Here is a 129,602-nt window from a genome sequence, read left to right on the forward strand (position 1 = left end):
GTGGTCCTACTGTGTCTCAGAGGGCGGCTCTCACAGGAGTCAACAGGGGAGCAGGAGGCTCCTGGGAGTCTTAAGAGGAGCAGATATCCACGGCTTTGCTCCCGTGATGACAAGAGCCTTATCTGCTGCTCCACCAGGTCTCCTATGGAATCCCCTCCCACAGAGAGTTTGAATCTGTGCGTCTGTGGTGGTGGGCATGCGGAACCAGCCACTTGAGTGGACGCCACAGCAGTTGGCAGGCTGGGTTGGCGACTGTACAGGGAAATGAAGGTCCTCTCAGAGTGGAGCCCACCTCTGGGGACTTTGGGGCAGACAGAGCATCAGCATCTCCCACCTGTGTGCATACCTGTGCCTGTGTTTGTGAGTGTGCCTGTGGACACATCTGTGTGTGAGCACACCTGTCTGTGTGAGCCTATGTGCAAGTCTGCATGTGCGCACCTCTGTGTGTGTCTGTGTGTGCACCTGTCCGCGTGTGCCTGTGTTTGTCTGGGTGTACCTGTGTGCACAGCTCTGCTCACACATCTGTGCCTGCCTGTATACATGCCTGGGTGGCTGTGTGCATGCCTGTGTGTGCTCTCACATCTGTGCCTGCCTGTGCACACACCTGCTTGTGTGTGCCTGGGTGCATGCTCTGTGTGTGTGCGCACCTGTCTATGTGCGGCTGCATTTGGAACCAGCGCCCAGCCTCACAGGTAGCTGCCCCAGGTGAGGCAGAGGCCCAGCCAGGAGGCAGGCTGAACTGCTTTCCCTTGCAAACTCGGGCTCACAGTCCTCCCAGACGAGGGACGCCCTGCAGACCAGAGACACCAGGCATCCCTCCACCAGGGAGCCGGTCCCACGTGCGCCTCAGGCAGTCTGTGCCCCAGCCCACTGCTCCCCAAGGGCCAGACTCCACCATCGGAACCAGGAAGCAGAACTGCCCTTGTGGTATGTATCATGTCACCCCCTCCCCCGCAGCGGTTCTCCTGCCACTGGCCTATTTTTAGAAACCAAAGATCTAAAGAAAAAGAAGCACCACCCGGTGCTTGCGCGCCGACGGAAAGGACACTCGGGAGAGACACTGGCTGAGCAGGGCAGGACAAGTGCATGGGGCCCAGCACCGCCACCACCCAGAGGAGACCTGGTGGCAGGCCGGTCCGGGCGGGTCTGCTGGGGTACTGTGATTCACACAACACCCCCCAGAGCAAGCCCACCCCCTCACAAACCCACACGCCCCAGTCATCTGCCTGTGCTTACGTAACAGCACATGGCAGGCTTGATCTGGCTTTCTGGAAGGGGTGGCGAAACTCGGCAGCCACAGAGACCCAGAAGTCGGCTACTGATCCTCCCTCCCCAAGAATGGGCCTCCAAGGGTCTTTTCTCCTGTGTCTGTCTGTCCCTGTCTCCTCCAGGCCTCCGGGTTCGGGCCGATTCTCCATCCTCGACTGGACGGGAGGTGATGAGTCCTCACACCCTCACCTCTATTTCTCTGAATCCTGACGCAATTCTGTCTTTTATCATGATGTGGTAGCAATAAACCCCCTTACTGTCCTCCTCCCTCCAGTACAGACATCCTGAGGTGAATTATAGCCCTGTCCTGCCCCGGGCCCTAGCTAGCCATGGGCACCCCCATAGCATTCCTTCTGTGCACACCCCAGGTGGGTACACCCCAGGGAGAGGGGCAGGTGGGCAAGTGTCTACAGACTCTGGCCCTGTCCTGACTGGGTCCCCAGAGGCACAACCCCACCCCCTCAGGTCTTCCTTCCAGTTGCCTTGTCCTGTGCCTGCCCCAGGGAGTGGCCAGGGGCCCCAGTCGTGCCTGGCCACCTATGACGTCCGGAAGGCGGTGGAGTGCTTGAAGCTTAGTATCAACTTTGAGGACTCCTCTCCAGAAGACGACGTCTCCATCACTGCCGGCACACAGTCACCCACACTGACGGCCCGCGGTCGCTGTCCCCACCTCGGCAGACCCCGCATCTGACCACATTGCAGGGGACCCCGGACCCCACGGGGCGCGCGGGGCTTTCCAGAATGGTGAAAAGGCAGAAAGAACCAAACCCACGAGGAGGCGGGGAGAAGAGGCGGGAGGAGGCGAGCGCCTCCGACACGCACGGGGACAGACAGGGACCCAGGGCTGGCGGCGCAGGTGCCCAACTCTGAGGGCGGGAGTCGCGCGCTCCCAGGCACCTGCCCTGCAGCCGCCCGCCCCGCCCCACCCCCACCTACCTGTAAGAGACTTGCTTCCGGAAAGTTAAGTTCCGCAGCTTCTCCTCCAGCGCCTCGTCCTTGTCCCCGGCGCCCGCCGACCCCTCGGCCCCCGCCGCCGCCCCTGCGCCCCGCGGCTCCGTGCCGCCCTCGGCGCCCAGGCAGCCGCCCCCCGAGGCGCCCCTGTCGTCGGCCGCCGCGGGCCCGGGGTTCATGGCCGCGCCGCTGCCGAGGCCGGGCTTGGCGGCGGGCGGGCGGGCGGCGGGCAGGTCCGCGCCGCGCGCCGGGCAGCAAATGGCAGCCCCCGCCCGCAGCATCCATCCGCGGCGGCCCACACCAGGGCATTGTGGGAAACTCCGTGCCTCCACTCCCCCGCCGGCCAATCAGAGGCCGCCGCGCTCGCCGGCCCCGCCCGCGCCGCCCGCCCCGTTCCCCACCGGGCGAAAGACCAGGCGAGCCTGGCCTGGGGGCGCGGGCTGTGGGAGGGGGCCGCGGACTGCTGAGGTCGAGGCGCGCGGGATCGCGGGACGCTGAAAAGAAAGCCAAATGGAAAGTCGGGGCACAGCTGGCCATGTCCCCGTGGGGGGCGGGGAGCAGGGGCACACAGGGACGCTGAGACCGGCACCTGGTGCCCAGCCGCGGGGCAGCTGGCCCATGGGTGGCAGCGTTCCCCTGGGTCCCAGGGGCCCCAAGGCAGGCAGCAACTGCCCCATCAAGCCACCAGTCGGAATATAAACCCCAGGCAGAAGCCGGACTGCGTAGGGGCGCCAGGACAGGGGGAGGGTATTATAAGCAATGTAAATTCTGGGCAAGTTGAGGCCCAGGCTGGGGGGATTCTGCCTCCCCTCCTGTGAGGAGTGGGCCACACAACCCCCAATCCCCACTCCCAGCACAAAGGATGTTGACTTAGCTCCTGGACCCTCAGGGCACTGCAATAGCTTGGCGCCCAGGTTAAGGAGGACATGACTCCAGGGCTGCAGGAAACTGAGGTGTGTGCTCCTTTGGACCATGGCATGTGGACCAGTCACTTTGTGGCCCACCATGTCCATTCTGGGATGACGGGCAACTCCAAAGGGTTAGAACAATGTGCCAAGAATGCAAAAGCCTTGATTGGCCCTCTTCCAAATTACGATGGCCACCAAAAATAATTCACCACCGTAAACAAAAATGAGGCGCTAACACTTTCAGTACATGTCAGTAACCAAGATACCCAGGGAGGAGTTGGTGGCTATCAGAGAGCCAGCTTCTCCACCCCACCCCCACATTCTGTGACCCCAGACAAGTTGTTTAATTTTTTCCATTTCCTCATGGCTAAAATTAGGAGATGAAACCATATACCTCAAACCCTCCCAAGGCCCACACGGTGTTCTCTTCCTACGTGAGTTATAAGCCAAAGGTGACAGGGGACCTTTCCAAATGGAGGTAAGAAAGGTCACCTTTGTAAAAAGCATTTAAAAAAAAACAAACAAAAACCAAACTCACCCTGGTCTTTATGCGTTGTGCTAAGAACAGTCACATACCTGTCTTTGTACATCTTCACACCCCTTACCCTCCCAACACACAACATCAAGCCAGTTGTCGTCTAGAGTTGTCCGGTTCATGAGGCCCACGAGTGTTAGAGAGCTGTGCTCCATGAGGTGTTCAGTGGCTGAAATTTCGGGAATAGGTTGCCAGGCATTTCTTCCACGGTGCCTCTGGGCAGATCTTTTGCACAGCCCTCTTCCATGCGAGCGTCTGTGTCCACTGGCCCAGCAAGTCCCACCGGAAAGTAGCGGAGACATGCATCGCCACCTGGGCTTGGATGTGACCCATCACCCACCAGCAGCTGCCCATCTTCACATGGTAGGGGAGGGAAGTTCTTATGGGATGCTCTGGGGTAGCAGTGCTCTGTGGGACTCCCCAAGCCCTGGAAAGTTCCTCCCACCTGCCTAACAGCCTTTGCCCCATGCAAGACCTTCTCCAATCCATTCTTGTGCCTCCTCCACTTAAAATCTTTCCAGGGTAGCATATCACCCTCTGGCTGAAGTTCAAACTCCTGGCCTGGCTTCCAAAGCCATGTGGTGGTGGGAAGTGCACCCCCACCTCCCTCCCCACAGCCCTCCCCACACTCCCTGAGAGCCTGTCCCCACCCCCACCCCCTCAGCAAATACAGACAGGTGCTTTCTAATAATCAAAGAGGTGGGGATTTAAATTGGGATGTCATTTCGCCCCTAGCTGAGATGAAGCAGTCCTCCCACCTGGAAGGTAACTTGGAGCAATCGTGTCTGTATCGGAAGGTCAGGAATGCTTACCTTCTGACCCAGCAAATTCACTAGGAATTCATCCGGAGGAAACAGTGTGTCCCTCCATTGAAGTGTACATCGAAGTCCACTGGTGTATCATTGGGTAGTAATGGAAACTGCCTAAACAGCTCCCCGTTGGGGATTCGTCTAACAAATTATGGCGTATTCTAATAAGCAGCCTTCAAACATAAGGCAAATACGTAGACGTGTGTTAGAGGTATTTGTGGAAAGAGCCCTCATTGCACAGTGGTTCAGCATTCAGCTGCTTACCTAAAGATTGACGGTTCAAACCCACTAGCCGCTCATTGGGAGAAAGAATTGGCATCTGCTTCCAAGAAGATGGACAGTCTACATTCTCCTCTGCCCTATGAGGGTCGCTGTAGGCTGGAAATGACTCGACAACAATGGGTATCTGTATTTAAAGATTTCTGCGATATAAAGGTATGTAACCCAAAGAATAATAGAGAGAGGGGAAGATTCCATGACATCACTGGATATGTTATCCTATTTTTGTTATATTTATGTATCTATGTAAACATAGATACGTATAAGTGAAATACTCACTTAGGACTTCAAAAGTTCACGGGAAACATCCATTCTTTAACTTCCGTGTGTCCATGATCTTTTTGAAACCCTCCTAAATGGTGAAAGAATTCTCAGAAAGGAGGGGGGCAGTTGACACTGTGACCCACCACCATTAGCTGCCCAGCTTGAAGCTGAAAGGTGAATCCCTCGGACATTTCTCAAGGTCAGGGTGGTTCCATCTCCTAAAGCGGTGGTTCCCAACCTTCCTCATGCCTTGACCTTCTAATACAGTTCCTCGTGTTTTGGTGACTCCAACCATTAAATTATTTTTGTTGCTACTTCATAACCATAGCAAAATTATAGTTATGAAGTAGCAACAAAATATAATTTAATGTAAATCTCTGATATGCAGGATGTATTAGGAGCCTCCTGTGAAAGGGTCATTCAACCCCCAAAGGGGTCGTGACCCACAGGTTGAGAATCGTTGTCCTAAAGCCACCTCCGCTCCCTGGATGGTCCACATCCAGACTACTGCTTATATCGGGAGAAAGGCCTGCTTCCCCTATCGCCATCTGCCAGCTCTGGAGGGCCAATCAGCCCTGCAGTTCCCGGGGCGCTGGGCTCAGCTGCCTCCTGCACTGCCACCACGCTGCTTCCATGAGCCCCTGCCCATGCCCCTCCTGCTGGCGACCTCCTGCTCTGAGAGCTGCCTTGCGCTGGGGAGGCTGACCGGTGAGGGGGGACGTGGAGGAAACAATGATAGACAATGTTAGCCTGGGGAGGAGCTGTGCACGTGAAGTTTGGCCTGTTTGTATTTTTCTCTTCCTTTCCCTGATCGGCATTATCTGACTCTTCTGAACGAGCCATGCGTTCCTTCCGGACCAGGGAGACATGTGTCCATTTTTAAAAGCCCCTGCTCTCTTGATGCTAAACACCTTAATGCTCCATTAACCGACAGCTCCTGTGGAAAGTGATTCAAAGCCACATCCTTCCATTTGGATAGAGGTAGGTTCAGGGATGATGGCAATACTCTCTTTCTTTTGCGTTTCCCCACACTCTCAGGCAAGCAACCCCATCAAAGGAAATGAGGCCAGCCGAGCGTGGCTTTTTAATTAATCCACCCTCATTTCCAGGGCTCCTATATTTACTGTTCCAGCATATTGTAATAAGCATTTCTTGAGCCTCTTTTCCATGAACACGAGGTGAATACTCAACAGTCATTAACAACAGGGATTCAAAGACAGAGGCAATTCAATGACTTCCCTGAAAGAATTTCCCACTAAATTGTAATGAATGAAAACCATGCCTTTCCAATGCATGCCTGATGGCCTCTGTGATCTCACTGCTGGTTTTTGTCCTGAGACCTGAGGAACTAGATGATGTCCAGCTACCCTCACTGAGCATTCTGATCAAAGGGTCTCTCTCCAGAAGAATACTGGCCAAAGCGGGGTCCATGCAGGACAGAATTTTAAATTCTCACGGAGCCACGGAAGCTCCCCAAATCTTCTTTAACGCAAACAATAGTTTAGCTTCATCAGAGAAGAATGTCTGCCTTGGGCCTTGGGCTCTTTTAAGAACTATGGGATGAAATTGGCAACAACTTGAAAGATTAGATAGGAAGCCTGGGAGCACTGGTCTTGTGTGAACGGGGAGGACCAATTTGGGAATAGAGAGGCGGATGGCTGCATAGTTCGAAGGATGTGATTCATGTCCGCCAGTTGCACCTGTCAGAATGGTTGTATTGGTGTATGAGCTGCTGTGTATGTTTTCAGCAACAGCAACAAAGGTAGATATATTTTAAGCCACTCCCTTTCTCCTTTACTTGAAGGAAAGTCATGTGACTGAGACCCTCGTGTCCTCCTCCCTTCCCCCCACCCCCGACTTTCCATTTTCCTCGGCTGTGGAGACCTAAAAGCTAAACTGCTGTGCAGTGTGACCAGACGGACTTGTCCTGACAATGAGATCTTGGGCCTCTAGTGCTGCCCTAATGGAAATACCACAAGGAGGAGGCTTTAACGCACAGAACTTTATTTTCTGAAAATGCAGGATACCAGGAGGTGGAATTCAGGAAAACTCGAGGGGAAGGCGCTGTAGACACTGGTTGGTTCCTCGGTGGTCTCCATGTAGCATTGACCTTCCCCCACCTGGGTCTAAGCTACTCTTTATATCACTGAGAAGTGATTAGGTTAAGGACCCACTCTACACCTGCTTCGTTATCATAACAAAGAGGACCCTAGTGACAAAACGGATTGCAGCCAAAGAGTTAGGAGCCAAGAGCCCAACACATAATGGGAGGTGAGGGTAGGCTGGGGGTGAAGGGGTGGGCAGGACTCATTCCATGACAGGATCTAACTCACAGCAAGCAGAAGAGCCTTCTAGACAAATCGTTTCCACCAGAGAAAGACTGCCTGCCCCTTTAGTCATTTTATTTTCTCCCTTCTTCAAGCTTACAACACCAATTCAATGCCAAGAGGCATGGCGGCCATCCAGCTGCCACCGGGGTGGGGGTGGAGGGGGTGTGAGCAGGGAGAACCATTAGCAAGGAAGGTAGACTCAGGAGCTGTAGGGGGCATTGCTGACCTCCCGGAACAGCTGCCAGCCCAGGACAGTCTGCCTAGCACTCGGCGCCTTATTATGGGAGAACAGTAACCCCATCTGTCAAAGTCACTGTTGTGTGGATTTATTATTATTATTATTATTATTATTATTACTGCTTGTGAAGATGCACACCTAGCTGTTAGCATGGCATAATGCATTCTGGGAAAATTAATCAATTGAATGGAATATTCAGAATAAGCTAGAGCAAATGGAGTGCTTGGGTTATGTCCAAAAACAATATACATTTGTGAATCATTTCAAAAGCTAAATTTTAAAAAATAATTGAATGTCGAAAGAATGCAGAACAGGACTTGTCAGTGATTTCAGACTTTCCTGGCTCCCCCTCAAGACGTGAGGGATCCCCGCCCCCCAAGACTATTGCGCTGGGTTCCCCTTCAAACCTTGAACAGAAACTGTCCCTGAAGTCACCTTTCCCCTTCATAGCAAGTGACTCCAAAAGTCAAGAATGTTGTCCTTGAGAAAGGTACTCTCCAAACAGGTACACCCAGGAGACCAACTGGACAAGCGCTGAGGGGCAGTGAGGCTAAGCCAGTGGGAATGGACGGGGAGAATGCTGACACACCGTGAACCTTACAGCCACTGCCACCGAGGAATGTGTGTAGAAAATATGGAATGGGAGGTGGGTTTGCTGTGGGTATCTTCTCCAAATGACAAGAAACTGTTAACTCAAAAAAATGAATTTAGCAATTTCACTATTTAGCCAAAGCGCCCCACTTCTGGAAACACATCTATGATAATAAAAAGTAAATAAAATAAAGAAGATTCAAACTAGAGGTGCGCCATTGTTGTGGAAATGCTTAGAATGATGAATGGAAGGATCCAGTCTGGCAGCTCCACAGAGGGAGGATAACGTACACATTTCAATGTGCATTGAAGAAATCTCAGGCAGACCTGAAAAATGATAGCTCTGGGGCGGTAGCTAAATAGCACAAGTTGCTCAGTGACGCTAAGACATAAAACCGAGTGACATCATCCTTAAACCGCGTAAAATATAAGCATGTAGAGACAGAGCAACAACACACACATGAAGAAACAGTTGGCTCTAGAGGTGAGCTGGGTGCTTTTCATTATTTATTGTCTTCACAATTTCGGAGATATTTTAATTGATAAAATTGATCAATGTTAATCTATTGAACACCGTGCTCTTTCATAAACTATCCTTTTTGTGTTTCTCCCAGGGATGGATGCATGCTAAATCTATAGTTTGAAATCAATGCACATACGAGCAGAGCTTCTGTTTAATGGAAATGAAGTAGCGGCATCAATCGTTTGTTCAGTAGACGGACGATGGTCCTATGGGGAATCTTAGAGAGACAGACCCAGCTGTTGCCAAGAACGGACATGAAATGTGGAGGCAAGGCGTCTCAGGAGATGGTTTTGGTTGTCCTGTCATGCCGCGGGCGACGAAAGCATGTGGATGCTGAAGACGGGGTTTTGGACAGATAGATGAATGTGGGTGGAGAAGCACTTGGAGAAATCTTGAGAGAGGATGTGCCCGGTTGGGTTCTCTAGAGATGCAAAAACAGTGATGCTTGCATGTGTTTGTGGAGAGAAAGAGACTGATACAGAAACACGGTCTGTTTCCACAGTTGTAGAAGTAGGTTAAGTGGTGTCGGAGAGCCAGAGTCTCCGGGGTCCCGCCGGTTTCCATGAGAACCAGTAAGCCTGGTCTTTTTTCTAAATAAGCATTTTTCACTAGCTTCTCTGTGTGGCTAGATGTCTGACACTGGTTAAGTCCGGCTCAACTTTGGTGCTGTGGAAGTTAATGAACAGTAAGCAGGCCGACAGGGCAAGGAGGGGTGCCCAGGCTGGTGGATGCAGAGAGAAGTGAATCCAAGGTCAGCTACATCAATCTGCCATGGGACACAATAAGAGATTGACTCCGCCAGAAGGTGAAGGGCCAGAGAAGCCAGTCTCTTTCTTCTACAGAAGGCCACACCGCTGGGAGGTGGCATGTCATGCTGTCCATTGGCCCCAGCCCTACCCTTGCCAGGAGTGTCGGTTGACGTAATCCCTGACCCTCACACCCCTCCTTTCCTTTCGCCCACGAGGAAACAGAGACCTAGAGAAAAATGGACGCCCCAAGGTCACAGAGCTCATCCGTGGAGAACAGAAGCAGAGCGCAGGGCTTCTTGCACGTTGCCACCCCTCAGAATAAACATCCGCCCATTGAGTAAGTCTTACTTCCACTGTGACTCGGGTGAGCGTTTGTACAGCAAGTCCAAGTGAAGTTCATTCACAGTTTGTTTTTGAGACACTGAGTGCCTTCCCCACCCCCTCACGACACTGCTCCCACTTCCTCCCTGGGCTGGCCGGGGACAGTCAGTCCTCCTTGCCTGTTCCTTCCTGCATTCTGAGTGCTGTCCCTGGGCAAACGCTGCCCTCTGATCTCATCTAGTTGATGGCTCGAGGGGAGGCATACCTCCTAGGTGCCAGGGTTGACCTGCTAGGCCTGTCTTCCTTTAGGCTGTGGGTTAGCTGAGCCCCAGGGGTGAGTTCGGTTCCTGGCTCAGATGGTGTCAGAAGGCCATCTTCTCGAGGTTTCCGCCGGTCTCCGTGAGAACCAGTATGCCTGGTCCCTTTCCATTTTCGTTAATAAGCATTCATTACTGCTTATTAACTCTGGCTCTGGGTTAGGCGCCATACAGCAATCAACTGGAAGCACTTGTGTCCTCTTCAAAGATCACAGTTTCTTGGGAGCACAGGCATGTAGGGATGATAAGAAACACTGATGGAAGGGTTGAGCTCTGGTCCCAGGTACCCTGGGCCACGGCCAGAGGCTGCGTAGACCCAGGGAAGAAGTGATCTTCTTGCTTACTTCTGAAAGTCTGGGTGGGATGTCACCACCCATCAACAGCACATTGCAAAAGCACAGGGGAAAGAAGGATCCGAGTGTCCTGGAGAGGGCCAACAACCATTGGATGGGGGCTTTGATTGATTAAACTGTGTCCCTCAAAAAGAGAGGTCGAAGTTCCAACTGCTGCTACCTGGAGCGTGACCCTGTTTGGAAATGGGACCTTGGAAGATGTGATCAGTTAATAGGAGGTCACACTGGAGCGGTGGGAGTGGGGGTGGGGGTTCCTAATACAAGATGACCGATGTCCATGTCGAAGGGGAGAAAAGGCACACAGACAAGGAGACAGAGGGAAGACAGAGGCAGAGCCTGGAGTGATGCTGCCACGGCCCAGGAATGCCGGGAACCACCAGAAGCTGGAAGTGTTAAGGAAGGTTCTTCCTCCAGAGCCTCCAGAGAGAGCTTGGCCCTAAATGCACCCGTCCAGCCTCCAGCACGAGCAGAGGAGAAGCTTCTGTTGTTGCAGGCCACCCTGTTTGGGGTCCTGTGGGACAGCACCTCTGGGAGACACAGGCAGGAGCCACCGGAGAAGTAGGGGCAGCTGTGCCACTGAGCACTCCTTCTAGCCTAGCCTAGTCCAAGGACGCTGAACTTTGAGAACGAGGCGAATAAAAGCATGATGGCATCATCAGACGTGTGGCCGAGTGCGGGAGAGGAGTGGAGGACCCATCCCAGCTAGAAGAGGCAGGAAGTCAAGCTAAGAGGAGATTATAGTCTGCACCAAGAGACATCAAGGGTCTGGACCCAGGCAGGGGCTTCCACGTGGGACATGAGTCATCAACTGAGAGGGGTTGTTAAGAAGCACCCCAAAAGGCATGGACAGATGAGTGAGCACCATGAGGAAAAGAGCCAGTGGGATCCAACCAGTCCATCACAGCCGCTCTTCCAACATGGAATGGCACAGAGCCAACCAATGAACTCACTGCCATCGAGTCAGTGCCAACACATAGTGACCCTATAGGACAGGGTAGAAGCTGTGAACTATAATGCTTTACAGAAGGAGAAAGCCCCATCTTTCTTCTTTGGGGAGGCTGGTGGTTTTGAACTACTGACCAAGTGGTAGCAGCCCAATGTGTCGCCACAGAGAGGTCAATTCAAGGATCTTGTCCCCAGAACCTCTGAGAACAGCAGCAGACTATGTCGTGGGGGACGATGGCGAAGGATTGCCGCTGAGACCAGCCCCCAGCCCAAACCACAGAAACCCACTCCAACCCTGAGCACGAAAAACAAAGCCCCACCGAGAAGACGGCTCCAAGGGACTAGGCCCAGACGACTGCAAGCCAGAGAAGTAATTTTGTGATGGAGCTTCAGAAGGAGGCTGCCAAGGCCTGCCCCAGATTCTAGGGCGCCAGGCCTGGCAGGCCCCTCCGCATTAATCAGAGAGAATGCAGAACCACAGAGCAGAGCCGTTTGCCAAAGAGTTTTCCACCCTCTGCCTCTCCAACATGCGGCTGAGGGGCGGCTGAGGGCAATGCCCACAGCACCCGAGTTTGCTTGCTGCAACAACCAAGTGCTAAGAGGGATGTTTTTTGTGATTGCTCTTCTCGGTCCTGAGAAGAGCCAGGTGCAGTCAGCAGTTCTCATCCGCTGACCTGCATCAGGGAGCCCCGCAGGGGAACATGGTGTCTCCCCTTTCCTGGCCAGTGAGCAGGCTCTTTAATGGAAATGCAGTGCACTTAACCTCAGGTCCAAGGGCTTTAAAAGCAGCTCCCAGCACAGGACCCTATCGCTTAACGCCTGGCCTGGTTTCCCAAGGTTGCCCTGTTCATCTTGTGTTGTGTTTATTTTTCCAGGGAAATCAGTGCTCCTTGGATCACTTCCACCTCGTGGCTTTGAAGATGGCCAGCCCCCGGGGGTGGGCTACAGGCAGGTGAGTCAGAGGATAGGAGTCGAGCTTTGTCTGGCAGGCAGGCAGTGGAGGAGGCTGCAGGAGCCCTGGGGCTGCTCCTGATGCTCAGGTGGGCAGAACAGCAGGTGAAGCTGGGCAATCCCACCCCCAAGCACGCCTCTGGCCTCTGGCAGCCGCTGCAGCTCCAGCAGTATCAGCACCCACAGGGACCAAAGGGTTAAAGACAATGTTCACATAATGCTCAGGTCACATAGCATCCTATTTCATAGAAGGCATCACGGTCACCAGGCAACCCATATCCAGATACACATCTGGACTTCAGAAGAACTCCTAGATTGACCCTACTGCCTCTCCATCTTCAGTCCAGCATGAAGCAGCCTCCCTTACAGGAAAAGAAAGGTCCTGCAGACTTAATTAGATGTGTTTTACAAAAGCAAGGTCTAACGTCCTGACTTTCACAAACCTCACCACTATTGCGTCAATTCTGACTCGTGTCGATCCTCTAAGGCAGAATAGAATGGCCCCTGTGGGTTTCTGAGACGGTAAATCTTTACTGGAGTAGAAAGCTTCATCTTTCTCCCGTGCAGAGCAATTTGTGGTTTTGAACTGCAGACCTTGCATTCTGGCTATATTCTCCCAAGATCCAGAAAACCAAACTCACCACCACTGAGTGGATGGGGACTCCTAGCAGCCCTACGGGACAGGGTAGAACTGCCCCTGTGGGTTTCCAAGACTGTAACTCTTTCCTGGAGTAGAAAGCCACGTTTCTCCCACAGAGAAACTGGTGGTTTTGAACTACCAACCTGGTAGTTATCAGCCCAACAAGTAACCCCTATGACACCAGGGTTCCTTCTTTGCATTAGTCGCTCTGATCCATGGCAACTCTATGAGCCGTCCCCTGGTCCCACACCATCTCCTTGGCCGCCCGGTTTGTTTGAGTCCTGAGATGAAGCTCTTATGTCGTCCATCCATCCCTCTGCAGGTGTCCCTCCTTCTCACCCACCCTCTGCTGTTCCACCCACCGTGCTGCCTGGCCTTTCTCTAACGATGGGTCACTCCCGATGGCAGGTTCGAACGATGCCAACTGAAGTCGTGCCATCCTTGCTTCTTGGGGAAATTCTGGTTGCCTCTCTTCTAAGCCTGGCTTTCTGTTCTTCTGGCTGCAGCATCCTCTTCAACACTCATTGCCAACACGACTCAAGTGCGTCGGTCGGCGCTCCTCTGTCACCTCTCATGGGCATGCAAAGCGACTGAGAGATGGAGGGCTGAAGCGGGGGCACCTCAGTCGTCTCAGTGACATCTTGGCTTTTAAAAAAAGACTTCGGAGAGCTCTCTTGAGGCAGATGTGCCAAATGCACTGTGGCATCTTGGTTCTTGACCTCCGCGACTTCACAGTCCCAGAGCCCCCGTCGTTGCTGAATACTAGACAAAGAGGGCACAAAAGAAGCCATCAAAATCGCAGTGATGATGCAGCATGCCCGATGACACCGATCACCACCTTCAACAAGTACAGGGTCCCGTTTGCTCTGGTGGGGTCCTTGGAGAGGCTGTCATTTGTGTAATCGGACGCTGTGACAGAAATCCGTTGCTGGCCATCTTTCTGCACAGTGATTGGTGTGAGGGCTTTGCCCAGGCAGCTGCCATCTGGCTTTACTTAGCACAAGGGCGTTGTTTGCATAATAATTCCTTCTCCATTCTTCCTCTTCAGCTCGGAGTCACAACAGACTGCTAACTTGGTGATCGACTGGTCCGGAGGGGAAACATGCCCCGCCCCTCCCGCCCCAGTCTAGTGTCCTGTTGACACAACGCATGTGCTCTGTGTTCACTCGTAGGGGACCATGCGCATGAAAATAGCAAGTGTATTTTCTGGAGAGAAAGGGCCAGTGCACCAGGCTTGGGGGCTGGGGCTGAGACACTGCCCTGTACCACGTGCCCTGGGGGGGCGGTAGTGTTGGTTGTGACTTATTGAGAACTACGAGGAAACAGAATGGAAACACTGCCTGGTCCTGCGCCGTCCTCACCATGGTCGGTCGGTTTGGCCCATTGTTTCAGCCATTGTGTCCACCCATCCCACAGAGGACTGCCTGGCATCGCCTCTCTTAGCACTTACCCAAACAAAGCACGGCTTCCTGTGGGAGAGAGACTACTCCCTACTCGCGGGAAACGTTACAGGCTCAGACACCCACAGGGGCCGTTCTACGCTGTCCTGCAGGGTCGCTGTGACTTGGAACCGACTTGATGGCAGCGAGTTAGAGTTTTAATTTGTAAAGTGGAGGGCCCTCAAGGAGCTGGCTCGGCACAGTGGCTGCAGTCATGGGCTGAAACACAATTGTGTGCATGGCTTGGGACCAGGCGGCGTTTCCTTCTGTTTGTGCCTGCCTGGGGTTGCCGACTCCGTGACATCCAGTAATAACAAATTGGTTCACATGACCGCTGCAGATTGGCAGGCAGGCAGACTCTACCCAGAGGTACTTAGGAAGAAAGGCCTGGTGACCTGACTCATAAAAAATCAACCAATGAAAACCCTGTGGAGCACAGTTCCTACTCTGATACACATGGGGCGGGGGTGTCACCATGAGGCAGCTTTGTGACAAATAGACTGGTCTGGGATTATTTCTCCCCCAGGGATAGAGCTAGCTCTTTCTCAGGTGGGCAAATGGATCGAATGGGGTTTGTTTTTTTTCCCAGTACTTATTGTTTTGAGGTCTGTCAACTCGCTGGGTTCCAGGAGATGTTATGATTGGAATTAGCGCATAGATTTCATGGCTACCCTACCCAGGTAGCATGACGAGGGTGGCTTAAAGCAACCGCGATCGATCATCTCACAGGCCTGGAAGTCATTGCTGTCAGATGCCATCGAGTCCATGCTGTGCACAACAGAACAAAGCCCTGTCCAGTCCGGCACCAGGCGCACCATCACGCCCGCCGCTGCTGGGTCCCTCCATCTCCTTAAGGGCCCTCCTCTTTCCCACTGCTCCTCTACTGGACCACGTCTGATGTCCTTCTCGCAGGATGGCTCCCTCCTGATGACATGTCCATGCTCACTTCTAAAGAACATCCTGGCTACATGTCTTTCAAGATGGGTTGGTTTTGTTCCGTTGGCCATTCATGCTACTCCTCTGGTCAATAGTTTGGGCCAGCGCCACAATTCAAAGTCATCCATTCATCTCTGGTCTTCCTCACTCGTTGCTCAATGTTCACATGCACAGGAGGTGCTGGGAAACTCCGTAGCGTGGGGCAGAGTTACCGGAGTCCTTAAAGGGACATTTGGCTTTGAACGCTTGGACCAAAAGGTCTTCTGCAGCAGATCTGGGCTTTCTGGACTGCTATTTCCCTGAGCACTGTGACGCCCAGTGCAATACACTCCTTGATGATGTCACTGCTTTCTCTGTTCACGCGGAGGCGGAGTATCTTTCCTTTATGTGGAGGCAGGATTCCTGCCGAAGACTGTACCTCAGAAGTTGGAATCCAATGTGTCTACCAAGCCACGTTCTCTGTGAAGACGCTAGGAGATCCTTCTGCACCTCTTTCAGCTGCTGGTGACTCCTGGAAACCGTTGGCGTTCCTTCCGTGGCTTGTGGCTCCATAACCCCAATGTTCACCTCCACCTGGGCTACAACTGCAGAGCCGCTGAAGGCTACCCATCTGCCCTCTTTCCCTCGGGAATAAGTTTAAGAAGATCCTTCGGATATTGCTCGTCGATCTCCGAAAACAACGCTGAGAACACATCCGCCAAGCCGAGCTGCTCGCAGGCACTGGTCTCATCAAAGCTAACGGACCGCTGTAGCCTGTGCATCAGACGCCCCTGATGCGCTCCTGGCTCCATGACTCAATAAACATTAAATCCCGACGGCAGAGGAGAGGCTACTAGAACCACTCTGATGGAAATCTCTGAAGGTGGAAGGAAGCAGTAAGAAGGTATCGTGCAGAAAGTTGTAACCCGTGGGCAGAGGTGTGCTGGCCACCCATGGCCAAAGTGACCACGGAGGTTTCATGGAGGCTGTTTTTAAGGTGTCGCTCCAAACACCGAAGAGGTGGAATCCTTTGCCTTCCAGTAAGGACTTGGGACTGCAACACAGTAGCCCCACAGGACCGGTTCCATGAACAACAGTCCTGAGTTATGAACAGGCACGCTCCTCCAGGTGTCTTTTAAGTCAAGCTCGCAGGAAAGCCGTTACAGGTACCTAAGGTTCCCCCCTCGTTTTTTTTAAAACCACGAAGGCCCAAATGGAAGCCTTGGTGGTCTCGTGGTTCTGCGGTGGGCTTCTAACTGCAAGGTGAGCAGGAGAAAGTTGCAGCTTTCTACTCCCATAGCCACCTTCCCGACAAAACTCGCAGGGGCAGCTCTCCCCTGTCCTGTAGAGTGGCTATGAGTCGGCATCGACTCAGTGGCAGGGAGTTTGTTTGTGGTAAGAGGTCCACACGGACACCGACGCGGCTGTTTTCAGGCACCCTCTAAACCCGTGGCACTGCAACCATCTGCATAATGGGTTCCTCGGTGGACTGCTAACCACAAGGTCAGCAGTTCAAATCCACCAGTGGCTCCCAGAGGAGAAGGATGAGGCATCAGCTCCGTAAAGATGTGCAATCTTGGCAAGACCATGGGGCAGTTCTACTCTGTTGTACAGGGTCACTATGAATCGGAACCGACTCACGGAAGCAAGTTTGGACCTCGGTTCAGACGCGAGCCTTCACCAGACCTCACAGACGTGAGAGCAGGTGGTCAGTTCTGTTTTCTAAATGTGGACGCTGCTAGGGGCCTGGCAGAGGACCCTAGAGAAGAAGAGAAGACCCAGCTTTTCATCGCTTGTGATTTGGGTGAGAGTTTTCAGAGCAATTTGGTTTCCAATCAACACTCCATCTGCATTTTGATTTGTGGCATTGGCTGCGGCGCCTACAGGGTCACAGCCCTCTCCTTGGCGCTTGATCCCTGGGCAAACGCTGCCTCCAGATCTCCTATGGTTGCCTGTTCTAAGGCGTGTGTGCCTGCCTGCAGTTATAAGCCTACCTTATAAGCCTCTCTATTGTCTGGTTGGGGAGCCCTGGTGGCAGAGTGGTGATGCTTCGAGCTACTGACAAGGTCCGCAGTTCAAAACCACCAGCAGCTCCATGGGTGAAAGATGAGGCTCCCTACTCTGTAAAGAGTTACGACCTTGAAACTCACAGGAGGAAGTTCTACCCTGTCCTATAGGGTCGCTGTGCATTGGCATGGACCCCGCAGCAGCGATTTACGTATGTATTTATTTACGTGGAGGATTGGCTTCATCCTTGCAACGTGAGGGCCTGTTCGCATCACTCTGAAGGCAGGCAGGAGTCGAGTTGTCCTTGGGTCAGGTGTTGGTGGCTTCAGGTACTGCGTGCGCTATAAAGGGAGGTGTGGAGAGACTTCAGAAAACACAGGCACCAGGGGAATCAACGTGAGGGGCATGGAAGAAGGGGAATGTGCTTGTTTAGTCCGATGAGGAGATAGTGATTGGCTGATTTGATTATTATTTTATGGGAATAACAGGAAATTAACCCCCTTCCCCAAAACAAAACAGCCCGAAATAACTGTCCATAATGCTCTAATGAATGTTTAAAGTCAGACTGGCTCCTCAACTCTAATTCTCTGAGAATCTGATCTCCGTGGGGACACGCGTGTCTCTATTAGCCCCAGCTCCAGTTCTCCCATTAGCGCTGCCTTGGGAGAGGCCCTTCATCTGAGTCTTCAGCTTGTGCACGTATTTCAGGGTCTCTGCCTCCTTCCAATGGCTAACGGTGCTTTTTTAAGTCGGCTTGAGCCAGCCGGTGGGGGCAGGCCTACGGGCTGCTCACATGCAAGTGGGCATCCTTCTCCCTACAGTGAGCCTTCAGCTTAAGGGCTGGTCGCCAAGCCTCCCTTGGGGCCTGGGTTCATGACCGTGTCCACCGAGCAGGCCGCCCCTCTCAGGCTCGCTGCCAGCCTGCACACTTTCTCAGACCCCACTGCCAAAAAGGCCCATTGGCCCAGCCATCTGGTTGCCCAAGACACCCAGGCAGCTGGTAACTGAAAAGAACTCAGTGCCCACTCCCACGGTGCCTAAAGACAGAGCACCTGTGAAGGGGCAGAGAGCCTCACTAGTCTCCCAAGGAGCAGCTAGGGGGTTTGAAATGCTGACCTTGTGGTTGTATCCAAACCCACAAAGGCTAAGCGGGCAGCTTTGCCCATGCCTGCCTGGGAATGTCCCTGCTGAGGTGGCTGTCCAGACTCTCCACCAAAGCACCTGGTGTGGGGTTCATCCTCTCCGAACTGTCCATCAAATCCCAACATTTGCCGGAAGTTACTTTAGAGGCCGGGGAGTGAGGGCGGAAGGTAAGGCCCGCGGTTATCTGTTGCCGCGACATCTGGGCAAAATCCGGAGCTTCAATTGGCCCGGGTGCAAATTCCCTCCCCACTCTGCTCCTGCAGATGCGACTCCCGCTGACCCGACAGCTCAGTGGCAGTTCCTGCTGACCCCTGGCCAGCAGGCTCCGGTCCCCTGCTCAGTTCCATCCTCCCCCAGGATCCAGAGGCCTCCATCCACTTGTGATCACGAAGCCTGACCCCCACAACCCTGGTAACCCACTCTGTTCCTTCCTGTGGCCCATCAGCAGCTGCCCACCTTGTCTGTACGATGCCGCGGGCCCTGTGTGCCACTACCCAGAATCCCCGGGCAGGAGCCCCACCCTCACCAACAGGGCTGTGTGTGATGGAGTGGCTTTCGGCTCACAGCCAGCCTGGGCGACAGAGCAGAGCTCTTGCCGAGGTCTCCTGGGCTCCAGCCTTTACGAAAGCAGAACTGCTGGGATCCCCTAGGTGGGTGCAGACCACCAGCCTTTGCCGCTCACCATGGTCCCGCCAGAGCTCCTTCTGGGGTGCACAGGCCACTAACTGAGCTGCCCATACAAAAAGGTAGACAAAGCAGGAAGAATGGCATCCGTGCCCAAATGATCCCGTCCTCAAAATCCCCAGCACGTGACCTGAACCTAAGGCTGAGACTGACCCAACGGTGGGGCTGCTCACACGGGTTTTGAGGAATTCTAGGAAACACTTAAACGGGAGAGGAAGACCCTTGACAAGAAGGACTGACGCAGCGGCTACTCCCACAGGCTCAGACGTGCCGTTTGTGAGGCTGGGGCAGGACCGGGCGGTGTTTCATTCCGCTGTGCACACGTAGAGTCGCTCTGAGTCGGCACCTGACAGCAGCTAGGGAATGGATCCGGCTGCTCTCTGCTTCTCTGTTCCGCGTACAATTCCACTCTTTATGATTTCCCACGGCCTGGCTTGTGCCATTTAACCGCCTAGTCAACTAATCATTTCCCGTGGGAAACAAAGACACACCGCTCCTGCCCTCTCCCTGCCCGTGGCTCAGGTCGCTGTGGAGCAGGACAGGGCTTTCTGCGGATTGCTGGGTGTGCAGGAAGGGCTCGGTGGACACTGTCACTGATGCTCACGCCCGATGTCGCCGGCAGCAGGTCCTTCACACACGTTGGAAAATCTTACCAAGCAACTCAGAACATGGTGCAGTTCGTGGACCTCCAACCCAGAAGCTTGTCACTTCTCCAGGGCACCGCCACGTGGGCATCTGCCCCGAAGTGCGTGCTGGCCCTTTACATGCAGCAGGGTGGCCCTTCGCTTTGCAGACAAGGGATGTTAAAGGGGAGAGTGGGGGGAGTGTCTGTGGGCTAGAGTGTGATGGGGTGGTCACGAAGAAAAGCTTTTAAGCATTCAATGGGGATTCATAAACTTCCAACTCACAGGGACGCTACTGGACAGAGTGGCACTGCCCGGCGGGGTCCCCATGCTATACATCTTTCTCCTTCGGAGCAACTTATGGTTGGTGGCCCAGCAAGTCACCTACGACACCTCCTGGTGACCTTACAAAGTTAAAAGGATGGGTGTCACTGCACGTCCCACTCGGGGACAGACAGGAGAAAGCCAAGAAACTCAGGGGGGAAGGGAGCAAGGGGTCAGTGCTCCTCAGGCACGCTGCTAAAAATACCCCCCCACACACACAGATACCCGCTGAGCAAGCTGTGATACATACACACCCCTCTGAAGCTGCCTGGCTCCACTGCCCGAAAGAGAAAGGGGCCTTTGGATCCAGAGGTGCTGGTGTATTTGCATTTCATCCGGGTTTCTGGAGCTCCATCTGCCCCAGGCACCTTAGCTATGGCCTGGGAAGGGGAGCTTTCTTTCTGGCTCACATCCCAAGCAAGTCCCTCAGCCTCGGACAGCCGGGGCACATGGGGCCCAGGAAGAGTGGGAGAGACAAAGAGGCAACTCGTCTCCCCTCCCCCTTCTTCTCCCGCCTCAGACTGGCTTCTGTCCCACCAGGACAGAGGCTGCTGTAATCCCACACCGACTGGGTGACAGGGTACTCTGCAGAGGGGCAGGCACACCCGAGGCCGGAGGCAAAACGCTTCCCTCCCCAGATGAGCGCGACTGGAAAGACAGACGACGTTCTACCATTTCAGGGGGGAAAAAGTTTTATTTGCGAGAACTGGAAATACAAAAGCAGAGTAATTTCTATTTATTATTATATATTTCTTTCCAAAACTGACTACAAGTATCCTACAAAGCTTTTTTTTTTTTTTTTGGTATTCACCGAGCTGTGATGCAGAAGAGAGAGGCCAGACCAGAGAGTCCAAGGGCACAGAAAGCAGGTGGCAGGTGCACCCGGCTGGCCCCACCACGGGGCAGTTACAGCCTGGGGCAGAGCCACTGGAGGTCCCCCCCAGGGTCATCCAGAGGCAGGAGTCCTCACCTGCCCTGGGCCCCTTGCCCTTTGTCAGGGTGCTGGAGGTTTTGTGGGCAACTAGGGCATTTTATCCCCAAGGGAACATCCCCAGGCCCCTGTGCCCAGAGTCCTGCTGTCCCTGGGGCAGCAGAATCAAGGGTGGGACAGAGCTGCCAGCCCTGCTGGACGGATGGGACTGGATGGGCAGCTTCCTGCCCAGGGGTGGAAAGGTTTCCCTGTGCACAGCGAGGTCCCAATGCCCAATCTGGCCACAGGGCCGCCCTGTGTTCGGGAAGAAAGTTCACTGAGTCGGCCGGCCGGCACTAAGGAACTGCTCCATCGTCACTCTGGAAATGCCAACCCAGTCCAGCACTCTGATGCCATGTTGTCCCAGAAGGCACTGCACCCGCTCTCTCTGGGCACCTGGACCCCAGGGGGCAGAGGCACGGAAAAGGCCAGGCTGCACTGCCTTTTGCCGCATTACAACTGTCGCTACCACATGATGCCTTGCTGACGCAGAGCCCTGCCTCCTGACGCGCAGCAAGAACGGCTGCTTCGGGAAACCGTGTGGCGCGTGAGGAAACGGCTGACTTCCGTCAACGCTGCGAACGAGGGCTTCCCGGTATAGACAGACTTACGTAGATAAGGCACTTTGAAGGCACAAACAGGTATCTTTAAGGGAGGAATGTATGTGCATGAAAGTGTGTGGCGAAGAGCCAGAGACAGCGAGAGCCCGGCCTGGTATGGACTGACCAGCTGCCCCCTTAAAAAAAAAGTAAAACGTGTGTGTGTGGTCCCTCCCTCCTCCTACCCCTGCCAGGGGCTGGAATCCTGATGGAAATGAGGCAGGATTCCTCCCTTCAGGCAAGGACATCCCACCAGCACCTGAGAGAGGCAGAGAGAGGGGAGAGAGGCCAAGCCACAGGGCCAGCGCCCGAGCCAGAGGCCAAGGGCAGACAGGTCCCCACAGGCTTTCCAAGGCGGTCACATTTTTATGACGCGGACACAGACTGCCATGTCTTTCTACCGGCCAGCGCCTCAGCTGCTGGGCCACCAGGCCACTTTTTGCTGACGGGAGAGAAACCTACTCGAAGGGGGCTTCAAAAGGTTGTTGGGGGGGTTCCCTGACCTCTGCAGCACATCTTCCCACGGAATGTCTGAAACGCCCCTCACAGAAGTGCACAGCAAACCCGCCAGTGGGTGTGAATAAAAATATCCAATCTGAAAAGATCCGGGAGGCCGGGAGATTCCTGTCGGGCTGGCAGCACCCAGAGAGGCTGATGAGCTCACATTCCAGATGTAGTGTTTCCCAAAGTGGGCAATACCGCCCCCTGGGGGCAACGGGCGGATGCAGTGAGGCTGCAAGTGCAGCCCTGCCCCTGACCTTGCAGTACAGGCAACAGTATAAAGGCTGTCCATTGCCACAGGGTGCCGGTCCCTCAGAAGGTCAAATGCGTTTGGAAGCTTCAGCTGTAGAGGCTTGTTCCACCAGTATCTCCCACCGCCAGGCACCCAGGTGGTGCTGGCCAGCCGGGCTGCACTGTCTCCTCTCGGGGGTCTGCGGGTGGGGTCTCTATAGCACACACGCATCCCTGGGGCCGTCCAGATGAGGCAGTCGCTCCAGGCCCCGATTCTGCCTTTATGGTTTTGTTCCCTACACAGGGCACGGCGCAGGGAAGCTAACGTGCCAGCCGGGCACAGAGTTCGGGTTTCCTGAGCACTCAGGTGAGCAGACAAACCTGTCTGCAGCATGCTGGACCTGGACCTGCTTTCCGATGGCAGGTGTCCACACCAGAAGGTTCCTGAGTCTCAGCTCTGGCACAAAGGAGCCCCAGGTTCAGCTTGGCAAATGCTGGGTCAACACGGGGGAGAGGGCGGTTGCAGGGAGATGAGAGAGGCTTCGGAGGCCAAACAGGTCAACCCCGCCCTGAGTGGACCAGGCCTTTCATCGCCCTTCCTGTGGACAGCTGAGGCTCAGCTGGTCCTCAATGCCCGGGCGTTCCTAGAGAGTCCAGCACACTCCCATCGGAGAGGAGCCATCCCTCTCTGGCGCCCCTGGAGACACAAATGGCTCAAGCACTTGGCTACTCGCCCAAAGGTGGGGTCTCAGTGCAGCCAGATATGTGTGCCTTGACGTGGGGATTCACTTCCAAGACCCCAACCTGTGGAAACCCTAAGGGGGGGCAGGTCTAAGCACCCACGTGTGGCAGGATCAACTCAACGGTGACTGGTTTTTTCTGGATCTTTCCTGGGTACCCACTCATTGACCTATGCATGGACAATGATGGACACAGAGGCGAGTCAGCAGTGGCCAATGGTCAGCACACACCATCTGGGCCCAGGAGGCGCTCAAGCAGGGAGGGGGGGAAGAGCTCGATGGTCAGCCACAGGGCCACCCCCTGTGCCTGAGGAGATGGCCTGGCCACTGCCCCATCTGAGCCCCCATCATGGCAGGGGCCAGCCCTAAGTGCACCTGGACAGACAAAGCTGGAATCTGCTTACGAGGTGCGCAGACAACAAATCCAGTTACTGCAGCAGAACCCAAGGCCAAGTGGGGAGCTAATCCCACCTCAGACAGGGAGGGGTGGCAGGGGAGGGGTCACTAAAGGCCGCACCTGCTGCTGCTGCCAGGGACTGACTCAACAGAAGGAAACACTGCCCAGTCCTGCGCCAGCACCCCAGTCCCTGCCATCTGCGGCCCTGGTTGCAGCCACTGTGTCCATCCATCTGGCCGCGGGTCTTCGTCCTTTCTGCTCCCCCCTCGCTTTATCAACCACGGTGCCCTTCTCCAGGGACCGGCCCCTCCTGACAACACGTCCAAAGCGTGTGACAAGATGTCTAGCCATCCCTGCCTCTAAGGTGCGTCTGGCTGCACTTCAACTGCTACCTGTTATACAATACACAATTTTTAAGTACATTTCCTACATTAAATCTTTTACAAACTCGGGGGGGGGTTATTCGTAGGGGGTAGTCTTCTGCATGATACAATAAAAAAGGCAATTTCCATTTCTTCTTTGCATCAACAAGGAACGCTGTGGTTGTTTACTACAAAAGTGACTTCCCAGTCATTGGAAAGGAGATGGAAGCAGGGAGGTGGATTGGGGTCTCTTTGGGTGAGCTGCGAAATGGCAGACCTGATTCTAATGGGGAGACCTTCGCCAGCCCAGGAGGGGTCTCAGCCCTGCCCCTGGGATAAGGCAGGTGAGGAGGAAGGCCTCATCGGGGGACATGGAGGCCAGCAGCAGCCCTTCACAGTCCCTGCTGCCCACCCCACCCACTCCTGCACCAGGGGAGCCGGGCAGGAGCAGCCTCTGGGTGTAGAGCACACACGGGTCACGCCACCCCAACCCCTCCTGTGGGGACCCCTGTGAGGGGCGGCTGGCATGATTTCACAGACCTCTGATCAGGAGAAAAGGCCCAGGCAGGGCCAGCAGATGGGGGCCCTGGGCTGACGCTCTGGAGGGCAGCAGGGGCCCTCTGTGTGGGGCTGGTGGCCACCTCAGGGAGCTAATAAATACTATTTACAAGCGGGAGGGGAAGGGAGCTGGGGTGGGGGAGGGGGCACTGGGGGAACCACCTCAGGGGTGGGGACAGCTTGCTAGAGGGAGGGAAAGCCTGGCTCCCACAAGCATTGCACGTGCGGCCTGAGGCCACCCCGCCGGTCAGCGAGGGCAGTGGGTGGCAGTGGCAGGGTGGGAGGGTGTCGGACCTCCTGATGTGTTTGTGGCTGGAGTCTGGGGTCCCAAGTGAGGGAGACATGTCCTTCTCAAGGAGGTGAGGGTCAGAGGGTGTCCTCCGGGAGGTGAAAGTTAGTCAGATGTCCTTCTCTATGAAGTGAGGTCAGGGGGCATCCTTCCCTGGGAGGAGGCAGGCTGCTCTTTGGCACCTTTGCGGGAGCAGCCCTCTTGCCCCTTGTCCAGTGACACTGTCATTTCCTATGGCAGTAAGAGATGGCTGGGGGTGGGGGCGCATGGAGCTGGGGCCGAATTTGCTGTTGACGGGGTCTCCTTGTCCACAGCCTCCGATGGTTACCCACATTCAGACAAGGCAGCGAGAGGGAAGAAGCAGATGTCCGTGGACGGGGTTGGACGTGTAGATATGGGGGTGGGGGTGAGGGTGGGGGCCACCTCTTAAATGGTGGCATTCACCCTTCTGTCAAGCTGGATGACTTTCAGCGTCTCGTTCCCCTCCAGTTTGGAGCTGAGTCTGTGAAGGGAGAGAGAAGAGGGGGAGGGTAGCCCTCATGCTCTGCACTCTCCCACTGCCACCACTGGGGCTGGCCAGGCCCCCTTGTCCTGCTTCTTCCTAATGGCCATTCTCTGTCCCCAAGTCTCCCCCCACCCTCGGGCTCTGCTCATGCACTTCTGAGATGACCCATGGTGCCTGGATGCAAACTGGTCACAAAAAGGCTTTACAACTGCATAGCTGACAGACTGACTGATGGACTGGCTGACTGCATGGCTGACTGCGACAGGCTGGCTGGACTCCATGGCTGACCAGCTGGCTGTGTCATTGACTCGCTACATGACGGACTCTGGCTGCATTACTGACTACCTGCATGGCTGCATTACTACCCGCATGGCTACATTACTGACTACCCGCATGGCTGCATTACTACCTGCATGGCTGCATTACTGACTACCCGCATGGCTGACTCTATGGCGGATGGCTGACTCTGACTGCCGGCCGGCCTGGCTGAGTGATTGTATGAGTGCCGTGAGGCAGGCCTGACGGGCTGTGCTGTGTCAACTGGGAACATTCCCACCTTTGTCAGACACCAGGAAGCCATCCCAGAACAGTGAAGTCACCCACAGGGGGCAAAACATGAACCAAGCAGAAACAGTAATCAATATACTGGTAGAAAGCCACCAACCAGGCCACACCCCAGGAGCGTGTGTGCGACCCCTCCTCCCCGTGGTGAGTTGGCCTCCCGTTCCACTGTCACCATACTGGACAGTCGCATGGGCTGTACGTTCACAAAGGGAATACCCACCATAACTGTTGGATACAGCCGCTTGCAGCAGGAGCCAGCCATCTGTGAGCGGCCATTTGGGGGCCCTTGTGTGCATAATGCCTGATGGTGACCCCATCCCAACTGTGCAGCTGTCCCACACCCATGGTCGTGGGGGCGTGTGAATCACGGAGTCCCCGTGTGCAGAGGAGGGCTAACTACCTTGGCTTGGCAAGGCTGCCTTCCTCTCAGTAGGAGATCTGAGTCCAGTCCCAGCTTCCAGCTGCAATCTTGGGGCGAGCTGGGAGCGCTTAATGGTCTGTGCCACCAGGGGCTCCACGAGCGCTCATCTCAGGCCTCGTGTATGCAGCTCCCTGGGACACCCAATGTAGCAGACATGTGGGAGCACATGGGGTCATCTCCCTATCTAAGCTCCGGGACTCCCACAGCCCCTGCTCCTGGAAAGACCTACCACAGCGGGGGGGCGGGCCAGGCTGCGGCACAGAGGGGAGATGGGGCAGATGGGGGTGGGGTAGGGTGGGGGGTGCCACTCACAGGTGCTGCTGGAGCTGCAGGAACACAGCCTTCTCCAGGCTCATCTCCTCCGACAGGACGAACGGGGACAGGTCCACATCGGGCCCAGACTCCAGCCCCGCCGGCCGGAGCAGGGAGGAGCCCCTGTCCCAGCTGCCCAGCTCCCCCGGCGAGGCCCCATCAGACGGCTCCTCCAGCGGGGAGGGCTCCTCGTAGATCAGCAGGTTCCTGGACCGCACTGGGGAGAAGGCAGGCAGGGCCCCATGAGCAGAGACCCTGGGGCATCCATACCCGTGGGCGATCCCAGGGCCCGGACAAGGGTGCTAAGGACCGTGGGCTTCCCCAGAGACACGGAACAACTCATGTAGCACAGGAGCTCAACCCAGGAGCTGCAGTGCCAACTCCTTCCTAGGAAGGAAGGCTGTCTGGGGGAGGGGGAAGGCGACAGAGCCATTACGGATTGCGTAACGTGGGCTGCAGCTTCAGAGACAAAGCTGTCAGTCAAAGAGCAGAGGCCGGCTCCATCGTCTCCATGCCTTGGTTGAACCTGCCAGCCGGGCTGCCAGCTGGCTCGATGCCAAACCTCCCCCCCACCCCCCCGCAACTCCTGCGAGAGCAAGGCTGCCACCGGCTCCTGCTCACTTTCACAGATGCATCCCCCCTGGGGAAAGGATTTCCTAACTGGCCCCTGAAATTATGTTGTCAAAAGGCTCGCACCTGTCACATACCTGGCAGGGATCCACCTGCCAGAGAAAACCAGACCTCACGCACAGCCTTAGAAGGGGCAAGGGTTGGGTGAGTGTCTCCCAGCTCCCCGCTGGTACCTGGCCCTCCCCTTTCGGTGTGTTATTCTGTAGGACGATGGAGGCTTGACTTTCAGTCTGGAAACCCCCACTATGGTAACAGCCCCATCGACAGGAGGCAGCGACGTGAGCGGTCTCTTAAAATATCGGGGCCCCTTTAAAGCCCCCGTGCCCCACCCCTGAGAAGTCACATCCCACCCCCGCATCAGAGCTCATAAAGGCAAGACCTGGGTTTATCATGAGAGCCCGGCGTCTCTGTCCGTGCGGGGGGGAGAGGGGCGTGCGGCGGTCCAGCAGCCTGTGCCACAGCTCCACTGCCCTGCTGGAGACCGGCTGCCGGGCTTCTCCGAGATCCCGATCACAAGTCGGAAAAACGCACGCAAATCGCGTCCCCGTGCGGCGCTTACCCACGGAGGCAGTGTAGGGCTCCGGAGCGGACTGCTGGCTGGGCAGTGCCATCTTCGTGGCCGAGGGGTAGGGCCCTGAGCCCTGGATGATGCTTCCAAAGGCCACTGCAAAGCAGAGCGCGACCACCTGCAGGGAGGCACAGAGCAGGCATTCAGGTCCCCGGGCTGCAACAGGCCCCGCCCCCATCAGCTTCTGCCCACTGCACTAAGACCCTGCCCCCAGGCCCTGCCCCCTCAATATCACACCCCCCAACAGTGCCATCAGGCCCCACCTCCAGTTGTCCCTGAAACTGTACCAACAGGCCTGCCCTCATTGCTGCCCCTCGCTGTGCTAAGTCCTATCCCCAGGCCCTACCTCTATGCTCCAATAGGTCCCACCTGTCCCCACTCCACCCTGTGCCAACAGGCTCCACCCTCCCAGCACCTCCAGGCCGTGCCAGGAACTGCGACCATGCCACTGCCCAGTCAGGTGGCAGCAGAGCTGCCCACAACATCCCTCCAGCCCGGGACAAGGGGTCCCCCTGGAGCCTCACCATGAGGCAGGTGCCCGTCTGCGTGCCCGCGAGCTTACAGGTCCGGGAGACCTTGCCCATGACCAAGGTCTGGAGCTTCTGCAGCTGCTGAAGGAGGGTCCTGCAGGTGCGACAGAGGGCAGCCATGAAGAAGGCCATAGGGACATTGGGGGTGGGGTAGGGGGTGGAGGGGGCCTCAGCTGGCAGCCAGTTGGCAATTCACACCGCACCCCCTGCCCCCAATGCCACTGCAGAGGAAACAGGCAGAGCCACCGGTTCTGGACAGGGCAAAGCCAGCAAACTCTTGGGGGCAGTTCCCCACGTCACCCACAGGCCTCTTCAAGTCACGCACCAAAACCAACCACAGCCAGCGAACCACCAGGGGGTTCAGGGGAGAAGGCTGCTTTCTGCAGTCAGGGGCTGCAGCTGCCACCAGGGGCTTTGTGTCCTGCTTTGGAAACGGGGGTCCTGAGCAGTGGCCCCCGGAGGGCGGAAGGCTCCCGTCTACACTCCGTGTGATGGGGAGAGACGATAAAGATGCTGTCTACTAGACACTCCTGGGTAAGGGGAGGGGCGACGCTCAGCCCATCAATTGTGGCACAGCCTGGTGAGCCCTCCTTGGTGTCATAAGCCTTTTAGCAAGAGAGAGAAAGAGCAGTGCTGAGTCCTCTTGGACCCTTTTTGCCTTCTGCCAGAGCTGCGTCCTGGGTCTGGCACTTTGATCTCCTGTTTTCTCGCCTGCTGGTCCCAGGAGTCTCAGTGGACGACCAACGGTGGATTCATTAGCATCCACCAGTCTGTGCCCCCTGCTGCCTCTGCTTCATGCTGCTTCCTGTTCATTAGCTTCCGAGTCAGGAGAAGGCTGACTGGAACGACCTTGGACTTAGCTATTTCTACCACTGTGTAAGCCAGACATCTCTATGTAGTATGGTGCCCTGGGGTGAGAGGTTACAGTCTGGGCTGCAATCCACTAGGTTGGCAGTTTGAAACCACCAGCTGCTCAAGAAAAAGAGGAGGCTTCCTGCTCCTCAAAGCAGGTGTCATTCTGGCGAGTCTACCTTCTGTACAGTTGCCATGAGTCAGCCTTGCCTCGGCGACGGTGAGTTCCTGTTTGCATTTTGTTTGGGATATACAACACCACACGGCTTACTTCTCTAGAGTCTAGCCTGACACACTCGGTGAACACGTTTCCAGAGCCCTGGGTGAGGACGTTCTGAGGCCTCTGCAAGAGGACAGGGTGCTGCAGGGGTCCAGCTTCATGGAGATTGTTGATGTTTCTTCTTTTTAGAATTGCATTCCCTGATTTTTGCTCAGATTAAGCACGCATTACTTGTTGGTTTTGTTTTGGTGTTTGAACAGGGTGCTGCGGCCTGAGGTAAAGGAGCGACTCGGAAACCCGCATGGGCAGTTCTAGCCTGTCCTACAGTGTCGCTGTGGGCGAGTATCAACTCCGTGGCAGTGAGCCTGAGGTCACATTCACAGGAGCAGGCAGTGCAGGACCAGGGTCCACAGCCTGGCTGTGCCTCTGCTGCCCCCAAGTGGCAAAGAGGAGGCCTGACAGCCTGGAAACAAAGGGCATCTTGTCAGGCTCCTGGTGCTATTTGCCTGCTCAGACACTGGCACAAGTAGGAGAGCCAGGGGGGGACACTGTTGCCCCCTGTATGTGTGTATGCTTGTGTGCGTGCATGTATGTGTATGTGTACACACATGTTCTAGGTGTGTGAGCATGCATATGCGCCCTGTACATGCAAGTGCACACATCTATGTATACCCTAGTGAGTGTGCATGTGCTTGTACATGTGCATGTGTGATCATGTCTACGTGTGGGCATGCATTGTGTGTGTATGCATGTGTGCACTAGTGTATATGGACCTGAGCCCGTGCATATGTCCACGTGGGCATGTGTGGGTGCATGTGTACAGATACACATGTGCGGCAGGCAAGCTGGGTGAAGCAGGGCCACTCTGCGTGTGGGCACAACTGCACTGCCCAGGTGGTCTGCCTGCTCTCCCATCTGGCCTCAGCCCCGCCTCTCACTGTAGCGCACGCACCTGTTGGTGTTCTCCAGCACCTCCACCTTCTTCCGCAGCTCCAGGTTCTCAGTTGAGCAAGACTCCACTCTGCACAGGGGAGAGAGAAGAGAAAATCAGCTAGCATCTGCAGAGCCCAGGCCACGCAGGAGCCAGCCTCAGCTAGGAAGGATGGTGAGGAGCCAGAGAGCGACAGAGCGACAGAGAGAATAGGCCAGTATAGAATAAACCCCTCATCTAGGGCTGCAAGCTTGCTTCCTTCCACCTCATGCCTGTCCGTGCCCTCAGTACCACCGGGGCCCTACAGTGCTACGGTCCTTCCCTGGAAGAAGGACTGAGGAGCTGTGGGGTCTGGGGTGGGAGAGCAGTGCGGGCAAGAACTCAGATCCTAAGACAAGGAATCCTGATTCCAGACTTGTGTGCCCTTCAGGGTCACTGCAGCCATGTCCGCTGTCCCAACCCCATCCCAAGTCACTGCAGCCATGTCTGCTGCCCCCTCACCCCCAGACTATCATGGAGGTGCAGCTCTGGCCTGGCTCCCATGGACCACGCATGGATGTGTCACCTGGGAAACAATGCTCTAGCATTGCACGTCATCTGGTTTGTCACCACCCCACCTGACCCTACATCTCGCAGACAATGGAAAGATGTCGTTTGTCCAGGCTGTGGCTGAGCCCAGGCAGACTGGTGGTGCCCAGGTGTGCAGCACAAACTGGGCTACCTGGACTTTCAGACTGCCAGGTCTTGCTCCTGAGTGGCTTCTGGGTGGGCTCAAACCCCAACCCTATTAGCCAGCAGCCAGGCGCACTGACCAGCTGCCCCACTGGGCGGGCTGCAGCACACTCTGTAAGCTCAAAGCCTCACCACAGCCATCACTTCGTCACTGACTCAGTGACTCCATAGGCAGGGTGGCACTGCCCTCTGGGGTTCCGAGACGGGTGCTCTTCTGGATTAGAAAGCCTTGTCTTTCTGCAGCAGAGCAGCTGGTGGGTTCAAACTGCTGACCTTGCAGTTAGCAGGGTGAGGTATAACCCACGACTCCACCAGGGCTGGCTGGATGTACAGTGGACGGAAGATAAAGGACACCCACCCGGCTCCTCCCAGACTCTGTGTCTGAGAGAATCTCGATGACAGGTACACAACAGCACCCTGCCCCAGGGAGCCCAGACTGTGCTCGAATGTCCCCATATGTCCTGCCATGAGAGGAAGGCAGGACTCACTCAGTGCTGGTGGACCAGGGCCACGGGCATCGAGCGCACACTCACTTTCCCTGCAAACTGCCACTAGGTGGCAGGCAAGCACCGCAGACAACCTCCAACTGGCCCAAACCCAAGTCCACTGCCTTTGTCTCAATTGTGACTCAGGGTAACCCTCCAGGGCAGGGTAGACCTGGCCTTGAGGGTTTCCGAAGCTGTAAGATCCTGGCAGGAGGAGAAAGCCTGGTCTTTGTCCTGAGCGGCTGGTGGCTTCAAACTGCTGCCCCATGGTTAGCAGCCCAATGCATAACCACTACCCCACCGGGGCCCACGCAGCCCTAGAGGACAGAGCAGAGCTGCCCCACAGGACTTCAGAGGCTGTATGTCTTTATGGAAGCAGGCTGCCTCATCTTCTGCCCTCGGAGGGGCTGGTGGATTTAAACTGCCGCACTGGTGCGTAACCCTCTGCACTGCCGGGTCTCCGGAGGTGGCAGAAAGCTGCTGAACTCAGGGGAGAGCCCACGTCTCCTATCTGTCTCCTCTCACTACTCGTTGCCCCCAAACCCAGCCCGCCTAGCAGGGGGCTTACTTACTTCTTCTCCAGGCTGTCCATGTACTCCTTCTTCTTCCTCCTGCTCTCCTGGGCAGAGATCTGGGGGGGAGGGGCAGTGGGGGGGGCGTTAATTTCAGCTGCACCAGGCAGCTTGCCCACAATCCCAGGAGCCCTTGCGTTCGGGCTACCTTATTTCTTTCACCTATGGCAGGTTTCCCATCATCCACCCTGTGCCTGATGGCTGGGGCTACCTGCTGGGCTGCCCACCCCCAACTTTCCAGCCTGAACCGGTCCCGAGCCTCGATGGGCCTGAGACCCAAGGGTGCACGCTGTGAGCCTATTCCTCTGACTGTACTCCTGCCGGGTGTCACTGGGTGGTGTCATCACACAGACACCCAAGGATCACATTTATAAAGGTAACCCCCAAACCCACGGCCGTCAAACTGAGTCCACCTCACAGAGACCCCATGCAGGGGTTCCGAGGCTCTCAATCTTTATGGGAGCAGAAAGCCTCGTTTTTCTCCCTCAGAGCAGCTGGTGGGTTTGAACTGCCGACCTTGCAGTTAGCAGCCCAGCATCTAAGCCACAGTGCCACGAGGGCCGCTGACTGCTGAAAAGCCAGTAACAATGCTGAAGGGAGAGTTCTCATCCGTTGGGGTCCTGCAGCTGAGGTCCCTGTGGACCCAAGACCCCTGATTTCACCTCTGACATCAGCAGTGCCAGCACCATCCAATGCCCCTCACTGCCCTCTCACTAAAACCGCCTTGGTCTCCGGCCAGGGCATGACCACACATGAGTTGGCTAGAATTGGTTGGCCAAGGTTGGCCAAAGCACTTAACCACTGTGTCACCAGGGCTCTGTCCACAGCATGCAAATTCAATTCTGGGCTCCACTGGCCTAGAGTGGCAAACCAGAGGGACGGGATCATGGAGGGCTCACACCCTGCTCCCAAGAGGCCCACTCTCTGTGTTCCCCACTGAGGCTCAATTTGAACCCACTGCCATGGTGTTACCTCTGACTCACTGCCACACTGCCATAGGGCCGAGCAGAGCTGCCCCGCTAGGTTTTCAATGCAGCTCCTCTAGCCCAAATCCCACCAAACGACCGTCCCTGCACGGGTCTGGGTGAGGTGGGGGGAGATACTAAGAGGAGTCACCTATGAATGATGGTGAACCCAGGATTCCCTGGCATCCCATCCTGCTGTGTATAAAATGTGCCTTCTGAGGAGCAAGGGGATGGATCTCATTCCCAGCAAGAGCCAGGGGTGGAGTGCATCCTCTGGACCTGAGACCCCTGCACAGTGACCCTTCTGGATCCAGAAGACAGCAGGGACATCAGAGAAACAGCAGCAAAACCAGCATTTGGATCATGGAACAGTGATCGACACCGACCCTGTAGCATGTTGAGCTGTGTGCTTTTGTGGAGGAGGCTCGCTGGCCGAGTGGGAGGCCTCTAGGCACTTAATTGGGGGAGCTGGGCTGGTTGCTCCACAGAAGTGGAGCTGATGCCTTTGAGCTGAGGCTTACTGGGATGAGGAGCCTCTGGACACTTAATTCAGGGACCTGAGTTTGCTGCTCCACAAAGCTTGAGCTGAATGCCTTCAGAAAGAGGCTTAGAACAGAGGGGTAGGCCCTGGAGGCATCCTTCAGCGGCCTTGAAGGAACTTTGTACCTTATCCCGATAAACTACTCTACTCTGAGTAATTTCTCCCTTGCAGTTCAACCTTTAGCTTCCTTAATAAACCCTTTCATCAAGAATTTTGTCTGTGAGTTGTATAGCCACTGCAATAACTATTAGGAGCTTAGAGAGAAAGTAGAGAGGGCTACTTGAGACAACCTTAAGTTAAGGTTAAGGTTAGGGTTAGGGCTACTTGGTCCCAGCTGATTGGTCCTGTAGGACAGGGCAGAACTGCCCTAAGTCTCTGCAGAGGCAGACTACACCTTCTCTGAGCTTGAGCCATGGCTGCCCTTACAGTGAGCGACACCCACCCACCACCACCACCCACCCCGCCTGCAGCACGCACCTTATTCTTGATTTTCCTGCGGATTTTCTTCAGGGCCTTCTCCTCAGACTTGGTGAGCGGCAGCTTGGTGGGGACAGGGTAGCCCTCGGCCACCAGGGTCCGCCTCTCCTCCTCCGTCAGGACCAGTGGGCCAGAACCCTGCAGCTTCTGCAGACCAGGAGGAGAGGGTCAGTTCTCAGGAAGCCCACCCCCTGGAAGGCTCAGAGAGAAATCCACCCTGTCTGCTCCCGGGAGTAGCCGTAGCTCTGAGGTAGAGGCAAAGATAGGGAACACTCAGGGGCCTCGGGGGGGGGGGGGGGGGCTGTCACTGGAGGAAGAGCCAAACAAAGGCTCAGGCCAGCCCCTCCCAGAAAGCCCCCACCCGATCAACTCAGATGTGATCGTTCAGACTGGGTTTCCGGCCTCCCAGGAGCGTCCAGACTGAGTGGAGTGGTGTGCCCCCTGCCCTGTCCCACCTTGGAAGGGGGCTCAGCTTTATTGGCATTTGGTCACCCCTTCCCCACAATAAAAATGTGCAGTCTTTCTACACTGAAGCATCACCCTCAGAGGGCCAGGGGACAGTCTCACCCAAGGGCACTCCCATGGCCGACTCTGCCTCCCGGCCACCCCACTGTCCACTGTCCACCAGCAAGGAACAGAGAATGGTAGCTCCTCTCCCCCAACCCCACAGACTAGGAGTCAAACAGCCTGAGCCCTCAGATTCTGAGCCCGAACACCAGCCCGCTCAGTGACCCTGCAGGGCAGAGCAGAACTGGCCGTTGGATGTACAGATGCAGACTATCTGTCTGCAGGGGTTCCAACTGGTAAGTCTTTCTCCCAGCAGCCACGTGCTTACCCACTGTGCCACGAGGGCTCCTGCTACTGCTGCCCTACACCCAGACCGGACGCTCTGCCCTCAAGCAGGTCCCGACTCACAGGGGCCCTCTAGGTCAGGGTGGAACTGCCCCTGGGGGTTCTGAGAGTGTCAATCCTTAAGGGAGTAGTAGTCTCTTCTTTCTTCTGCAGAGTGGCTGGTGGTTTTGAACAGTGGACCGGCTGTTAGCCGGCTATGTAACCACTAGGCCACCAGGGCTTAACAGCAAATACAGAATGAAAAGTGCAGGGATTGCTCCTTGTCCTGGTAGCTACGTGAAAGAAACACGCAACAAAAGCTTGGATGAAGGGGTGTAGAGGGGTCAGCAGCGGATACTCACGTGGGGGGCGGTGAGGAGGGGCGAGCTGGAGAGTGAGGAGGGGCCCCGAGGCCCAGCCCGGGCAGAGCTGGCAGTCTGTGGCAGGCTGAAAGGGTGCAGGCGCGGGTTGGGGCTCAGGCTGCCCTCTGAGTCGCTGCTGTGGCTGCTGGGTGGGGTTGGTGGTAGATGCAGGTGGTCCACGGAGGCTGGAGGAAAGAAGTGGACTCATCCATGAAGCCAGAAAGAGAAGCTCTCGATGTGTGGGTTGTCCACAGGCCTGGCCCCCAGCCAAACAAAAACACTGCCCCACAGGTCAAGTGACTCACTAAGTATGCACTGCCTATGAAGCAGATCACCCAACCTTTCTTCTTAGTCTCTCTTAGTCTGGCAGTGCCACTGACGCCTGCTCAGGCTCACAGTAACATGTACACCTGCACAGACAGGTGGGTGATAGCTGTTCAGGAGGTGCAGTGGCCAAGAATCAAACCAGGGTCTCAGTAACCCAAAGGTCACATCCACCCAGAGGCATCTTAGAAGTAAAGGCCTGGTGATCTGCTTTTTTGGGGGTATCCTAATTTATTTTCTATGATTATATTCAAAGAGAACATTTATTAATTCTTACACGGGACAAGGAAAAGATAACTACAGAGACATATCATCCAGTGGAAGGAGACCACTGGCCTGTGGTCAGGAAGGTATCCAAGGGTTTGCTGAGACTTGGAGCTGTATAAGGAACATGGGAGGTCAAAGAAAAATGCCACAAAAGCATGGTAGGTGGCAGATCAATACATTCTAGACACCAGTGACACCCCCAAAGTGGGATTAGGGCCATGTGGGAAATGTACATTAGACAGACCAAACCAAATCAAACTCACTGCCAATGCATTGATGAACACTCACAGCGACCCTATGGGATAGCACAGAACTGTCCCAACGAGTTTCTGAGACTGTAATTCTTTATAAGAGAGAAGAAAGTCCAGCCTCTCTACCCTGGAGTGGCTGGTGGTTTCAAACTGCTGGCTTGGTGGTTAGCAGCCCAACACAAAACTGCTAGGTCACTACAACAGCTTACAGGAGTGGCCCAGGGGCTGCTCTTTCATCCACAGCCTTCTTCAATCCAGGTGCTCAGAATTGAAGCTTTAGTACAACTCTCTTCTCTGATCATGGATTTTATTATTATCATCATCAGTCTTTGGATCACACAGGCTGGTGTACTCCTTCCATGCAGGCTTAGCTGACACCTCACTTGGATGGCTGCTTGCTTGAAGACAAGCCTTTAAGACCCCTATACACACGATTCTTTCTGTGTGTGCAGGTTGCTTCTACCCCATTTTCTTATAGCACCCAGAGGGCCGCAGTTGATGAGCTACTTCTGAGAAGTCAGCCATTAAAAACCACGTGGAGTGTGGTCGTTCTTCTGTGATACACGTTGGGTTGCCAGGAGTCGGAGTCAGTTCAACAGCGTCTGGAGCTTGGTTTTAGTGACAAGGAAAAGGGAGTCCATCACCCTCACTCCTAGAGGTGGCCAGGGAGCAATCTCTGAAACACCCCCTGAAATGTCCATGCATTTGAGCAGCACAGGCAACGGTCCTCTACCCCTACACAAAACACGTTCTTTCTTCTCTAGTCTCGCCTGCACACTCCCCCTCTCATTGTAATCCTCTCGTTCTCTTTGCCTCTCCCCAGCCTTTTTGCCATCAAGGTCTTGCCCAAGAGCTCCCTGGCTTAGTATGACTATGTGGCTGGGTGCCATCAAGTCAGCGCTGGCTCCCAGGAGCCCTATGTGATGGAGCAGACTGCCCATTAGGGCAGTGGTTCTCAACCTTCCCAATGCCGCCACCCTCTAATACAGTTCCTCATGCGGCGGTGACCCCCAACCATAACATTATCTTCACTGCCACCTCATCATGCTTCTGCTGTGAATCGTCATGTAAATATCTGATGTGCAGGATGTATTTTCATGGTTACAAATTGAACATACGGTAATTAAAGCATAGTGACTCATCACGAAAGCAATGTGAAATTATATGCTGTGAAGTATTTATTTCTAATGACAAATAAATGAAATTTTGACTTGAAGCATGGTGGAGCATGGGTAACGGTCTTCATGCCAGGTACTCGTAGGTGGGCGTATCTGCATGTGGGCGGACCTGCTTGTAGATGGATAGAGAAGCTGTGTCTCAGTTCCTAAGACCATTGGGAATATGTGTGTTCTGAATATGTGTTCTGATGGTCTTAGATGATCCCTGTGAAAGGGTTGTTTGACCCCCAAAGGGGTCGAGACCCACAGGTTGGGAATCTCTGCCTTAGGGTTTCTTAGACCGCCATCTGTAAAGGAGCAGGTCACCAGGTCCTGCTCTTTCAGCCGTTGGCTAGATTTGAACTCGCAACATTTGGGTTAGCAGTAGAGCCTTAAACCACTGTCCAACCAGGCTTCCTTCTAGACACTCAGAGCCAGGGGTACACCAAAATGACCCCTGTACCTCTATTCCCAACACCCTGCCCAAGGTTCCAAGCAGCCACAGAGGGCAAGTGTGTGCCTTCAACACATTTGCTTGTGTGGCTGCCAGTACCCTGGGACCAGAAGCAGTAGATGGTGCCCCACTACCACTGCCAACCACACTGATTGCCACGGCAACAGAAGGATGAGGACACAGTGCAAGAAAAATGCAGAGCGAATGTCCAAATCCTAGCGGAGCCCAGAATGACTGGTCTGAGAGAGTGGTGGACCCCCAAGACTGTGGTCCACAGATGCACTTCAGACCTAGACCCGAGCCCACCCTAAGGGCTCAACTTTCAGCCCAACAACTGCAAGGCTGATAAAGTGACCACCACCACCCGCAAGGAACGTGCTCCCCAGAGCAGCCAACCAAGCGATACCACAAGGGCACCATCTACCCAACAATAATGTTCAGGGGCAGCAAAGGATGGGGGTGGTGGTGAATGGAAGCAGGGAACCCAGGAAAGAGTTGGGAAGGGGCTGCTCCATTGCGGGGATTAAAACCCACGTCATGAAATGACGTCATGAACTGAAATGCAAATCAACTGGGGCGGGAAACTCGTGTGTTCTGTAAACTTGCCCCCACACCAACCACCATGAAGTGATCCTAGTAGAGGATGGAAATGAGTTCGTCACCATGTGGCTAGAATAGAGGTGTTCCTGGAGCCTGTGGGGCTCTGAGAAGAGATGGGGCGCAGAGGCTCCCAGGCTGGGAGAGGTCACCCTGGTCCTCAGCGCTCAGCAGACCATCCCCCATTCAGACCCCTTCCCCCTTCCCAAGCTGCGTGTGCCCCACAACAAAAGGACGGGGCGCCACGGGAGCGCCAAGAAAATATGAAACTCCTCTTTCCAGCAGGCTCAGGCTGTTGACCTGCCCCGAGCTTCGGGCTTGGATTTCTAATCACCATCTCAACCAGCCCGCTCTGGTTACGGGGGGTTGAGGGCAACGAGCATTCAAGGAGATCAGGTTTCCTGGACTGTTGCCATTGCCGCGGGGAAGGGCGCCATCTGCCCACCTCCTAAGATGAGTCTCGGCCGGTGACCCTGGGAGCTGAGGTCACCTCGGGATACGGCTACCTTCTGATGCCACCATGGACGTGGCATCAACCGCAGGTGCCGTGAGGAGGGCAGGAGCAGGTGAAAGGGCACAGCATCCGACACTGTCTTAGCTGGGCCTCTCGTCACTGCCAGTGGTGCCACGGTGAGGGGCGGCTCTTTAAGCAGCCACAGTCATTTTATTGTCAATGCAGTGATATTTAAGGCACCTGGTGGTGTTGTGGGGGACACACTGAGCTGCCAGCAGCAAGGGCACCAGCTGCTCCGCCGGAGGAAGATAAAGCTGTTGCTCCCGTAACGCGTTAGAGCCTCGGACGAGTCAGACTGACTCAATGGTGGCGGGCTTGGCTTAATATTAGTGATATTTTAAGTGTCTCCTTTCTCTCTAATGAATCCCTGAGTGCATCCGGGGAACCCACTCAGCTGCTAACCAGAACCTTGTCAGTTCGAGCTCCTCCTGGGAGCACGGTGGAAAAACGGCCTAGGATTTATTTCTGGATAACCCTGTCAGGCCCCCAGCACCAGGCAGCGCTTCACAGAGCAAAGCGAAAGCCATGCACTCGGCTGGAAAGTGTACGAGAGGAGGGACAGCAGCTTGGCTTCGCAGATGTTTTGTTTCACGGGGAGCTTGGCAGAAAAACACAAACACCAGAGTTGCTTCCTGAAGCAGCAAGGCCCGCGGGGCAAAGCAGCCCCCTTCTCTTCAGACTGAGAGGGTGACCACTGACCTTCTTTGGGAGAGAAGTTGAGGAACTGGTCCACTTCGTGAGGCTCCAGTTTAATCTTGGGAATGACTGTCTGGCATGAGGAGTCCACCTGGAGAGAGACATTTCCAACACAGCTCTGAACACACAGCTCGGCGCTCAGGAAACACCCGGCAGAACACTTAGGTCTCCCTCTCAGAACATCCCACTTTACAATGAGGCCGCCTGGGGCACAGCTGGGGTGAGGTTGGGGCACAGGCACCTCCTGGGGTGAACATCACCTCCCTCACCCCGACGGGCACTGCCACCGAGGGGACCCTAACCTGTTGCCTCATATCTCCTATGCGGATGGAAGGCAGAGCGCCCCAAGACCCATTGGGTCTGTGTATCGCCTACCAGGGCAGGGAGACTACCATTCCTGATCCAGGATACAGCTTCAAGAAGGCTCATGGGATCACCGTGTGCAACCCGGAACACAGGAGGACAGAGGCAGACTGGTTTCCAACACGTGAGAAGGTGACAAGTGTGATTCAGTAGCTCGGTGGAAACGGCGCTGTGGCGAAGGCTGGCGCTGTGTCCCCCCCCCCCCCCCGCGCCCCCAAACCTCTGACACGCATCTTCTCTATGCTCTGCCGTCCAACCAGCTCAAACGCACCAGCCAAGCACGTTCCTCTTCCACGGCCCGTGTGATGGCATGACAGGGAACTTGTCCCTGCACCTTCCTACTTGACTGATGGAGACTGGTCCACGTGGGCTCTGTGTCACTGTCTGCAGTGTCTTTTCTCTCTCTCTACGCTCAGCAGAGCCAAATCACTCAGGCAGCCTGGCCCCAAGGACGCTCTCAAAATGCGAAGGTATTGGTTGTGTGTTCTCCAGTAACCTGCTAAAGCCTTTGTTTAATGAGCGATTCCTCGAACCATCCAGAACGTTCCTGTGAGTACGAAAACCTGTTCTTCTTCATCCAGAGGTGGGCTGTGGGATGGGTCACTGGATCTGCTCAGTGATGCCCCCTACCTGCCATACCTGAGAGCGCCTCCCCCACCTGCAGACACTGGAGGCAGCGCTGGGGAAAGAAGGCAGAGGAACTTCCTGGTTTCTGTAGGTTGGCTTGGAGAGGTAAACAAATACCCACACCCACCAACCCCAAAGGGACTGTTGGTGACGCTATGCGGAAGAACTTCCTGATTGATTATAGGGAGGTGACCTTGAACAGTAGAACCCAGTACTTGACCGCATCATTATTCCACATAATTGGATTTCGACACAAAATGTCAAGACAGTTTTGCATCGAAGTTCAAACAAAACATGGAAATCTGACTGGATCCACATGATTTTGTAAACAAAAGCAGTTCTTGTTTCAGTCACTCAGTGTTAGTTGATGTCCTTAGTGCACGTTGTTTAAACCTTTTGTGGCTGTGTTCCAAGCATTTTGCTATAATTTTCTTAGTTTTTATGGTTTGGGGTACTGTTTTTAGATTAAAAACGTGGGTCCTAAGAGTTTTTTGAAACGCATCATCTTGATAAGGAACCGGTTAACCATGCTACCAATATTGTTGATGATAATCTAGTAAACCCTTTGAGAAACAGTTCAGGAAAGGCCAACAGCAGATTACATTAGATGGGTTTTTTTTTTTTTTTTAAGAGAAAGCCAGTCAGGTCCTAGTGAAAAATGGCAAAGCAGGGAATAAACTCCTGAAAAGCAGCTACCAGTTGATTTTATGGAAGGGGATTCCCCTTCCAAACAATGACTCTCCATCCCTCCTCTCCACATCCGTGTCCACAGATCCAGATCCTGATCCATCTCGGGGTATGTAGTTGCTAAAAACTTTCTTAATGTATTTCTTATTTAAATTGTATTATTTAACTCTGAACTTATTTACTTTGACATTTCTGTGTAATGTTTTGTCTAAAAAGGCAAGGTTAGGGTAAAACCTCGGTGGTCGAGAACAGATTAATCCATTTTCAGTTATTTCTTAGGGGGGAAGAATTGATTGGGAACTCCACGGCATCGCATCTGGACGCTCCTTCTAGAACGGATAGCGTCGGGGTCCCGGGTTCTAAGATACAAATTGTCCCAGGCCAGACCCTGCCACCGAGGTGAATCCCACTCATCGCCGCCCACGGGAAGAACTCCTGTTTTCTCCCGGTCAGCTAGCCCAGGGGGAACGCACGCAGGTACAGGAAAATAAGGTGCCCTCGCATCAGGCAGCCAAGCTGAAGGGGCGCCACTTCCAGGAAGGGCTCCCGGGTTTCCTCCGGGAAGCGCTTCCGAGCATGCCCTTCCTGGCGGGAGAACAGAAGGGTGCCTACCGCGGGGTTCATCTCCAGAGCAGGCTCCTCCTTCTCCAGGGGCGCGGTGATGGCGGTGATGGTCAGCGTGACCGAGGGCACCAGCCCCGGGGGTGGCTCGTCCGTCATGGGCTCCGTCTTGATGGTGGCCGGGGAAAAGTCCGTGGACAGGAACCACTTCTCGCTGTCCACGTCATCTGCGGGGCAGAGGGGACACACGTGAGCCCGTTGCCTGCGAGAGGGGGCCATGCGGGGGACACACGCCAGGGAGGGGCGATGGCGGGAGGGACGCGGGGACACGAGTCGCAGCACGGGGAAGGGGTGGACACTTCCCGCGCATCACCGTGGGGACGGGCAGGAGAATTATACCATTTAGCTTTTAACTCAAGTGATGCATCTAGTCAAACACAAATTAATAACTTGTTTGAAATCCACGGAGAAAGGGGTGGATGGCTGGCAACCGGGGGCGAGAAAGAGCGCCCAGGGCAGCGGCTGGCCAGGAGGGCTCCCAGCTTTCCGCCCTGAGCCTTCCTACCCCGCCTTGTTTGCCCGACATTCCGGACCATGTAGCGCATGCCCGAGAACCACCGACTGACTGTCTTTGGGGGTGCGCGTGCCGAGAACCACCAAGTGACTGCATGGGGGCGCGCCGAGAACCACCGACTGATCGTCCGTGGGACGTGCGTGCCGCTGGGACGCTGAACAGACTTCAGCAAGGCTTCTGGAAGAAGCCGGCACAGGAAGAAAGACCTGGATCGCGCTGATAAAATGAGCCCAGAAAACCCCGTGGTCACAACAGTCGGATCAGGGCCACGCAAGGTTTCCGTGCCACGCAAGGGGGTCAGCACCCACACCCGCTGTGGGTCTCCTCATCGTGGTCAGGGTGGTCCCCTGGGATTTCCAAGGCTATAACCGATGATGGGAGTAGAAAGCCCAGTCCTCCTGGGGAGCTGCTGGTGGTTTCCAACTGCCGACCATGCAGATTGCAGTCCGACATGTAACCACGACGCCACCAGACAGGAGCCTAGACAACTCTCTGGGCAGCTCAGCACAGCCCTGAGGGGAGGACAAGGCACCAGGGACTTCCCGGGAGCCTCAAGGGACTGCCGGGCCCCTAAAGTGGGGCTGGCAGACACCCTCCCTGCTGTGTGCACCCCCCCACGCAGCCCCCCATACACACATAAAGTCAAACTTGGGAACACTGCTGCCCTGGGAGCCCAAAGGCGTTAGGGGTGAGATGGTTTTACTTGCTGGAATTTTGCCCCACCCACCCTTTCCTCGAAACAGGTACTTAAAGATCGCTCATGGGCCCTGGTGGCGCAATGGTTAAGCGCCGTGTTGCCAACCAAAAGGTTGATGCTTCAATTCTGCGTGGGGGGGTGGGGGGAGGGGGCACACATGCTTTGGTAAAGATTCACAGTCTCAGCAGCTCCACCAGGGGTCAGGGGTCCTGGGGCACCCGGTTAAAGATCACTCAGAGGGCTGGGGCTGGGGCTGGGGCTGGGGGAGGTGTCCAATTCAGACAGTAAAGTTGAAGTCCACGATAATTAACCTTTCGTTCCATGAGCACAGAAAAAATGAGATATTCACATATACCAAAAAACCTTATCCCTCACCCCCATCCCGCTCCCCCCAAGTCCAATTCTGAGATGACTGAGTGGATTATCCAGGGTAGTGGAGACAGACAGGCTGGGCTGTGTTGAGGGAGGGTGTCGGGTGGCTGAGTCAGCGGTTCCCTGCTGGGGGTGGAGGGGCTGAGGCAGGGAACAAAGAGCTTTCTGACAGAGATGGGGGAGCAAGGAGCCTGCTGTGCTGGGTGGGGCGTCCTGCTGGCTGGCAGAGGGGCGCCAGGCCTAGAGAAGTCAGGGCAGGAAGATTCTAGCTGAGGAACTCTGTCGAGTACTTCAGGCACGTTTGGGGGCAGACTGGGGACAGAACTCAGACCTCACAGTCTGCTGAGGCCTGGGCGGGCTTACTCCTGGGAGTAAGCCATGGTCCACTCTGTCACCCTGTGCAGCCTGAGCCCGGCTTGCCCTGGCCGAGGGGACTCCGTGAGAAGGGACCGCACCTTGGATGGAATGCAGGGGAGGTGTGGCACCAGCAGGCTGTGGGAACGTGTGCAGGGGGTAAGAAGTCTGACAACGAACTGAGGACGATTAGAGAGGAGGAGAGGACACAGACTGAAAGGAAATGTGCTGGAATATCGATCGGGAGCAGTAGGCTCAACACCATCAATTCCTAAACTTTTTGAGCCTACCACCCTCTCCAGGGGCAAAAAAGAAGCAAGCCACCTCACTCAGCGCCTGCCCTGCTCATTACAAACGTTTGTACTCTAGCCTGTAATCCAGAATAAGTGTAGGCAAGTGCTTTGGCAGCCCCCTGCCCCCACTGGGTCATTCCAGCACCCCCACCCCCAGGGGGTAGTACCGCCCACTTGGGAAAAACACTGGTTTAGACAATGATTCAGAACATGAGGGTTTTGAATTCTTTATTTTAAAAAAATGCTATAATACAGCCAGCCCCTGGGTTACAGAGGTCCTACTTAGATATGATACAACTTGTAGTTAAGAACCAGCCCCTGTGAGGCTTCAACCCCAAACCAAACTCACTGCCATCGAGGCTATTCCAGTTCATGACGACCCAACAGGGCAGGGTGGAAGCGCGCCCGTGGGTTTCCGAGACTGTGCCTCTTCACAGGAGTAGAGAGCCTCATCATTCTCCTTCGGAGCGGCTGGTGGTTTCAAACTGCTGACCTTGCAGGCCATAGCCCCACGCGTAGTAACCACTACGCCCCAGGAGCTCCCCCATGAACCTCTCATATTCACAATGCGAGGTGCACAGGTGTGTACTACCAAGCTGGCCCTACTGATGCAGCAGCGCTGTACTGTTTTTATTACTGTATGATTACATAGCTGGAGGTATTACTCATACCTAGAAAGGTGCACCATAGACTCACAGCCAAGGCGCTGAGTCCACTCATAGCGGCCCTGTACAGAGTTTCCAAGGCTGCAAATCTTTCCAGCGATAGAGAGCCTCATCTTTCTCCCAAGGAAAGGCTGGTGAGTTTGAACCACCAACCTCACACATTACCAAACACAGCCACCAGGGTGCACTATACTAAACACACACACACAGATTATAAAAAACACACAAAACACTGCCATCGTCAACGCCGACTCATGGTGACCCTTGCGGGTTTCTGAGACGGTAAATGCTTATAGGAGAGGAAAATCCAGTCTTTCTCTCACGGAGCTGTTGGTGGTTTCACACTGCTGGCCCCAATGTGTAACCACTATACCACCAGAGCTCCTATATAGTACAGATGCGATACCCTAAGTGAGACAGACATCTGACTGGCTGACTCACTCAGACTCGAACCCTACTCGATAGTTCCAACTTGCTACACTTCGACGACAGACAGACTCGGGGATGGCGCTTGCTGGTACCCCGCGGTTGTTCCAGTGCTGCCTGCCCAGGGGCCAGTCTTCTCCGCCTGTTGTCCTTCGTGTCTCGGGATGGAGCGCATCGGACAGCACTCTGAGCTCCCACGCCCACTGGGGCTAAGTGATATTGCCCCCGTATTCGTGGTGAACTGGCTGCTCTCAATGGGCTCACACCTAACACCAATTGTGAGGATGGGGCGGCGTTCTCCTCTGTTGTACCAACGAGCTGGGGTCACCGTGACAGCCCCAACAACTGCTCCAGGGGCATGTGACAGTGAGGTGCACACGAGACTGTGGTGGAGAAACGTGACGTACTGTGAGAGTGTCCAGAGACACAAAGGGAGCACCAGCGGTTGGAAAAACGCCGCCGAGAGTTGCCTAGCACAGGATGGCACAAACAGGCAGCGAGCGCAATACAGCACTGTCTCCAGGCATCAGTCAGCACTGAGGGTGACGCCCACACAGCTGTGTTTAACGTGGGAGACTTACAGTGGCCTCAAAATCCACCTTGCTCTTCTACCAGGCAGGCCGGGGCTTTGACGGGCACTGGGCTTAGGGCTCAGATCTCTCCCCTGGCGCTGCCACCCCCCAGGGAGGGCACACACACCGGTGTCCAATAAATTCACTGTCCCAACAAAACCATCCCCATCCGCAAAACTCAGAAGAAAACACCACCAAGCTACGACCTAGACAACCCTCTGCTCAGCACACTCCCCATCCATCCATCCATCCATCCATCCATCCATCCATCCATCCATCCATCCATCCATCCATCCGCAGACGGCACAGTGGACTCCACCTGCCACACGGCCAGTCTCATGAGTAAGAACCACGGCTTATGCTATTGTTCCTGTTGGCCCGGAAGGCACTGGAGTGCGAACGAGATGAACTATGAATCCAGAACCTTCAGCACACAGACCCGCTGCCCCAGGACTTCCCAGGAAGTCACCAGCAGGCCTGTTTTAGGCCGGGTCTGTAAACAGAACCAGGTGACCATCGGGGAAGTGGAACACTGTGTGCTTTGGCCCCAGGATGAAACAGCTTCCCGAAAAAGATTGCCGGGTGAATGCTGCCCACACCATTCCCGGCACAGGTGGTGCCCAGGTGTCATTAGTTGAGCAGACTTAAAAAACCAACTAAGATCATGGTGGAAGAAGAAGGGAATCGGCGGACATGCCATCACGTCAGGAAGGGCCTGGTTCTTTCGGGCTGCGTGGCCTGGCCCTCGGGTCTCCACCTGCTTCCCTCCAACCTCTTCCCTGTTTAACTCCACTCGATGCTTCAACCCCCAACTGAACCTCGGCCTCTGAGAGCACCCACGGGGTGCTGGCTCTTGGACATCGCCGGCCAGCTGGCTTTCCCTTGGGGTGTGGCTCGCACCCTGGGGAAGCAGGGGTTGGGACCACTGGACCACGCTGAGCTGACAGGCGGGATCTGGGTTGTACTGTTACATCCCACACGTGTGTACAGCTATGCACCAAAAGGCAAAAGACCCAAAGCCATCGCCATCAGGGCTGACCCTCGCATGGCAAAGCCCTGTGGTTTCCGAGGCTGGGACTGTTTACAGGGGTAGAGAGCCGGCCTTTCTCCCAAGGTAACCGCACGCCACAGGGAGGCCCAAGGACAGATGTGGTGTTGAAGCAAAAGGCCAGTCAGCCTCGGCTGTCTCATCCACCTCCAGCCTGAGTGTCCGGGACAAGCTGGAGGCTCTAGAAAGGTCCTCTGCATGCAGTCTATTGGTACCTGACTTCGAGTTGAGTCCAACTGGAACCAAACCCTGGCCACTAGAACCAAAGGTTGCCCAGTGCTGCATTGTATTCCCGATCACTGCACTGTGGCGTGTACCCTGTAGGGCCTTTCACCCAGAGGGCCCATCTCGCAGCCCTGGACCAGGCACTGTTCTGTTGTGAGTCATAGGATTTTCAGTGGCAGTGTCCAAAAGCAGATTGCCCAGTCTCAATGTTGAAGCACCACTAAACCTGTCCGCAGGGGCAGAGGTGGGCAGGGGGACAGGGGGAGAGGAAGGGGCAGATACTACAGCGAGGATCCTATACACGCCGAGGACCCCAGAGATGCTGGGGATGACCTACACAGAGACCCTGCTCCGTCCATCCGTCCTCATAGCCTCCAACCTGTGAGAAAATAAATACCTGTTCTTTAAACCCACCTACTGTGCCCTTCTTTACAACAGCATGGGGTGACCAAACCAGAGAAGGTGTTACAACTCTGCCTTGGTCTGTGAGATCCTTCACCCCCGGGGGGGGGGGGGGGAAGGCCAGTAACCCCGCACGGTGACCCTCACACAGCCCTGGGGAGAGATGCCCATGAGCTGGCACTGACTCCCTGGATATTCAAATAAGCCTCTTGGAAGCAGACTCACTTCTCTGGAAAAGATCCCAGAAGGGTACTGGTCCAGCGACATCCGATTTCAACCTCTCGTGAGATCCTGGCCCCAAACCACCCAGCAGAGCAATTCCTACATTCCTTAACCCGAGGATTCAGGGCAGGGAGAGAACGATGTCTGCTGCCGTGAGCCTCATGCTGGGGGAGACGTGTTGCTCAGAAGATGTCACCAAGGAGTCTACCCGACTTCTAGGGACCCCGAGTCTGGGTCGAACTACCCTGTAGGGTGTCGGAGGCTAAAAATCTTTACAGATGAATCTGCCAGAGAGGGTGGCAGTTCACGCAGCCACGTGCTTGATCATGACACCACCGGGGCTTGTCCACGGAGCAGGGCTCAGAGGCAGGGAGGCACGGTAGGAGGAGTTTCGGAATAGCAGTACAGGGAGCGTGGGGAAAACCGTGAGCGCAGGCAGGTACAAAAGGCGCTGCCACTGAAGCCCCTAAAGAACTTCAGTTCAAGCCTTCGGTTTCAACAATACAACTCAGCCAGGGAGGGCAGCGCATGTGCCCAAGCTGGAGCCCGGATGGAGGGGCTCCGAGGAAACCAAACAACCTGACCCACCGCCATGGGTGGCTCCATGTCCCGGGGACCCCCCCGCCCCATATGGCTGAGGAGCAGCCCTTCATCGCAGGAAGAGATAACACAGAAGAGGAGGGAGAGGGAAAGGGAGGGGCTGATGGAAGGAACTGCTGTAGGTCAGGCACTGCCCTCGGCTCTCACGTACCCGTCACATTGAACCTTGGAAACAACGCCGCAGTCTCAGACTGTCTTCCTTCTCTAGACACATTCCGCCCTGTGTCACTACACTCTTCCGACCGCAGGGAGCACGGTCGAACCCCAAACATTACATTAGCAGGAGGACCCTGAGTGGGTGCTCAAGACCGCCCCAGCGTCCAGCCAAGAGCCCCCTCTCTGATCTGGGACAGCACCTCCCAGAGGACATTGGTGTGGTTGTGGGGTGCCCTGGAGTCGGGGCTGACTCCTAGGACTCCACGGATGACAGAAGGGCACAGTGCCAGGTCCTGCCCCATCCTCCCAAGTGCTGCTCTGTGTGAACCCAACACGGCAGCCACTGCTCAACGCGGCTCCTCCGGGGGCTCCCTCTTGGCCAAGTACGATGTCCTCGTCCAGACACGTCCAGAGAAGGGCGTGAAACCGCGAATCCCCCCAGCCTCGTTTCTGGCGGCCTGCCTCCTTCATATAAGGACCACAGTCAGGAAAGTGTCTGGTACCTGTAGTGCTGGGCATCCCCCACACTGGAAACTACTCGGCGGTCAGGACTGGATGGAGTTCGGTAAGTGCAACAAACGAAGGGTCTGCTAGCATTTTGCGTTTTCTTTGAAAATGACCTTTGAAAGTTTTTCCCAATACAGGAGCAATTGCTCTCTGAGCATGCCCAGTTCCTCTAGTCCCGTCTGGAAGCCTATTTCCCTGGGAGACTTTTTTCCCAGCGCTCAGGAGGGGCTTCTCTTAGGAAGGGTCTACCTTGGATGAAAAACTGAGTTGGGTTTATTTTGTAAATTACTGAAAAGAATTTTTTTGTGTGTAAATTCTTTTTCATGGTTATAAGTTTAATCACCTTAATCCCTAATTTGTTTCTTTTATCTAAAAAGAATTTTAAGTTTCATCGACATACAATTCGCCCACCATGCTATTCAATGGCTTAACTACATTAAAGAGTTTGCGATCATCACCCCAATCAATTTTTGAACATTTTATTCATTTTTTTTCCTGAGTGCATTTTATTCATCCTTGTACACAATATTAGCTCATCATTTCTCCCCAGCTTCCCCTGCCATAACCCTTCAGAACTACTAACTCAGTTACGGTCACTGTAGATGAACCTATCCTGGATTTCCGAGTTTTTCTGATAATGTGGTGGTCTCTGCTGAGCAGATCGGCTCACAACAAGACAGCCAAAATGAATGCACCATGACAGAAAAACAAAAAAGAGTGAGCTAACAATTCCCATTGTTTTTCAAACAAATAAACTGTTGATGTTCTTTCATGATTTCAGTACGCTTTATCCTAACTTCCTTTAACAATAAAAAGTGAAATAAGCCATTAGCCCATGGCTCCAGGCCAGAGACGGAAAATGCTTGTTAAAAAGTAACTAGACAGAAACTTTTACTCTGAGGGGCCCTGGAAAGTAAAATAAATCATCCATTGTCCATCACTGCTGGCCACACCATCGGGGTACGACCGGCAGAGAAGGCAGCATGAGAAGATGACCTGTTGTTTACTGACCAGCACCCCCGCCCAGCTCAAGTCTCCTGACTCTTTCCTACCCAGCCCCCTCCTCTCTCCCCAGAGGCAAAAGCCGCCCCCCGCCCCTCCCCCCCCCTGCCAGAGGAGGCAGTGTGAGGAAGCCCTCCCTCCGTCTCTTGGGGTTCTAGCCCACAATGGGACTTCAGCCTGTGGCGGAGTGTTCCGGCCCAGCTTTGGTGGGAGGTAAAATTGACAGTCCCGGTTCTTGGAAGTTACTTTTGGACCCAGGCGGCCCCCTGCAACACTAATGTCCTCCCTGAAGGAGCACATACGGGCCTCTGCATGACCCCGAGGAAGCTGCATGCTCAGAGCTCTGAGGACGCCCGGGCCTCCGGCAGAGGCGGCGAGTGCACAGACACCCCCGCCCCGAGCAGGGGAAGGCAGGCGTGTGGCCCAGCTGGGAAACAAACGGCACACCTTCTTGATTGGCCCCAGTGCGACAAGGCGGCCAGGAAAACCAAATATGGTCAACCATTTTAGAATGGTGACCGCTGTGGACAAGACCGCGTGCGCCAACGGAAGGTCTTCCACAGCCGGCCTTTCGGTGAGCCCGTGGCCAGGTCAGGGCTTGTGCCACCCAAGGACCACAGAGTAGCAGGGAGGACAATTGAATGTCCCCAAGCCCGGACACTGGGTGGGGCCTTTGACCAGCACCACACCGCAGATGCCCTGGACCATGGGCACACGAGAGGGTGACCAAACAAGGCAGTCTGGGAAGGCTCCCCAAGATCCCATCTATGCGGGGTCCAGGGGACCTGCTGGAAAGGGGTTGGAACCCCCCAAGACGCTTTTGTGGAGTGGATGGTCACCAAAACTCTTCCATGAGGGGGGTAAATGACAGCACCCCTTCTTAAGTATCGGATTGTGACACCAAGAGGTGTTGGGATCTTAGAGCCTGCACCCAGAAGTGAGATCCTGCTGGGGAATGACGGGCTTCTGGGTGATAGTAATGAGGTCACATGAGTGTGATTTGGGGCGGTGGGGGGTTGGGATGGGAGGGAGAGATGCCTCACAGAGCTCTCCTACGAGTGCTGAGAACAGAGAGGGTCTTTCCCCAGAGCCCACCTCCTGATTCAGACCTCCAGCCCCTAACGTGTGAGAAAATAAATGTCTGTTCCACAAAGTCTCCCACTTGTGGAATTTCCGTCAACATCTAAGAATCAAGATGGGTGGGAATGACCATCCAGAGGGGTCAGCTGGTTTGTTCTGCTGTCCCCCCCAAGGGGCCACGCCATCCCAGCAGACCCACACAGGAGTCCACCTCGGGTGCCGGACCCTGCATGCCCCTGGAGGTACCCGCCTGAAGCGGGTGCGGACATTCCATCAGCTCGCTCCCAGCACGAGGGGCGGAGTTCAGTTACCATCGTGGAAGCTCTCCCCCGGGGTTGCGTGGCCGAAGGGTGACTGGGCTCCCGGCTCCTCACTCAGCGAGTAGCTGTGCTCGGCCTGGATGAGGGGTGCGGGCGACGTCGGGGACGGCCCCACCTCCATGGACTCGCTCTTCTCCGAGAGGAAGGGGTCGTTCAGGAGCTGGCCCAGGACATTCTGGGAGAACTCGTCCAGAAGTTCGGAGAAGTGCTGCGGAGACATGGGAGGGAGGAGTCAGTCGGGTTCATGCCTGTGGCAAGTGCACCGCTGGCTTCGCGAGGAGCCCCCTCAGGGGCAAACCCCACTCAGCACCCCTATGCTGGAGTCTGATGGGAAAACACGCAGAGTTTCGCTTGGCCGGGACCCGGTCAGTGCAGGCCTGGAGTGCATGCTCGATCGAGACCTAGAAATCCAAGTCAAACTGACAACAGCCACAGGAAGATGGGGCAGACAGCCCTGGGGTCAGTGAGTGGACTTCACAGGAGAGTGAAAGGACAGTGAAACACGGATGCCGGACATCACGGACAGAATCGTTCACGTAGAAACTGCTGACTGGAGTGTGGTCTGCCATGTGTACTCTACATGACAGCAGACGTAAAGTTAGTATCAACACATAGCCATCGAGTCGATTTCGACACACCAACCCCACAGGAACAGGGTAACTGCCTCTGTGGGTTTCTGATAGTGTAATTCTCAATGGGAGTAGAAAGATTTGTCTCTCTCCTATGGATTGGCTGGTGGTTTCGAACAGCTGACCTTGAGGTTAGCAGCCCAACGTGTAACCACTCTGCCATCAGGAGTAATCATAATGCGTAGCTTCCAGTGCGAATTCTATCTGGAGATATTACATTTGGAATTACAGAACACAGAGTGATACTGTGGTAGAAACAGTTAATACACCGGCTGCTAACTGAAGACATGGTGGGCACAGGGCATCCTCTGTCTGGTGCCTCAGAAGAGAGGTCTCTCCCCAGCTGCAACACTGCCTCCCTGCCACCGAGTCAATGCTGACTCACAGGACCACCCCCCACCCCCCCCCCCCCCGTGGGTTTCTGAGACTGCAACTGTTTACGGGTGTCGAAAGCCCAGTCTTCCTGGGGCCATGAGGAGTGAAGACATTAAAAGATGCATGGAAACAATTAGTCCAGTTGACTCCTGGACCACACACATCTGAGCCTTATGACTCTCAGAGCAGAATGACTAGATGGTGCCCAGCTAGCCACCACGACTGGAGGCTCTGAAAGTCCTGCTTGGAGGGAGACAGACATGCGGAGCAAAACTCAAAATCATTAAACGTGACCAGGCTTACGTGCTGGATAGAGGGAGACCCGCAGGACCCCTGGGACTACGGTCCTTGGTCAACCTTCAGGCCGGGAACTGAACTCACCCCATGGCTCCGTTTCCAGCCAACGACAGGCAGGTCGATAAGGGAACAGTCACAGCAGGGAGGTCCGTACCGTACACCTGAGTCATCAAGCTTTGGCGATCCAAAGGGCAACATGCGTCCAAGGACACACAGCTCAGAAGGGGACAGAAAGGGGGAGGAGCAGCACGGGAAACACGGGGGGAGGTGGGATAAGCGAGGACACAGGAGGAGGTTGAAATCAACGGCGTGAAGCAGCATGGGTATGAACTGCTGCATGAGAAACGATTCGCTCATTCAGAACAAAAGGTTTTCCCTTGTTTGTTTTCCAGCAGACATGCCTCGAGACAAATGGTTTTCAGATGACTAAAACCACATCTTGCCTCCTGAGGAGCACACAGACCGTTTCCCTAGTAAACGCCGTAATTATGAGGAGCAAACCCAGCAAACGAGCAGAGTGCCATCTGAGGGGCGGTTGGCATCAGAAACGGATAAAAGATCATAAGGGGAGGCCTACCTGACCTCCGCTTCCAGGAAGGAGCCTTCTCCCCACTGGGGAAGTGAGAGGGGTCAGTTGGGTGAAATTGCCATTTAGATAAGAGGACTGTCAATACACCGTTCAGAGTCTGCACTGTCCTGCGGAGCTGGCCCTGGCCTCCTGTGCACAGGCTATGGCTGGACCTAAGGAGTCTGTGGTGAATCATCTCAAGCGGGTAAGCCCGCTGCACAAGACCTCTTCAGAGTATTGAAAAGCAAGGGCGTTCCTGAGGACTAAGGTGTGCCTGACCTAAGCCACGGTCTTCTCCGCTGCCTCATATGTACGTGAGAGATGGGCACTGAGTCAGGAAGACCGAAGAAGAGTGGATGCATTTGAACTGGGGTGCTGGAGAGTATTGAAATAATACTGAACAAGAATATTGAAAGTACCGCGGGCCGCCAAAAGAACAAGCAAATCTGCCATGGAAGAAGTACGGCCAGAACGCTCCTTAGAAGTAAGAATGACGACACTTCATCTGACACACTTTGGGCATGTCAAGAGACTGGTCCTGGAGAAGGACAGCGTGCTTGGACAGAAGGAAAGAGAAGTAGAGGGAGGCCCTCAGCGAGGTGGGCTGACACAGGGACTGCACAGTGGGCTCAGGCACGGCAACAATCGTGAGGATGGCGCAGGACCGGGCAGTGTTTCATTCTGTTGTGCACGTGGTTGCTATGGGTCGGATCCGATGTGATGGCACCCAACACTAACAGCACCACCACCACCTCAGCAAAGCCGCTGACACTAAGAAGGCAGCAGTGCCACAGACGACTCTATGCCTGAACTCCAAAGTGCAGAACACAAAACGGCTGTGACTAGGACGCTCACGCGGGCAAGCAGCCTGCCTTGAAGAAAGCAGAGGACGGAAACAGCCGCTGTGGTAGACAGTGGCAAACCAGCTGCCCTTAGCCCGATGCTGACTCACAGCACCCCCTGTGGGCCAGGTGAGAGCTCGGCTCCCTGGGGCTTTCAGGGGCTGATTTTTCCATTTCGGAACAGGATCGCCAGGCCTTTCTTCTGAGGCACCTGTGGGTACACTTGAACCTCCAACATGTCCGTTAGCAGTCCAGTGGACCACCTGGGACGGCTGGCTGGTAGCACCGTGGGCGACTTTTTCTTCTGCAGTTTCTGTAGTGAGCTCTACCTGTCGGTTACACTGTCACGCGTCTCTCCCTCCCTCCGGGGCTCAGTTTCCTTATTTGTATAACCACGTGGGCTGGGAGTGACTGACCTGGGGAACCCTGGACTTGATCAGTGGTTTATTCATCTGGTTGTTTTATGGGTCCTGTGAGAAGGCTCCCTGGGGTGCACTGGGTGAAGTGTTGGGGTTCTAATCACCAGGGACAGCCATTCAAACAACCCACCAGCAGCTCTGAGGGAGGGGCGTTGGTAACCCTACAGGGCATTCTCCCTCCTACAGGGTCGCTGAGGTAAGGGTGGGAGGGGTCTGCTTTGAGAATCGAGGAAAGCTCTAGAATTGCTGCAGAAAGACGCCCAACGGCACCCACACCCAGAGTGAGGTTTCGGGTTCACCAGCCTCTGGTCTGTCAGCTGTGGACCCAGGGGTCCCCACCAGAGCACACAGCTGTTTGCCATCATTGCTGCAATGTGGTACCATTTTCCAGACCGTTCGCTAAAGGCACTTTAAGGTGGAGCTGCAGAAGCTTGGAGAGGGCAGCAGGGAACCATCCTCTCCAGGCTGCGGAGCGGGAGGGGCCGGGCCCAGGTCCCAGAGTGTTGAAAGCAGAAGCTGGCCCTCTTCCACAAAGGCCCTCTCCCACAAAGGCCAGCCAGTGTCTGGTGTCGGCAGGATGGGTCACTCAGTGACAGGGGCAGGGCAGGGAAGCCTTTGTACGGAGTCACAGGAGCCTTGCCCAGAGAGCTGGGGGGAGGGGGGCCCAGGGGCTGTAGGCATGGACACAGGTAAATGGGTCCCTTCGTCCCAGCCCCCCAGAAATGGTGGCACACACCTGAACCACTGCCCCCGAGTCTGTTTCGACCCACAGCCGCCCTTCCTTTCACTGCGTCAGGAGAGGAGCCCCGTTCCTGACATCTGCCGAAGCAGGCGCTGCCCATTGCTAATGCACAAAACCTCAAGCGGACACTTTCTCCAAACCCAGCCCAGGGCACCAGGGTATGCAGCAGTTCCTCCTGGCTGATCGTGGCCGTGACTGTTGCCTTGTTCAGCTTTAGCAAAGTCTACCCACGAGATAAACACGTCAGCTCCCCAGATGAGGGAGGGCCACCGGGGGCAGGGGGGATTGGGGGGGACACAGCTCCTGCAGGCCAGAGAGGCAGGGTTGCAAACACCCCCAAATGTGAGCTTCCTCTTTCTCTCTGAGCCTCAACAGAAAAAACAAGACCATCATAATGACAGCAAACCCCTCCACGGTCAAGCAGAGTGCCCCGTATAGCGAACCGTGCCCACATCATACCCTGACCTGGAATCTAGAATCGTCTAGAGGGACCAGCTTGGGGGGCGGAAGGGGGGAACAGCACTAACTACACAGAGGCAAGGCTTCCTCTCCTTCCAGCTCCATTTCCCACACAGCCTCCCCATGACCGACACGGGAACCTGGAGATCAGGTTCCTGCCTGTGGGGTGCTTTATTCAGCCAGCTGGGGCAGTAAGAAGCCAGGGGGCACTGGACAGCTAGGCCCATGCTCTACAGTTCACACCCAGCAGGGAGGCCTGTGAAGCAGTCTGCTCCCATCAAGGTGAAGCGGCTTGGGCCTCCATGTAGGGTCAAGGGCACTGTGTGTGCGTCAGAATCACTGGGTAGCAATGGGCTTTGTGGGCCTGAGGGCGGTGCAGTCTCCAGGTGCAGGGGAGGGACCCTCAGGCCCCTTCGGAGGGGGACACACAGCAGGGGGGAAAGTCCTCCTGAGATAGCAGAGTCTCACCCACCCAGGAAAGCCCTTGAAACTGGCCATTGAGTCAACAAGGAGGCCAAGGATGGACTCTGCCCTTTCTCTCGATCCTGGTTGGGGGGGGGGGGGCATCCTGAACACTGTTCCTCCTTCACCCTTTCTCCGCAGACCACCAGACTCTCCCACCCGTCCTCCATAGATAACCAGTCTCCCTCACCCTTTATCTCCATAGATAACCAGACGTCCCTCACTTGTCTCTCCGTCAACCAGTGTCCCTCCTTGTCTTCACAGACTGATCTTTCCTCACCCTTTGTTTCTGGCTGTACACCCTTAATGATTACCTCCTGTCTAAGAGCCCTACATACCGACGTCAAAAGGAGGGTTGTTTTAACACACACACACACACACACACGATCTAATAAAACTCAATCTAAGTCCAAATTTCCCACATCCCTAGTGTGTCTCTTCCTGACGGTTTCCCTCTTGTTGACACCCCACCTCCCATCCCTGACCCCACTTCATCCCTGTCCACCCTGTGCTGCTATCAGCCACCATGGAGTCAATTCCAAGGGGCTTTCTTCGCTGAAACCTGTCTGGGTGCCGGTGACCAGGCCTCTCTCAGGCAGGGCTGCTGCATGGGTCGGCTCAAACGCCAGCCTTTCCGTTAGCATAGCATCCCAGCACTTCCTCCACAGGCCCCCAGAGCCTCCTCAGCCCTCTCCTGTGCTCGTTATTAGGAAACTTGAAAGCTTGTTTTGTCAGACACAGATCTCCTCTGACTCCTTCCGCTCTCTTAAACACCCTGCCCTCCCCCTCACACCCCTCTGTCATATACACGCCCATCTCCACCCTGCTTCTCCCAGCCCTCAGAAGGTATGTCCCACGAAGGCATGTCCGATGTACTCGCTGGTCAGGTCCTCTTGGGCCCGACCCTAACATAACTAGAATCTGGGGCTTTGGGGATTCCAGAAACATGCTCCATTTGATAGTGACATGTGAAGAAAACAGCAGCCATCTGGCCACCCACTCATTCTACTTTGAGAAAACTGGGGTCAAGGTGAAGAAGCTGGGGCCAGAGAGAGGCTCACTTGTAGTCACAGCAGAGAAGAACCTGTCCTGACTGAACCATTGTACCAGGCATCTCCCACCTGAATGGTAACCCCATAACCTTGAGCATCGCCTGTGAGTTCTGTGTGGCCATCCACTGCAATGAATTATGGGAGCCAGCCACAGAGGCAGGGCGCCGTGGGAGGGATAGCTGGGGTCAGAATAGAGTCAAAAGGGATGGAAGCTGGAGCCATGTCTGACCTCAGCCTCGTTGGTTGATGGCAATAATGGTGACTTCGCTTGCCCCCTGTGAAGTCACACATCACACCCCACGCCTTTTCCTTATCGGCTGACCTGTTCCCACTGCCGATTCTGAAGCTCCAGAGCCGACAGGCATCGGCATGGGAGAGGGTCTCACAGACGTCAGCCATGGGATTCTCCGAGTAGGACATTTGCTTTGAAGCGGAACAACTCCGTCCCCAAGTAAGGGTCAAATGCCAGTGAGGTCAAGTATGGAAATTAAAGGAGCCCAGGAGTTTGCAGGAAAAAAGAAAAAGGCATATTCCCTAGGAAGCCTACCCTTTGTGTATAAGCTAAGTATGAGGTGAAAAACAATGGGATACCGCTGCCGCCGCCACCACCCCACCCCATCCCACCCCAGGGCCTCCAGCCCCCAGTGCAGGAGAGGGAAGGTGCGCACAAATCTACGGTACTTAGATGCCCAGCAGTGACCCACCGCCTGGAGGGGCCCTGCACCTCCGGATAACCTACCAGGAACCCCACAGGTTGCTGAACTGGGACACCCGGAAAAGACCTGGCCCAAAGCACTTGGGTGCTCACCTTGACCAATCGCACCTGCTCCACCACCCCACAGTGCCCTGCTGGAACACATCAGAGCACCAGGAACCACTCCAAAGAGAGGTTAACGGACTGGAGAGCGAGGCAGAAGTCTATCAGTTCTCATTAGAAGTAACTTAGCTAGACCATTTGTGCTTCCGAAACAGGAACGGTGAAGGTAAAGGGCATCTAGAGATACTCGATCACTCTCTCGGCCTTGTATTGACAGTCGGTGCAACTGAATTGCAGTGCTGGAGAGGAATATCGAAAGGTGCTGCAATAGAACAAACACATCTGTTTGGGACCAAGGACAGCCAGAATCCTCCTTAGAGGCATGGGTAGTGAGATTCGTCAGGAGAGAACTGTCCCTGGAGAAGGACAGCATGCTAGGTAAAGTGGGAGGTGGGGGGCGGTGAAAGAGGAGAGTCCTCAAGGGGATGGCCGGACCCCGTGGCTGCAACGAGGGGCTCCGCCGTATAATTGTGAAGAGGGTGCCGGCCCAGGCAGTGTTGGGTTCTGCTGTGCACAGGGTGGGGATGAGTCAGTCAGGAACATGCAACAGAATCGAACAGCAACACAGATAATCTTACATCCAGACTGAGTCGGGCCGGTGGTGCAAATGGGCAAAAGGCTCAGCTGCTAACAGAAAGGTTAGACGTTCGAATCACGAATCCATCCAGAGGCAAGCAGGAAGAAAGGCCTGGTTATCTGCTGGCTCCACTCCGGTACCCCAGCGGGTACCATGAATCATACTAAACCAGACTGCACCTGGCTACATGCTGGGGGATGTCTCGGAGCGCTGGACGCCAGTGGAGACCGTAAAAGCCTTTTTCTCAAGTCAACACGACATGAAATCTGTAAATGAGAACAAGGCTCCCTTCCCCAGAAGCAATATGGTCCCCATGGGGTTTTAACGCCCAACAGCTTAATTGATTACTCATCTCCCAACAGACGGCGTCGATCAATGCTTCTAAATATTTTCACAACTGAACAAGGAGAAGCTGCCTGCTGGGCGTGTAAGAGTCATTTCCCAGAGGCTCGGAGCTGCCATAAAGTCTGGCGTAGCCATGGTGCAAGGCTGCAGTGGGGCGAGAGGGCGTTTTAGAAGGAAAGCCAGCAAACTTTCATGGTAACTGGAGAAGTCAAAGGGGAAGGGGAGGAGGCTTGGGGTGGGGGGGCTGCTGGCGGGAAAGAAGGCCTGTTCCACTTGGAAGCAAGCAAAAGGCTTGGCTGTGTGACCTGGGGCAAGTCGCTGGCCTCTCTGGGCCCCTGCATCCGGTCATGAGGTTGCTTCTCACACTCACCCCCCAGGGGAAGAGTGAGCCTGAAAACAAGCCTCACATCTGGGCCAGCGTCCCGCCAATGCCCCTCCCTGGCCTGCTCGGAGGAGCCTCTCCTGATGCAGACCCGGTTCCCTGAGGGGGCCTGGACAGGATGGTCTCTGCCGAGGGACAGTCCATGAAGGAGACAAACAACCGTGACTCAATCATGCAGACTCGAGGGGCGACACATGGGCCCCCGCCCACGCTCCCTGGCCCTGACCAGCATCCTGCTGGCCTGTGGCCTCGCGGGCTGGTCACCCTCCAGCTGGCCACAGCAGCCAGACACACCACAGAATGGACCTCGCCCCGTCCTGAGCCGTCCTCACCATCTGGGTCCATTGTTGCAGGCACAGTGCTGTGTCCCGTCCGTTTCAAGAGGGGTTTCCCTGACCCTCCACTTGGCCACCAGCATCACGTCCATGGCTAGCGGCTGGTCTCTGCCCAGTGGGCAAGGTAAACCAGCCAACCTCTCGCCACCCGTGCACCTGGGGGCTGCCTGGCTGTGTGGAATCCCTGGGAGAAATGGGGGTAGCAGGCCGAGACAATGGACAGGAAGAACCCAAACCCCCACCGTACCATCACATCCTGTTTTCTGCCCGGGGGGAGCCTTGGGGCTCTGTCAAGGCAAGGCTGGTCATTTCCATGAACAGGGCAGGCCTGCACTGTACCGGGCATGTCGCCCCTCCCCCTAAGCACTCAATGTCGCCCTTCCCATCACGGTGACACTGGCAAATACCCGCAGGGGCCCGTCAGCGTTGGGACACAGCTGCACGAGAGAGCTGGGGGTGGGGGTAGATTATTTCAGGTTCGCTCTGTGGCTATGTTTCCATCACAGGTGGCATGCGCTATGGTACCCCAACGTTCAGTGGGGAGGGGTCTGTTTCCATCACTGATGGTACCCCTCTTCTGCCTGCAGACCCCTACCCCACCCCAAAATCCCTCAGTGCCCTATCCCCAGGAAGCCTCATGAACTCACTGCACTTGCAGAGCTGGGGTCTCTAAAGGGTTAACCTTCCCACTTTTTAAGTCTGTGCTCGGAAAACAGGGCGGGGGGGGGGGGGCGTCTGTCCAAACAGGGCCAGGAAAGGCAAACAGGCTACACACAAGAGCAGCCCACAGTGCTGCACACAGAGCCTGTGTACAGGCGGCTGCAGCTGGGCCTCTGCGCGGCCCGTGAGGTCGGCCGCGCCTCGCGCATGGGGACCGGCCAGGGCAAACACCCCCCAGTCTCAACAAAGCCGTGTGTGACGGCTTAGAGCTCTGAAAGGGCGCATTCACAGACTCTCCAAGGAGACTTGGGGACAGGCGGAAAGTCAACAGAAGCACACGTTTTCTTTCCGCAGGCAGCGCGCACCGGGAGGAACTCAGATGGACAGAGTAAAACTCCCAGGGGAAAGGCAGGGCTGCAGCCCAGATGCATCCCAAACTGATCTGGCCAATCACCGACCCACTGCTCTCTGTTGACCCTGACTCATAGGGACCCACAGCAGCTCCAAGGCTGTCCAACTCTGCAGAAGCAGATGCCACCTCTGGGTTCGAACTGCCCACCTGCAGGTTAGCAACCAAGTGTTTCACCACTGCACCGTCAGGGCTGAGCACGGACTGCTGTCCATAAGTGCATATGTGTATATCTGTCTGTGTGCAAACTTTACATACAGAAGATTGTCTGCCTCAGTGGTTCTCAACCTTCCTCATGCCCCCACCCTTTCCTACAGTTCCTCATGTTGTGGTGACCCCCCCCACCCCAAACACAACATTATTTTCCTTGCTACTTCATCACTAATTTTGCGACTGTACGAATCGGGCGACCCCGTGAAAGGGTCATTCGCCCCACTACAGGTGAGAACCTCTGGTCTCCAGAAAGGAATGAAGTGGCTCTAAAAAGCTCTCAGGAAAACCCCATCATCTTTTCAACCTGTTTTTCCACGCAGTTCTTGAAGCCCCTCTCGTATACCGAAGTTAGGTGTAAACACTGTTGTGAAAAGCTACTTAAGAGCCCCTAAAATGTTCCCGTTGGACTTCTGAGTTTCCCATCCTAGGATTTACCTCTTTGGAAAACCCTTTCTTACTGAAAACGCTTTGCAGAGCTCCGACACGCAGCTTTGTGGAACCCCGAGACCATCGGAAAAGACTGGCCCTCAGCCAGGCCAGGGGGCTCATCAACCTCCTCAAGTCAGGCCTTTATTGTTGGGAATTGTTCTCCCTGCCTTCAGCCATGTCCGACTCCCCAGCCTGGAATTTCTCTTTCTTCCCCACCCCTGGCCCCACTCCCAGCGACCACCAAGGTCTGGTTCCTCTCAGGTGTGGAAACCTTTCCGTGGATTGGCTTTCTTCTTTTCTTTTTTAAACTGTAGCAGGGCATCATGCAATACCTGTCCCGCTGTAATTGATAATGTCCTCCAGGTGATGAGGTACTTCAGCTTCACTGTTCGTGAAAGGGCATAGTGCCCCACCACGCTTGTGTGTGTGTGTGTGTGTGTGTGTCCAGCTCCTGGCTTTTTGCTCTTGTGCACACAAGGTATGCGTGTTTCTGGCTCAGGTGGCGGCTCTCATTTCTTTAGGACACAGGCCACGTACAGGGACTGCTAGGCCACAGGCAATTTCTACTTCCAGTTATTTGAGGAAAGGCCATCGGATTTCCAGGGGGGGCTTTGTACCATTTTGACAGCCGACTGCAGTGTGCAGAGGGTGGGGGTGGTGGAGGGGCTCCAGTCTCTCCACACCTTCTCCGGCATTTTTCTGGGTTTGGTTTGCTGGTTTTTTTTGTTTTCAACTTTTCTATTGATGCTGGGGTGAGATGGTATCTCATCATTGTTTGGATTCAACCTCTTAACTCTAAAAGGTGCAGCTTATGAAAAGGAGCCCTAGTGGCACTGTGGGTCAGGCACTGGGCTACTACTAACCAAAAGGTCAGTGGTTCAAACCCGCCTGTTGCTCCGAGAGGGAGAGAGGAGGCTGCCTGCCCCGGTACAGACTTACAGCCTCGGAAACCATGCACAGCAGAACCTACTCGATGGCAGTGGGTTTCGTTTTTTGGGTTTTAATGGTGATAAAAAGGGGATGCTTTCACACCCCCGCCCCATCCTGGTTTGAACAGATGTCTGCCACCATGAGCCCATCTGGAAGGGGCAGGAAGAGAAAGCAGCAAGAACAAAGAAGCACCCCCAACTGCTCCACCATAAAGCAGACAAGAGGCCACATGTGTGAAGGGTACGTGTCTGGAGCCATGTGTGTTAAGGGGACTTTCCGCAGTGCTCCGCGGGGTGAGGGGGGCGAGCAGCTGTGGGTTCTACTCTGACATCCTGAGAGGAAAATCCACACACTCATCAGTGGGGGGCATGCTGCTGATTTGGAAAACAGGCCCCGCTTAATGGAATTAGGCAGGTTCTGCTTTGAGAAGCCTCCAAGAAATGAGGAACAAGGGCGACTGACGACAGGCAGCACGGTCTGTCCAGAAGACAGCCTACAGCCCCTCTGATGAAAAAGCGCAGTCTCCTCCCGGCAGGAACTGGACCCTCGGCGGGCAGCAGTAGGCCAGCGGACGCTGTGTCCTTGGACACTTGCGGCATCCACTGATAGAAAGCCCCTCTCTGAGCCCCTCCTCCACACTGGGGGCAGACAAGGACCTTCAGCAAAGGGGTGCTTCCGTACCTGTGCCCGGCTCTCTGTGCAGGTGGAAGCATAAGAAAGCCAGCTTCAGTGGGGAATGCCGAGTGCCTCTGGGGCCCCACACCCTAGAAATTCACCCTCTCCTCAGCAGGGCAGGCCCTAACTCGGGCTCAGCTGCATCCTGGTCCACAAGCCAGAAGCCCCTCCCTGAACCACTACAAGTACCTTTTGATCCCTTATGGGGTGAAACTTCCTCCTCTCGGGGCTGGGAACAGCAGAGCACCAAACGCTGAACTAACTCTCTGCCTCTGAGCGATGCTGACCAACCCCGTGGACTGCCCGGAGACTATACTCATAAAGAGGGTAAAACGCCCCCTCTTTCTCCCTTGGAGCGGCTGGTGGTTCCAAACTGCTGACCTTGCAGTTAGCAGCCCAACATATAACCACTACGCCACCAGGGCTCCTGAAACAACAGACAGCTAGTGAACAAATGGCCTTGGTCCCACCCTCCAGCCCCCAGCAGATCACCACTGCTGCAGTGGAGACTCAGCGGGTTGATGATGCCAAGGCATTGGGCTCCGAAGGGAAGCAGATGGCCATGGGGTGGGTTCAACCCACCACCTCCCAGTTAGCAGCAGATCGCTTAACGCTTGCTCCACTAGGGCTCCCTCCCAGCAGGCTGCCGTCTGATCAGCACACCCACGTTTCTGGAGAGACCAGACAAGCTCTGGAGGTTTTCTCTCCCGACCTTCAATTAGGAAGAACACTAGGGTATCCCCCCACCCCCAGTGCTGCCCATCTGAGAGGCCTGGGCAGCCTGTGACTGGGCCACGCCCTGGTGAGGGGGTTCTGGCAGCTGTAAGCAAGTTCCTGGGTCAGTCAGCCACAAGGCAGAGGGTCCTGGACAAGGCTGCCCGGAGGTGGGGGGAGAGGAGTCAGAGATGGCCCCCGCTGGCCTGGCTACAGCCAGTGATGTTGAAAACTTATGTCTGGGGGGAGAGCCTCATGCCTCAGACAACCTTGCAGCCTCTGCCAACCCCTCACAGCCTGGTGAGAGCAAGCAGAGGGTTCGCTTGGCCATGACCAGGGAGACGGGGAGAGGACAGGAGCACACTGTGGCTGCTACATCTGTGGTCCTCCAGGAGGTAGGTACGGGGTCAGAGAAAAACAATTCGGCCCCAAGAGGACATGCATGCCTGAGCCAGCACCTGCAGCTGCTCCCTCGAGAAGGGGAGTGGGGGCTGGGCTTTCTAGTCACCCCCCCGATTAGCAATCTAGCCCTCCCTTCCTCGAGTTTCTAGAACCTGCCTTTGTGCCCCCCCCCCTCCACTTGCTCCTTCTGGGAAGTCGGGGAGGGGCAGTCTCGGGGACTTCACACCTGGCTCCGCAGACCACAGGCCCTCTGTTCTGCCTGGCCTGCGCCAGCTGCTTTTTCCAGAGAGTTTGGCCAAGTCCAAGTGGTTTTTTTTTTAAAGTTTTGAAAGCAGCATTTGTAGGACCATCACAGGGAGGCAGGGTGGGGAGGGCATCCTGCAATGGAAGTAGACACGGGCCTGGGAGACATTTCTGGCTGTACCTGAAGCACAGGCTCATCACAGCCTGACTCGGCCGGGGCTGCTCCTGGAACATTCCTCCCCATATCTGCTTCCACCCCCCAGCCCGGTGTCTGCAGCAGGCTCTGCCCCGGGCCAGCATCCCCAGGTCCAGCTGGCCCTGGAGCCTCACAGTCCTTCTATCGACAGCTGTCCACAGGTCCTCCTGCCCCAGTTCTGACTCATGGACAAGCAAGTCCTGCCTGGGCCTGGATACCCCTCACCTGGGCCTCCCACTATAGCACAAAACCAAGCCATGTTCACGGCCATCACTGCCATTCTGACTCATAGTGATCCTGTAGGCCATGCAGGTTTCCGAGACTGTCACTCGTGGCAGGAGTAGAAAACCCTGTCTTTCTCCTGAGGAGTGGCTGGTGGTTTCGAACTACTGACCTTGCACGGTTAGCAGCCCAATGCTGTAACACAGGGCCTCCTCACACAAGGGTCCACTGTCCCTGCTCACTGTCTCTGCATCTCTGGGCCACGGGTCTCACCCTTGCCCTGACCTGCCTGCCCCCAGTTCAGCTAATGCATTTCAAGAATTCGTCTTGTGTCAGCAACTGTGCTAAATTCTGGAAATATATGCGCGGTGACGTCTTGGGCCAGTGCCCCAGCACGCCTCGCCTGCAGCCACAGGGCGCATTGAAACTGGCCTGTGGCTTCAACACCTCCTAGATGCACCCCGTGCAAAGCTGGGAGCAGGCATGTGGACTCCAATCCCAGGTCTCATGCCGTCTCTCTTCTAGCTCTGAGCTACCCACTGGATTGGGGAGGGGGAGCAGGGAGGGGGCTGCTCATCTGCAAGGAAATGGGCTGCGGGCTTACTTTGGCCAAGACTACCAAACAGAGGGACATCTCAGCATCTCACAAGGTCCTCTTGGCTCTTCAAACGTGTGCTGGGCAGATACAGAAATCCTTAGTCAGGCTTTTTCGGCTGGATCCACCCCCACCCCCCCACCTGCCGGGGTGGCCGGCCGTGGTGGCTGGCTTGTGCTGCTGGCAGCTGGGTCTCCAGCAGGCCGGCGAGATCACCCACTGTGGGTGGGTTTCAGCAGTACTTCCAGGCTAAGGCAGACTAGGAAGAAAGGTCTGCAGGACACCCTCAAACCTCACAGCCCACAAGGGAAAGAACACTGTCCCAGTGGACAGGTCCATCAGGAGGGAGGGGTCGAGTGCTGAATGGGCACATCGTGCTTGGTGATGAAGGTGGGACACCTGGGGCAGGCCCACGAAGAGCAGGTCACCACGGGGCAGTGTCCACTCAACAGTAGCTAGCTGGCTGAGTCTGCACATGTGAACATGAGAAAGTACCACACCAATACCCCAGCTAAATTCACCACCATCGAGTCGCTGCTGACTCACAGGGACCCGACAGGACAGGGCAGAACTGCCCCTGCTGAGTTTCTGAGACTGTGACTCTTTACGGGAGTAGACAGCCTCCACTTTCTCCTGCACAGCAGCTGGTGGTTTCGAACTGCTGACCTTGGGGTTCACAGCCCGATGTGTAACCCCCTGTGCCACCAGGGAAGAACAGCCTGTAGTAACAGACAGCATGTCAGCGTTGGCTTGGGGTGGAGGCTGGGGAGGACTGGATGGAATGGCGTACTAGGAAACGTCTGAAGGTAGGAATGGCTGTTTCCCTCCTCTGGGGGCAGGGGAGTGGGCACAGGAACATGCCTTACTGTCCCTAAGCCCACCCAATACACTGAGTTTTTTTAAATTTTATTTTGCTGTCACTGATCTCACACACACACACACACACACACACACACACACACACACACACACACACACACCAGCTCCACAGTGCGCACAGGGACCGTTCAATGATGGAGTGCCTTGCTGAGCTGAGCAATCTTTCCCACCCTCCTTGCCTGAGCTGAACTCCGGGGCCCTCCCTTAGGGTGCTCCTCCTCCTCTGAGTGGCGGCTGTCAGTGGGAGGAGTCCTGGTGGTGCACTGGTTACAAGTCAGGCTGCTAACGGAAAGGTCAGAAGTCCAAGACCACCAGGCACCTCATGGGAGAAAGATGAAGCTTTCTACTCCCGTGAAGACTTAGAGTCTCAGAAGCTCACAGGGCTGTTCTATCCTACCCCCTAAGGTCGCTCTGAGTCAAAGTCACTCGATGGCAGTGAGTTTGGTTTTGTTTGGTGGCACTGCTGGACTGAAGCAGGTAGGTAAGTTATTCAAACCCACCAGCTGCTCTGCAAGAGGAAAGAAAGACTGTCTGCAACGGTCAAGATGTGCTGAGCCTGGAAACTCTAGACCAAGCGTCCTCAAACTGTGGCCTAGGAATTTGTTCATAGTTTTTTTGGGTTTTGTTTTTTTTTGGTAAAACTACAGTCCGGCCCTCCAATAGGTCTGAGGGACAGTGAACTGGCCCCGTGTTAAAAAAGTTTGAGGCCCCCTGCCCTAGAGTCAGAATCAACTCAATGACTGAGGATGCTGTCAGTTTGATCCCAGATAAGACAGATCTTCAGTGAGCACAATGCTTAAAAGCCAGACATTCTTCCCCAGTGAACCTAAAGGATTAAAGGCTTCAGGGGATTTCTCTAGTTTCAAGTCGGAAGATTATCTCAAGATAGTAGTCTCAGGAGTTCATCTAGTCCCCACGACTCCAGAAAGTCTGGAATCCATGAGGGTTTGACTCTGCTGCCCATGGCCCCCTCTTGGTCCGTATTCTGTAAAGGCAACCGGGCACTATCTAGACCTCTGGTCTCAGGGGAAGGAGGCAGTCCGCTGTTCATGGGGGCAATTAGCCACACATTCCGTGTCCTCCTGCTGTTCCCGGACTTGCCTCCTTGTGCTGGTGCTCCCGGTGGGCAGAGAAACTGCTGCACCTTGGCCGGATGCACGCACGCTTTTAAGGCCGCAGGGACCACGCACCAGGCAGCGGGTGGAGGACAGAAGCAATAAACACACCACCCGGCCAATTAACTGGGGAAGGATGACCTCATGAAAAGGGGAGCATTTTCACTCTAAGCATCAAAGATCCCTGGTGGCACAGCGGTTAAGCACTCAGCGGTTACCCAAAGGTCAGCAGCTCAAGCTCCCCAGCTGCTCTGTGGGAGATGGGGCCGTCTGCTTCCAGGAAGATGTGCAGCTTCACAGATCCTGTGGAGCAGTGCTACTCCGGCCGACGGGTCACTGTGAGTCAGAATCAACTAAACAGCAGGGGGTGGGGGTGGGTTTAAACCAAATTTCAGTGAAGTCCATTTTTTAAAAACAAACCAAAAAGAAATTGAAGCTAAAAGGGGGGAGAAGAGAATGTTACTACCAGCAAATCAATCCTGAGTGGCCCTACATGACAGGGTAGAACTGGCCCTGGGGGTTTCCAAGACGGTGACTCTTGATGGGAGTAGACAGCCTCCTCTTTCTCTTGAGGAACCACTGGAAGTTTCGAACGGCTGACCTTCCGGTTAGCTGCCCAACATGTAATCCACTTTACCACCAACACCAGAACCAAACTCACTGCCGCTGAGTTGATGCTGACTCACAGTAACCCTATAGGACAAGCTAGAAACGCCTGCTCCCGCATGCGTCTGAGACTGTAACTCTTTACAGGAGCAGAAAGCCTCGTCTTTCTCCCAAGGAGCAGCTGTTGGCTTCAAATGCTGACCTTAAGGATCACAGTGTCACGCATTACCACAGCGCCAGCAGGGCTCCTTAAACAAAGCTAGCTAGCCAGCCGCATGAACGTCCTCTGTGTGCCTGGCTGCATGCGCCTCAGCTGTGTCCCCTGCGAGTGGGACAGTTCAGCATCAGGAGCAGCTAGTCCTGCTCAGATCTTCAAGGAGATGACAAAAAACAGCATTGTCCCCAGAGCTGTCCCCATCAGGAAGGAAATCACGGAGTCACAGAAACAGAGCAGGCCAGTCAGGCGGAGTCCCGGCTTGTTTCCACAGAGTGCTTGTGGAGACAGCCCTCGGCTGGCTGAGCAGTGAGTCCACAGCCCATGCCAGGGTCCAGAGAGCAAAGGCCACAAAGGCCACGGCCAAGCAAACAAGGGTCCTGACTCTCGGCAGACACTGGCTGTCAAAGTCCACAGAGAAGCCACCACCACCGCCACCGCGGGGACCCAGAGTTCAGTGTGCACACCTGCACCGTCCATCCTGTTCATCATCTGCAGCACACGGTGATCTCACAGGCACACACTCACCTGCCCGTCACTCGCTCTGGGTCTGAGATGTATGGGGGCAGAAGGGGAGCTCACACCTCATCACTGCAGGGAGAGGGATTCACTGATGCCCGGGAGACTACATTCGGTTTGAGGATCCTAGTGCGCACGTGACGTCTTTCCCTCGCAAGTCTCCCCGGATGATGCAGGCACCACAGTTGGCCTGGCCTCGCCCTGCCCCTCGTTCTTAGCTGACCTGGGTCTCTATAGTCTAGTCAGTCTTCCAACACAGACAGGCCCCATTCCTGAATCGACTGTAAGTGTACTGTGTATCAAAATGGGTAGGTACACAGTGCAGGCATAGTCCACCCTGTGCACCACAGTAGTCTCTGCGATGACCCTCCCATGTATGGACTACGAGTCTGCACCCCTCTCCCCTTGCAGTGGTCACTAGGACAGCCCCTTCCCAGCATGGTCTCTGGGATGCCCCCCCCCCTACACCCTCTGTGGGTCTGCGCTGCAGCGGGGCTGGTTCACAGCTGCGACTTGCACATCAGTTACACACTCGCTGATACAAACTGCCCCAGGTTTTCAGTGGCTGGTGGTATGGAAGCAACGTCATCATCATTAGGTACTCACAGTGACCGTGTGCACAACAGAACACTGTCCCATCCTGTACTGTCTGGAAGGAGGTCACCAGGCCTTTCTTTCAAGGTAGACTCAAATTTCCAACCTGGGTGGACTCAAATTTCCAACCTGGTCAGCAGCGGAGCACGTTGGCAGTTTGCACCCCTCAGAGTCCCCCAGAGGCCACTACTTCCTAGAGACTGGATGATGGGCCACTGGGCGGGAAGCTGCTGGGAAGCAGGGTCATTGACCCACTCCAGGGGGCTGGCAGCCCCGTCTTATCACCAGAGCACGAGGAGGATGGCAGGCACGTGACCGGGCACATCTGAGTGAGGTGGTCTGAGGTCCCCTTGCACCAATGGGTAAACGCAACTCAACAACCCGCTCCAGGTGGCACAGCTAAGGATGGGGCAGGAGCGGGGGATCAAAACCAGCACCTCCCTGGTTCCAGCCCAGCAGGGCCATGTGCACTGCTGTCCCAGGCACATGTGAGCCACCTACGAGGAAGGTGCTGAACTCTCACCAAGCAGGCCCGGGTCACAGACACCACCCACCCTCCCCAATGGGCAGTGGATTCTGAAACACAAGGGAGGTCAGGGGAATCTCTGTCACGCCACACCTGCGTCTTAGTGTGGGACAATGGAAAAGACACGTCTATCTCCCTCACGAGGTCCTGGGAAGGTCAAGTTATGGAGGAAGCATGGAAGAACTTCACACGAGTCCCTAAGACATAAGATGCCATTAAGGTCAGGCGCCCCACAGAGACCCCGACCCGTCTCTAACCTGCCCCGTGCTCCTGAGCAGCTCCTGAGCACTCTGGTGGTGGGGGGTCGGGATGGAGGAGGGATGGCAGCAAACACCAGAGAAGAGTGAGTCTTTGTCCACAGCCGTGGTCAGCCATTTACAATTCCATCCACCATAGGGGTAGCTGGTTAAATTTTAAAAAACACAAAAAAACTCACTGCCAGGGAGTCAAGGCTGACTCACAGTGACACCCTGTGTGTTTCCGAGATCATATCTGTTTACAGGAATAGAAAGCCCAATCTTTCTCCCTGGGGCTGCTGGTGGGTTTGAACTGCCTACCATGCAGATATCAGTCCAACTCCTGACCACTACACCACCAACTCCTGACCACTACACCACCAGGGCTCTTCTGGTAGCTACTTAGACTGTGGTAAAACCCACTGCCACCAAGTCAATTCCAACACACAGCAACCTTACTGGGTTGAGTTCCCCAAAGCTGTAAACCTTTACAGGTGCCGCCAGACACATCTTCCTCCCACGGAGCGGCTAGTGGGTTTGAACCGCCAACCTTTCAGTTAGCAGCCGAGCTCTTAATCACTGTACCACCAAGACTCCTCACACTACAGATGGCCATTACACACTCTTAAGCATGAAGGGGAAAAGGCCAGCACACGGAAAATGCGAGTGAGGCATTCCCAGGGCTATGTAAGCCCACAGATGTGGAAAACAAAGCTGCTGAGTATTATCATTGCAGATCTGACTCATCTATTTTAAAAATGTGTTTTGTTTTTATTTATTTAATCCTTTTATTGGAGGTAGGTGGCTCTTTCAAATCTTAGGACAACCCATCTTCAATTGTATTAAACACACTTGGGCATACGCTGCCGTCAACATTTCAAACCATTTTCTTTCTCCTTGAGCCCTTGGCATCAGCTTGATTTTATCTTACCCAACTTCTCTGTTGGAGGTTTCCTTGTCTGGCCAGCCTGCCCTGTCTCCCTCCAGGGTCAACACCGCCTTCACAGGCCCACCAACCCGCCAAGCTCCTCCTCCTGGCTCCTCCTTTGCCTCTGCACCCCCACCCCCACCCCCCGGCCTACCATAAGCACACACCCCCACCTCCATCTCTGGAACCCGAAGAACCAGCTGGGTCCTCCGGATGTCGATACTGATGACCCTCACCCCTCTTGTCACTGCCACCCCTCTTGATGGCTCCAGGGAGACCTCAGGGTGCAGGGTAGGGGGCCCGATTCCGAGTCCCTGCAGCTGGAGCTCCAGGAAGGCGAGCCCTCGCCATGTTCTGAGGAAAACCCACTTATCTGGGGAGAGGAGGGCTGGCTGCCACATTCCTTCTCCATGACCCAACAGCAGCACCAGCTGCCCAGTTTCTCCTCACACTCAGTCTGGCCCATGAGTCACTGCGCCGGAGACCTGCTGCTGGTTTGTGCTCAGGGTCCCAAGCAAAGGCCGAGGCCCCACCACGGGCCCTCCTGGGAGGAGGGAGCAGAGGCAGGCAGGCCAGGGGACCTCAAAATGTGGCCCCTGGAGAACGTGCATCACCTGCCGAGGAGGAAGCTCATCTCTCTCCTGGGCCAGGGACCCCACAGCGCTCTTTCTGAACCCCCCGGGCTGAGTCAGAAAGCCACCATCATGCAGAAAAAATGCTGGACCTCAGCCTGTTTCCAGGACGGTGTCCAGGCAACTGCCTGAAACTCGTGGGTTTGCCAACAGTTTGCGGCTGGATCGCCGAGAGAAAAAAGGACCCTTAAGACTGGGTTCAAATGCCGAGAGGCCACCGCCCAAGACAGGGAGTGCGAGCAGCAAACAGAAGAACGCGGGGAACCCTCCTGAAGCAGTGATGGGGGAGGAGTGCGGTCACTCAAGAGAGCTCTTTGCCAGCCAGTCGATTCTGAGTCACTCTTCCCCGTGGAAGTCCCCAAGGCTACAGTCTTGGGAAGCAGGCAGTCACCGCTTTCTTCTGTGGCTTCAAGCCAGCGACCTCTAGGTGAGCGACCGAACGCAGAGCCATCATGCCTTAGACATGCTACTCACCACAGAACCCGCTGCCAGCGAGAAGGTCCTGACTCCCAGAGCAAACGGCCCCGTTGGGTTCCCAAGACTCTAAGTCTGTATGGGAACACACAGACTCCTCTTTCTCCCACGAAGCGGATGGGGGACTCAAACTGCAGACCTTGCGGTGAGCAGCCCAATGCATAAGCCACTGCACCGCCAGGGCTCCTTTATGGGTACAGGAAGGATTGCTATCCAGGTGGGTCTCCTGCAGGGGCTTCTGCCGGGATGGTGTGTGTGTGGTAAGTAGAGCTCTGCCCGGTTACCTAATATACACAGTACAACTGAGGACAAGGAGCCCGGAGGCACACCAGCTAAGGGTTCAACCAAGGTGGGTGCGGGGAGTGACGGGACACTCAACTGACTCCGAAAACTGGGAAATGACCCCCACACTGTTCAGTGCTATCTGAAGGGGAAGTGCAGGGCTTTAGTTGCTTTTGTTGTCAGGCGCCCTAGAGTCAGTTCCGGCTCATAGCAAGCTGTCCTCACCGGCCACAGGGTCCATCCATCCTACTGGGGGGCCTTCCTCTTTCTCGCTGCCTCTCTGCCAAGCAGGACGTCCTTCTCCAGGGACTGGTCTCTCCTGACAAAGTGTCCAAGGGATGTGAGCTGGAGTCTCCCCGTCCTGGCCTCCGAGGAGCATTCTGGCGGTACTTGTTCCGAGACAGATCTGTCTGTTCGTGGGCAGATCATGGTCCACGTTCCACATTCTTCAACACCATCGTTCAAATGCATTGGTGTTGCTTCATTCTTCTTAGTTCATGTCCAACTTTCACACGCACAGAGGCGACAGAAAACGCCATGGCTTGGATCAGCTTCAAAGTAACAACATCCTTGCTTTTCAACACTTTAAAGAGGTCTTGTGCTGCAGACGCAACATGCCTAATGCGATGCGCCAATTGCTCCCTTGACTGCTGCTTCCGTAAGCACTGATCCTGGATCCAAGTCCCCTCTCTTATCCACTCTTCACGATGCCACCTGGTCCAGTGGTGAGGATCTGGGTTTTCTTTACACTGAGTTGTTATTCAGTTCATTTTCGCTTAAAGTTTGCTCCAGTCGTATTTTTTTTTCCCTCCTGAAAAGAGGAAAAGACTGGGAATCCCAAAGACCTAGTCCAGGGCTCACAAACACGCCTGCTCTTCCAGGAGAGGCAGAAATAGGGGCAAGTGCGGACGAGGGGCACTGGGTCATCTCCCTGGTGTAGCTGCAATGCCCAGACCTCGGGGAAGGAAGGGTGCCTCATGAGAGCTTCAGGAGCCTCCTGGGCACCATGCCCGTCTATACAGATGTGATACGTGGGTGTCTAAGCTGCCTCAGGAACAGGCCTATTTCCAATCAGTTGATGTCTCCAGTTGCCCTCACCCTGCCCCCAGTCTACTCTGTGTTCAATCCAAGTGTGACTGAATGAAGGGACGTGTCACACTGACCTCGGTGCTCACAGTGAGCGAGGAGAAGGGAGAGCGGCGGGGAGGCTGAAGAGCAGGGGGCCCCCCGACCTCTACCCCATCCCCGGCCCTGATATCGCTGGCACAAGCACTGGAGGCCAGGGTCCCACCCTGGGAAAGCCCTGGGTCCCAGGCAAACAGGACAAATGTCAAGCAAACAGGACCTGTAGGGAGAGAAGGAAGTTGGCAGGCGCTGCTTGAGCCAGGCAGTCAATCAGCACCTCCAGTCCCCGGGAGCCCAGACACAGGAAGCCGCCCCTCCTGCCTCATAGTCCTTCCCCTGCCCCCCCTCCACGTCACCCCCCTAATCCCTGGGCCCTGCACTGCCTCTCTGGCTCAGAGTCCTCCCCTCCCCAGGTTTGCACTGCCTCTCCCGCCTGAGTGCGCCACTGGTGGCTGGGACTGCAGCACCCTCTTTGTTTGCCTAGACTGGTTTGCGTTTCAAAAAATGTATTTTCATTGGGATTCAGCGAAAGTTGACAGAGCACGCTGGTTTTCCACTCAACAATCCGATGTGTGTGAACCGCCCGTTGGTTTTTAATGTGTGAGGTCCCTCGGCCCTTCCACCTGGGAGCTATGATTATTATTTTTTTTTCAAATGAGGAAATCATGTGAAATAAAAGTTCGGAAAATCGTTTCACCTGATACTCTTGCCGCCCCCCACTCCCCCTTCTCCCCCCCTGCTAACCCCACCCCCCTGCTATTCCAAATGGAACTCTGTGGAGCTGACCTCAGATGGGTAAAGGAAGAATCGAATCAAGAGGTGAGGGGTAAACCCCAGAGCCCCACTCGGCTTCCCCCTTCCCCGGGGTCGACAGTGATGCTCAGAAAGGTTAAACACCGGAAGATTACATGGTATGATACATCAATCCTATGCCAATACCGCCATTTGTTTTTAAAATGGGAGGTTAAACAACACCCTCCTAGCGAGACCCAGGGGCGTCCGTCACCTTCCCTGCTGGCTTCTAACGCCTTGGACATTGGTCCTTGGAGACATCTACAGGACTAACAAGTGAGGCCAATGCTTGATCCGCTGCCACTGGGCCTCTGGTGGCCAGACTAAACAGCCACCCCACCCCCTGCCCTAAGGAAGGGAAGCGGGGGTGGGGTGAGTGGGGGGGGGATGCCAAAAGAATTCTTATAAGCGGTTGCTTCCTGCTCATAAATGGGGAGGAAATGAAAAAGGCAGGAGGCACAGAGGCTGTGTGCTGTAAAAAAGCCACGGGGAAACTTGCCTGGCTGGAACCTATATTCTTCCATGGTCTCCAGGATCCCCCCACCCCCACACCAGGGCTCAGGCTCACCAGTCTTTCTCTGCCAGGTTTCCACCTGACACACGGCAGGCGGTCCCTGCATGACGTCGGGCAGTGCTGTCCCTACTACCGAACACACCTGTGACTCTGAAGTCTTTGCTTGGGAGATCATCCTTCTCCATCACGGTCTGGCCGGCACGCCAGCAACCACACCGTGGCTGGCAGCACACGCCTTCCTGGTGCAGGCTGTGAACCGAGCAGCCCTAGGGCACATCATGGCTTCCCAGGACCGCAGACTCGTCCTGCCGCAGGTGATGATGGGGGCAGCTGAATGCTTTCCTGCTACACCACCAAGGCAGGGTGGCTGGTGCCCGCTCGTGTTGAAATTGGCTCCCGGCAGGTTCCCTGTCATGGAACTGATTCTGAGATTTATTTCCTGCAAATCCCAGCTGGGATCTCACCAACCTCCCTCCCCGCCCCCCCCCTCGGGGCTCTCAAATCCACCTCAGTGCCCTGGGGCCCATCAATCCTTCGAAGATGATCTGAGAGGCCAGCGCCCAGTGGAGCCAGGAGAAAGGGCCACGCTGTCACAACAACCGGCAAGTCACAACCAGGTGTTTGGTGTCTGTCACAGATACACGCGTTCCTAGCAGGCCACTCAACGGGCCTGATGGCCTTCGGAGCGGTCACATGGCTTCGTTCACGCTTTCTAGTAAAGGGCAGGATGGAGGCGGGATGCGACCAAGCAGTGGTCTTTCCAGGTGGGAAGCTTCCGCCTCATGAAACGGGATCGTTCTAAGAAGGGTGGGCGGGAATCTAACCCAACTTCCCCATCACCATTCGTAAAAGCCCTCAAACCACAGGCCTCATGGGCCCGTCTCTGTGCCATGCAGCCCCAGCAGGGGCCTGGCCACATGGGAGTGAGGACAGCCATTTCCCTGAATACACAGCACCCACCCTCGGCCCTGCTTCTGCCTCGAGTCCCCGCAGCCACAAGCCCCTCCCCTCCCTCCAAATATGTGGAAGTCCCGTAAGTATTAGTCTCAAACCCCACTCACAGCCATCTTACAGGACCTTGCAGGATGGAGTAGAAATGCCCCTGTGGGTTTCCAGTCTTTAGGGGAGAAGAAAGCCTCATCTTTCTCCCTCTGAGTGGCTGGTGGTTTAGAATTGCAGACCTTGTGGTGAGCAGACTAAATCATACCTACCCAGCCTCCTAAGTATTGGTCAGGACCTGTTTAATAGAGGAGGAAGCTTGGTGGCACAATGGTTACATGCTTACCAGCTACTGACCAAAAGGTCAGCAGGTCAGACCCACCCAACAACTCAGGAGAGAGATGGCCATCTGCTCCCGGGAGTTGACAGTCAAAGAAAGCCTCTCAGGCAGCGGTCCTCTGTCCCCTGGCAGTGGCTCTGAGCCAGCAGCAATGTCACAGCACCCAGGACAGCCTTTAGTCAAGGACACCACCACCATCGAAGACTTCGGGGAGCGGAGCACACAGATCAAGACAGAGAGAGCTGTCACTCAGCCCTTGAAGGGCCCAGACTACAGTTCCATCCTACTGTCCTTAAAATCAGAATGTCATGAAGGGCTCAGCGGCATCCGGGTCAGGGGTTCGCGCCCACCAGCTGCTGTGAGGATGAAAGACGAGGCTCTCAGCTTGAGTAGGGAGGTGTCGTCTCAGAGACCCGTGGGAGCAGTTCTACTCTGTCCTTTGGGGTCACCATGAGTCAGACCCAGCTCGATGGCAGAGGGTTGTGAAAAGCCTTCAACAAATGCGAAGAGGGAAGAAGATTACGTGTGTCGCACTTACATGACAGCACAGAGAGAACACACCTGTCCTGGAAGAAGCACGGCCGGAAGGCAGCAAGGAAGGCGAGACTTCCAGCCTTGGAGAAAGACATCATGATTGGTAAAGTAGAGGGTCAGCAACAAGAAGACGGCCCGCAATGAGATGGATTGGCACAGTGGGTGCTGCAACCTCGGGTCCAAGGATAGCCAGATGGCGAGGCGGGCGCAGGACCGGGCTGTGGTGCTTTCTTCACTGCGAGGGGAACCAGTTCCACGCACCTGCCAACAACTACCACCACCCGTCTGTCCTGCTCCGTTCCAATCACCAAAGGGCTGCAGCATCAGTTGCCAGGTACCTAGCCTGACAAACAAATGGCCTCTCTGCCCAGAAGACATGTGGTTTAGAAGCAGCGACAAACCATTGCTTTATTGATAAGGAACTTCAACTCAATGGACACGTTCTTCATCCACCGCCTTTCCCAACGGGCTTACAAAGCAGGAAGAACTTGTCCCAGGTCTTCTCGGTTCAGTGAGTGGAGAGTCCACGGGACCAGATCCACTGAAGATGAAGGGACCGTTTGGGGACAAGTGAGAACATACGAGGAACAGGAAAGACAAGGGGACACCCCAGCCCCACCTCCAGAGAGAGCACCAAAGGAGCCAGGCCTTTTCTGCCACCTGTCACCTGGGAAGTCCTGGCCTACCCCACTGAGTCCTTCTCCCAGGGACCCCCTCTCCATCCCGTGCCACAAAATAGCTAACACGTGTAAGCTTGCTTTTTGTTTTGCTCAGGGTTGGGCCAGTGTGGGGTACATGTATCGAAGAAAACAAGCATGTGTTTTGGAGGTGATGGGTTGGGGAAGGTGATGCCATTTGAAAAGGGAGACAGGGAGATGTCACCAGAATATTCCCAGCAGAAACACACTGTATTGTCTATAGAGTTCCCCAACCCTCCCTCAGTCCGCTAGCCAAGGGTGCACCGGGAATGATTGTTATTCTGACCCTCCACTCCGTTCTGACCCCAGCGGCCACACAAGGCAGAGCAGAACTGTCCTGCAGGATCCCCAAGGCAGTCATCCTTACGGAAGAAGACATCGTTCTTCCAGAGCAGCTGGTGGGTTCGAACTGCTGACCTTCTGGCGAGCAGATGAATGCACAGCCCACTGAGCCACCAGGACTGCTCCAATCTTTGCTGTTCCTACTTATAACCACCCCGTGCACATAGGACAAAACAGGCTCTGCCCCACACTCTCCTCAGGGCGGGTACGGTGTGTCCTTGCTGCAGCCCATGTCAGCGCATCTCGTGGAGGCTTGTGTTTCGGCTGACTCTCCTCCTCCAGGGGCTGGTCCCCCCACCCCACCCCCGATGGCACAGCCTAAGTACGTGAGGGGAAGCCTCACCTTCCTCAATACTAAGGGGTATTCTGGCTGCGCCTCTTCCAAGACAGGATATGAAGACGTTCAGCGAATCCACAGGTGATTCGGACCGTCCCTCCAGTCTTTCTCGAAGAAACACAGGCCTCAGAAAGCAGCGAGTGACCGCCTCAGGGAAGGAGCTGGGTCAAGAAGAAGCAGGGGAGAGGGAGAGAGACGGCAGGAAAAGGCTGCGGTGGCCAAGGAACCGTGGGTCAAGTGAGGACACAGCATGTCTGTGGCAGGGGACTCTGGAGCCACACACAGCAAGATGCCTAGTCTTCCTGAAGCCAACCGTCCCCATCCAAGCAGACCATGATAGTGAGATCACAGATGCCTGGGCTGATCTCTGAGTGGACACTGGAGCCCCAAACCCAAAGCCATCAAAGGGCATCCCGGTCCAGAGACCGGGGGCAATCTGAGCATTGGGCCGATGAAGTAACATGAAAGCCTCTGGGTGCAATTTGCATGGAGGTGGCTTAGACTACCTGTTGTTAGGCGTCATCAAGCCAGTTGACTCAACGCAACACTGAGCACAAGGGGACAAAGCGCCACTCGGTCCTGCGACAGCCTTACAATCATTCTCATGCTTGAGCCCACCGTCGTAGGCGCTGGGTCGACCCATCTTGTCCAGGGTCACTTGAGGGAGAAAGCTGAGGCTGCCTGCTCCCATACAGAGTCACAGTCTCGGATACCCACCTCAGGGGCAGTTCTCCTGTCCTACAGGGGTGCCGTCAGAATCAACTTGATGATGTGAGGTTTTGGGGTTTTTGAGGTCACTGGGGTTTGGCTAGGAGGGGTTAGGAGGATGTCTCGGTTCTTCAGAGACACGTGCTGCAGTCTTCAAGGATGAAAGTCAGCGCGTGTCCACACACTTTCACAGGGGACCCCAAAGGGCGACCCTGTAAACCGCTGCCAGTGGGTTCGTTTTACTGAAGATGGGTCTTCCTTGTTTTATTTTGACAACTTTACTCAGGCTTGAGCTTTTTCAGAATAGAAAGCTGTGGGGGGTAGTGGGGTAGAATCACAAACTCGCCCCAAGTTCTAGCACAAACTCTTCCATAAGCTGTGGGGCATCTTGTCCACTTGCCCAGCTCCCTCTCTTCTTGAAGGCACCTTTCCAGGGAGTGTGGTGGTCAGCTGGCTCTGCTGTCCAGCTCCTGGGCTGGGACACCACCACCCCTGCCAAACCCCACGCCTCGTTGTCCTACAGTGCTCTCACGGAAATACACGATCCACGGAAGTTTACTCCCTCGCAGGCTAGACGTCTGAACTCAGGACAGCAGCTCTAGGGGAAGACTCTTTGTCGCTCTGGGGGAAGGGCCTTGTCTCCTCTCGGCCTCTGTGGACCCTACATTCCTTGGGAATGTTCCCGAGTCTTGGCATCAATCTTCTCCTGGGTCTACAAGGTTCTCAGCTCAGGGACCCCCAGGCCCAAAGGGCACCGTCCATTCACCTCTCTTGCCCCTCTGCTTTCCTCATTTGCAAAAGGAGGCCAGCGGCAGAACCTACGGGCGGTTACGGGAGCTGAGAGAGCTGCCACGTGGCACTCTCAGCCGGCGGCGCCCTCTTCATCGTCGCGAATGACGCCTTCAGTGTCGTTGCCGTCATAGCGACTCTAAGGTTGGAACAGGGAACACTCTCCACTTTCGAGGGGCCTTGGTGGTGTAGATGGTACACGCTGGGCTGCTCACCGCCAGGTCAGCAGTTCAAAAGCACCAGACGCTCTGCGGGAGACAGAGATGGCTTCCTGCTCCCATCCCACATGGTCACTGTGAGTCGGAATGGGCTCGAGGGCTGTGAGTTTCGGTTTTTCCGTGGTTTGAGCTCCACTCACACCAGGTTGGCGGGCCCAGTTTTGAGTCGGCCTGCTCTTCTCCGGGCCTCGTCTGGGAAACGCAGAGGAGGGTCAGCTCCAGAGCAGGGCCCGCGGCAGGCCCCACAGGGCTCCCTGCATGGCATCCAACGCCTCCCTGACACACAGGGCCCTGGTCTACTTCCTGCACCCTCCCTCCTGGGTGAGGCCCCGCAGAGCCAGGATGAAGAAAGAGCCTTCTTTGGTGAGCAGCCGCCCGGTGGGGAGCCGGAGTCTGCACGCCCACGCCCCAACACCTCCCCTGGTAAGAGCAGCCCAGCAGGCCCGGGACCTGGGGCTGCTTCCTCCGGCCGGCCGGCTGGTCTACAGGCCTGAGCCCAGTGCCGATGAGCACATTCCACGGGGCGGGCATGGGGCCAGAGCCTGTAACCCAGCTCGGTGCCTCCAGCCAGAAAGACTGTCTGGGACCAACAGCCGTTACCTTGTTCTCAGAGCAAGTCTGCCCTGAAGTCCCCATCCAGCTCACAGGGCACTGCACCTACTTCACAGCCGGGGGCTGCAGTAGGCGGGGACGGGTCACTGCAGGACACAGCGGCCTGGGAAAGTCTGGGAGTATGACATGCGTCCCCACCTGGTCGGCCAGGCCCTGGAGTACCACCATTCCACTCAAAGAACACGCAAGTGGTGCACGCATTTGCGGAGCCCTGTGGCTAATGTCCACTCCATGTGGTGTGTGTGTGTGTGTATGTGTGTGTGTGTGTGTGTTACACTCGAAAACAAGGTGAGCCAGCTAGGATACTGAGGATCGGTCACACATCAAGAGGCATCCAGTGTACACCGAGCGTACAGAGCTTACTTATGGCCAAAGTCTGAGTGAGGGTGAACGTTTCGTCCTGAAAGATGAGATAAGAACATTAAGGCGAGGGGGTGCACGCTCCTGAGGGAGGAGGGGGAACCACTGCCCAGCGGGAAGGAAGCCATCCTGGGCTGGATGAGATTCCTAGAAGCAGTGGAGTTGGCGTGTTTTCTGCTGTGAATACTCTCCCCAGCAACAAAATTACAACGTTGAGTTTGCAACAAAATTACAAGTCTGGAAGGCATTTTTAAGTCATGACTCCGAGCTGGCAGTGTCGTGTGCATCTCCCTGTGGTGATGCTGCCAGGAGTCTGTGCACAGGGGCCTCAGACCCCCCACCTACCCACCCACCATCACTGCAACTTGCCCCTCTCTCCCAACACTAGTTTCAAGCCACCTTGTCCGGCGGTTGTCTTAATATTTTGTTATTTTTAGATGGAAGTTGAACTGTTGCACAGATTGCCCTTGGTTACAGTTGTTGCAATGTGGGCCTGCCCCCTGCCCCCTCTGTCCGTGCCCTGCCCCCGCCCCTCCTAGGCTCCTCCTCTTGCTTTTCCCGGACACTCAGACAGCTCGGCTTCACATAGCTGACAACCTTCATTGCAGACTTTCCCAGACAGCCACAAGGCCACAAGATGTCCCCCATGTGCCGGCTGGCTCTGAATAGCTAATAACACATTCAAGTCAACCTACTCAACTGACCACCGCCAGCCCATCAGCTTGTCCCACTGTGGTGGCCTGCATGCTGCTGTGACGCTAGCTGCCATGTCCCTGGTCTCTCAAAAACCAGCAGGTGACCTCGCCCATACACCTTCCAAATGCAGACAGAGTAGGAAGGAAGGTCTGGCCACCGTGTCTGACAATTGCTGGTGTCGTTAGGTGCAATTGAGCAGGTTCAGATTCAGAGTGACCCTACGTACAAGAGAGCGAATCACCGCCTGGTCTTCACCGCCTGGTCTGCACCACCCTCACCACTGTCCGTCTCGCTGAGGGTCTCCCTCCCTCTTTTTTTGCTGCCCCTCCACTTTACCAAAATAGTATGTCCTTCTCCAGGGATTGGTCTCTGCAGACAGCATGTCCAAAGGAAGCGGGACAAGTCTTGGCATCCTTGCCACTAAGGATGGAAACCATCCCCTTGGAGACCACCGAGCAGGTCCGACACAGGGAGACCCCAGACACACGGCTGCAGGCGAAGGCTCACCAAGGCGATGGGGCGAATGCAGCCGAAAATCAATGGTTCCACTTCCCAGTGCACACGGGAGTTGTTGTTAGTGAGGAAAGACACTGTGGGACAGTGCATGGAGCAGGTGGTGGCACTGGAGAAACACATGGGATGACCTCAGGGGGACATGGAGACATGACTCGAGCATGCACTGCTAAGAGGGGAAGCGGCGCCGGTAGGGCAGCCGGGGCAGGGACGCCACATGCCTTCCCTCTTGCGTGTGTGCACGCGTGCTGTGTGCGTCTGCGCACTATCTGCATGCATTGGCACGGTGTCTGCCACATGCTACAAAAGAGGGGCACCGGCTTGCATGGTGCCAGAAGATGAGGGCTCCCCACCAAATGGGAAAAGCAGGCCAAGTTGTCTGTCCCGAGCTGCCCGTGAGTGGGAAGGTGGTATGGGGCTAGCCTATGCGGTGCCTGGGTTGCCATGAATCAGCACTGACTCAAGGACACTAAGGGCTGAGTTTAAATAAGGGGAGACAGGGCCGACAGCCCCAAATCCCAGCAGAGAGCAGAGATTGTTAGGTGACTCACAGCAACCGTCAGTGGGGCAGAGCGGAGAGGAGGAGGACGACATGGGCAGCCGGAAGGGGGTCCTCTTTAAAGAACTTAAAACACAGGAAGAGGGTCTCAAGGCCGGAGCAGATTCCCAGAGAAGGGTAGGTTGTGCAGAGGCAGAATGGAGGGCACTAGGCAAAACTCACAGCATCCCTTCAGGACGGGGTAGGACCGCCCTGTGAGTTTCCGAGACTCTCACTTATTAGGGGGATAGAAAGTCTAATCCAGCTCCTAAGGAGAAGATAGTGGTTTTGAACTGCTGACCTTGCTGTAAGCAGCCCAAATTGTACCCACGGCACCACCAGAACTCCTCATCACAGGTCCCAGTTCAATTGGGAAGCAACCGGCAACCATCGAGGTGTTTGAGGAGCGGCTTTGGCGTCCTCAAGAGGAGCGTCCAGGTGGTATCAGCTACTAACCGAAAGGTGGGTGGTCCGAGGCAGCCCTGAGGGGCCTCAGAAGAGAGGTCCAGCAATCCAGCTCTGAAAACCCAGTCACTGAAATCTGCTTGGGGCACAGCTCTGTTCTGGCAGACGCGGGGTCGTGAAGGGCCGGGCACAGCTGGATGGCATGGTAACGGTTTGCACTGTGGAGGAAGCCTGCTCAATTTGGAGCTGTCTGTTGGTGAGGAGAGCTTCCCCGTGAGGTGGCAAAAAAGAGGGAGTGTGGAGGAGGGGCTGGGGGTAGGGGGTGCCCAGGTGGCTCCGAGGGGGCTGGCCTGCCCAGTTGGAGAAAGTTTGCTCACACCGAGACACAGATGAGGAATCTCTGAGATCATGTGGCGGAGAGGCACGCTGGCACCTGGACAGCCCGGTCTCTGAAAGCGGTGGCCATTAACCAGGAAAGCACATGGTGGGGAGGGAAGAGAGTGGGCCTTTGCTACTGAACCTGACGCACTCAGAGCTTTGCAGATGTTTGCTGTGGACCTCAGAGAGGGCCGCGCCCGGGAGCGCATCCCACACACCGCCGAGCACTACAGAGATACTCCTTACCCCAGCTGCAAGGGCCCAGAGACCAGGGACATGCCCCCCCCCCCCCGAGTTCACAGCAGGGGAAGCTGCTCCAGCGCCTAGAAAAAACAAACACACACTGCACACATCACATCTCACACACCCCACACCCTCTGAACACCACGCAAACCCAACACCCTCACATGAACACACATACTGTACACCACACATACTTCATAGCTTACACACCACTCACACCTACACCACACAGTCCACCTTCACTTCCTACCGAATCACACACGGTGCACACAACACACCCTCACAGGTACACCCACACTTCACTCCACCACTCAGACATGCTCCACACCCCAAACAGGCATACCCTCTGGTAGTTTCTCATATTCCACACATACCATACATGCAGGCTACACCACACACACACACACACACACACACACACACACTCCCACTGTTTAGCGACTGCCAACCACCTGTTCTGGAGCCCTAAGGGGCAGCTCTGCTCTGCTCTGCCCACGCAGGTCCCCGGATCAGAGCCAACTCAGGGAGAAGGAACAACAACAATGAAAACACCCAAACCCACTGTGGCCTAGTCGGCCCAGACGCAGAGCGGCCTGTGGGGCAGAGGGCAGCGGCCTCAGCAGTGGAAGGGAGCCACCGTTAGGGAAGCAGACTGCCTGCCACATCTCCCTCCCAGCTGGTGGGTCTGCACTGCTCACCGCTGGGCTAGCGCCGCCAGGGCTCCTTCATGACCACACCCCACACCTCACAGAATCCGTGGTGTCGAATCGATCCCACTCTTAGCGTCCCTTCAGGATAGAGCAGAGCTGCGTGGTGGGGTTCCCAGACTGCAAACTTGACGAAAGCAGACAGCCGCCTCGTCCTTCTTCCACAGAGCAGCTGGTGGGTTTGAACTGCCGACCCCACTGCCAGGACTCCTCAGACTGGCTGGGGCCGGAGTGCCACCCCACCAAGTCCAGGGCTGGCTTTTCTCGCTGGCTTGGTGGGCCCAGCAGCTGGGAGGGGCTGGTGGCACTCTTGGTGAGCGGGGGTTCTTGTCCAGAACCCAGAGGAGTCCCAGGCCAGCTGTCCCTGCAACAAGCTGATCCAGCTGACCCCCAAGCCCCCAGCTGCAGGCTGCCCCTCCCAGCTTAAAGGGCCTTAGTCAGCGACTCCCTCACCGGCACAAAGGCCCTTGAGCCCCCAGAGTGGGAGTAGCCTGGGTACAGGGACACCAGAAAGCTCACGGGGCCTTGCACAGGAGGGCCTGAGGGCCAGCCCAGAGCTCTACAAAGAAGTGATACACACCCCACACAGCGCGCCTTCTGCAGCCTCAACCCCTATCTCCAAGCAGCAGGCACCCCCAAGCCGGCATCTCTGCTCTGGGGAGCCTACTGTAAGCTGGCCTTCACTGCTGGGCTTCTGCGTGGTCCCGCTGACCAGCCCTGACCTTGGGGCCACTCCGCCCAGCAGCCCACTCCAAGCAGTCCCTGTGTGGGAGGATGGCCCGCGGCCTCCTGCTCTCCGGCCCCCAGGGTGAGGACCAGATGGTCAGCAGCAGATCCCAGGGAGAGTAGAATCTTCCCATCATCCCCAAACGCCCACCTTCTCCACACTGGCCTGGCATGCTGGACCTAGTACAGTGGGGTCACAGGGCAATGGGTACCCCACTGGCTCCAGGTTTGCTCTCCTCCACCTTCCTCTGGCTCTCTGGGGTCCCTTTCCTGAAAACACCAGGGCCACCAAGCTGATGCCCACCTGCTGACACTCCCCTCCCCACACCCCAGCCATCCCGTAAGACGCAGCAAGACCCCAGATCCTCACCCCACTCACTGCACCCCATCTGCACCAGGAAACCGCACACCTGCAGAGTGCCACAAGAGAGTGTATGTATGCAGTATGCACATTGTGTATGTGGGGACAGTGTATGTGGGAGTGTGACAATGTGTGCATGTGTTCTATGTTCAGTGTGTGCACAGGGGTATGAGGTGTATGCAAGGGAACTGTGTGTCTATGCGGTGTGGAGCATGAGCATATATATGAGGGTGTGGGTGTGTGATGTGTACGTGTGGTACACATGTGGTCTATGTGTGATGTGTGGTGTACATGGTGTGCATGTATGTGTGATGTATGTATGGAGTATGTATATAGATACAAGGGGGTGTGATATGTGGTGTGTAGATCTATGTGTGGAGTGTGAGTACATACAAGGGTGTGGACGTGTGTGCTCCATATGTGGTAGGTGCATGGCATATGTGTGATGTGTGTGATGTGCATGTGGGTTGTGTGAGGGGAGCATCTGCAACATTCTACTCTGACAAGCTTAAACCACAGTGGTGTTGAAGACCTTTATGAAAACACCCATGTCTAACACCTAGACCCCTCTGCCAACCTTTGACCTCTTGCCTCACACATGCCTGGCCCCCTTCCTACACCCCCAACCCACACCCACCTGCCCCCCCCCAACCCCTGAACTCTGGGGTTTATGAGAAATTATTTTGCCCCATCCTCGCAGCCTGAGTGACTTGGCTCTGGCCTGGAGCATGCTGGGGTGGGCTTGGCCCACAGGTGGTCAGAGGCTCAGGGAGGCTGTTACCGGGCTCACCTTCTCCCCTGGACCACTGGAGAAAGGCGGAGGAGAGAGCGATGATGGCCGGGTTCAGCCAGCCATGCAGAAGCCTGCAGAGAGTCGGTGGGTCAGACTCCAAAGCCCAAGGGACTCTGCTCTGGGGGCACTGGGGCCAGGAAGGAGGGGGTGGTACGTCAGTATTTCAGGGAAGAGAGACCCAGGCATCAGGAACACCTCACAGGCTTCTGGGAGAGATGGAGACTGAGCCCACGGCTGCTTCCACTCCACCTGTGTCCATCCACAGAGTTTTCAGGGGCCAAGTTCTTGCAAGTAGGTTACCCAGGACTTGCATCTGAGAAACCTCCAACTTTTCAGATAGCAGCGGAGCCTACTAACTCCCTCCATGACTAGATCCTCTCTTCACAACTCAGACTGGCCCCTCAGCACTCTGTATGGGTCCCCCGCACCCCCCAACTGCTGCACCCCTAGCTACCACTCACACAGGGAAAGTCAACCCTGCCATTCCCAGGCACCAAACACTGCAGCTGTGAACTCCAAAGATTCTGACTCTATAGTTGTACACCACCAAGTGATACCCCCTCACTCCAGAGCCATGACCTGTTAGGACCCCGTTAGGTCCCTGCGGTGAGGCAGGCAATCCAGAGAGCAGATCTCGAACCCTGAGCCCAGAGACTAGCCAGGGCCTGTCAGTTGAATGACACTTGGGAACAAAGACACAGGCAGAGAGGACCCTCTGGTAGGAGAGGGTAGTGGGGAGAGACGTAGAGGAAGGGGAAAGACAGGCAAAAAGAGGGCAAGATCGGAGAGGACATGCAGAGGAGGGAGCAGAAAGGAGACAAATATGGGGCCCCTGTGGGGAAGAGGAAGCAGGACCCCAGACCCGACTCCATTCGGCTGGGTGTGAAGTCCAGCTGCCAGCAGTCAGGACAGCAGAGGGAGGGAGCAGGTGGCGTGGGCAGGATGCAGGCTCCGGAGGACAGGAGTCCTCAACATTGTATCGCATCCTGATAGAGGAATGGTAACCGGAAGGTGATGGGCATGTGGTTCTGCTACCCCGCAGGCGGCGCAGGAGGCCCCCAGGTCCTTTCAGCGCCTCTTTGCTGCTCACAGGTGTGTGTCCGGGGCTCTGGCTGCAGGTGGCCCCAGGAGGCCATTTCCTGGTTCTGAAAATATGACTGAGCAAGCACAATCAGCCTTGGTTCCTGGTCACCCCCCCCCCTCCGCCCCTCTCTGGAGAAAGGGCACCTGCTTGTCTTACACAAGGTCGGCAGAGCCCAGGCTGTATCCTCGGTGCCCCTCCACCATCTCCGACCATGGCTGACCACATGGCTGCTGGTTTCCTTGAGCCCCCAATGCACTCTACCACCAGTGCCCCATCGCCAGCCCCTCTCCAGTGACCAGCCCCTCTTCCAAATGTCCCCTGAAGACAGCACAGTCACCCTGTGCCAAGCTGGCTTCTTTATCTGACCACCAACCTCATGTCTCCTCCAGAGATGCCCTTTCTGAGATGTCAGTTCAACTCCCTGGCAGGTAGACAGGCCCCCACATCCCCATCAGTTCCACAGTCACCAAGTCCATGCCCCCAGTTCACCTGCTCCTCCTGTCAGGCTCAGGCCCTGGTGAGATCTCTCCTCCTCGGACAGAAGAGTGGCGCCAAGATCCGTCTATCCTGTCTCACCACCTGAGGCTCCTTTCCCAAGCACAAGTCCCTCCGCTCTGAGTCCCCTCCTGTTAAAATCCTGCCACACGGCTGTCCAACACAAAGAGTATAATCAATGGCCCTGAGTTACACGTGGGGAAGCTGTTGAATTGGTGGGTGTTCTGTGATGTATATTTTTGCCAAAATGGAAAAAAAAATCACATGAATAACAATGAGTACAGGGGGTGGGGGGGGGAGAACGTTCTAAAGTTGATTGTGGTGAAGACTGTACATTGAACTGCTGGATTGTACGATATGTGGACGAAGCGCCAATAAAATGATTTAAAAAGAAAACCCTTCCAGACCTCCCCCCCACCCCGCCCACATAGCCAGCCAGACACGCACCCCACCTCTCCTCGTCTTCCTTCTCAGCACGCCCCACACCAAGTCCCTCCGCACATCACCCACATTCCCGGCCATGGCTTTTCACACACACACACACCCGGCACTGTACCCAGTTGTCGTCCCTGAACGGAGTCAACGGATAACACACTCAGCTGCCAACCACAATGTTGGGGCACCCTCAGAAGAAAGGCCTGGTGATCTTCTTATGAAGAATTTGCTCCCCTGAAAACTCGATGAAGCACAGGGTGTCCGTGACTCGGAGGCAACTCTCCACACTGTGTCCACTGCCGAGGGAGTTCCTCTCGACCCTCAGGTCTGTGGTTCTGCCCACAACTGTGCAACGAGCACTCAGCTCCAAATGACCGTTTCTATTTCTTCCACCCCATTCCACTGGGAGAACCACAAGGTCGAGAACACGGAGGCCCCTGCTAGATCGTGCGCAGGTTTAGTAAAGACGCCCGCTTTCCTGGGAGGCCACGGGGCCAGGCCAGTCCACCAGCCAGAAAGAGTCGCTGGGTGAGGCTTCAGACGCTGTGATTGGAAACCTTGGGCTTCAGTGCCCGGACCAGAGCTGTCTGGTGAGGAAGCATTTTTATCACAAGCCCTCACTTCCTCCAAGTTTTCTAAAAACATCAGCCGACCGGTTTGAGTCCTGAAGGCTCTTTCTCAGCCAAAAGGTATTTCCCTTTTAAACAAAAACTATTCAGACATTTCCAAGATATGAAATGGAAAAAAAAATAAAATAAAATAAAACAAAACCAGCATTTTCCACTCAGGCGACTGGGAAACGTTTCTCCCCTCAGACTTCTCATTTGCCAAGATGTCTGAAGAGGTGTGTGTGTGTGTGTGTCCTGATATATATTTTTTAAGTCTCCTACCTCTGGGCCTCTTGCCTCTCCAGTTCTGTTTTGTCTGGATTTCTCTGGCAAGATTTTCAGTCAGAAATCAGAAGCTACAACACACAGAGCCGCAGTGGCCAACCGTACTGCTCAGGCCAGACCGACCCCCCACTGGATGCTGCAGAGTTTTAAAAGCCCGGTGTTTAAAGAGGGGCAACTTCCCGCAGGGGCCATGGCCTGGGAAGAACTTTCGGGGCCATCTCATGTGACGGAAGAAACCGAGGCCTAGGATGTGGAAGCGACAGGTAGTGTTGTGGGCGCACAGCCCTCTGGCAGGCCCACAGGCCCACAGGACAGCTCGCTCGCGGAGCCACCACCAACTCCACCTGCAACAAGGACTGGGGAAGGAACACCAGGGTGGCGGACAGGGGCCCACCTCCCAATACCTGCAGAGTCTCAGGGGTCTGATCCACCAGAGACCAGCAGGCAGGGGCACCGGAGCCAGGGACTGCCAAGCTTGACGATGGCCCGGCACACCGAGGGGACGAGACTGAGAAAACGGAGTCCGACTTTTGCACTGACCTTCCACATGATCCTACAAAGTCAGAGACCACCTCGGGCCACAGAGAGCAGTCCCCGGCTAGAGAAAAACCGAAAACCGCCACAACATGGCCAGCATCTGACAGGGACTCTGACCCACAAGCGGCCACGCGTGTCCCAGCAAGGCCCGCTGAGTCACTAAACAGTCCTTGAGATAACTGGGGTACAGTGATAAGGGGGAGCAGAGTGTCTGCCCTCCTGTGAGGCTGCCCAACCCAACACTAAGCATCAAGGGTGACCCAGCCCGAGCTGCTCAGTAGCCAAGGAGAGTTCGGGCAGAGCCAGGTTCACCCTAAACCAGAAGCCTTGCTGCCCCTGCGTGACCGCGTCCTGCTCATCCTGTTTTCAGATCCGAAAGGTCAGCAGTTTGAAATCACCAGCCACTGAGGGGAAAAGGTGGAACTTTCTACTCCCACGAGAGTTAACAGGCTGGACACCACAGGGGCAGCCCTACCCTGTCCTAGAGGGTCACTGAGAATGGTTATCCATTCAAAGGCAGTGAGTGAATTTGGTTTTGAGTTTCGAGGAAACTAGGGGCTCTGGTGGCGTAATGGATTGTGTGTTGGGCTGCTAACCAACCATAAGGTCGGCAGTTCAAACCCACCAGCCAACCCTCAGGAGAGACATGCAGCAGCCTGCTCTCAGAAAGGGGACAGCTTAGCACACCCAGTGGGGGCGCAGTTCTACTCTCTCCTTTAGGGTCCATCTGAGTGGAAATCAACACGAAGGCAGCATGGTGTCTTTGGGGGTTTACATTTTCACTGCCGCAATTTAAAGAAACACGCAGAAGCTGCATCTGGTGAGCATCTTCTGAAAGTCCCCTGAGGACCTCTGCCTTGCCCTGGATGACTTGCTTCCCTCTTGGCAAACCTCTCCCTGGGGAGGTGGCAGATTCTCCTCAGACACAATGGCCAGATGCCAGGTGGGTAAGTACCCCACCTGAGTCACGTGGGAGCCCAAGGGCTCGAGAAGCAGGGCTAGATGGAGACAGTGGATCTCCTCCCCCTGACCTTGGGGTCCTGGTGCCACCAAAGAGGGACAAGAGGACACCACGCCCCAACTCCTACTACAGTCACCAGTCTCCACCCACCAAGGGACCCACAAGGCCATGGCCAGGGCTACCTGCCCCCAGAGACCACAGGCAGGGTCACGCCCCAGGAGGCGGGCAGTGCTCGCTCTTAACCACATGGCCCCACCAGATTTAAATAGCCACATGAAACTGGGAAAACTCCTTCACCAACTACAGCCAGCCTTCTTACTGCTGCGGGCCAGCAAAGAACAAGCTAGCTTGCCTGGCCCGGGGACTGACCCAGATGCAGGGGAGCTCACAGAGTCCCCACCAGATTACCCCCTTGGTGCGGCAGCACATCGGGAGCTCCCCCATGACAGTGCCTGCCTGCACTGCTGAGAAGTTGTTCTTGGTGGCACAGTGGCTAAGCACTTGGCTGCTAAGCCAAAGGTCAGCAGTTCTAACCCACCAGTCACTGTGCTGAAGAAAGATGAGGTAGTCTGCACCTACAGAGACCACAGCTTTGGAAATACCGCAGGGCTGTGGTGCTCTGACCCACAGGGTCGCTACGAGTCGGAATTGCCTCGACAGCCACAGGCTTGTTTATTTATTTACTCTCCTGGTCTTGGAAGCAAGAGAAAGATGACACTTTCTACTCCCGGGAAGAGTCACCATCTCAGAAACCCACAGGGGCCGCTCCCCCCTGCCCTACAGGCCATGATATTGGAACTGACTCCCTGGCAGCGAGTTTGGCTCTTTGAGTCTTGGGAGACGTAGGGTCAGAGTGTTCCTGAGAGACATGGATGGCTGGACTTCTTCTCCCGTACATGGGACATTTTGTCAGGAGACCAGTCCCTAGAGAAGGACATCATGCTGGTAAAGTGGAGGGGCAGCAAAAGAGAGCAAGGCCCTCGATGGAATGGGTTCACACAGTGGCTTCAACAATGGGCTCCAGCATAGCAACTCTTGGGACGATGGCTCAGGGCCAGGCAGTGTTTCATTCTGCTGTGCATAAGATCGCTATGGGTCAGACCAACAAGGCAGCACCTAACCAGCAGCAGCCACCCCTGGGGGGCACAGGCACTTGAGACGGATCTGCCATCAGGCTGGCAGCGCTAAATCACTCACAGATGCCTCAGAAGAAAAGCCTGGTGACCTGTTCTGAAGGTCACAGCTGGAAAACCCCAGGCAGCAGCTCTGCACACAGGACACCCATGAATCAGAGCGTCTCCATGGTCAATATCAGGCTGGTTTTCCTTCTGGGGCACAAGTGGTTTTCCTTCTGGGGCACAACTCCTTGACGTTCCTGGAGTTTGGTTGGAGCACCTGGCTGTGCTCTGTTATCCCCAAGGCTAATCACTACAGGTTCAAGAACACCTGCTGGCTGCCCACCTGTATGAAGACCGTTGGTGAAATATTCCGGCTACTGAAAGCACTGTCCAACTCAAACCACCTGACGAAAGGCCGTCATGCCGGTCACACTAGCCGAGTGCCCGGTTCAAAGCTGATCCCGAATGTTCAGTCACCCCGTCATCTCCACGGTCAGGGTCCATGCTTGCCAACAACACTCAGAGGGAAGCCAGCAGGTGGGTTCCGGGGGAATATTTTCTTGTACTTTTTTTAGTTGTGCTTACATCATAGTACCCTAAGTACTTTGGCGTTCTTGCATGTAGGAGAGCCGATTCTACTGGAAGGTAAGTCAATGTAAGTAATTGAAGCCTCCGCCCCAGCAGGGTGCCTCAGCTGAAGTCAGGCCTCAGCATGAGCGGGTTCACCTTAAGGACCACCTTCTCCAGGCAGACAGACAGGAAGACGCTCACAGCAGATGGGGAAGTCGTATCTGTTTCCAAATCTCTGCACCCCCTACCCCTGGGAGCTTGACCGGAAATAAGGCCATTGTCTGGGCTATCGAATGCCTGTCTCATGGTACATGCAGCTTCTATCAAGGCTGCAGCAGGCTAAGCTGTTCGGAGACAAGATGTGTCCCAAGTGGAGGGCATAGATTTCTTGCACTTTTTAAATAGAATGAGAAGGAAAAAAAAACAACTATGTCTTAGTGCTGCTTCATAGCCCTGACACTGCACATGCCCCGCTCACTGCACATCTGGCTCCTGCCCCTGTGTGAACTACCACACCCTCCCAGGCCGACTGTGGTCATTTTTCAAACAAGCCAGTAGGCAGCCACCACAAAAGCCCGCCCAGGCCGGTTGGGAACCAGCAGTAAGGCTGTCCCTCAAGCCCTTCCCCAAAATAACGTCAGCCAGAAGCAGAGAGCATGCTGCAGCAGTTTCAGATCTCCTGGCAGGGCCCCGAGACAGAGCTGAGGGAGGCAGGAAGTCTTTCTCCGAGCGCCCTCCTTCCTAGCACAAACTTCTCTGGAGGCTCCAGGGACCTCTGGAAGGCACATCCGGGCTGCTGGGCAGTCGGTCCACTGCACACAGGAGCGAGCAAGCAAGGCCAGGCAGCCTCTGTACACCTTTACTCCAGGTCACCACAGCAGAATCAGCCAAGACGACTCCTTCCCCTCCCGAAGCAAGCAGCCGCCGGCTCTATGCATCCACCCACCTCCATTCCTCCCTTCTGGAACACACCCCACCGGCCTCAGAGTTTCCAGACTCAGGGTCAGCCTGAGCGAGTACCAAGTAAAGTAGGCTGCCTTCCTCCCATGGTTGTCGGTCGGTCTGTCTCTCTCTCTCTCTCTCTCTCTCTCTCTCTCTCTCTCTCTCTCTCTCACACACACACACACACACACACACACACACACACACACACACGGGGGCGGGAGGGCGGGGGTACACTTTTCAAATCCAACTTTGAAAGGAGAGCACAGGGTGGGGAGAGCTCTACCAAGGGAGAACAGAGCAAAGGCTGCGCTGTGGATGTCTTTTGTCCAACTTTACAACTTTCTCCTCAGAGAGAAACAAGGGAATGCTTTTCTCAGGGCCTGAGGATGCTTTAAGGCAAACCGGGTGGACTTCAGGAGGAGAAGCAGCTGGGGCAGAAACAGAGGCTCTTTCAGGAACCTGTTCAGAGTAGAAACAAGCCTTGCTTCCTAACCCCACTTCCCGACAGCCCCCGTCAGGAAATCTCTGTTTTAATCCACATGCACATCTGTATTCTAATTAATGTGTCATAAAACATGCTCTAAGGAGCCCTGGCCGCACAGTGGGATCCAGCTACTTATGGGAAGGTCGAGGGTTCAAGTCTAGGGAAGAAAGAGCAGCAGTTGGATTCCATAACCAACTGCCATCAAGCCGATTCTGACTCACATTCGGCATTCCTGACAGTGTGAACCGTTACCGGAGGAGATAGCCACAACTTTCGCCCAAGGAGCAGCTGGTGGATTTGAACCCGACTTTGCTGGTAGCAGTCAGTCCACTCAGCGTCTTGAACACTCTACGGGGCGATTCTACCCTGTCTTCCAGGGTTGCTAGAGTCAAAGTCGCTCCACAGCAACAGGTAGTAAATGCAGACCCGTGGTTATTAATCAAACGCACCCACCCGCCACCCTCGCCTGCAGTAAGGGCGGCAGGGAACCGCACGCGTGGAGGCTTTGCAATAGTTTTAAGTCCCAAAGGGCGGCTGCGCACCTGCACCTGGGCAGCCCCGCACCCTCCACCATCACTCCCGCCTCTCCGCACCTGGACAGGCTAGCTCTCCTGAACAACCCCTCCTCCCCGCACCTGGGCGGCAGCGCGCCTCCTCCACTCTCCACCCCTCGGGGACGGGCCCTCAGCTCACCGTGGGGTAGAGCAGCGCGTCGCCGTCTCCAGGCTCCGACAGCTCGCTCAGCTTGCGGTCCCACTGCAGGGCGCCCTGCTCCCCGCTCTCCGGCACCTCCATGCCGGCCGGCCAGGGCGCGCGCGTAGGCCGGGTGCGCGCGCGGCTCGTGCACGCAGAGGACCGTCCGCTCCGGCCGGGATCGCGGAGACAAGAGGGTCTTAATCAGGCTGCGCGGCGCGGACCGACGGCTGCGGGGGCAGGCTCAGAGCGGGACGTGCATCGGAGCGGAGCGCAGAGGACGCGCTCGCATCCCGGGCTCCGTCCCGCAACTGCCCGGATCCCAACACAAACTTTGAGACGCCCCGCTGAGCCTCCCCTAGGCTCTGGGACCCAGCCGCCGAGCCCGCCTCCCTCCAAGCCAATGGCCAATCGGAAGCACGCTTCACCCAAGTAATCCAATCAGAAGTCTCCTTGTCCGCACTGTCCCGCCTACAAACCCGGGGGCCACGGGAATCCTCCGCCCTGGCTTTGGAATGTGGGCGTGGCTCGCACTTGACGTCACCGAGGAACTCCTCCTTCCGGAGTGTAGCGTCCCGATCCGTCCCTTGGAGTATCGGACCAATGCCATGCTTGGGTCCAGTAGTGATGGACTGGAGACACCGCCACTAAAAAAGGAAGCCTTGGACGGACAACCAATCAGGTTGCGACAAGACTACCTTTAATAAAAGAAGGAGGGGAGACCCTCTGGGTTCCGTTGCTGAGATGCCACTAACGTTTTACCATAAGGGGTAGGCGTTCCTGTGCGTCAGAGCAGCTGGTTTGAGTCCTTCAGGACTTTTTAATGAGTCCATGTCGTCAGGACCCCATGTACAACATAAGGAAACGCCGCCTGATCCTGTGCCATCTTTACGATCATGGTCGTGTTTGAGCCCATTGTAGCCATCGCGTCTTCTCCATAAATGGATTCATATATGCATGTATACATATACATCTAAAATGATATGTAATGCATTGCGTTCCCCACTGCTTACGAATTTAGCTATTTGGGGATTTAAAAATAAATGTATATTATACATATGTGGTGTAATAAGCTCCCAATTGGGCTGCAAACCACAAGGGCAGTAGTCCCAAACCACCAGCTTCTCCAAGCAAGAGAGATGAGGCTTTCTACTCCTATAAAGATTTACAGTCAAAAAAAAAAGAGAGAGAGAGAGAGGAAGATCTACAGTTTTGAAAACCCAACAGGCAGTTCTACCCTGTCCTATAAGGTAGCTTAGTCGGAACCAATTTGATGCCAGTGAGTTTTGGTTTCTGATACCATACTCCCCATTGCCCATGGACTTGACTCAGGATTTTTTAAATGAATATATTATTACATGTATATCTATTATGTCATATATAATACATACAGTACCACATTGCCTATTGCTTTTGAATCTTTTTTAATGAATTGAATACATATTATTATGATACTAGTATAACATATATCACATCCTACATTGCCCATGAATTTTTACTAGCACCAAAGCCAACTGAGAGACCCTCTAGGACTGCTCTTGGGCCTTCTGAGACTGTAAATCTTTATAGGACCTGGCAGCATTTTTCTCCCAAGGCGAGGCTGGTGGGTTTGAACTGCTGACCTGCCAGTTAGCAGCCCACTGCTTAATGCACTGGGCTGCCAGGGCACCCTATTAGAAAATTGATTCCCCCGACCCCCATTTTTACCCTTCTTTTCTCAGGCTCGATTCCTGATGGAAGTTTGGGGGTTTGTTTTACCTTTTAATTGTGACAGGTTAAGGTTGGTTTGTTTTTAAAATCATTTTATTGGGGGCTCATACAACTCATCACAATCCATACATACATCCATTGTGTCAAGCACATTTGTTGCCAAATCATTTTCTTTCTACTTGAGCCTCTGGTATCAGCTCATTTTTTTCCCTCCCTCCCTTCCTCCCTCCCTCATGAACCCTTGATAATTTATATATTATTATATTTTCATGTCTTACACTGATTAGATGAAGGTTTATAGAGCAGATTAGTCGTTTATGTTCAACAATTCAGACACCTTTAGTTTCAGCTCCTCCAACCCAGTTTCCTCACTTACCCCACTGGGTCCTGTGTCTCCTGCTCCCGCTCCTCCTCCTACCCTAACGCTCTGCAGTGGATGGACCATGTCTGATTTTTTGTCTCAGGTGCTTGGCAGGCCTGAGAGATGGTTTCTGTTTCTACAGGTGCTGATGACACAGCAGTCATCTAAAGCTCCGGGGTGCACAGAGCTTTGACCTCAGTGTGGGAGTTGGAGGATAAACAGGGAAAGAAGCCCAGTGACCATGCCCCCTCCCCCAAACTTTCAGGTGATTCTGATCAAAGCAAAGCAGAGAGAGCAAACACCCCACACCCCAGAGGAAAGTCTTCTCTTCCCTCAGGTGCCTGGAATCTGACCCCCTATTGCCCTGTAATCCTCAGTTTCCTCCCAAGGATAAGTATCTCCCTGGGCTGGCTACCTAAGGGCACGCCACCAGGCAACTGCCCCTCACCATTTCTGGACATGTACCGAAATGTTGAAGGCTGGCATGTTTGCACAGAGGGAACCCTAAGGTGCTACAGTAGGAGCGGCTGTCTATGACTCTGGAATGAGCAAGAAACATCCCCTCTTCAAGAATGTGAAGGAGAGGACCAACTGGACCAGCGACAGGCAGGCCACAGCACATTTGTGGTGGGTGTGAGTGACTACCCCAGGAGTTCGGGGTTCAGTTTCCAAAGCAGAACATCCTGTTTCCAGGGACCTCACCCCTCACCAGTCCTTACAACTGGACCAATAAGTCACATCATGATAAAGGAAGACAGGATGGACGTTGTCAAGGATTTTGTCTTGCCTGGTTCCACAAGCAATGCTCATGGAAGTAGCAGTCACGATCAAATGATGGGGTGCATTGCCTTAATCTGCTACACAAGAGCTCTTTAGAGTTTTGAAAAGCAAGGGAGTCATTGGCAGGACTATGATGCATCTGACCCCAGCCATAGTATTTTCAATGGCCTCGTGTGTGTGAAAATTTGGCATTGAATAAAGAAGACCAAAGAAAAATGGAAGCATTCGAATTGCAGTGCTGGCAAAGCCCATTCAAAGTACCACGGATGGCCAGACAGACCAATCTGTCTTGGAAGAAGTTACAGCCAGAGTGGTCCTTAGAGGCAAGGATGGCGAGATGTCATCTCATATACTTTGGACAAGGAGAGACAGAACCATGAAGAAGGGCATCATGCTTGATAGAGTACAGGGACAGCCAAAGAGAGGAAGGCCCTCAAGGTGATGGATTGAACCACGGGCTTCACTGATGGGCTCAAGTATTGGAGCAACAGTGATGGTGAAGGACCGGACAGTGTTGTGCGTCGCAATGGGTCAGAACTGCCTGGATGGGTCCTAACAACACTTCCACCTGTGGGAAATACAAAGATTTCTCCAAGTTGTCTCCCCCAAAGAGATGCTAGACTTAGGACACTGCTTGCAGCTAATGGTAAAAGTTACTTCCCTTAAGGCAGTGAGTTGCCAGAATACAGATAGGGCCCCTCCCTGCTGCTAAGGACAATGGGCTGCTTCTCCCTAAAGGCTTGCAGTCATCCATTGTTCCTGTAGGTAGGATTCACACCTGATAATGGTATCTATGGAGATCCAGAAAGCAGATCAAACCAGCTCAGTGACATCCAAAGTTAGGCTGCCATCCTGAATCTAGTATCTGCCCTTGTTGCCACGTGTACACCCCCAATCCCTCCTCTTCCTATTGCGTGGATACCCCTAGATCACCCCCCCTACCATTACTGTATTACCTAGAGCACAACCCTTTCCTGTGACATATGTCTTCACCTGTAATTAGGGGGCTTGCATGTCCTCAGAATATAAAAGCTTTGGTTAGCATTAAATATTTCTCTCTCCACCTGGACCAAGTGAGGCTGAGGTGAGCATTGCTACCATGAAATGTGTCTGACTCCATTATGTCTCTCTCTCTTCTATCTCTCATGCTCTTTATGACTTTACTATAATCTTTACTTATTACAGCTGTGCAATTGCACCGACCGGACCTGTGATGATGTGTTAGGGGCTGGATTCCCCTCACAGCCACCAATCATCAGATGTGTTTACACATCGTGGTTCTTGGATGCCTTCAGCTACATCATCTTGAAGATTGATGTGTTAAGCCTCAACATTGGTCCACCCCCTTGTCAACAAGATGTTGACTTTAACAGCTAATGGCATGATCATGGTTCCTGCAATTGCCATGACAGCTCCTCTGTGGCTCGCTGAGTAACCCGGTGACCAGATGCATGTGATTGGAATCGGTGGCTTGAAAGACAACTCACTGCCATCGAGCTGACACTGACTCCTCGCAACAGCACAGGACAGGCCAGAACTGCTCCTGTGAGGACCCCAGGCTATAACTGGTCATGGGAGTAGAGCGCCCCGTCTTTTTCCTGAGGGGCACCCGGTGGTTACAGAGCACCCCCCTGCAGATCACACACATCCCAACGTGTAACCACTACACCTCCAGGGATCCTTGAAGAGGACACCTTCCCCCTTTCTTAGAGGAAATGACTACGTGGAGATGCTGGCCTACCAAAGTCCGATACTCTCCCCATGGTGCCACATGAGGGATCCTGATGTTAATGGGGACCCAAGGGGCTTCTTCAGGAGTAGGAACCCTTACCTTGCTTGTTAGCACAACCCGGAAACATCATCTGTTGTATCCAAGCGGCTGGTGTGAAGCAGACCCTGAGGGTGTCCACTGAGGCTCCCTGGGATCAGCATGTCAGCAAACTTGGTCACTCTGAGAGCTTGCACTGACCGTTAAGGAATGCCAAGTCCTGCGGCCTGCACCAGGTCTAGCTTCCTTGGGAGCACTAGCAAGTCCCACCTGAGTGGCTTGTCACAGCTTCAGAGGAACACACACACACACACACCGCCCCCCCCTACCCCCCCAACCAGGAGCTAACTTGGCAAAAGGTGTAGGCAAAGTGCCCTCTACAGGAACATGGCATGTTTTTAAAGGTTCAGTCAGAGGAGCTAAGGTAGCCGTTCTGCACATGGTCGGCAGAGCCTTGGCTCTCCTGCTGATTTCTGTGGAGACATCTCTCCGGCCACAGTTCCCTGCCAGGATGTGCACCTGCTCCGTCTTAAGGCCCATTGTCCCGGGAAGCAGGCAGAAGTCGCTACCACTTATCACGATCCTCAAGCTACCAAGCGCAGGCCACTCAGAGCCCCAGCGAAGCAGAGCGGATGGAGGGTCTCTGCAGGTGGCCCATCGGCAAGGGAGGCGACAAGCGTGCACAGCGCCACGCTCACTCCGCGGCACGGGAGTCATGGCACACGCGGTTTGCCACAGAAAGGAGGCAGCCTGGAGCTGCGGTCAAGGTCACAACACAGTCACCACAACACCGTCTCCCTGCAAGGAGAATGTCACGCACGCACCTCAGAGCAAGGGAGCCCAGGCTCATCCCCACGCCGTCCACCCGCGCAGGTTGCCGGGACACGGACATCCCCGGCTCCCCGCTCCCTTGACTGGACGGCTAGGCACAAGCACGTGGCTGGTGGCGGACGTCAGCACCTCACTTCCGGTGTGGGAAAGGACACGTTTCAGGCTCAGAACACAGGCTGAGTGAGCGACGCTGGACCCGGGAGCTGGCCCCCGTCTGGAATAAGGGGTTCAGCGATGCCCGTGTTGCAGAGACTTGACCTCCGCAGACCCCATTCCTGCCGGTGTTGCTTCAAAAAGTTCTTAGACAAATGTGAGACTTCCCACGTCCATCTCATCCACAGACATTTCAGAGGCCGCTCAGTACTGATTGTCCAGGCAAGGCTGCCGTGACCTTGATGGGCTTAGGGGTGAAGGTTATAACCGGAAATGGCTGTGAGGGAGCCCATCCCCCTGTTGAGGCCTGGTCAAGCATCAGCTGAGAGCGGAGGCAGGGTGTGCTGGATGGACCACGGTCCGCGGGCCAGAAGTCTGGCTGCCAGGTCTTCACTCTTGGGACGGGGCTTATGAGGTGACCAGCCAGGCCTCAGCCATTCTAGAAAACGGTGTGCCCATTGCGCCCTTTCACCTCAGAGGTGGTGGCTGGAGACTCCCTTTCAGGCACCCTCCCACCCACTCAAGAGGCCTAAGGCCCTCCCTGGGCTAAGCCATAGCCCATAAGTGAGGGGGCTCCATCTACCTGGACACAGTGGCATAGTGCTGCTTGAGATCAACCGGCCCTCAGGCCACCCCTGTCCCCGGGGAAAGTGGTATCCAGATGTTCCTGGAACAGTCACACATGGCCGCTGCACCAAGAGGCCTTCCAGAGACAGGTGATCCCACAGGATCAGCAAGGCCCCCGGCAGAAGAAGTGATGGCTTCGAATGATAGTGTTGGCAAAGAGGAAACAAGTCTGCGTGGGGGGAAGTGCAACCAGAATCCTTTCAGAAGCGAGGAAGGGGAGCCTGGATGCTTATTTTCCATCCATGTTTTCAGGAAGCTCCAGCCCCTGGAGAAGGACATCATGCTCGGCAAAGTAGAGGGTCAGAGCAAAAGCAGGGAGACAGAATGACATTGACACGGTGGCTGCAGCAATGGCCTTGAACATGAGGCTGTGACAGTGGCTCAAGTGCAGTGTGTCAATCTGTTGTACTTAATAGTCTCACTATGAGCCGGGCTGGCTCAACAGCACGTGACAAGCGGTGAAAATTCTAGTATGTGGCACAGATCCTCCTGGTACAATCGTTTGGATTTTGGTTTTCATTTTTCCCCGAGGTTTTTATTTCCCCACGGGCTACCTCCTTCACCGTATGCTAGCCACAGAGCTGTCTCTCAAATTATACAGACTTTTCCTCATTTTTAAGCATCATATTGAAGAGGAGCCAGTGAGGTTAGAAAAACGTACTGAAATCCTTGCGCCGTGCAGTGGATCTGACTCATGGAGACCCTATAGGATGGGGTGAACTGACCCTGTGGGTTTTCAAATCTGTAACTCATTATAGGCGGTGGAAGCCTCATCTTTCTCTGAAAAAGAGTTTTGTGATTTTGAATAGTGACCTTGTGACCCCAGGAAAAAAACACCCCAGTGTATTCCCCTGCCTTTGAGTGTGATCTAGACCAGGGATTGGCCAACTGTTGAGACAGAAATGCCAATCCTTTCCCTCAAAACAATTGAAAAATTATTGGAGAGCCACAAATATAATTTCTAAACCAAAGAAATCATTCTCTGAATAACATCCTGCACAATTTTTATAAATGAAACTATGATAGTTTCATTGTCATTTTCAATTTTGCTTCAGAGCCACCTGTGCATAGCGAAAGTGCCACAGATGGCTCTCGGGCTGCATCCCCTGGTATTGACGAAACCAAACCCTTGGCCAGAGGTCAATTCCAACTCACAGCAACCCTGTAGAACCACGTGGAGCTGCCCCAGAGGCTCCCAAGGCTGCAGTCTGACCAACGGACTCTGGCAAAACGTGAAGGGATGGGACCTGTGAGGTTCAAAATAAATACAACAAAGAAGCCAGTTGCTCTGGAGCTGATCTACCATCATAGGGCCCTCGTGTGACGGGGCAGAACTGCCTCACAGGGTGTCCCGCGTCATCATCTCGGCAGTAACAGATCACACCTTTCCACACCGGCTGGTGAGTTTGAACCACCGACCTTAGCAGATGAGCATTTAACCACTGCACCATCGCATTCCAAGATGAGCTACAAAATGCATGCTGCTTCCAATGTACTCATCTGTCTGTCTTCCTCTCTTGCCAGCTCTGAGGAAGGCTGGTGGCCATGGTGGGATCTGCCCTCGGGAAAGAGAGACCCACAGCACAAGGGACCAGATGAAGGTGGCCACCTTCCAGGAGCCAGCCAGAGAAGGAAGCCCTCAGCCCAGCAACCTGCAAGCAGCAGTGGTAGCAGTACACTGGGAAGTGGATCTTCCTCAGGGGATCCCCCGTGGATGTCCAGTGCAATGTGAGTGCCCAGAAAGCTGCACCCCACTTCCTCCCACAGACACCAGCATGTTCGTGGTTCGATCGACTGTGTCCTTTGTTGCAGAATGAACTTTGTGCCCTAAGTGGCATGATCTGTGTCCCGATAATCACGTCACAAACAGACAGGGTGGGTTTGTTTGTTTCTGTTTCGTTGCCCCAAACACAGTTTAGAAGGCAAGAAGGACAACTGGGAGCAAGGGGCCCAGGGAGGAAGAAGGAAGTGTGCTGTTACATGGAGGGGGTTGCAAACCTTACTAGGAAGCAAGCATGTATCAATTGTTGAATGGGCAAATGATTCCCTGTGTCGAGCTTCGTCTTTACACAGCCCACAATGCATGCGTATGTCTGTACATAGATTCCTGTGTGCGTGTTAGATGTCCCCGAGTCTGCTCTGACGACGCGACCCTACCAACCCCAGAACACTGCCTGGTCCTGCATAAGTGTTGCTATGTTTGAGCCCATCATTGCAGCCACTGGCGACTCGCCCGAGGCAACCAGTTTTTCTGGAATGTTCCCTGAGGTCACTCTATGAGAAACATAGGCCTCAAAAAAACACTGAAGTCCATGTTGAACTCCAAATCTGGGAGCTGCCATTCCAGGAGATGTGAAAAGCCCTCCACCTTTAGCCATGTTGCCCACCATCCCCCCCATAAACCCCTCCCAGTCTTCATACCGCCACTGGGCCGCTCAGCTCTCCCTGTGAGCTCTGGTGGAGGAAGAAGATGCTGGCAGATGCCCTTTCTTCCTGCAGGAGAGTGGGTGGTTCTGTCTGAAAACAAGCAGCCGTCTAAGTGAGGAATTGGTTAAGTCCACACGGAAGCAGCACACCAACCAGTGTGGTCCAGAGGTAGCTAAGAATAAGACCCACACCTGGGTTTTCCAGGGAACAGGACTAGTGCCCACAGCTAAATACCCGGATGGTGGAAAGCTAAGGCTATAGCGATAGCCCTCAAAATCCATTTAGAGAGCCCCTCCATGGAAGAGCCTCTGGTGAACCCCCAATAGACATCGGCTTGAAATGTCAGTAGCCCACAAATCCCATGGTGAGCATTGTGAAGGCAATTTAGTAACAGTACTCAGGTGGAAATGTAAAGCCCTGTAATCTGAGCTCCCCACGGCCCAACGTGAGTGTATTATGAACATCTATGCTTTCTACTAGATCAGCGGTTCTCAATCTGTGGGTCAAGACCCCTTTGGAGGTCCAAACAACCCTTTCACAGGGGTTGCCCGATTCAGAACAGTAGCAAAATTACTGTTATGAAGGAGCAACCAAAATAATTTTATGGTTGTGGGGTCACCACAACCTGATGAGCTGTCAAAGGGTCACGGCATTAGGCAGGTTGAGAACCACTGTATTAGACTGGGGTCTCTATGGGTTTTGGATGGCCAGTGTTGACGGATCCTTGTTTGGTGGCTGCCCCAGTCTTGTATAGTTACCTGTCAGGGAAACTGGTGTTGAGAGAAGTACAAAGATAGTAACGGGGTTGATGATCAACTGGGGCACAAGGAGAGGTTGGGGGAAATTGGCAGTCCACATCCGAGTATAAAAGTGTAAAAGAAGGGCAGAAACAGTTCCAAAGTTGAGTGTGACCATGATTGTACGGCCCTTCTTAATATGACTGAACCAGGGAGTGCTATGATATATTAATTATAGCCCACCTTCAAACAGACACAGAGAGAATTGGTTGGTTGGTTTCATTGGTTGTCTTTAATGGAGTTGTATATCTGGCTAGCTAGGCAAGCCCAGGACATCTCTGGAATTCATCAGCTGACTCATAGATCTCGATGGACAAACTGGAGTTCCGATGGCACAGCAGTTAAGCACGTGGCTGCCAACCCACAGGTCTGCCATGTGACCCCTGCAGCCAGCTGCCCATCAGGATAAGGCCGGGGCCGTCCGACAGCTTCTGGAGCGAGGGGCTCCTCGGGGCCCCTGTCGGGCAGTTCTGAAGCATAATCTGTCTTGATAGAAATGTGTACCTGGGTCGGCATCTGTGTGCTCGGAAACACGTCAAACACCATTAGGACAAAACAAGAACGAAAGATTGCAACAGCTCACGCCACTGATTTTGGTATTGGGAAAATCTGGCTCCCAATCTCAGCGATGCCATTTATCTATCAATAACAGACAGCAGCGGGTGTTGCTAGTTCTTAACAAATGCCAGAGAAGCTGCGGGGAAAGGGGGAAACGTTCATTCTCCTAAAACCAAAGTCATCACAGACATGACCCAACCAGAGAAAGCGTTTCTTTTGTTTTTCATTTCCTGAGACTCGCCTCACCGCAGTGTTGCCTTGGGCCAGAGGAGGACCCTCTCTGGTAGCTTATTTTCCCCACAGTGTCAAGACTGAGGTGGTGGAGGCCAGAGTCACAGCAGACTTGCAGGGAAACTCAGAGCTGGAGAACTGCTGGTGCCTGTGAGGCTGTTAGTTACGACACAACACTGCCCTCGTGTGGCTAGAGGACAAAACCGTACGCCCAAGATGCGGTCTCAAAAGACTCACTGCCAATGGAGTTCATTCCAACTCATAGTGACCCAAGAGTGTGAGGTTTCTTGAGTGGGCAATACCTTGGATCTGGGCTTCCAAGTGAGTGTTTCAGGTTTTACAGTCTCAAAAGTGTCCATGCTATTTCATATAAGCATGCCAAGCGGCACAGACGCCGCACAGAAGTTCGCAACATGCAAGAGTGACCTGGTGGAACAGCACGCCTCAGGGTTCGCGCTGACCCGCCACTGACTAGGAGCAGAGTAAAAAGAGACCAATCTTACGCCCCCTAGGGTATTTGAAACCTCTGGCTGTGGATTTGTTGACCCCATTGGCTGGATTAAGCCCACCTGGGTGATATGCTGGGCCTTGCCTAGTTTGGGCCACCCAGGTGTACTGCCCACCTGGCTTGGGGCCGGGATTTGAGCATGCCCAATTAAGGGATCCTCAGAGGTATTTAATGGTCATCTGGGTCCTTCCCAATCTGCTTTATAAGGCCCCTGTCCCTCTCTGTAGGTAACTGATATTTCCCCACTGAAGGACTTTGACCCAAATCTTTAGGGTACTAGGTGACTACATCTCTGGCTCATTCCTGCCGCAAAGGGGACACAAAGTGGGGCTTTGGGGTCCACACGTTCCTACGCTGTTGGGAGAGGTTGTCCACTTAGGGGCCACAATGAGGTTTGGGTGATCCAGGAGCTGGTGATCCTGGGGTTGGCACACTTGGCTTAGAGTCGCTGGTAACCTGACTACTTCTGGAAGAAGCAAAGCAGGTGACCAGTTTAGATAAGGCTGGGCAAAGATGTGAGAGACAGTGCCCTTGGCAGGGTGGGTTAGTGTCACTGGAAATTTATCAAAGAAATCTTAGGAACCCTGTAGCACCCTCAGCCTAGCCAGGTTACTCCCTGACCCTACAGGTGACTCTAAGCCCCTCCATTCCTGCTTTGAGCTCCTGTCTGCTCATAATGCCTCGACCAGATCTTAAAGACCGGCCGCTTGCTGTAGCGCACGGTGTCTGCTTCTGTGACAGTAAGCAGCTTTGTGACTGATGGAGGGCGCAAGGCTGGTCATGCCGTTGTCTCCCTTGACCATGTCATTGAAGCCTAGCTTCTGCGCCGGGAACTTCAGCCCAGCTGGCTGAACTCAAAACTTCGTCACGAGGCCTTGAGCTAGCAGAGGGAAAGAGGTGAAGTCTGTATACGGATTCTAGATAAGATTTTTAGTCTCTACTCCACTCTTCAATCTGGCATGAAAGAGGGAATCTAACCACCCAGGGAAGCCCCACTAAGTACGGGCCCAAATCGGGGTACAGAACTGAGCCAGAGAGAGCACGATACGGCGCAGGAGCAGAGTTAAAGAGAAGAGAGGGTCCCCACCAACCTGCCACTGACTCGGAGCAGAGTAAACAGAGACCGGCCTTCTCGCTGCCAAGGTATTTCAAACCTCTGGCTTGGGAGGCATGGTTGAAGGTATTGGTTGACCCCCCAATGACTGAATTAAGCCCACCTGGGTGTTGTGCTGGGCCCAGGCCTGGTTTGGGCCGCCTAGGAGTACCACCCACCTGGCTTGGGGCCTGAATTTGAACATTCCCAGTTAAGGGGACCACTTAGGTATGTAATGGTCGCCCGAGTCCTTCCCAACCTCCTTTGTGGTGCCCTTGTCAGGCATGGGAGGGACAATCTCCTGTCCTGTCCCTAACAATAGGACAGGGAAGAACTGTCCTTGTGGGTTTCCGAGACTGCCACTCATCCTGGGAGTAGGAGGTCTCATTTTTCCTCCCTCGATTGGCTGGTGATTTGGAACGGATGACCTTGAAGTAGCCTGATGCATAACCACTAAGCCATTTAAAAATATCTCTACCCTCACCTTAACTTTTGCCCCCTGGAGCAAGGGTGAAAGCATGCCCTGTAAGCCCAGGAGGGCCCTTCTGCCACTGTTTTCTCATCAAGACTCCCTGAGAGGTGGCCCCCCTCCAGTTATGGAGGTGAGCGTGGCCTGTGACAGGAGGTCCTTCTCTGTGTGAGAGGCTCCCTCATGGCTGAAGCCGCCCATGCCTTACGCTTTCCTTTCTAACACTGTCAGCAAAGCTGAAATGCCAGCTGCCATTGTTTTTGTCATGATTCTGAATAAATGTCATAAAATAATTGAGACCAGGACTGGCAGGAGGCTACCATTTACAGCCTACAGTTGATGGATTGGTTGTTATGTTGATGCTGTTAGAGAATGCCATCGATTGCCCGTCAATATCTGTGCCTTTTTCCTTCCTGAAAGCTCTTAGTCTTTTCCAAATGTAACCCCCAAATCCATCACATTCCAACAGTATGGAGGAGATCGTGGTTCACAGGGAGACGGGAAGTGCCCTCTCCTTAAGGACAGTGTTTAACTCCTGGCCCAAGTGCCACTCACAAGGTGAAACTTGACTGGCAGTCCTCACCCCTACTCCCCCAGCCCCTAGGCAGATCCAGTATGGAGGGTGTCCAAACGACTCAGTCAGCTGAGTGAGATGGGCTTATTATGTAACCAAAGTCATAAGAACCTCCTGAGGGTCTCTCTTCGATCCAGCCAAACCGGAATCCCGCCCACACATCTAGATGTGTCCATGGGAGACCCAGTGCAGCCTGTGTGCAGGTATGGACCATGGGCGGAGAGCCTGAAATGGGATGGCATTGAGGCAGCGGCGTGGGGCTGGCAGAACCTCTACTGTCTGCCCTGCCTAAACCCAACCCCATCTGAGGCCAATGTTGGCCTACATATTTGCTAATTCACAGCAGTACTTGACTTCCCTTAAAGTGGGTTTTCAGAATCCACCAACCACATTCACGTTTGGCTAGATCAAGTGCTTGTCTTTTACTGAGAGAATAACTCTGAGTAAACATAGAGGCAAGGCTGGGGAGATTTGTTAGGGCTCCCCAGCACAGCAGGGGCAGGAAGATGGCTTCTCTAAGCACATGTGGGTCAAGGTATTATAGGTTTCCACGGGCTGTGAGGGATGCTGGGAATTTTACCCTTTCCACAAGATGGCGCCAGATGCAAGGGATTCTGAGAAATATCCCCAACCAATGCAAGCTCACAAACCAACGCCCGTGACCTCCATGCAGACTCACAGTGACCCTCTGTGGGTTTTGGAGACAGGAACTGTGGATGGAGTAGAAAGCCCAGTCATTCTCCCGAGGAACTGCTGGCAGTTTCGAACTGCCTGCCATGTAGATCACAACCCAACATATAACCACCCCACCACCAGAGTCTGAGAAATTCCCCACTCACAGTTAATCATATAAGGCAGTGTTATAATGTGGTCGATATTGCCCCCTGGGGGCCTTTGCCAAGATCCAAAACCTTACTGCCATGAGCCCATCTGTCGCAGAATGACCCGATCAGACAGGGTGGAACGACGCCTGCGCTGGTGGGGCAGGGAAACTGGGTGGGGTCTTTTAGGAAAATCTTTATGAGGTTGCATATTTAGCTCGGCCGGGGACCCCAACATGTCCCAGAGTTCAGGTTTTATGGCACTCTCCCACTGTTCCTGTGGGGGGCTTTGCAGATCCTCTGACGGAAGGAACAGTTGGAAAGCTAGAGTGGTGCTTGGATGAGGCCCTATGACTGTGTAGGTGTGTAGCTTAGACAAAACATCTTGGCCTGGAGAGCAGCTGGACATTCAGAGGCTGCTAGAAAGCTATGAGAGAAGTAAACATTGTCCCAGAGGCATGTTAAGAGTTCTGTAAAGTGTTTGACTACAGGTTTTCCTGACACTCCCAGGATGGTGCAAGTGCATGGTGCCAGGGGTCAGGGGGAACGAGGTAAGGACAGAGAAGGCAACACCACTATCTAGGATGAAGCTTACTGACCTGCCTGAGGCCCCAGACCAGATCTCCTGCTGCTGGGCTTTCCAGGCCAGGCCTTTACAGTCCTCACTAGCCTGAGGGTGCCTCCTCTTCTGGTTGTCTCCCATAGGACAGAGCACTGAGCAATGGCCAGTTGGTATGCGGTGGTAGCATGGCCCTCGTGGAGGCCTGTCCTGGTTAGGGCAGTCCCTTGCCCAGTGACACGAGCGATGGCATACCTACCATCTGTTGCCTTGTTCAGACTATCTGGGACACAGTCAATGGGCATTGGTCAGCAATGGCGGCCAGTCCCTGCGCATGCCTAACATTCTTCCTGCTCTCTCTCCTGAGCCTGGGCTTCCTGCTCTTTGTCCCTGTTGTCAAAGGTTGCCTGTCACTAGTGACCATCTCTTCTAGGGTTAACTCCTCCAGGCTTTTGCACTAAATGCTGGCGCTTTTCCGAATGTCTGGTGAGACCTGTGTGAGAAATTTCTCTGAGTAGGATTTGCTCTTCATAGGAGTCTTTGTCTGCAGTGGTGTGACTCCTGAGGGCTTCTTTAAGCCACTCTAAGAAACTCACGGGACTTCCATTCAGCCTTTGGTTAATCGCTGTCGCTTTAGTTGATGGCCTTTGGATGCTTTGACTTTACTCCATATTTGATACACACCAGAAAATGTTCCCGTGGCCTTGTCACTGGGATCATTGTGATCCCAGGTGGGGTCAGTAGAAGGCACAGCTGTTCTCCTATTGGAGACTTATCATTCATCACATGTAAACCTCTGTAAACATCCTAGCTCATGTCAGGATGTGCTCTTTGTCAGTTTGTCACAGTCTGTCCCAGGATGACTAGTACATCCTTCAAGTCAAGTCACGGGCTAGGGTGAGGTGCGGAAAGGTCTCTACGTACTGTTCTGGACTGCCTGACTAACTGCCGAGGTCACTCTTAATTTTCTTGAGCTCAGTTAGGGTGAAAGGCTTGTGAGTGGCCCAGGGACCAAACTCCCCAGCTGCCTCTATCAAGGGTAGGACTTTGACAGGACCACCTTTTCCCCAAACGTTTATAGGTCTAGGGACCCAGGGTGGTGTGGCCGGACTGGGGGTACGGTGGCCTTCAGCTTCAGGGCCCCTTAGAGGGTCCTTCATACACTTGGATCAAAGGTCTTTACTGCTTCTCAGGAGGAAAAATGCTTAAGTATCAGGGAGCTCCTCCCAGTGCCCCACCCCTTTGCAGAAATGCACTAGCTGAATCAGGGTTGACTGGGAAGTGTGGCATTCTTTGGCCAGGGTTCCCCAAAGGTACTGAGGCCATATGGTGTTGCAGAAAGATATAGGTTCCACTTCTGTAGTGTCTGTGGGTCAAAGCTATGCCAATGATCAGGATACAGTGTAAGGCTGACCCCTTGGTGGCAGATACTTCATTGCGCATCTGAAACCAAAAGCAACAGGAAGATTAGAGAGCCCAGTGCCTTGGGGTCATCATCTGAAGTTCCCGCACACACCGCACCTAAGGTGCCAGGAAATTTGAGCCTGAACAGATGCCTCTGTTCAAGGAGGTGGGTTGGGGGGATCCAGTCTCTGTCAGCAAACTGGGTCATGACTTTTTTTCTAGGCAGGTGAGAGGGATTTGTGGGCCACCAGCTTGGATGACCTTACAGGGCTGACGGGACATCTGTGGGTCATATCTGGACCAAAGGACGTGTTAGAATACACAAAGCATTCCCTCTGAGAATGGACTCTTGAATGCCCATCTAGAAAACAAAACAGCAGAGAAGTTAGAGGGCTTAGTGCCCCACACCGAAGGCACTGTGAAACATGTGCCCTGACCAGGTGCCCCTGTTCGAGGGAGTGGGCCAGGGGACCTGTCTCTGCCAGCGAACTGGGCCCCAACCATTTTCTAGACAGCAAGCAAGACTTCGGTTACCAGCTCAGGGGACCTCACAGGGCCGGCGGTGGGAATTGCTGGCAGGAGTAGCTCACCTGAACCTCTGAAGGCGGAGCCACTGCTTGGATAATGTGGTCAGAAGGGGACCTTCAAAGGGCGCCACTGGCTTATGAGTGGCCTTTCCACAACTTTGAACAGGACAAGACCTGTCATTTGACTTGGTGTACATTCAGCCACTCTAGGGAAATTGGGATCCTTGGCTGGCAGCGGAACTGTACCAGGAATTTAAATGGCCTGGAGGAAGCAGTTGTGCTTAAAACCCCTTCAGAACAACGGGGTTAGCAGTTATTTCAGTGGCCTTGCTTCCAAATGCCTTTTGCCAAAGGGAGAATCAAAAAACAAACTAGCAGAACGTCAACTCCAAGCACCCAAACAAGAGTGGGGCATCCATGGGAAAACCTCAGCCCCGGACTGTGGGAACCGGGTGGGTCCAGTCACTAAGTCCCCACCTCCCACGTGGTTGGAGCACTGGATGCCACCTAGGTGAGGTGGGTCGAAGACCAGCTCCGTGGCCCTGCGACAGAATGGCAGGCCCTGGGAGGTGCCATGTTGGTGAGTGCATGGAGTCAGTGTTTGTCTACCCTGTAAGAAATGGCTCAGTGGGGTCAGAAAGCACAGGGAACCAGCCTCCTGCCGAGAGGCCAACGGGTTTCCATGTGCGGCAGTTTGCTGGCAGGAACATGGAGTGAGACACTGAAAAGCAAAAAGGCTTTGGGGACCAGAGTTCCCCCAAACTGTAGGCTATAGTCTTCTGACTACATTATCTGAAGCAAGGCTGAGGGAAGCCTGGAGGCCAGCACTGCCCCGGAGAACAGAGAGGCAGATGTGCAGGGGCAGCGGACAGGGGCTCCATCAGCCACACGTTACACATGGCCCCAGGGAGGGCTGCCAGAGTTGGCTCTCAGATGGCAATGGCTTCAAAAGGCACAACTGAATCCCATAAAATCCGTAGTGGAGTCTGAGAGGGGGCGGGGGCGGGGGAGGTTCCATCTCCCTTACAGAGGCCGGTGTTCTTCACGCTGTGCGCCTTGCAGTTGGAGTCCGACAATGAGAAAGTCCGACCCGGCCGCCAGAGCTGCTCAGTTTCTCAAGGGTGGTGAGGAGAAATCCAAAAGGTGCAGACAAGAGTCAGTGAGGCAGGACATCCGCGTGTCACTCAAGGGACCGAGGGCGTCCACAGCCAGGCTTACCTTAAAGGTGTAATCCAAAGTTTTTCCTCCGAGTCATGTGCACCACACGGTAGGTTTCTCTACTGGGTAATACCTCAAGTTCTTCGCTTTGCACGCTGAAAGGATTCATGCTCAAGCCTGTTTTGTAATTTAAGAGGATTTTTGTGAAGGACAGGGCAGTTTCAGGTTTTACAGTCTCAAAGGGGATCACAACTGGGCACGAGTCACCTCATGGAAAAGAGCGCCCACATGTGCGGAACTCGTGGGGGAGATTCTAGGGACTGAGGGGCTGAGGGAACAAGGGGCCGAAAGGCGTGGTGGCCAGAAAGCTCGGGGGCCAGAGCACCAGGTCCAGAGAAAGATGCTGGAGCACGCTCCCTGCCTTTATTCTAGCCCGTCCCCTGGCTGGGGGTAGGCATGGTTGAAGGTATGGGTTGACCCCATTGGCTGGGTTGAGGCCACCTGGGTGATGTCATGGGACTGGGCCTTGTGTGTGTCGCACAAGTGTGCCTCACACCTGGCTCGGGGCTTCAGTGTGAGCATGCCCAGTTTGGGGTCTTCATAGGTGTCTAATGATTGCCAACCTCCTCTATGGGGGCCTTTGAAGGCCTGGGAGGGACAACCCCCTGCCCCTAAGCTAGTGACCTAACAAAACCACCATCTCCTGAAGCACCATCGGAACCAAACTAACTGCCATCCAGTCACAGCTGACTCATGGTGACCTGCTGTGGGTTTCCTAGACTGGAACTGTTAGTAACCACTAACCCACCAGGGATCCTGACTCCACAGCTTATCTAAAGGAGGGAAACTTCGTGTCTACCTGTTTTGTGGCCTTGCCTCTGGCCTTCTTTCCTGAGTTAGAGGACCAACCCTACTGATGAAGCTTAAAAGGAACTTTTGCTGCAAGGGAGGGGGCTATTACACGCTGTGCTTCCAACAAATGAAATGTTAACCTGCTATCTTTCCAGTATTTTGATTAACCGCAGGCTAACACTCTCACCCCCTCATCAATTGTAGATTTTTAAAACTTACAGGATTGGTTGGAGTTTGGACCACTTGGCTACTAGGAAGGCCAGGTTATGACTTTCAGACCCCAATTTTCAGATGACAGGTGGCTACTGTCCTTAATCTGTAGGGACACACGATGGGAAGTTCCCAGATTCTCTGCAGCATCTCTGAGGGTGAACTGCCCCTTCTGGCCTGGCCCCGCCTTGAGTTGGAATCTACTTTCAAACACACTCTTTCTGAGTACAGAGCTGCCACATGGCTCTTTAATGGTCAGAAAGAAGGGAAATGGAGGCTGACTTACATCAACTAGATGGAGTTGGTCCTCCCGCTATAAGCCAGCCTTCCACGAACAAGTGCTTTAGGGTGTACGCTCTACTGGGAGCTCTGGTGGAGTAGAGGTTATGAGTTGGGCTTCAACCCACAGTTCAGAACCACCAGTTGCTTCACGGGAGAAAGCTAGGGCTTCGTACTTCTGTAAACAGTTACAGTCTCGGAAACCCACAGGGGCAGGTCTACCCTGTCCTGCATGGGGGCAATGAGTCAGCATCTACCCACTGGCAGTGAGTTTGGTTTTTGGAATATGTCATAAAGGTAGAGGTCAACACAGGTATACTTAGGTAGATGTGTGTCTTAGAGGGGCTGGTAAACCCTATTGGTAATGGTGAAAATATTGGTTTGCCAGGAGTCAGGAAGGAAATATGGACCACAACGTCCCTGAAAGAGAGCTAGGAGGAAAACAAGCATGCATTATATGGTCTACATTTATTTTAAGCTGCATCAATTTAAGTTGCTAAATTAGGGACAAAAGGGGTTGTTTCCCCATTGCGTGCGTAGGGCCCCAATACAGGGGTTGGAAAGAAATCAGGTGCACTAATTAGAATGCCTATGGGAAAATCCAGAACTGGGCATATGCAGACTAGGACACCCCCCCCTGCCCAACACCCACCCCCAACAAGCACAGGTGAAACCTAAGCCTAAAGCTACAACCTAGACATCTGACCTCACCCAGGTGTGCCTAACGCAGCCAATGAAGTCAGTCAACTCCCTCAAGCACATCTGCCCCAGTCAGGGGGGCAGCGGAGGATAAGAGCCAGCATGCAGCGCTGCGGGCCCTCGTGGCCCCCCTGCTGGTCTCTTTCCTCTGCGCTTGCTCAGGTGCAGGCTGCAGGCAGAGCGTGGGGGTCTTTCACACGTTGGCTGAGCATAAGCACCTGCGTGTCCTCTGGGGCCCCCCACCCCCACCCTTTCTTGGCCTCCCAATGCCAGTATTCCTTGCACATGTTTTTTTGTGCCCAGTTTCAAACCATGTGTAGCTTCTGTGAAGCCCAGCAAGCTTTGCAGAAATAATGTGTCCCTTTTTAAGACTGTAATCCCTGAAATGATCCCTTTCCTCCATTAAAAACTCACTTGAATTACAAAAGTTCCTCTGCTGCATGAAGTCTTTCAATGCTGTGAAGCAAAGAACTAAGATAACCCAATCCAGAAACCTAACACTTAGACTTCCACACATGTTCAAAGTACATGAACACCTGTCACCAGTAATGCCTCCTCCCCACCTCTCCCCCCTCTTCCCCTGCCCTTTTGATATCGTTCATCCCATTCTTGTTCCTGGGTTCCATGTGCCTACACCTATGTACCTGCTTCCATCTAGGGAGCAGCCCTGGGGTCATGATAGTGGGGATGAGGAGGCTTCAGAGAGCAATCGGGTCTCTGCTGCACCCTAATTGAGAGAGTCCCTCCTTTCTCCTGAGGAGCAGCTTGATGTTTTGAACTGTGGGTCTGAGGTTAGTAGCCTCAAACATAACCACCACTGCGCCACCAGGGCTCCTTTGGTAAAGGCAGGAAAAGAAGTTGTGTTCCGGGAAACTCTTTAGAATTTGCTCTTATAGATGACAACTTCACACATGATTTTTAGTTATTAAAGTTTTCATCCAACCTTGTGTTTTTGTTTTAAGAGTTATGGTTACCACTTCTCTGTAAGCTTGTCTCACTGTAGTGGCGTGTGCGTGGCTGTGATGCCGGCAGCTCTGTCACTGGTATTTCAAGTTCCCAAAGTGAACAGGTTTCAGCCGAGCTTCCAGACTCGCAACAGACACAGAGAAGGAATCAGCTGCCCACATCGGAGGAAGTAACTCTGAAAACCTTATGTACACCATGGAAACACTGTCTGATACGGAAGGCCTAGCGAGTGGAAGCAACAGAGTCAGAGGGAGTGCGGAGATGGCGCCCTTGGGTCAGAAGGCACTAGAAACGTGACTGATGAGCTGCTCTCTCAAGGCGGAGGAAACAGCTCGTCAGTGGTGGGATGAATGGAGTCAAGTCCGTGGGAGCGGAGCCTTTGAGTTCTTCATTTGCTGAGGGGGCACAACTCAAGCTAAAGAGAAACAGCTGCAAAAATCAACGAATAATCAGAAAAAGTAATGTAAGAAGTACGAATCTAGGAAAATTGGACGTCATCAAAAATGAAATGGAATAAATGAGGCCTGGTGTCCTAGACCTCGGTGAGCTCAAACACACTGGCATTGGCCATTTTGAATCGGCTGAAAGCTGAGAATACCAGGTCTACATTTACTGTGTTTTATTGACTATGCCAACACTTTAGACTCTATGGATCCTAACAAATGATGGACAACCTTGAGAAGAATGGGGATTGCAGTCACTTCATTATGCAGAACTTGGCTTAAGGATGAAAAGAACTCAAGAACTATACACACACACACACATGCACAACACACTAATGAGAAAGGGAAGTAGGAAAACACTCAACACAAAAGGTATAAAATGGCATCACAGAGTCCGCAGAGTCCGCATATCAATGGCCAGAACTCAGGCATTAAAAGACTGAGACTAGCATACTGTCTTAGAAAACAACCAATCAATCTGCTGCTTACAGGAGAAATATCTCAAGGCTACAGACAAAAATAGGCTGAGATAAAAGGCTGGAGAAAGGTATACCAAACAAACAACAATTCAAAAAAAGCAGGGATTGCAATCCTATTCTCGGATAAAATTGACCTCAAAATGAAAAACATAAAAAGAGATAAGGAGGGACACTATATAATGTTCAAGGGAATGGTAGACCAAGAACTACTAAGCATTGTAAACATATATTCCCTGATTATGTCAACCAAACACTCCAAAAGATGAAAAAAGAAATCACAGCCTCAACAAGTATAGTAGGTGACTTCAACACGTGGATGGAGAGCCAGTTAGGAGAACAGGACAAGGGAATACATTGTGGTTTAAAATGGGGAAAAGTGTGAGACAGGGTTCTCTTCTCCTACCATATTTCTTTGATCTGTATGCTGGGCAAACAATCATCACACATGAAGAAAAATGTGGCATCAGGCTTGGAGGAGGTTTATTAACATCCGGGATATATAGATTCCATAATCTTGCTTGCCGAAAATGAGGAGAACCTGAAGCACTTGCTGACAAAAGCAAGGATTGTAACCTTCACTGTGGATTACAACACCCAAATCCTCACCACTGGACCCATAGGTAACTTCATGATAAACAGAGAAAAGGTTGACATTTTCAAGAGATTTTTCTTGCTCGGATCCGTAATCAATGTGCATGAAGCAGCAGTCAAGAGGTCAAAGGATGCATTGAATTGGGTAAATCTGCTGCACAAGACTTCTTTAGAGTATTGAAAAACAAGGATGTTACTTGCTTGAACCTGACCCAAGGTGTGCCTGACCCAAGTCAGGATAATTTCAATTGCCTCACATGCATGTGAAAGTGGGATGTTGACTGAGGAAATCCACAGAAGAATTAATGCATTTGCATTATGGTACTGGTGACGAATATTGGATGTTACTTTGAGGATTAAGGTGTGCCTGACCTAAGCCGTGATATATTTTTTAAATCACCTATGCGGTCATATGCATGTGAAAATTAGACAACGACTACAGAAGATTGAAGAGGAATTGGCGCATTTGAATTGTGGTGCTGGAGAAGAATCTTGAAAGGACTATGGACTGTCAGCAGGACACATGTCTGTCTTGGAAGAAGTCGGCCAGAGTGCTCCTTAGAGGCAAGGGTGGCGAGACTTCATCTTACATACTTGGGGTATGTGGTCAGGAGTCACCAGTCCCTGGAGAAGGACATCATGTCTCCACTGTGACTCATGGTGACACCGTAGGACCAATAAAGACTGTCCTGTGGGGTTTCCGAGGCTGTCCCTTTTGAAAGGACATGGCCTTATCTTCCACCACCCCCCGCCCCCAGGAGGGACCGGTCGGTTGAAACAGCTGCTCTGTGGCTAGCAGTCAGGTGCTTGGTCTCTGCTGCACCAGGGCGTCTAGAATGCAGAACGGAGAGGAACAGTGCTCTAGAGCACACAAGAGCTGAGTTCACAGCATGTGCTGCTCAGCCTGCACTTGATCAGAGTTTTAAAACTAAAATACTTAATAAATTCAACGCTTCTAAAATTTCAAGTTATAGTATAGAACATAATTGGTACGATTCTTTTGTATTATATACCACATAAACTGGAGTATCAGCCGACCTGAATATAAGCTGAGGGATTTAATTTTAGCACCAAAAAAAAAAAACTGGGAAAACGTTCTGACTCGAGTATAAGCCTAGGTTGGGAAATGTAGCAGTTGCTGGTAAATTTCTAAATAAAAATAGATACTAATAAAATTACATTAATTGAGGCATCAATAGGTTAAATGATCTTGAATATTTACCTCAAAGAAAAACAGTAAACTAGCTCTGTAAGTAGAAGATAGGGTCAACAAAACAATATGGTAGTAACAATAAGTACTCACCCTGTGTTACTGCATGCACTGCATTACTACATACGCTGCCTGACCCCATGGACACAACGCAGCTTGTATCGTTTGAGGCCTAATGCAGGCTGATGATATTCCAGAATGTGACGACATGACTGTTTGCATAGAGCTTCCTGTGTTAGGGCTCATACTATACACGCTGTGTTTTGTACGCACTATGTTACTGCATGTGCGGCGTGACTGTGTACACAATGTTACCACATCTGTATGGGAAGTGCTAAGGCAACCCATGCAGTAACACAGTGTGTACACAACACAGTGTGTATATGCTGAGCCCTAACACAGGCTGTTCTATGCAAGCATAGTCCACATTGAGTCCAGACAGGGGTTAATAAGAAAATAAAAAATAAAATATAGCAGACTAAGTACTGTAAATAAACATACTGTGTATCCAAGACCAGAGATGTCCTGGTACTTGTATTCAGCAATGCTTGGGTGGAGCAAGGGGCGTGACCAGGCACAGGTAAGACTGTGAAGGCTACGTCATTGGTCACAGCCCAGGAAAAGAGCGGGAGGAGAAGAGCAGCTGCATCTGATATTCCTCTGACAAGGATGCGGTGCGCCCCAGGGACCAGCACAGAGAAGCGGCAGGTTCTTGCCCAGTACAGCACAGACAACACAGAGGCTGCTGGCGAGCAGGAGAAAAGAAAGAAGAGCGGTGATATCAGCAATCATCGGACCACCCACAGAGACTGCAGGCACCCACACATGAGTGGGAGAGACCGGAGAACACCCGCACTGCACGGGATAACAGGTAATACTAGAGTATAAGCTGAGGGGCTTTTTCAGCATAAAAAGTGTGCTGAAAAACTTGGCTTATGCACAAGTATATATGGTAGTTATAATCAACTGTAAGAGAATTTCAAATGTTTTCACCCAATTTTCACCTCAGAATTTCCTCTCCCCCTCACCCCCCTCACTAAACTTTAAGATTCCTTTGTATGATTTTGGTCCATGTGGTCTTTTTTGACAAAGTCCACAGGGCCATGGATAGGGAGGCTTGCCTGTATTTGATGAGTGTTGCTTACTTCTCTTATTTAAAATAATTTAATATTGTTAATGGGCTTCCACATTAATCCTCAAACTCCTGTATTGTGTCTGGCACTGTGCCAGGCTGATTAAAACCAGAACCAGAACCAGAACCAGTTGTGGTGGGGTCAGTTCTGACTCATGGCCACACTATGTGCATCAATGTGGAATTGCTCTGCAGGGTTTTCAATGGCTGTGACTTTTCAGAAGTAATTGTGATGTTTTCATTCCAAGGTACATCAGTCATTGCTGTTGTTAGGGGCCACTGAGTCAGTTCCCACCATTAGAGACCATATGTACAACAGAACGAAACACTGCCTGGTCATCCACCATCCTCACTTGTTCTGATGTTTGAGACCGTTGCTGCAGCCACTGTGTCCATCCATCTCATCAAAGACCTTTCTCTTCTAAGCTGCCCCTCCACTTTAGCAAGCATGATGTCCTTCTCCAGGAACTGGTCTTTGCTGACAGCATGTCCAAAGGATGTGAGACCCAGTCTCAGCATCCTTTCTTCTAAGGATCATTCTGAATGTATGTCTTCCAAGACAGATTTGGGTCCTTTTGGCAATCCATGGTCCTTTCCATAGTGTTTGCCAACAATATAGTTCTACGGCAATGGTATCTCTTCAGGCTTCCTTATTCAATATCCATCTGTCGCATGCATTGGAGTCATTGAAACACCATGGCTTTGGTGAGGTGCATCTCCTTGCTTGTCGCATACTTCTAAAAGGTCTTGTGCAGCTGATTTATCTAATACAATTGGTCATTCCTTAGTTCTTTCAGTTTTTGGTTTGTTTTTAATTTTTATTTTTTAATAAATCATTTTATTGGGGCTCATACAACTCTTATCACAATCCATACATACATCATTTGAGTAAAGCACCCTTATACATTCATTGCCCTCATCATTCTCAAAGTTCGCCTTCCACTTGGGTTCCTGGAATCAGCTCATTTTCCTTTTCCCTCCCCCTCCCACCCCACTCCCCCCTCCCTCACGAACCCTTAATAACTTATAAATTATTCATCTATCCTATCTTACACAGCCTATGCTGAGCATGATTTTTCTTTTTGAGTATCTTACTGTAGGTCTTGCACATTTCTTTATACTATTTTACTTTGTCTTCTTGAGTTTCCCTTTGAAATTGTGTGTTCAGCTCTTTGACTTCAATTTTATTCCATTTCCCTAAGCTACTCCAAGATTATGGATGTTTCACAGTTTCTTCTGATGTCCATTGTGCTAGACCAGGTTGTCCAGAGCCACTCATATGTGTGTAAGAGAGAACTTTATATCAAGAAGTAATTATGTGTCAATAAAACATCCCAGCCCAATAGCGCCATAAAACATTCCAATCCCAGCCACTGAAAACCCTACAAGAGGGCATCCAGGTAGAATCACCTTCCTGGTGCTCCTGCTGTTAGATCAGGAAATTAAGAGGTAAGGAGGCAAATAGTGGGAGGCAGCATGCCAGAAATAGAGTTCAAGTGTACCAGGGTCTGTGAATCAGACTTCACCTAGTGATTTTCACCCACAGAGCAATTCGAGGGCTCGCTGAAATGTTTTAATTTTACAGTGTCTGCCTATGGCTTCCATTAATCCCTTGCTAGGTCCAGCAGGACAGCATCCACCACCCTTTCCTGCAACCAAGATCTGAGACTCACGGAAACAGTAGTTTTCCCGCACCAGTGTCTAAAGGTGGGCATAATCCCTGGCTCACGGAGAGTCTCCAAGAACTAGCCACAAGGGCTCACACTGGAGGTTTCCTCTCTGCAACCCTCCCCATTCCTGCATTCTCAGGTTTTGCATCTCCTCTCCCGGTCCAGGAACAGAACAACTGCATCCACCATCCCCTTGCCCCAGTGCTCAGCTCCCCACCTGCCAACGTGGGCAACAATAGATAACTAGACACTAATTTGCTGCAATTGGAGAGCCCATATGGTATTTACCCATCTGAGAGCATAGATCCTCCAACTACAGCCCGTGGAGCTGGGCATGGGAGCAGCCAGGGCAATTCAGATACAGTGGGCCCTAAATCCACTTGGCTAATCTGGGCCTCCTTCCCTGGGGACAGCATGGCACAACCCTGCTACCAAGGCACCCCACAAGCTCATTATAAACATGTTAAAAACTCTTTAAAAATTTTCTATCCAACTCTGTGTTCCCTTGTATAATTTTGAATGTAAGCCACAAGAAACCTGGACGATTAACATGGCTTTAACATAACAAAACAGGCAGATAGCAGATTCTCTGAGCACAGCCTACAAAGCATTAACAAACAAACAAAACACAGGAAAAGCCAACAGGAGCTGAAAGCCACAGTTGAGGCCCCAAAATGGTTCTAACAGTTAGGGGCATGACAAAAAGTCTTTGAAAGTCTGTTAATAGTAGCCAGTACGTGTGGCCTCAGACCTCACGGTGACCCCACCAGGTGACTTCAGGACCTGTGGCTACCCCATCTACCTTCCCTGGACCAGCATCACAGTCTGAAAACTGATGCCAGCCCCAATCAACCCCCTGTGGCCTCCTTCTGACACTTTCCAACAAACTTCCAGGGCTCCTCACCCAATTGATCTACACAGTGCTAACCTCTCGGCCTGCAACTGTTCATCCTGGATCCTTCTGAAAGGGCCTTTCAACACACCCTCAAAACAACAGAAAAGTCTAGGGTTAGAGGGAAACCCCAGAGGGACAAAGCCGTAGCCTGCCCCCCTACCCCCCGCCCCTTACAGGCAACCTACATAAGCATTCCCATCAAACTCCAAAAGAGAGAGCCCAGGGCTCTTGGAATCCTGGGAAAATAGCTCTGAGCTCTTCCAGAACAACACAGAGACAGAAACTGCTTCAACAATGTCAACAAAAAGATCCATAGAAACAAAAGACAATGTTGGAGGAAGTCCTGCACCTAACAATGTTCATAGAAGGAGTAGACATTGGTCTTCCACAAAAAGAAAATTCAGAATGCTCCTTGAAGTCATACAGGATGTGAGGGAAGCAATGTAGTAAAAGGATGAAAAGGTAGAAAAATTAAAGACCACAAATCAAAGTGAAATACAAGAATAAAAAAAGAGGTAACAAAAACAAATAGCAAATTCACAGACTTCACCAAGAGACTACAAAAATCAGAGAATCATACCAATAACCTTGGAGATAACCAGGCAGACTTCAACAAATGGGAAAGATAGTAAAAAAGATAGAGAAGCTGAAGAAAACCTGCGAACAATGTCTGATCCTGTGAAGAGGAACAACATTAGAATAATTGGACTACTGAAATAAGACACAATAAAGAAATTGATGGCAAAAATAGCAAGGGAATGCTTAGAGGAAAACTTCCCCAGGTCATGAATCAAAATCAGGCAAACATTTATTTAGGTGGGTGAAAAGACACCATCTAGACTGAATCCCAAGAAGAATCAGCCAAAGTATATAATCATAAGAGCAGGTAGGGGGGAAAAAGTCTATTACTTATAAAAATGCCCAAATAAGAATATGTTCAAATCTATTAGTGGACACCACGAAGAAGAGTAGAGAGTGGAGTAACATATTCTGAAAGTTGAAGGAAAATAATGCAAACCCAAGAATAGTTCACCTAGCCAAATTATCTATCAAGATAGATGGAGGAGTTAGAGTCTTCTCACACAAGGGAAATCTCAAAGAATATGTTAAAAGAAACCCAGCTCTTCAGAAATTCCTTACCGACCCAGTGCGGGTAGAAGAATAACACTCACTGAGCACAAATAAGGGACCACCACATAGAGCAACTCCACCCAGAGATGACCACATTTAAAACAGTTCCCAAGATAGCACTGGCTCAGTGGTGAAAAGAAGGAAAGAATGAACACCCCCCCCACACACACACACTTACAACACACTGATATGAAGAGAGGTAGGAAAACACCCAGCGTAAAAGGTACAGAATGATATCACAGAGACCACAGATGGATGTAATAACTCTGAATACCAATGGACTGAACTCACCCATTTAATGACAGAGACTAGTGGACTGGCTTAGAAAACATAACCCATCGATCTGCCTACAAGAGACATCTCACACTTGCAAACAAAATATGCTGAGAATCAAAGGCTGGGGAAAAATATTCCAAGCAAGTGGCAATTCAAAAAAAGCAGGGGTTGCAATCCTAATCTCAGACAAAATTGACCTCAAGGTGCAAGCCATAATAAGAGATAAGGAGGGGCACTATATAATTCTCAAGGGAACAGTGGACCAAGAGTCAGTGAGCATAATAAATATATATGCACCACATAAGACCTGCAATATCAAACACTCCAAAAGATAAAAGAAATCACAGGCTCAACAATCTTAGTACATGACTTCAGTACCCTGCTTTCTGAGAATGATGGATCACAGGGAAAGAAACAACAAAGAAACTACAGAACTAAATTTTACAATTAGGTGACTTAACCTGATAAGACGTTTTCAGAGCTCTCCACTGAAATGCAAAAAAAAAAAAAAAATCACATTCTTCTCAAGCCCACATGTGACATACTTGAAGATAGACCACATGCTGGGACACAAATAGAGCCTGTGTAAATTCAAGCACATAGAAATCACTCAGACTTCCCTTGTGAACCACTATGCCATAAGGCTGGAAATCAACAAAAAAAGACGATTAAGAAAACAAGGGAAAATAAATAATTGGAGGAAGAATAACTCTCTACTGAAAATTGAGTGGTCTAGATCAGAAACGGAATTAGGAAGTTTTAGAAACCAATGAAAATGAGAATACGACATACCAAAACCTTTGGAACTCAGCAAAAGCAGTTACCAAAGGAAGTGTGATAGCAATAAATGCATACACAAAAAAGGAAGATAGACTTACGATTGATATGCTGGCACAAAACTACCAGCAATTAGAGCAGAGTGAGCAGGACAATCCAACTAATAGCTAAAGAAAAATAATAAAAATCAGGGCTGAGATACAGGAGAGGGAAAACATTTGAGAACATTTCAAAATATCAAGGATGCTAAAAGATGGTTCTTTAAAAGATTTAGCAGAATCTAGACTTGGAAAACCTAACCAAAGAAAGGAAGGAACAAATTTTAATTGCCAGGATGATAGGTGAAACAGGTAGTCTTATAATGGACCGCAATGAAATTAAGAGGCTAAGTACACAGTAATACAAAGGCCAATACTGCAATAAATTCAACAACTTGGAAGACATGGACAAATTCTTGAGAAAAAAACTCCTCCCCAGAGTAGCCCAGATGGATATAAAGAACAGACTCTCAAATAGACAAGATTATCAAGGAATTTCCAACAAAAAATCCACCAGGTCAGACAGCTTCATAAGAATTCTACATGAGGGGAGACGCCGGGGAGTGTAAGATAAGATATAATAATTATTTATAAACTATCAAGGGACCAGGGGTGGGATCTGGGAGGGAGGGGGATGGGGGAAAAAAAGGGAAACCGAGCTGATTCCAGGAACCCAAGTGGAAGGTGAATTATGAGAGTGACGAGTGCAACGAATGTATAAGGGTGCTTTGCTCAATTGATGTATGTACAGATTGTGATAAGAGCCTTATGAGCCCCAATAAAAAGATTAAAAAAAAGAATTCTACAAAGCATTCAGGCACCAATGACACGAATCCTACATAAACTCTTTCAGAGCATAGAAAAAGAAGGCAAACTCCTGACCTCTTTCTATGAAGCTAGTATAACGCTGATATCCAAAGTGGCAAAGATCCTACAAGAATTGAGAACAACAGACTAATGTTTTTAATGAACATCGATGCAAAAATCCTTAACAAAATACTGGCCAATAGAATACAAATGTATATAAAATGAATAAGTCACCATGACCAAGTGGGATTCACTCCAGGGATGCAGGGACGGCTCAACGTCCGAAAGTCCATCAGCATTACTGGCACACTGACACGAAAAAGGATAAGATCCACATGACAATATCTATAGATGCAGAGAAAGCATTCAACAACACCCAGCATCCATTCCTGTTTAAGACACTCAAAAAGACAGGAAGAAGGGAAATTCCTCAATATAATACAAGCTGTATATGAAAATCCAACAGCCAATGTAACAGTCCATGGATAAAAGACCAAAATAATCTCATTGAAAAAAGGGACCAGACAAGGATGCCCCTTGTGCCCAATTTTACTTAACATTGTTGTGGAGGCCCTATCTAACAACATAAGGCAAAGGAAAGACATCAAAGGTATTCATCTGGGGGAAAAAGATGTAAAACTACCTTCATACACAGATAATATTTTATAGATGGAAAACCTCAAAAGCTCCACAAAAGGAGTGCTGAAAGCAAGAGAGGAATATGGTAGAGTGGCAGGATACAAGATCAACAAACAGAAGTCTATCAGACTGCTATACACATTGGAAGAGACCACAGAAGAGGAGATAAAAAGGGCAGTACCCTTCACAATAGCCAAGCACAAATTGTAATATCTAGGGATATCCCTGACTAAAAAACATGATTTTTATGAGGAAAACTACAGAACACTATTACAGTAAACCAAGAGTGACTTCTACAAATGGAAGACTAGCCCATGCTTGTAGATCAGAAGACTTAATATAGTAAAGATGTCAGTGCTGCCCAAGACACTAGATACATTTAATGCTATCCTGAAACAAATACCAACATCTTTCTTCAAAAAATTTGAAAAACTGAGTACCAACTTCATATGGAGAGGGAAGAATCCCAGAATTAACAGAGAACTACTCAGGAAGAAGGACAAAGTCAGAGGGCTTGCTTTACCTGACTTTAGCACCAATTATATAGCCACAGTGGTTAAAACAGCATGGTACTGGTAGAATGACAGACCAATGGAAAAGAACAGAAAAACCACAAATGAAATCATCAGCATACAGACAACTGATAAGGGCTCAAAAATATCAAATGGGAAGCAGATACCCTCTTCCACAAGTGGTGTTGGAAAAATGGCTATCTACCTGCAGAAAAATGAAGCAAGACCCTACCTTACTCCATGCAAAAGAATAAACTCAAGGTAGATCACAGACCTTGAGGTAAACCCCCAAACTAGTAGGGCTATTAATGAGAGAATTCAGACAAACCCAAGAACTTGGCGCAGGGAAATACATAGGCTATTGGAAATGGGGAAGGACACAAACACAGAGGAAGCACAAATTGGCAAGTAGGATATACTGAAGATAAAACACCTGTGTACATTGAAAGAATTCGCCAAGAGAGTCATAAGAGAGTCCACAGAATGAGAAAACATCTTTAGCAAACACATCAGGCAAAGGCCTTAGTACTAAAATGGACAATACTCTGATACCTACAGTAAGAAAAAGACAAATAGTACCTTGGGCAAAGCACCTGAACAGAAGTTTCACAAGGGCATAAATCTGAATGGTTGGTAAACATGAGAAAATGTACCTGATCATTAGCCATAAGAGAAATGCAAATTAAAATAACTATCAGATACAACCTACCACCCTGAACGATAGCCCAATTGAAAAAAATCAGAAAGCAACAAGTGTTGGAAGGGGTGTGGTGAGATAGGAATTTTCATTCACTGCTGGTGGATCTGTAAGTATGTGCGGCTGTTATGGAAATCGATTTGGGGATGCCTAAAACAGATGGAAATAAAGCCAGCAATCCCCCTCCTGGGCATACACTCAGAAGAGCTAAGAAACAGACATCTTCGCTCTATTGTTCATCGTTGTGCAGTTCACAATTGTAAAGAGTTGGAAACAACATAAATTTCCATCATCGGACAAATGGATTAAAAAACTCTGGTACACACATACAATGGAGTACTCTACAGCCCTGAAAAGCAGTGATGAACACATTAAGCATATCATCGCATGGAAAGAATTGGATGAAATTATGCTGAGGGAAGTAAGCCAAGCACCAAGCCGACTTAAAAAGCCCCAGGGGCATAGGGGGAAAGCTACTAAATGCATAAATTCCTGGGGGGAGGCCCAGGCATTATGGCAGGGGTCAAACCCAACCCAGGGATGCATATGGCAGCCAAGTAAAAAGGAGAGGAAAATTAAAAAGGAAAACGAAGATGTGAATAGTGGGGGAACTGGGCACTAACCCACTCACGGGGAGGGTTTGTTTATGTCACAGGATAGGGAGAGAGGGACCAGACCTCAACCTGGTACATCAAACCTTGAGGGCAACGCAGTGGCATGCAGCAGCAAACTAGCAGAGAGGTCTTTGGGGCCAGCCCCACCCCCAACTTTGTTGACCCCCTCCCCAGAAGATTGCACTTCAGAGCACTGAAGATACAGCCTGTGGAGAGTGGTGGGTCAGCCCACACCACAGGGGAATAAACTAAGAGGCAAAGGAGAGAGAGTGTGGGAGTGAGCCACACCTGGCTCACCAAGGCCGTGACATGACATGCCTGCTCAGAGCAGTCAAGGCACAGAGATTAGGGCTTCCCCCACCATGAGATATGAAATCTCCCAATGACCTACAGTGCTTCAGGGGACAGCACTGGAGAGACAGGGAATTGTGCTCCATCTGACGCCCCCCTCCACTGGGGCGAAACATGAAGGGTGAGCAGTAAGGGGAGTAACGCAATGGTGTCCCCGAGGTATACTGAAAACAGGCTTCAGACTCACAGGGCAGGGTTTGGCACCTCATCAGGCTCCATCAGAAAACATACATAAGGGGCAGCAGACAGACCTGGAACTATTTATAGGCCCTTTTGTCTTTTTGTCTTCTCCTTTCCCCTCCATGTCTATATGTAAGAGATAGGCAAGATAAACCATCCCGAGGAGAAAACACCGAAACCAACAGTTTAGTTTAGTTTTTTTTTTTGAGGGGGGGAGAAAACACTGAAACTGACAGTTTAGTTAGTTAGTTAGTTTGTTTGTTTTTGAGGGGGGTGGGAGTGGTGGAGGGAGGTGGGGGAAAGGAAAAGGGAGTAAACAAACCCAGGAACAAGGGAACAACAAGAGATCTAAAATCGATGGTGAGGTGAGCATAGAATGCCTGGTGGAGTTGGATCAAGGGCAATGTAACCGAGATGAATTGCTGAGAGCCGAATGAAGGTCAAACATGATAGTGGACAGGAGGAAAGTAAAAGGAAATAGAGGAAAGAACTAGGAGGCAAAAGACATTTATAGAGATACATATAGGCACGCACATATGTAAATATATTAATATATAGCAATAGGGGTATAGGTCTGTGTACATATATTAATGTGTTAAGTATTAAGGAAGCAGAAGGACACTGGGCCTACACTCAAGTACTCCCTCAAAGCCAGAAGACTTTGATCTAATAACTTGGCATTCTGTGATGCTCACCTTCCCGACATGATCACTGAAGCCAAAATGGGTACATAAGCAAATGTGGTGAAGAAAGCCGATGGTGCTGGCTATACAGTGTCTGGAGTCTTAAAGGTATGAAGTTAAACAAGTGGCCATCTAGCAGGGAAGCAACAAATCACATATGGGAAAAGCATAGCAGCCTGTGTGATTACAAGGTGGTGACAGGACCAGGTATCAGGCATCAGAAGACCCAAAATAATCATCTTGATGTGAATCAGGGTGGTCAGAGTGGAGACCAAAAGGACAGTTGGAAAAAAATTGGACATCCCCTCCCAGAAGGAGAAGAGTCACAAGGAAGGGATGAGCCAGCCGGGGTGCAGGATAGCACCGACGAAGCACACAACATTCCTCTAGTTCTTTAACGCTTCCTCTCTCCCATGTTCACGACTCCAGTTCTACCTTATAAACCTGGCTAGACCAGAGCATGTACACTGGTATAGATAAGCGCTGTCAACACATGGACTCCAGGACAGATTACCCATCTCACCCCCATCCCACGAACAGTAATGGGAGTAGAGATACCATGAGGTTAGGGGGAATGTAGCCAGAGAAGGAGGAGAAATGGGGAACCAATCATAAGGATTGACATAAAAGCTACCACCACCACCCTCACAGGGGAATGGACAACAGAAATGTGGGTGAAGGGAGACAGGGGTGGTGTAAGATATGAAAACAAGAATTATAATTTATCAAGGGTTCAGGAGGGTTGGGGGGTTAGGGAGGGGAAAAGATTAGCTGATACCAAGGGCCCAAGTAAAAAGAAAATGGATTTTAAAAACTGGTACATCCATACAATGTGTCCTACACAACCCTAAAAATCAGTGATGAATGCATGAAGCGCATGGTCACCTGGGAAGAATTGGAGGACATGATGCTAAGCAAAGTAAGGCGGCACAAAAGGACAAGTACGACATGAGTTCACTGTGGTAAGCTTAAAAAGCACAAGGGCCATAGGGGAAAGAAACTAAATGCTTAAATTCCCAGGATGAGATCCAGGCATTCTGGAAGAGTCCGACCCAACTCAGTGATGCATACGGCAGTCCACTAAAAGGAAGGGAGAAGGGGAGAGGACGTGCATAGTGGGGCAACAGGACACTGACCAACCTCAAGGGAGGGTATTGTTTATGTCTCCAAGGGTAGGGAGAGTGGGGCCAGACCTCAACTTGTTTTCCACGCCTTGAGGGAAACGTATTCGCCTGAAGTTGCGAACTAACAGGGACGTCTGTGGGACCAGCCTCAATTCCAGTTATGTCGACCCCGCCCCAGAAGATTGCACCGTGGGAGACAGCACTGAAGATACACCCTGGGGAGAGTGGCATGTCTTCCCAGGCCACAGGAGAGTAAACTACGAGGGAGAGAAAGAGGGAGCGAAGGAGAAGGAAGGAGAGGGGGAGAGAGAGAGAGAGACAGAATGAATCTCAACCTGGCCCATCAAGCCCAGGGGTTGATACTCCTGCTCAGAGCAGGCAAGGCACTAAGATGAGCATAGGGCCGGCCTCACCATAAGACAGACTACACCCTCGCTGACCCGCAGAGTTTCAGGACACAGCACTGGAGAGACAGTGAGGGAATTGAGCTGGGTCTGAGCCCCTACTCCCCACTGGGGTGAAACACGAAGGGTGAGCCACAGAGCAGCAAGGGGCGTAAAGTCCTAGTGGATCAGCTAAGACAGAATGGGTGCATAAGCAAATGTGGTGAAGAAAGCTGATGGCTATCAAAAGATATAGTAGCATCTGGGGTCTTAAAGGCTTGAAGTTAAACAAGTGGCCATCTAGCAGGGAAGCAGCAAGGCCCATATTGGAAAAGCATAGCAGCCTGTGTGATCAGGAGGTGTTGACAGGATCAGGTATCAGGCATCAGAAGACCCAAAACAATCATATCAATGCGAACCAGGGTGGTCAGAGTAGAGACCCAAAGCCCATCTGTAAAAAAATTG

The 129,602-nt window shown here is 53.4% G+C and overlaps 1 protein-coding gene across 1 annotated transcript; it reads right to left on the minus strand.

Moving 5' to 3' along the window:
• Positions 1–25,150: 25,150 nt before the first annotated feature.
• Positions 25,151–94,514, minus strand: CREB3L2 (cAMP responsive element binding protein 3 like 2). Its single transcript, XM_075558716.1, has 12 exons — positions 94,144–94,514; positions 51,258–51,474; positions 41,803–41,978; positions 39,517–39,604; positions 35,254–35,438; positions 34,061–34,207; positions 32,078–32,136; positions 30,310–30,378; positions 28,280–28,379; positions 27,747–27,873; positions 26,558–26,774; positions 25,151–25,257 (listed from the first exon to the last, which is right to left on the minus strand). Exons 1-12 carry the CDS (start codon positions 94,243–94,245, stop codon positions 25,182–25,184), a joined length of 1,563 nt encoding a protein of 520 aa, XP_075414831.1. The 5' UTR covers positions 94,246–94,514; the 3' UTR covers positions 25,151–25,181.
• Positions 94,515–129,602: the final 35,088 nt, after the last annotated feature.

The sequence above is a fragment of the Tenrec ecaudatus genome, chromosome 9, assembly GCF_050624435.1.
Source record: "Tenrec ecaudatus isolate mTenEca1 chromosome 9, mTenEca1.hap1, whole genome shotgun sequence".
In the NCBI taxonomy this organism is placed as follows: domain Eukaryota; kingdom Metazoa; phylum Chordata; class Mammalia; order Afrosoricida; family Tenrecidae; genus Tenrec; species Tenrec ecaudatus.

Excerpts from the sequence above, each read along its gene's own strand:
- CREB3L2 (XM_075558716.1), bottom strand. The coding sequence starts at position 94,245 with ATGGAGGTGCCGGAGAGCGGGGAGCAGGGCGCCCTGCAGTGGGACCGC. Across the intron at positions 41,979-51,257 it reads GGGGGAGAGCTTCCACGATG|ATGACGTGGACAGCGAGAAG; the intron begins GTAACTGAACTC and ends TCTGCCCCGCAG. Across the intron at positions 32,137-34,060 it reads GCAGGAAAATCAAGAATAAG|ATCTCTGCCCAGGAGAGCAG; the intron begins GTGCGTGCTGCA and ends CCTCCCCCCCAG.